The sequence below is a fragment of the Trachurus japonicus genome, chromosome 11 (genome assembly GCF_045865225.1).
Source record: "Trachurus japonicus isolate A0001 chromosome 11, Traja_1.0".
In the NCBI taxonomy this organism is placed as follows: domain Eukaryota; kingdom Metazoa; phylum Chordata; class Actinopteri; order Carangiformes; family Carangidae; genus Trachurus; species Trachurus japonicus.
This window is the reverse complement of record NC_140917.1, coordinates 26,266,829-26,370,457: the sequence shown is the minus strand read 5'-3', so window position 1 is coordinate 26,370,457 and position 103,629 is coordinate 26,266,829. Positions and strand designations below refer to the sequence as shown.

The 103,629-nt window shown below is 42.2% G+C and overlaps 7 protein-coding genes across 11 annotated transcripts; 5 read left to right on the top strand and 2 right to left on the bottom strand.

Annotated features, from left to right (window-relative positions):
• Positions 1-792: 792 nt before the first annotated feature.
• Positions 793-4,859, top strand: LOC146978971 (progranulin-like). Its single transcript, XM_085792042.1, has 7 exons — positions 793-841; positions 1,149-1,206; positions 1,491-1,640; positions 2,330-2,632; positions 3,275-3,445; positions 3,977-4,120; positions 4,359-4,859. The coding sequence occupies exons 3-7, from the start codon at positions 1,491-1,493 to the stop codon at positions 4,485-4,487; spliced, it is 897 nt and encodes a 298-aa protein (XP_085648168.1). The 5' UTR covers positions 793-841; positions 1,149-1,206; the 3' UTR covers positions 4,488-4,859.
• A 25,776-nt stretch (positions 4,860-30,635) lies between these two features.
• Positions 30,636-31,715, top strand: LOC146978970 (4-galactosyl-N-acetylglucosaminide 3-alpha-L-fucosyltransferase 9-like). The gene has a single exon (XM_085790506.1). The coding sequence runs from the start codon at positions 30,636-30,638 to the stop codon at positions 31,713-31,715; it is 1,080 nt and encodes a 359-aa protein (XP_085646632.1).
• A 1,073-nt stretch (positions 31,716-32,788) lies between these two features.
• LOC146978969 (4-galactosyl-N-acetylglucosaminide 3-alpha-L-fucosyltransferase 9-like) lies at positions 32,789-33,868 on the top strand. Its single transcript, XM_085790413.1, has one exon. The coding sequence runs from the start codon at positions 32,789-32,791 to the stop codon at positions 33,866-33,868; it is 1,080 nt and encodes a 359-aa protein (XP_085646539.1).
• A 4,536-nt stretch (positions 33,869-38,404) lies between these two features.
• On the top strand, positions 38,405-60,443 carry ankrd28a (ankyrin repeat domain 28a). Of its 2 annotated transcripts, none has more exons than XM_085792031.1 (29): positions 38,405-38,714; positions 46,966-47,049; positions 47,774-47,852; positions 48,676-48,746; positions 50,105-50,305; positions 50,385-50,472; positions 51,073-51,215; positions 51,419-51,526; positions 51,615-51,719; positions 52,242-52,320; positions 52,474-52,588; positions 52,792-52,874; positions 52,957-53,020; positions 53,566-53,634; positions 53,747-53,887; positions 53,986-54,097; positions 54,229-54,255; positions 54,592-54,666; positions 54,783-54,984; positions 55,097-55,184; positions 55,287-55,404; positions 56,379-56,601; positions 56,708-56,795; positions 57,550-57,633; positions 57,714-57,862; positions 57,956-58,038; positions 58,727-58,809; positions 58,905-58,996; positions 59,085-60,443. In XM_085792031.1, the coding sequence occupies exons 1-29, from the start codon at positions 38,688-38,690 to the stop codon at positions 59,375-59,377; spliced, it is 3,174 nt and encodes a 1,057-aa protein (XP_085648157.1). In that variant the 5' UTR covers positions 38,405-38,687; the 3' UTR covers positions 59,378-60,443. The 2 variants fall into 2 exon arrangements, with proteins under 2 accessions (XP_085648157.1, XP_085648156.1); XM_085792030.1 differs by lacking the exon at positions 38,405-38,714 and adding an exon at positions 44,555-45,235.
• Positions 60,444-61,378: 935 nt separating this feature from the next.
• btd (biotinidase) lies at positions 61,379-65,192 on the bottom strand. The gene is made up of 6 exons (XM_085792037.1): positions 64,708-65,192; positions 63,705-63,854; positions 63,415-63,566; positions 63,158-63,335; positions 61,813-62,412; positions 61,379-61,734 (listed from the first exon to the last, which is right to left on the bottom strand). Exons 1-6 carry the CDS (start codon positions 64,933-64,935, stop codon positions 61,462-61,464), a joined length of 1,581 nt encoding a protein of 526 aa, XP_085648163.1. The 5' UTR covers positions 64,936-65,192; the 3' UTR covers positions 61,379-61,461.
• A 73-nt stretch (positions 65,193-65,265) lies between these two features.
• Positions 65,266-66,835, top strand: LOC146978966 (distal membrane-arm assembly complex protein 1-like). Its single transcript, XM_085792041.1, has 2 exons — positions 65,266-65,708; positions 66,547-66,835. The coding sequence occupies exons 1-2, from the start codon at positions 65,498-65,500 to the stop codon at positions 66,609-66,611; spliced, it is 276 nt and encodes a 91-aa protein (XP_085648167.1). The 5' UTR covers positions 65,266-65,497; the 3' UTR covers positions 66,612-66,835.
• An 847-nt stretch (positions 66,836-67,682) lies between these two features.
• Positions 67,683-92,701, bottom strand: snx13 (sorting nexin 13). Of its 4 annotated transcripts, none has more exons than XM_085792035.1 (25): positions 92,532-92,701; positions 82,440-82,552; positions 82,194-82,296; positions 81,956-82,045; positions 79,794-79,915; positions 79,517-79,635; positions 79,294-79,398; positions 79,115-79,203; positions 78,861-78,944; positions 78,614-78,752; positions 76,232-76,320; positions 75,849-75,948; positions 75,059-75,252; positions 74,819-74,923; positions 74,421-74,591; positions 74,233-74,302; positions 73,482-73,660; positions 73,275-73,382; positions 73,085-73,195; positions 72,456-72,617; positions 72,262-72,333; positions 72,030-72,175; positions 71,806-71,874; positions 71,608-71,720; positions 67,683-70,402 (listed from the first exon to the last, which is right to left on the bottom strand). In XM_085792035.1, exons 1-25 carry the CDS (start codon positions 92,541-92,543, stop codon positions 70,167-70,169), a joined length of 2,901 nt encoding a protein of 966 aa, XP_085648161.1. In that variant the 5' UTR covers positions 92,544-92,701; the 3' UTR covers positions 67,683-70,166. The 4 variants fall into 4 exon arrangements, with proteins under 4 accessions (XP_085648161.1, XP_085648162.1, XP_085648159.1 ...); XM_085792036.1 differs by having other exon boundaries at positions 73,482-73,624; XM_085792033.1 differs by lacking the exon at positions 92,532-92,701 and adding an exon at positions 92,166-92,413 and having other exon boundaries at positions 73,482-73,624.
• Positions 92,702-103,629: the final 10,928 nt, after the last annotated feature.

Below are 103,629 nucleotides of genomic sequence, written 5' to 3'. Positions count from 1 at the left end.
TGAGGACATTTTATAGTTTGCTTTTACTTTTTAAAAAAATCAAATCCATCTGTGTACTACCTGAAAATGAAAACTGAGGTTGTAGTACTGTAACAAACACAGTAGTTGTGGTAAACCTCGCTTCTACCTTGTTTTCAGTTTCAGTGTGTACAGTGTGGTATTTAAACTTCAGCACGTCAACCTTAAGTAATGTTAGAAGACCAAATACTCGGGTGAAAGCTGTGTTTTCATAGCTGTATCACTAGTAGAGCTTTGTTTAAATGATATCAGCCAACATGCCAATGTGGTGTCTACCCAGTGGTAGTGGGGGGGGGGGGTTCAGGCTCCTGGGACCTTGCATCACACGTACAATAAAACAAAAAATGTTTTGTTAAAAACGTAACTTTAAAAAGTACTGAAATGCTACACAAATAGAGAATGACAGAGTCCTCAGTACAGACTGGCTGTTTTCTGACTAGCATGTAGGCTGCTGTTGAATTATTACCATTGCCAATATGTAAACAGGCAGGTCTTGTGATTGAAACAGTGTTATGATACCAAAGGTTAATGGGAGGTTGTAAAGACCTCCATGTTTAATCTTTGACATGACAGCTTGAGTGATACAATGATTATTCAAACCATCCTTTAAAAAAAAAACCCATGTATGGTCAGTGGGTGGGAACTGGTTTCAGAAACCCAGTCTGTCCTAATCTGACAGTCACAGGACACAGTGGTGTGGTATGTGTAAATTTAGCTTCTAGCTTTTATTCAGGGGGAGGGTCTAACTGCTATATAAAGAGCAGGGCGTTTGTTCAAGTGAGAGACTCATGACAGGAAGACATTATTGTTTCCGCGGCTGAAGGTAAGAGATAAAAATCAGTGAATCCACATCAAGTTCTTTTGTAGTCTAAGTGCAACCGCAGGGCTTCATCTGTGCTACTTACAACTGTTCAGTGAGTCTGTAACAGGAAACGCACAGTTCAGGCTGAAATGAAACTGAAAGTTACAACTGCAAGTGAACAAAATGGTAGCAAGTTTCTACTAAATCCTGAAATCTGACTAAAGAAGTGAAGGAAACCTGCAGTTTTCAAGGAGATTTCTTTCTGAGAGTCCACATTATACAACACATTGATCAAATCAAGTGAATTTCATGTATGTCTGTTGTGTAGTTCAGAGGAAGTGTGAGGCGATTGATGGGAAGTTGCTGAATAATTTCACTGACCGAAGGTGAGTGGAAAAAACACACACACACACACACACACACAAAACAATGATATTGAATTGAGTTATTTTGTGGGACAAAGTTCTTCAATACTGTTAATTCATATGATATATTATTGAGCAATGTGGTGGTTCTCCAGCACTGGAAGCTTTTAGAATAAACACAATGATGTGTAACAACTTAAATGTACATTAGGTCAAAATCTAGCTTTTCAATGAAACCAACCACATGATGCATCCCATTCATTTGAATCAAATAAACCTCATAATATTGTGTCTGTCCTCTGCAGATGCTGAGGATCACTCTGTGGCTGATAATGGGGGTGTTGGTGTGGGACTTTGCGTCCTGCTCCATCACATGCCCTGATGGGAATGTCTGCTCCGACTACTCCACCTGCTGTAGGACCAAACATGGATATAGCTGCTGTCCATATCCAAAAGTAAGTCCACGCCTTAAAGGGATAGTAGCATTTTTTTTTAAAGTGGGGTTGTATGATCTACAAATAGCCCCTAAGTACTTTAATTGCAGTAGAAGACTCTCTACACTCCTCCCGTTAGCAACGCCAGCCCATAGCCCTGCCCAGAGATTTACAACATACAGTGTTGTGAACAGACCCAAAGAAACAGCCTAATTTTGCGGCCTAAAAGAGGTTTTACCTGAAAAAAAATACACAGTTCCATTGTTCGCTATAATATAATTTTTTCCAGCCCTTCAAAGTGCAGGAAAAACGCAGTTTTTATTTGGACCTAACCAACTCACGTATATAAAATAAAAACTGTGTTTTTCCTGCACTTTGAGGGGCTGGAAAAAATTATATTATAGCGAACAATGGAACTGTGTATTCTTTTTCAGGTAAAACCTCTTTTAGGAGGAAATTAGGCTGTTTCTTTGGGTCTGTATGTATGTTGTAAATCTCTGGGCAGGGCTATGGGCTGGCGTTGCTAACGGGAGGAGTGCAGAGAGTCTTCTACTGCAATTAAAGTATTAGGGGCTATTTGTAGATCATACAACCCCACTTTAAAAAAAATGCTACTATCTCTTTAAGTAGCAGAGGTATTTGGGTTGTGACAATCGCTGCCAGTGATAATGAGTAATTTTCTGCCCGTCTGTGTTCATGTGTGTCTCCAGGCCGTCTGCTGCCCCGACCTGGCCCACTGCTGCCCCTCAGGGTATCGCTGTAACTTGGTCACCAAGTTGTGTGAGAAAGAAAACCAGCCGTGGTTGAACATACCCATGGTGGAGAAGGAGGCTGCAGAGAAACCAAACCCTCCTGTTCTACCTGAATCTGCCCTCACAGATCTCAAAAACAGTCAGATCCCTGATGAAGGAAAGGTTTCCATCGTCTACTGTGACAACTATTTCGCTTGTCCCGATGGCACTACCTGCTGCAGACACCCAAAAGGAGCCTGGTTTTGTTGTCCGTACTCTCCAGTGAGTTGACCTGCATATTCTTCACACAGACTGTAATTAATATGCTTTTAGAAACTACAGACATGGCACTAAGTCAGAGCTTTCAACTTAAACTTGAATTTTGAAGCAGATAAGATAAGATTACACTTTATTGTCAGATCACTCAGAAATTTGTCTTGCGTCCCATGACGTCCAAGGTTTCACACAAATAATAACAAAATACCAAAAACATACATTTACAAAAAGCATAAATGTTACCCTCAAAAGTCACATTTAAAGAAAAACACAAACTACCTCCTAACTCCATTCACAACATAAATCCAACATTACAATGTGTCTTTGGTGCAACACCCAGTGCTCAGTCTGTACATGAACCCTAGGGTCGACTTAGAGCCCAAACTCTGATTTAACAATTTGACAGACTGAGGGACAAAAGAGTTCCTCAGCCTGTTCAGTCGAGCTTGTGGAACTCTAAACCTTCTGTTTGATGGCAGAAGCTGATATTCCTCGAATAACACGTGAGAGGGGTCAGATGAGATATTACTTGCAAGAGACAACATTCTTTTAGTGTATGCTGCTTGAAAATGTAACTCCAAAGATGTCGCTTCCATTAAATATCTTGTATTAAGTTTTGCATTATTTGCTTCATTGTGTGGCATGTAGGGCCGGTGCTGTCTGGATGGCTACCACTGTTGTCCATATGGCTACGACTGCGACCTCACTTACACACACTGTGTTAGGGACAGTCTGAGATATCCCTTCAGCCCCAAACAAGCTCTGTCATCAGTCCCTGCTTCTCTCATTTCACCTGAAGACAGAACCAGCTTTGAGGAGGTAGGACATTTCACACTTTATTCACCTTTCTATATGTTCTGGGGTTATTTCTCTAAAGGTACATCCATGGAGAGGACGTTTTAAAGGCCCCAAAAATATATTACCCATCAGAAATAACAATGACAAAGTTTAAATACTTGTCATTTTGACATGAGATCTCTCTTTGCATCATCCATTTTTTCACTAAAAAAACCAAGCTAATAAAATAAGAACAGCTAATATCAATACTGAAATTACAGTCTGGCGGCCACAAACACAACACTAGTGACTGCTAATGTTGCTCCCAAGATTGCCTAGAATTTAAGATGTGATGCTGTTAGTGTTGTGTTTATAGCTTGTCACTGCTGCCACTCAGTGGCCAAAGAAATCCGTCAGTGCAGCTTTAACTGCATCATTATGAGGAGATACTGAAAATCAGACAGGTTTTTGAAGTGACTCAGATATTCATCACTTCAATAAATATAATCAGTAATGTACTTTATGAATAAATATGTTTATGAGTATAACAGTCCATTTGTATTTAATTTTCAGAAACCTATGACAGCTCTAACAGTGGCCGGTCACAGCACCAACAAGGTTGGAGTCATTCGCTGTGATTCAAAGTTTTACTGCTCAGCAGGGACAACCTGCTGTAAGGGAGCCACAGGAAAGTGGAACTGCTGCCCCTACCCACTGGTAAGGATACAAATAATATTAAAGATAGAGGTAAACAGTGGCAAGTGAGCTGAAGTCAAACAAATCATCACCATCTTTAATTGTGTGATCTTTATAGTGTGGTGTACTCCCCAAAAAACAACTCTCAAACTGAAGCACCTGACAGATTTATATTTCCATATTCATGCTTATCACTATTTAATGCAGTAATTACTTTGTCAGAATTTTGTTCCAACACCAAGATTTGTTCTGATTTCAGGGCCAGTGTTGTACGGACGGTAAGCACTGCTGCGAGTATGGATATAACTGTGATGCCCAATCTGTGACCTGCAGAAGATTCTACTCTCAGGTCCCATCAGGAGCACAGGAAGAGGCCAAAACAGACTGAAGACATGTTGAAATACACAGTGACAGTTTAGTTCTTACTTTCATACACACCACAAATTAAATCTTAAATAATTCGGTAAAGAACATTGATGGAAACTTGACATATTTTGAAATAATCTTAATCTTAATCAGGTTTAATAGATCAGTAACCTGCTCATAAAATCATTCCTCTGTTTTGGATTAATGGTACTGTATGTATGTCTCATCTGCTTTGGTTCAAGTGTGTTGTATGTTTGGCAGTGGCATCTCCAGAAATGTTTCACAGCCTGGGTGTCTAGATGGGGAAAGTCTTGGGCTGGCACACCAAAACCGAAAGCTGTACTGAATTTCAGGAATTCTGTAATGCTGTTAGTATATAGTTTATTTTAGTATATAGTAGTATAAAGGATGGTCACTTTGGTTTCTTGTGTAACATTTAATGTGAACAATGATCTGATGTGCATAGACTTAAAAATTACAATTTAGGCACATAGTACGACTGATATTTTGCATTCCACAACAATCTTGTTGTAATGTGTTATGTATATTTGTTATCCAATGAATTGTTTTTAAAATTGGTTTGTTATCCTTTTCCTTATTAAGACAAATATACAGCTTAATTTGAACGTGTACATTTATTGTAAGGATCAAAAAAGTTATTGGAGACAAGCCTAACCTAAATTTAAAACACCACACTAGTCTTCAATTATTTAAGTACAGTTTTGATTTATTATTATTGACTGTTCCTGCACCCATCCATCTATCCCTTTTCAACCTTTTATCTGAGGCTGGGCCACAGAGGCAGTCGATCCAGCAGATCCAGCAGTGAGATGCAAACTTCCTTTCCAGGGCTACATTGGTAAGCTCTGACTGGGGGACCCTGAGCCGTTCCCAGGCCATGCTGGCGATATAATCTCTCCACCTTGTCCTCGATCTCTCCCTGTGTCCTCCTCCCAGCTGGATGTGCCAGGAACAGGCCCTGGAGGCATCCTCTCCAGATGCCCAAACAACCCCAGCTTGTTCCTTTTAACGCAAAGGAGCAGCGGGTGACCAAACGTCTTCCCTTATAAAGGAGACCCCAACGACCCTTGTGAGAAAAAACGAATTTGTCCGCTTGTAACTGCAGGTCATGACCTATCGCTCATGACCATAGGTGAGGGTGGGAAGAAAGACTGACTGGTAGATGGAGAGCTTTGCCTTTTGGCTCAGCCCTCTTATCGTCACAACAGTGCGGTACAGCGATGACAATAGTAGCTCCTGCTGTGTCGATTCTCTGACCAGTCCCCTTACACGTGGACAAGTCCCCCGATAAACTTCAAGTTGAGACAATCTTTATTGTCCCAAAATTTGTGTGGCAGCATAGAGCTTGACATAAAAAGACACAACAGACACCAGAACAACAAGCTCAACAGCATTACAATGATGTCAGGCAGAACATCAAAGCCACAATATACCCAGGGGGCAAAGCAAAAAAAACCAGACACGGAGCGTTGTAAAAAGTTTGACACCAGAAATGGAACTTCAATGATTAAAACCTGGGTGGACAACCCAGTCAACTAGCTGCTGGAAAGCTACAGGGGCCAAAACCCCTTTCTGGGGTAATTTTACTGGCGAAATTATGTAAATGCAAATATTTAGGTACTACAATGGCATAAATAGTCATACAACTTTAAAATTTGGCAGAGAGTATCTTGACACATAGGGGGAGGCATGAAAAAAAGATTCTGGGGTTTGTTGCAACTCAATTTTAAGATGTCACCCTCAACATCCCAAAAAAGACAAAAAAAAAGTACTGTTCGCCTGACAAATTCTCATGAGAACTATTATTTTTCAGCACTTTATGGAGAATATCTATGCCTAACATGTATAGAAAACTTCCTTAATTCATAAGCTTCCATTTGAGTCCAAGATAGCCTTTCTACTACTGGAAAGCTACAGGCTGTCTCCAAACAATTCAACACCTATTGTGAGAAACTACATGTTAACTGGCATGATCAGAAAACATTTCTGGTCTCCCCAAAGTGAACAGATAGATAGAGAAGACCGTTGGCCACAGCAAGTGGGGCTTTGGAGATAGAAAGGCTATTGGACTCAAATGGAAGCATACATCCATTGATACATAACCATATCTTATATGGTCCACTGGCAATGAACAAACTGAACTACAGTAATCAAGTACATAAATACTTACACCTATTTAATCAGACTATAGGTTTATGCGCCTGTACTGTGGTTTTTGGCAAACAAATCTACGAAGTCATCAAGATTTATGGCACTTTCTTGACTCTACGTTTAGCACCCCCAAATTGCTAAATTGCTCACCAGTCATGGGACTGCAAGCAGTTTTGATCAAACTTAAGCACGGAAATCTTCACTCACACAATGCAGTGCTCACATAGAAGTGCAATTTTGCAAAATTTAAACATCTCATCATGGAAGACTTCCAATATGGATCCAGGAAGACAGTGAGATCATTTCCATTACGTTACACTACCTTTCTCACAAAATGTGGGACTGCAGGGAATTAAGGCTTGTATCTCTTGCAATATGACACAATTGTATTTCGAAAATCTTCTCCTCACTTCATATCAATAATTGGAATGATGTTGCATCGCTTGGCAAGGATCACAGTTTTGTCCCAAATGTCATTAAGGAGAGAGCCCTCTCTGTAATTGTCCCGTGTGTCAACAAGAAAATCAACAAGTTGTGCCCAAATTGAGTTGCTGATATTTTATCTCACCAAAAACACAGACCAACAAACTTGACCTATTTGGCTTCTTGCCAGGGCAAACCATTTTTTTAAGGAAAAAAGAAATGATACCACAGTTTTACTTTAATTTTACTGTATACTAATTCATGGTGGTGAATTGTGTTGGTAACCTGTCAGTGCTACGTTAGTTATAACTGTCTCAAGAGTCTGTGGTGGCTTCTCATGGATATACAGGAACTTCTCATAGATCCATGGGCTGCTTTTACTCCAACACAGAATAAACCATTTTTTAAAGTAAGGCAAGCGGTAATTTATTGCTTGGAAAATAACATGTATTTCATGAATATTGCATGTTTTGTGGCTTTATTTTAATGCTGGTGCAGCATTAGTATGTGTATTAGTCAGGGAAATAATTTAGTCCTGTAAGGATTGGGCTACTGGGGGTTGTTGTGGTCCCCTAGAATTGTCATCACCTTGCAACGGCCCTGACGACGTGAATGTTGGACATAAATACTGTGGATGTTGTTGCAGGAAAACAGTTCCAAAAATGCTGTGAGAAGATTGAAAATGAATGCTTATGTGCCTTTATTATTTGTGACAAATGAACATGCAGTACATTTCAGCAGAGGAGACATACATACAGTATCATTTATCAGAAGCAGAGGAATGGTTTTATCATCAGATTACTGATTAAGATTAAAATTAGGATTGAGATTAAGATTGGGATTAATATTGGTTCAAAATGTTAAATTTCCATCAATTTTCTTCACTGCATTATTTAAGATTTAATTTGTGGCTTGTACGAAAATAAACATGTCTTCAGTCGGTTTTGTCCTCTTCCTGTGCTCCTGAGGGGACCATGACTCCGTCCATGTTGGTGCGGTGACTGGCCACTAGAGCTGTTCCTGAAAATTAAATACAAATGGACTGTTATACTCTCTTATAACTTGAATCATAAACATAATTCATAAAGTATGTAATATATTTGTTGAAAATTATGTATATCTGGATCCCTTAAAAACTCCTCATAATAATACAGTTAAAGCTGCACTGACGGATTTCTTTGGCCACTTAGTGGCAGCAGTGATGAGCTCAACACTAAAACAGCATCATTATTTTATTCACGTGGTTTTGAACTCCTATCCACTCCTGAGGGAGTGGTTCTACAAAGACATTGATTAGACTTGAAAGATAACTTATATGTTATCTATTGTGAGGTTGTGCATGGAAGTATGCGTGTGCCCTTATCCAATTAAAAAAAACTACAACAAAATCAAAGTAGAGACATATCTCATGTGAAAAAGCAAGTACCATATTTAACAAGTCATAAAATTGTAATTGCTGAGAGGTAATAGATTTTTGGGGCCTTTAATATGCTCTCCATGGATGTTCATTGAGAACTTTTCTTTCATCAGGGATTTGACTGTTTGGGGGATCTGAGGGGGCAGATTCAGGTAGAACAGAAGGGTTTGGTTGCTCTGCAGCCTCCTTCTTCACCATGGGTATTATCAACCACGGCTGGTTTTCAGATGGAGCAGGATGTCAGGTCAGGGCAGCACTCAATCAGGCAGAGAATCACTGGCAGTGTTTATCACAACCAAAATATTACTGCTACTTAATGGACTTACATTTGGATATGGACAGCATTCATATCCTAGCACATTATAACAACAGAGCAGATGTTCCCATCAGGGAATATAATGTAGTTTCTGGCCACCAAACTGTAATTTCAGTATTGATATTAGCTGTTTTATTAATAATAAAATGATAATAATAATACAATTATTTATTTTATTAGCTTGGTTTTGAGCCCCACTCCACTCCTGAGGGGAATGTCTGTTTCATTAGTTTTACCAAGATGTTGATCAGACTTAGTGAAAAATGGATGGTGCATGTAAGTATGTGTGTGCCTTTATCCACAAAATCAAGACAGAGAGGAATCTCATGTCAAAATGACAAGTATTTAAACTTTGTCATAAAATTGTTATTGCTGATAGGTAATATATTTTGGGGCCTTTAAAACGTACTCTCTATGGATGTTCATTTAGAGAAATAACTCCAGGCAGGATACAGAAAGGTGAATAAAGTGTGATATGTCCTACCTCCTCAAAGCCAGTCCCGTCTTCAGGTGAAATGAGAGAAGCAGGGACTGATGCCAGAGCTGGTTTGGAGCTGAAGGGATATTTCAGGCTGTCCTTAATACAGCGTGTGTAGGAGAGGTTGCAGTCGTAGCCATGTGGACAACAGTGGAAGCCATCCGCACAGCAATGGCCCTACATGCCACACAATGAAGCAAATAATGCAAAACTTAATACAAGATATTTAATCAAAGCTAAATCTGCTTTAAAATGTATTCATTTATTAAACGCTTTTTTAAAAAGTCTGTGTGAAGAATATGCAGGTCAACTCACGTAAGTGTACCGACAACAAAACCAGACGCCTTTTGGGTGTCTGCAGCAGGTAGTGCGACCGGGACAATAGTATCTGCTGTCACAGTGGACGATGGAAGCCGTTCCTTCATCTTGGATTTGATTCAGGAGAACAGGAGAGTTTGGATTCTCTGCAGCCTCCTTCTCCACCATGAGTATGTTCAACCACGGCTGGTTTTCTTCATCACTCAACTTGGTCCCATCACGGTATGTGATGGAGCAGGACGCAAAGCCCCACACCAACACCCCCATTAACAGCCACAGAGTGATCCTCAGCATCTGCAGAGGACAGACACAATATTATAAGGTTTATTTGAAAAGCTAGATTTTGACTTAAATCTATATTGTTACTCTTAATCATTATCATTTAAGCTTCCAATGCTGTAGAACCACCTCACTGATCAATATTATATTATATTATATTATATTATATTATATTATATTATATTATATTATATTATATTATATTAATAGTACTGAAAACTTGCCACAAAAGAGCTCAATTCAGTTTCATTGTTTTTTTTACTCACCTTCGGTCAGTGAAGTTATTCAGCAGCTTCAGCCAGGGAAACAATGATGGCTTCCTGTCACGAGTCTCTCACTTACCCTGAACTGAACAAACGCTCTGCTCTTTATATAGCAGGTTAGACCCTCCCCATGAATAAAATCTGGAAGCTACATTTTCACATACCTCACCACTGTGCCCCGTGACTGCGCCAGATTAGGACAGTCAGGGTTTCTGAAACCAGTTGCCGACCACCGACCATAGATGGGTTTTTGAAGGATGGTTTGAGTAATCACAGTATGATGATGTCAAAGATTCAACATGGTGGTCACAAGCTCACATGAACCTTTCATATCATTACACTGTTTCAATCACAAAACCTGCCTCTAAAGCCACATTCAAAAACATTGATGCTGTGATTGGATTTTATGTTGACAGCAGTGTGTAGGCTTGATCATTTTACATTCATAATAGGTTTTTTTTTCTATCAGTAACATGGCTTTATGTCACTATATGCATTGATTCTAGTACTGTATCTGTTACTTCCTTTGGTTTCCCCATTCCTGCTACTCTCTTTTTTCAGCATTTCAGTACTTTTTAAAGTTAGGTTTTAAACAAAAGACAGTTTTTTGTTTTACATGTAAAGACCTGGGTTCTCCCTTGGCTGATATCATTTAAACAAAGGGAAGGCACATTTATTTGTATAGCCAATTTTTACAAACAGTTTGTCTCAAAGGGCTTTACAGCATCATAACAACATCCTCTGCCCTTAGACCCTCACATCCACTGAGGGAAAACTACCAAGAAAAGCAACAGACGAGCAACAGATGTTGTGTACAGACAAGAAAACAGTTTGCAACATGGAATATGGTGGAAAAAAGCAGCATGAATCTCTGCTAGTGATACAGCTATAAAGCACAGCTTTCCTGTGAGTATTTGGTCTTCTCACATTACTTTAATGTGACATGTTGCAGTTTGAATACTGTACATTGTACACGCAAGGTGGAAGTGAGGTTTACCACGACTACTGTGTTTGTTACAGTACTCTGTTTTCATTTTGACAAAGGACATGGGGTGGTTTTGATTTAAAAAAAAAAAAAGTAAAGTGGGCCAGATAACAGTAAAAGCAAATTCATACACACACATCTCACAATAAAGGTTGTAACAAATAACAGTTAGCGATACTTTATTAATGAATTTGCAGTGTAACAATTGAGCCAACTGAACAATTATCCCTTGTATAAATGTTAACGGTGCAGCTCACATTTCTTATCACAAGTCCAACTTCAATATGAGGCTGGCGAGACATCAGGTGATGGGGTCTACATGCATGATACGGGCAGTAGCACATCAGCCTCATCTAGCAACTAGAAATGCAAGATGTCAGGTCGGAAGCAGAGGGAGTAACTCCTAGAGGGCCAGCATACGGAAGGCAAACGCAAGTGCCAGTCTCACAGAAACCTCCAAGATGAGGAAAAAGAAAAGATGTGGAGTTCACTTCAGTCCTGGTGTTGACTGTAACTTAGAAGAACGACCCACTGCTAAAAGCGTGGTACTAAAAGTCAAACAAGACATGTAATGTAGCCTACGTAGTTGCCACCCCAGCATTACAAGTCTGTAGGTCTTTATTACGTGGCTCAGCCTTCCTTTTTCTTCTGTGGTTCTTGTTAGAATTCAAAGCTTCATAATATATCTGTGGTGAAAAAAACTAGGTCAGCAAAATGAAAAGTCGGTAGCTAAGCAAGACAAATTACCTGATCTTTGTCCACTTCTTCAATTCTTTGTTCTGTTCTTTGTTTTCTTCTTGGAAAAAACAGGCAACATCTAGACTCAACACAAAACAACTGCTTACATGCACATTTTCACTTTGAGCACCTACGACTACTCAAGAGAACTGAAACAACTCAGGCTGTAAAAAAAAAAGAAGAAGAAGAAGAAGAAAATAAAGACAAACCTTGCCTCCAGCATCTGATTCCTCATCTGAGCTGTCTGATGCTCTCCTACAGTAGCTGATGATGTTTTTCTCTTCTGTTTTTTTCTGCACACTCTTCTTCACATAGCTCTCTTTAAGTTATATATATATGAAGAGTTCATTTGCAAAAGCAGATAAGTGCCATTTTGAAAAAAATGAGCTGAGGCTTTGTAATTAGTCTTTGCATAGTGTTGTTTTCAATAAAACTAAAATAAAAAATGAAGATTCTAGAATTTTTTTAAAACGGAGTTATCTGCTTTTGCAAATGAACTCTTCATATATATATATATATAATAAAATTGCCTGTAGCTGTCTCCACCAGGAATGCGTGGTGTGACATCCATTGGCCATCCCTAATCTATGCTGTCCTATACAGTGTCCTAATCCACTCCGAACCCAGATATTTGTAGAGTAGCAAACAAGAAATTCCAGTTAACTCTGCTTTCGGAGCATCTAGGGAGAGGATTATGGTTTGGGATTTCTTGTTGTTTGAAAACTGCTTTAGGTTGAATCATTTCTGCGTGTTATAAGATGACTGCCTTCCTTTGATGAATCCAGTTTGATCTGGGTGAATAATAGATGAAAAGACCCGCTGGATTCTGTTCGTCAGTGCCTTACTTGTGATTTTAATATCTGTATTGATTTACGAGAGAGGACGGTAGCTAGATGGAGGCTTTAAGAGCAAAGTGATTAGGGCTGTATGGGAGGTATTGTATTTTGTCTATCATGCTTAAAAACAGAGGAGAGACTGTGGACTAGAAATGTTTGTAAAACTCAGCAGGGAAGCCATCAGGGCCAGGTGACTTGTTCTTGGCATTTTTTGTAATGCATTGTAGAACTCATCTGGGGTCAATGGTAATTCAAGTGAGTTAGTTTGCTCCAGTGTTAATTTAGGTAAGTTGATACTGTTCAAAAATGTGTATCTTCAATATTTGGGTTGTGAGAGGAATTATAGATCTTGATAATAGTTCTTAAATACATTGTTGATATCCTTTGGATTGTGGTGTGGCTTCGCTGCTTCGCTGCTTCGCTGCTTCGCTGCTTCGCTGCTTAGACTTCTGTCCCAGAAGGGAGATTTGTTTTCACTTGACTGTACACACACACACACTCACACACACACACACACACACACACACACACACACACACACACACACACACACACACACACACACACACACACACACACACACACACACACAAGCATCAAACAGAAAGAATATGCAACAGAAAACAGACATGACACAAGTGAATTAGACATAAAAGATATAACTACTAACATCACACACTCACGTCATCTGGTCCTGTCAGATGATAAAGACAAGCAGCATTTGCTGAGTCCTTAATGGTTTCACCAGTTCTGTCAGGTGTGCCATCGACTTATTATTACTGTGTTGTAACGTGTCCAGTCGAAGTCGAAATTTTGTTTTTCTATCTGGGTCACACCTACTCTACACACCTGCACTCAGTTACAGGACAATAGAGATACACTCACCTGCCTGACATGTTTAGCCGCGTGCCATTAGGAGATACACAGTAGCATCACTTAGCCTACTCGCTCATCTGGTCGTGTCAGCTGACATGGACAAGCAACATTTCTTGCACTACACGAGTGCATTTGTGACCTTTTTGCAGGTGAGACTTTCCAGTGTAACATAATAACAATAGGTATTATAACTTAATCTACAGAACACTTTTGAAAACTTTAAGTGATGATTTGCTGATTGCCATGATATTAAAGGGATTAGGTGTGAATGAATGAACGAATGAATGAATGTTTTATTTTCGTGTCATGAAAGTAAGGATGAAGATGGATGTCATGGTTGCTATGATATGCAAACATGGCACAAAATTTTGGGACACTGTAATTATGATGATGTGTTGAAGTTGGAAAGTGTCACAGAGGGGATGAAAATTAAAGGTAAAACTGATAAGTCGAACCTGAAATGTGAGGTCTGTATGCAAGGGAAATTTGCTCAGAGCAGGAGAGAACCGGATGAGAGAGGAGAGCAAGTGCAGCACTTGTACATGTACAAGTGCAAGTATACAAATCTGTATGCATACAGATTTGGCTGGCCCTATAGAATCAGCAGCAAAAGATGGGTTCAGGTACTCATTGGCATTCACTGATGACTATTCAGGTGCAATTTTTGTGTATTTTTTGAAAGCCAAGAGTGACACAGTCAGAGCTACAGAAAAGTTTATTGCTGATGTTGCACCTTATGGGAGAATCAAATGTATTAGATCTGATAATGGCACTGAGTTTACGTCAAAGGAGTTTCAGTCACTAATCAGTAAAAATGCCATTAGACATGAGACATCAGCCCCTTATTCTCCCCATCAAAATGAGACAGCTGAGAGAAACTGGAGAACCCTCCTCTTTCCCCACATGAGAGCACTCTGGGCCGGCAGAGCATCCGACATGAGACCTCAGCAGTCGCGAGTTGAGTTTGGAGAGCGCTTGTGCGCCCTCACAAAGATTGCACCCTGGGCAGTCGCCCACATTGCCATAGCTAAAACCGGATGATCTTATCATTGCTGCTAGTGACGAACTGTGAAAAATGTAAAAGAGATGTTGGGAGCAAAATTTAAAATTAAAGACCTTGGTGAACTCAAACATTTCTTGGGTATTGATTTTATGGAAATTTTGTGCAAAGAGGAGGTGAAATAAAAATGAGTCAAAAAAAGGTACATTACAAAGATTTTGGAGAGATTGGAAATGATCAACTGTAAACCCAGATTTAGCTACTCCATGTGAAAACAAACTGAAGTTTGACAATAGGGTCAACCTGTTGATCAAAAGAAGTAGGCCCTATTGTGAAGTTGTTGGCAGTTTGCTTTATGTCATGATATGTACGAGACCAGATCTAAGTTGAATTGTTGGCAAACTGTCACAATACCTGTCTGAACCAAAAGAACAACACTGGGTGACAGCAACACATGTGTTGAGATATTTGAAGGGAACTGTAAATCAGGAATTGTGTTACAAACAAAGTGATGTAAATCTCAAACTTGTGGCATATAGTGATGCAGATTGGGCAGAAGACCAGAGCGACAGGAAAAGTACAACTGGGTACTGTTTTAGTTTGTCTGAGATGGGGCCTGTTATTTCCTGGAAGTCAAGGAAAACACCTACAGTTGCTTTATCCACATGTGAGGCAGAGTCCATGGCCCTGGCAACGACAACTCAGGAAAGCATGTATCTAGTACAGTTGTTAAAGGGGATGGACAGTGATTGTGAATATGCACTAGTGACAACTTTTGAGGACAATCAGGGAGCTATTGCATGTCGAAAAACCCTGTATCGCGTCAGAGATGTAAACATGTGGACATCAAATACCACTTTGTTTGATCTGCCCTCAGTGGTGCGAAAATCTGCATTGAATTTATTATATTGCCCAACTGCTGACATGGTGGCGGATGTGTTAACTAAACCTGTAACGAGAGTCAGGATGGATAAGTTTGTGTGTTTTATGTTTGCTGTCAGTATTAGAACAAGTGGGGGTGTTAAACTGTTGTAAAATATAGGCCTACTGATCTTGAATGTGCCCTCCTACTGACACCAGCGCAGTAAATCATTATAACAGGCTAAATACCTGATGGGCTTGCTCTTGTCTTGTGCAGTCTCTCCCCAGTCAAACAAGACTCAGTTGTGTCATCTCTTAATATGTTGTGTACCCGGTATTCCAACTCTTTATGATGGCTGCGCCAACAAAAACTAAGTGACAATGTTTTTACAACAAAAACTGAAATGTTGTCAAACTGCCAACCTAAACACCGTCTACCTGCGTCAGCCTGCCCTCAGAGGTTGCCATGGTGACTTAACCTGCATAGTTTTTAGAGATTTTTAGAGAGGCTACCTCTCATAGGCTTAACTTTTACTTTACTTTTATCACATGAAGTTACCATGAAGTGTGTGTGTGAAATAAAAATTAATTCAGACCAAGTCTAAATTTTGATTAACCATTGACATTTGAATTAGGTAACATGTAGATGAAAGAGCAGGTTCTTAGATAAAATGTGATTCATTCCATTGATGTTCATTTCAAACCAGCATGCTGGTACACCTAGTCAAACAATGACTGACTGGGGTGGGGATGAACACCTTTTATCTTGTTGTTGTTTTAAGTGTCAACCGTATTTCCTGGAATTTTACATGGATTATGAGCTGCTTCAGACTTCCTGCTGAAGGTGTCCAGTATGTGCACCATTCATTGGCATTATCAGAATATGTTTTAGACAGTCTCTGTTTTTAGTTTTTTAATCTCACTGTTACAATTTACCCAAGGTTGTGTTACAACCTACCCTAGTAGTTGGGTAGGTAATAATTTCCATCCTATAAAACAACACAGCAGTATTAGGCCTACTTAATATACAATTTACCCAATACTAAAACACATGTCCAAAATGGTGAAGTAGCCTATATATAAAACAAATAAACAAACAAAAAAACAAAAAAGAAAAGTAGGCAGACAGACAATCAACAACAGACAATAAATAATGCAACAATAAACATGATACAAAGAGAGATACGATTAAACAAGGATTCAAGCAAGCCTTAAACGTAAGGCAAGCAATCATTAGGGCATGCAGGTCAGGTGAGCAGGCTAGAACATATGCTCACAGGAAGAGAGCAAGCCAGCAAACAGAGTAATTATGATATGGGAAGACATGAGAAAGTAGACTACTGTAGGATGATCTGCTGGCATTTAAATTATTGGTAGTGGTCACAGACTTGATTCTCTAAAATCCATAATTTCATGGTGTTTAAAAGCTTTGTGTGTTTCAATGTTACAAATATTAAGTGATATGGGGCTCTACTTTCCTGGCGCAACTCAGGGGGCGCAGCGAGGTGAACCCTGGCACAGCCGACGCAGTGGTATTTTCCTCCAGTGCAACAACGTGCGCAGACAAAAAAAAACAAAAAAAAAACTTGCTTATAAACAGAGTGAATGGGTTGTAGTGATGTCCAGTTGAAACCAACTGGTGAGACAATATCTGAGGTGGGGCATTATCAATGAATCAAAAATACAACCTTGCAGCTTCTGTGGGTTAGACAGGGTCGTATACGTCTGAAATTTGCAAGATTGCATTTGATTGTTTTAGTGACGCTTTTCAATTGTTTTTTAAATGTATGGTTTGAGTCCAGGACAATTCCAAGATACTTTGATTCTGTCACTACAACCTCTCACCTGCAACATACACATCTGGATCCCGTGTGCTTGATGCACTTTTTGTGAAGAACATGTATAGGCCTACTGTTTTTTTTTTCACATTTAGATGTGGGCAAGAGCTGTAGCCATTTAGACCATGGTTGCTAATAGTTGTTTTTTGGCACCTCTTCTTAGAAAAAACAGCCAAATTTTCAGCTGTCCCAACCCTGCCAGTATTTAATATTGTCTCTTTAAAAGCAACATCTAAATGTCTTTGCACAGCAGTCTCCAAATGTGTGTTTACTGGATATGTTCAAGTTTGTCTCCATTATAACGTGACGGGGATATGAGTGTATGTATCTGGAAACCCAATATAACTTAACGTAGCCTAATTTCTGTAGCAGCTGAAGAACCCACCGGCCGGCCTTTTGTGTGGAGTTTGCATGTTCTCCCCTTGCATGCGTGGATTCTCCGGGTACTCCGGCTTCGTCCCCCTGGCTTCGTCCCTGCGATAGACCCCGCCCAAATTCAGCTGAGATTAGTCTGGGGCCATTGACTCGTTTATTTTGGTAAGCAACCGGATCCAGGGCGAGAGAGACAGGCCTTTGCGTCAAAATAAAAGCTAATAGAATGCGGTGAAACCTTTTAATTTAAGGAATATAATTCACAAGAAAGTCCCCGAGCCATTAAGTTAACCTTTTGCTTATTTCATTACAAGTTAATGTCTATTTTATAAGTTTTATGTTGGTGAACACTTTTATTTTGGTGAATTTGGTGATTTCTGGATCCGCTAGAATACGGGAACCAGAATGCAGATAAAATTCGGAGTTAACAGACACCAGGCTCTTCTCCTCTCTGAAGAGCCTGGTGACACAAGGCTAGCTGAGACCCGTGACCCTAGTGCAGGATAAGCAGTATGGGAAATGAATGAACAAACAGGTGGTAGTCTAATGTTTATCTTGTAGCCTAATTTCATTACAAACTTAATGTTGCTTTTATCAACGAAAACTATGACGAAATATCGTTGTCAACGAACCTTTATCACGTGATGAAAACGAGACGAGACGCAACGTAAATGGTGGTCATGTGACGATAACCTAAATATAATGCAATATTGTTGACGAATAAAGACAAGATTAAAGGTGGTTTACAAAATAAAAACTCTGCTCAAATGTCTCTTCACTTTCGTTGACCAAAACGAGATAAGACTGAATAATGTTATAATGTTTAGTCGCGTTATTATTATTATTTTGCAGTATATTTCTGTTTCCTAGGCAGGCCACGTCACTTCCTTATTCCTCACTCACGGCATTATTTAGATAGAAGATGCAGCTGCGGTGGGTTAGTGTTAACGAAAATATAAGTAACAAATTTAAAGGGATAGTTCAACATTTTGGCATAACCATGTTGGAATTGTGAAATGGGTTCATTTGACTGAAAGAAAAATTTGGTTTCGTCTATAGTACTAGACTAGGTAATTATACTATTGACTGAGTTTAATAGAATTACAATAATCATTGACTAAAACTAGACTAAAATGTCATCAGTTTTCGTCGACTAAAACTAGACAAAAATAGTCATGGATTATTCTTTTTTTAAAGTATATTTTTGGGGCTTTTTGCCTTTAATTGACAGGAGAGAGAGACAGGAAATGGGAGGCAGAGAGGGAGGAATGACACGCAGGAAGTGGTCGTTCGACGCAGGATTCAAACTGGGGCCTCCTGCAGTGAGGACTATAGCCTCAACACATGGGGCGGGTACTGTACCAACTGAGCTAAACACCACCCCAGTCCTGGATTATTCTGACTAAAACAAGACTAAAATGCTCAGACTTTTAGTCGACTGAAACTTGACTAGACCAAAAAGAAAACCAAACCAAAAACCAAAAACCAAAATGACAGTTTGACACAAAGACTAAAACAACATGATGTTGTTTTACCTGCCCAACCTACGATGTGTTATGTGAGCAATGTGAACCATGAACCACATGAATTACACAGAACTGCACAATGCCACACCTGAAAACAGATTCGGCCCTAACCAGTTTGGTGCCCTAGGCAAGATATTAACTAGCGCCCTATAGTATACAGTAATAAAGATATTTATATTTATTATTTATTATTTATTATTTAAGTGCATCTGAAACAAGGAGTAAATGTGATCATTGACTGTTCCATCATGATATTAGTAAAATATATATTGTTAAAGCTGCTGATGGTGAAACTCAGGCAATAGTCAGGCAATATATGCACCTATCAATTGTAAGACAGAACAATGAAATTCATCATGCACATTTTTATGATCCCTGACGAGGCCTGACAAATAATTTCTCACGTCTTTAACTATTCTTTGGTGTTGAGGAGGGGAAACATTTTTATGTATGCCGTTTCATGTAGCTTATTACAAATGTTTGTATAACCATTATGTACTTTCAATTGATCATTTGTTGCATATTACTTTGTTTACAGGGCCTGAAGCTAACTTTTTTGGCCACCTGCCACAGTGGCTTTTTACGAGCCAAATTTTTTTGTGCCTAAAATAAAGGTGAACAACACAGAGTGTCACTGTTATGACGATACCTTCAAGTAAAGTGTTACCGACAAGGGCCCCCATTTGGATGACCAGGCAGCGCAGCGCCCCTCTGGGTGGCCGGTGCCCCTAGTATTTGCCTATACTGCCTATGCCACAGGCCGGAAAACATACCAATAGTATAGCTAACTCAAAACAAAAACTTTGTCATCGCCACAGGTGCAGATGAGTCTGTCTCCCACAGGAAAAACTTTGTCTCTAACCTGAAACTACACTATTATGGTGTTACATCATTGAAACAGGTTTTCTCGTATTTGCATCACATAGCCCATTCATGAATTCTACCCTGGCAACCTGTTTTTGGATATTTTAGCCGCCTCATGCATGACAGTCAGGTACGACTGTCCTAAAAAGACTCTATGTTGAGTGATTTCAGGTGTAGGAGTAACCCGTAGCAGATTTTTGCCTAAGGCCCCAAGGATGTCCGAACTGGCTCAACCTGAAAGGCAAGGCTTGCAAATATATCTCCAAGGAAGGAAGGCTAAATATTTGTCAGAGCAACAGCTGCAGTCTCCATGTCGCGATAAAGAAAAAATCTCCAACACTGGTGAGTAGAACTGATGATTATTCAAAAGAAGATGCACCACACTTGGAAGAGTCACACTTTTCCTTTACACAGTGTGTCCATTATTTTTTAATAAAGTGTGACACCAACTGAATAAATTAATTAGTTAAATAATGAATGCAGTGTTCCAGATTGTATTCACTTTTTAATGTTGGTGTCTGTCAAACAGCCAAGGGAGCTTCACTGTCGACTGTGATTAAATCCCAGAGTGTAGGTTTATCTAAACTAGTCATGGGATGGTTACCATTTTCAATCTTTCCTCCTGGTAACCAAGGGGGGAAAAAAGTATGTCTTGTGTTTTTCTTTTTTCCTTGATTTTCTGCCTATTTGAGCCCCCAAGAAATATTTTATAGTTTAGAATTTTTTTATTTTATTTTTTTGTATTGTATTGTATTGGAATTTAGGATTGAAAAAATAAATAGATTATGGTTGTATAGGTATAAAAGGCATAATCATTAAATCTCACATCTCTACTGGAATTGTTTGCAATCAACAGTGCTTTAGCTAACTTCTTTATAAGCACATTTCTAATTTGCATAGGCCTTTAGCCATTTAATCACTACAAATTATTAAAAGGATCACAAATGAAAACTACTCATACAGAGAAATAGCCTATATCAGTGACATGGCCTAGAATTGCCCTATATTTCCAGTAAAAATGTTAAAGTCAAAATCAACTTTATTGTCAGTGCTATCATGATTTAGCCTATGATAGACTATATAGAAATTGAAATTGTGTTTCTCTCTGTTTGCAGTGCCATTTAAATAGAATAAAAATAATATAAGCAACTACAAATATATGAGAGACATATATTTAAATAGTAGCCTGAACCCCAGTGTCATAATCCTAACATAGTTAACGCCTTAATGCATGCGATTGTGTGACTTGGGTAAAGCCTGCCTGTGTAGTCTATTGTCTGTGTCTGTGTCGCCACTGGGTTTGTCACATGTCAGTTCATTCCAAAAAGAAATGTTTTGACTCAACAAAAAAAATCAACGCAACAGTTTCCATTAGTCTTTCTTAGTTATGACAACTTAATTTGAAATTGCATTGAACCAACAAACAACATTACATTGGGGGAATTAGCTTTACCTCTTCAGTCAAAGATTATTTTAATTACCTCTTACTTAATAATTCCTAGCCTAAATGCAAGTTTTTAAGTTGATAACTCAAAAAATCGAGTTTCTCCAACTAGTTTTACCATGTTATCTTCTAGTTAAAGCAGAAGTAAGCGATATTTTTGTGTTAATATAAGTCTTAAATAGTTATATCTTCCGACAGCAATCACTTACATAGAGTGTTTGGACCGAAACACGGGTCTCTCAGTCACTCTGCTCTGCTCTGAGCCGAGGAGAAAACTTTTCTTGTATCCTACAAGTTTTATCCAATGAGGAGAGAGAACGGCATGAAGGGCTGTGTGTGCAGCCAAGGGATGCGCCTGAATGTGGTGACGTAGGGACGAGGACCAACAGATCCATGACGAGGGCGGGGGCTGCCAACTTCATCGGCTGACAAGAAGTTATGGTGCTTTCAAGGCAACTCGTAACTCGTGTTTTTTTGACCTGTGAAGTTGTACCAGTTCGATCTGGTGCGAGTTCACGGGTCGGAAAAACATGATTGGCCGTTATAGTGCACTTTCACAGGCATCAGGTCAGAGAAACGCAAGTTGCGGGTTGCCTGGGACGCTACAAAGTCGTAAGTCGTGACTTGAAGCTGTAATTTACGGTTTCAAAACGACCGGATCGCTTACTTCTGCTTTAAATACTGCGGTTTGCGCGTGTTGTCATTTAGCAGGTTACCAGTAGATCACCTATTTTGCGTGCGCTAACCAAACACGCAAAATTTTACTAGGAGCACGCAATTTAGCGCCCTTTATCTGGGATCTTAGTAGATCCGGCCCAAAGTGTGTTTTTTATGACTTTGTTATTGATTTATTTGAGGACGTCATATGTGTGAATGTTTAGACCTGCTGCAAACTACTGTTGACAATAATACATTCTTATGAATGTTTGTGTAACGCTCAGTTTGTTGAAAATGAATTTGGCACACCCAATTTTTGCTGGTGCACACCCAATGTCTTTTTTTCCACTGTGGTGAAACAAACAAAACTTGAATAAGGCTTTTCTCATCGACTCTCTTGCTGAGCACACGTTTTGAAAGAAGTGCAAATTCATTATTTTTGTAGAACTGTTAGAAGTAAAGGAAATAATACTCACCATGAAATGTCCTTTATATTGAGTTTCTTAAGCTAACAGACCGTCTTGCTATCAGAACTTGTCCAGGCATGTTATGCAGGTGGGAACTTGAAATTGTAACTTCATTGTGTAGAAAAATTAAGTTATCAAGTCAACTTAGTAAAGTAAGTAGGCTACAACTTGAATTTGGTTTTAAATTTGAGTTTAAATCACATACAAAATTAAGTTGATGTAATTAGGCCTACCAATTATTTGAACACAACTTATAAAATAAAGTTTGCAACTTAGAAGGTTGCTCTAAATTGACTAATTAGAATTTTAAACTTGCCTCCATGTATTAAATGAAGTGGTGGTAAAAGCTCCTCTGAGTTACTTTTTAGAGTGTTGGAATACGGTAACGTCCCGTAGCCTATAAATTGAGGATGAAATTATTAGCCCCCCTTTGAAAATTACACTTTTTCCCAAATTCTGTTAAACAGAGCAAAGCATTTTTAACACAGCCTTTTTGAACATCATAGCTTTATTTTTGAATGCTTGCATTAATTTACTTTGCATACAGAAACAGAATTTCACAGAAACCAAAAACTACCAGGGTCAAAATCTCCTGATGTTAATGGTCAGTTGTAGCCGACCCTTTTTGCTGGATAACAGCGTGCAGTTGTTTGTTTTAGTTTCCAGCAAGTCTGACACGTCTCCTGTGAAATCTCACAGCCCATTCTTCTTTGGGAAATCTCTCCAGCTCCTCCAGATTTGATGGCCTTCTGGCATGGACCTTGGTCTTAAGTCCGCCAAACAGATTTTCAATGGGATTCAAGTCAGAGCTTTGTGCAGGTTGGTCAATAACATTCACTTTGGTCCTCTGGAGGCAGTTCTTCACTCGGAGTGACCTATGTTTTTGTTCATTGTTATGTTGGAAGAGATAGCAACAACCCAGACCCAGTACTGGGTCGCTTCTAGTGAAGAACTACCTCTAGAGGACCAAAGTGAATGTTATTGACCAACCTGCACAAAGCTCTGACTTGAATCCCATTGAATATAAAACTCTACTATTGGGTAAAGAACCATACAGCAACGTTGAGTCATTTGGTCTTGGTGTCAACTACAAAAAAGGACCATTAGCCTATATTCTAAACAGAAATTCTTCAACTGTTTTCTAAGGTAAACATAATTACTGATATGTATAAAAAAAATAATTAAAAAAAAGAGAGAGATGCATCTGACCAAACTGTCCAGTACAGTGGACACAAATGAATGAACGGGGACTCAGGAGGCTAGTAGGTGTCAGGTGCAACTGTTAAAAAAAAAGGGTTCGGGTAGGAGTGCCCCTCAGCAGAATTTCCCCTAGGGCTCCATGGAGGTCCAAACTGGCTCTGCCTGAAAACTTCCTCAGCCACAACAACTGGTTTAACCTGAATGGATCCCTGGCCTCAACAACCTTGGTAATTACAAGTTATTGAAAGCTTTGGTTTTCGTCAATGGGTGCGGCCACTATGTCGCTGGCATTTTTGATGATTCACCATAACAATTGGCTTTATGGCCAGGTGTGTCTGACCTCACAACAACGGTCAGACACACCTGGATTAATCAGTTTGTCCAATAATGTAAGTCAGGAAATAAAGGAGCTGGCTAAAGTTCAGGAAGTAGTGGAGCTGGGCATAAAGCCTATTCAAACAGCTTTCGCTCCCACATACTTCCATCCAAACTGCTTCAGAGTTTCTGGATATGATAAGAGTCCCACCCTGAACGTGACATTAATACTGTATTCAGTCTTCCTCATAACACTCATCTGTGGAAACAGCAAATGACGTATTTTACAGTGACAGCCACTGATTTACCTACCGGACAAGTTGACAAAACTCGATAATGAAGAGCATGAGATTTTGTGCAAAGGCCTGTCTATGGCGGCGTATATCAAACATGGATCCTTTGCCATGAAACATCAATTCACTGTAACTCCATCATGCCAACAGGCCAAAATTGTATTGATGCCGCTATGAGAGACCACGCCTAAATACATTTGCATACAATGCAGAACGTCTCTGCTTATGTTTGGTTACGCCACCTAATGGATAAAAGGAATATCAACTTTCAATCTATTTATTACTCCCAGAAGGTTATTCCTCTCCCCTTTCTCACTTGGCCAACAGATACTTCATGTTATAATGATGGTTTATTGTGAACACTGTGACAAAAGGGCGTGGTCAACGCAGTGGTCCACATTCTGTTATGCATTTGTCTTTTTACCTGAAACTTGGTGACACAATTCTACTTCCTCTGACGACATTACATGGTGAAAATTGCTTCTCATGTTTACGCAGGAATGGGCTTCATGCACAGCTTCACTACTTCCTAATAAGCCAGCTCGTTTATTTCCTGTCTTACATTATTGGACCAATTGATTAATCCAGGTGTGTCTGACCTCACTCAGGAAGTAGTGGAGCTGTGCATAAAGCACATTGCCGTCATACATTGTTGAATCTCCCCCATGTTTTGTATGTTTGATGGCACTTTCATGCTGAGCACATCTGCATAATCACATGAGTTCTACTCTACTGAAAACAGGAAGTAGCTCTTTACCCTCAATTACTTCCATTTCATTACTTTTTCCTATTGTAATCTGATACACAGATGCCTGCTTCCTGCCTGGTCACTGGCTAGTCACTGGCTCCATATACAATCTTGTTTTAAGACCCAAAAGTAAGATTAGTCTTTATCATCAAAATATTTTTTACTGTAAGACATTTTAAGTCAGTGTAAGGGATAATGTGTCTTCCTGGCACATATCCACCATGGCACCATGGCACCAGGGCTAAATCTTAGATCCAATCACTAACAATTAATTACATTTTGATGCTGACACAAAAACTTTATCAACCAACCCAGAATGCCAAACCAGCCCACAAATTCTGCAAAAATGCTTAAGAAACATTAAAGATAGGGTAGGAGATCTTTTTCTGGATAATTTATTTTTACTGTATGTCCTGTATGTTTTACTGAAATCCTCTCCACCTGGCATCTAACTGCCATCTTTTTGTAGTCCAAATGAAGGGTGAACCACATAGACTGTGCTGTTGGCTGTGACTTCATTCACCCCTTCATTCGCATAGACTATAAAGTGAACGGGAACACCATTGTTATTTGTATATGTGTGCCTTTACTTGCCTTTCAGGGCATGTGTATTTCCCAGTGTATGTGTTGTTTTTTATCATACATGATCCTAAACTAATCATTACCTTATTGAAATTATCATTTTATCATAATTTTAAACATACTTTAACATGTAGAGAAAAAATAATTGTTACCCATGTCCTAGTAGAGCAATAAAGTGATAGTAACAAAAAATTAAAGCCGCAAGCGGCGATGGCGGGCCCTCGCTCGCCCATGCCACCGCGGGGCCTGAGGCACGCCGGGGCTGTGGCGCGGAGCAGAAATGGAGAAAAAACCTGGAAGGAGGCAAAAAACGCAATGTTTCGTTCATCCACCAGGGGGCAGTCACCGCATGTGGTCTGGTGCGTTCAGGGGCGGCCCCTCATCACTCCTGTGAAGTTTGGAGTGAATCGGACAAAGCATGAGGGAGTTATGAGCAGTTAAAGGTTCGTCCACCAGGGGGCAGTAATGGGATGCGTGCAGCTGTGTTCAGAGTCAGTCCCTCATCACACATGTGAAGTTTTGTGGAAATCGGACAATGTTGATGTAAAATATGGCACTTCCTGTTTCCACTAGGGGGCGAATGAGTGAGATCGCCTATGAGCATATGGAGACGTTGAGGTCGTGACCCTGGACCTGTGTACCAATTTTCATGTTGATACGAGTTCAATAAAGCCATCCAAAGGGCAAACGTATTGTCATGGCGAGGAATGGTCGCCGCGTCGCCACACGGACGCCATTACTCGTAGCTTCACAGTGTTCATGATGGAGCTTCACCAACTGGTTCTGCATGTTTTAGAAGTGGAATGAAGTTGATGGGGCAAAGTATGTACATTTTCCAAATTTTAGTACACTTCCTGTTACCACCGGGGGGCGCTATGAGTTACGTGGGAAGTTAATATATCGGGACGTTCAGGGCGGAGCCATCATCATGTCCAGCAAGTTTGAAGTTGATTGGATGAAGTATGTGGGCGTGAGAGCCACTCGTATGGACATGGCGAGAACGCCAAAGTCTGTTGAGCACAGGTAGCCACGCCCTTTGACCTACGGACTCACGGAGCACAACTTAAGCTCAGCTAGGTCTGGAGATGTGGTATACCTAATTTGAACTTGATCGGGCAAATTCTGTGGGAGGAGTTACGTTTAGGCGGGAAAAATCAAAACCAAAATGGCCGACTTCCTGTTGGGTTGAGGTCATGAGGTCAAGAGGATTTTTTGTATATCTGGGTATAATACATATGTGTACCAAATTTTGTGTGTGTACGACAAAGTAAGACGAATGGCGATGCCATTGACATGTGTTTGTAGGGGGCGCTATTCGGTCATTTTGCGCCGTCCATGTGCGGCACCACCAAAATATCGAATTTCGGAGAAGGCCGGACGTCCGTGCAAAAGTAGACGCATTTTCGCATTTGGGAAAGGGGCGAAATTGGGGCCAGAAGTTGCGTAAGAATAATAATAATTAAAGCCGCAAGCGGCGATGATCGGCCCTCGCTCGCCCATGCCACCGCGGGGCCTGAGGCACGCCGGGGCTGTGGCGCAGAGCAGAAATGGAGAAGAAACCCGGAAGGAGGCCAAAATTGCAATGTTTCGTTCATCCACCAGGGGGCAGTCACCGCATGTGGTGTGGTGCGTTCAGGGGCGGCCCCTCATCACTCATGTGAAGTTTGGAGTGAATCGGACAAAGCATGAAGGAGTTATGAGCAGTTAAAGGTTCGTCCACTAGGGGGCAGTAATGGGATGCATGCAGGTGTGTTCAGGGTCAGTCCCTCATCACACATGTGAAGTTTCGTGGAAATCGGACAATGTTGATGCAAAAAATCGCACTTCCTGTTTCCACTAGGGGGCCACATGAGCGACACCCCTATCAGATGGAAGAGGTCTCCACCCTGGACCTGTCTATCAAGTTTCATGATGATACGAGTTCAATAAAGCCATCAAAAAGCCAAACGTATTTTCATGGCGAGGAATTGATGGTAGCCACGCCCCCACAGGGACGCCATTACTCGTAGCTTCACGGTCTTCATAATGTAGCTTCACCAACTGGTTCTGCATGTTTTACAAGTGGAATGGAGTTGATTGGGTGAACTATGTATTTTTAATGAATTTTAGTTCACTTCCTGTTACCACCGGGGGGCGCTATGAGCGACGTAGGCAAATAATATGTCGGATCGTTCAGGGTCTCGCCATAGATTTTTGCACCAAGTTTGAAGCGTCTACGATCAAGTATGTGGGCGTGAGAGCCAATCGTATTACATGGCGAGCACGCCAAAGTGAATTGAGCGCTGGCAGCCACGCCCTTTGACCTACGGACTCACGGAGCACAAGATAAGCTCAGCTAGGTCTGGAGATGTGGTGTACCTAATTTCAACTTGATCGGGCGAACGCTGTGGGAGGAGTTAAGTTTAGGCGGGAAAAATCTAAACCAAAATGGCCGACTTCCTGTTGGGATTTCACCATGACATTAAGAGGCTTTTTTGCATATCTGGGTATAATACATATGTGTACCGAATTTTGTAGGTCTACGCCAAAGTAAGCAAAATTGTCTATGGGACTTTTCAAAATTTGTAGGGGGCGCTATTTCGCCATGTCGCGTCGGACATGTGCGACCACCACATATATCGAATTTCGGATCAGGCCGGACGTCCGGGCAAAAGTTCACGCATTTTCGAAGTCGGGAAAGGGGCCAAATTGGGGCATTTAGGTGACGGAATAATAAGAATAATAATAATAATAAAAAACAACGCGATTTCAATAGCCCCTCGGGCGAGTGCTACTCGCCGCTCGGGCCTAATTAAAGCCGCAAGCGGCGATGACGGGCCCTCGCTCACCCATGCGACCGCGGGGCCTGAGGCACGCCGGGGATGTGGCGCGAAGGTGAAAGGGAGAAAAAACCAGGAAGGAGGCAAAAAAAAAGTAATATTTCGTTCATCCACTAGGGGGCAGTAATGGGATGCGTGCAAGTGTGTTCAGGGTCAGTCCCTTATCACACATGTGAAGTTTGGAGTGAATCGGACAAAGCATGAGGGAGTTATGAGCAGTTAATGGTTCATCCACTAGGGGGCAGTAATGGTATGCGTGCAGGTGTGTTCAGGGTCAGTCCCTCATCACACATGTGAAGTTTGGAGTGAATCGGACAAAGCATGAGGGAGTTATGAGCAGTTAATGGTTCATCCACTAGGGGGCAGTAATGGTATGCGTGCAGGTGTGTTCAGGGTCAGTCCCTCATCACACATGTGAAGTTTCGTGGAAATCGGACAATGTTAATGTAAAATATGGCACTTCCTGTTTCCACTAGGGGGCGAATGAGTGAGATCGCCTATGAGCATATGGAGACGTTGAGGTCGTGACCCTGGACCTGTGTACCAATTTTTATGTTGATACGAGTTCAATAAAGCCATCCAAAGGGCAAACGTATTGTCATGGCGAGGAATGATAGCCACGCCCCCACAGGGACGCCATTACTCGTAGCTTCACAGCGTTCATAATGTAACTTCACCAACTGGTTCTGCATGTTTTAGAAGTGGAATGAAGTTGATGGGGCAAAGTATGTACATTTTCCAAATTTTAGTTCACTTCCTGTTACCACCGGGGGGCGCTATGAGTTACGTGGGAAGTTAATATATCGGGACGTTCAGGGCGGAGCCATCATCATGTCCAGCAAGTTTGAAGTTGATTGGATGAAGTATGTGGGCGTGAGAGCCACTCGTATGGACATGGCGAGCACGCCAAAGTGAATTGAGCGCTGGCAGCCACGCCCTTTGACCTACGGACTCACGGAGCACAAGATAAGCTCAGCTAGGTCTGGAGATGTGGTATACCTAATTTGAACTTGATCGGGCGAACGCTCTGGGAGGAGTTAATTTTAGGCGGGAAAAATCAAAACCAAAATGGCCGACTTCCTGTTGTGTTGAGGTCATGAGGTCAAGAGGATTTTTTGTATATCTGGGTATAATACATATGTGTACCGAATTTTGTGTGTGTATGACAAAGTAAGACGATGGCGATGCCATTGACACGTGTTTGTAGGGGGCGCTATTCAGCCATTTGGCCACGCCCATTTCCAACGACTTTAAAATATCAAATTTTTCGCGAGGCCTGATGTGCATGCCAAAATTCACGCGTTTTGGGGCATGTTGAGGCCCCCAAAAATGCGATTTTAGGGAGAATATAATAATAATAATAAACATAGCAATTACAATAGGGCTTTCGCTGGGCGACTTGCAGTCGCCGCTCGGGCCCTAATAATAAACAGCGCGATTTCAATAGGGCTTTCGCTGGGCGACTTGCAGTCGCCGCTCGGGCCCTAATAAGTTACTGAATGACAGCATCAACAGCCGACTCTTCAGTCTGGCATTAGTTTGTCCTTTGTTTTTGAAAGTTGTGTCATGTACATGTTATGATCATGATCACTATACTGCCAGGACCACACTGACCATCATACCAAATGACAGAGAGGGTAAAATAAACTTGTGTACACTTGACTAATGCATATCCAGCAGTGTAAGTATCTAAAAGTGGTTTCTCATGTTGAACTGCGGAGGCTTCATCCATATTTTTGCATTCACATGCTTTCAACTGACAGAAGCCTGCTTGAATACGAGAGACAGCGACGATCCAGCCCTTACACTCCGTGGAAAGGTGAGAACGGCTTTTCTTCATCCAGTGATAGCAATGTTTTAAGTCCAGATTTATAATAATGACTGTATTGATGAACTTTGGGCATTGCAAAGTGCTTGTTTTTTCCAATTTGTTCTTTTAGAAGACTTTATACCTGCTAAATAATTATCATAATTGATCAGTGTTGTCTTGGCTACATTGATGACTTCATGCTACAAGACAAGACATGCTGCAAGAGCCTCAAGCTAACTGAGCTTGACGTGTTCTTCCGCCTCTCCACAGATGATGACCACATGGAAAACTGTGTGCTTAGTGACAATTGCTGCTTTTGCTGTCATCGGCTCTTTTCTGTATATTCAACCACTATCCCACCCTGATTGTCCATCTCCGTCCACATTAGAAGAAAGACATGAAGAAACCTCTGAAACCACAGATCCCACTGAAAAGCCCATAGTCCTGCTGTGGTCCTGGCCTCTTGGTGTGCAGTTTAATTTCAGCGCCTGTTTCTCCTACTACAAGATTGACAGCTGCGTTCTGACAGAAGACAGATCCTTGTACAGTAAAGCAAAGGGAGTCATTTTCTTCCACAAAAACATAGCCTGGGATTTAAGCAACATGCCTCAGGAGCCACGTCCATATTTTCAGAAGTGGATTTGGTACCATGTGGAGTCTCCAACGAACACTGCAAAGATTCCCGGTTTGGAGAACCTGTTCAACTTAACACTGAGCTACAGACGAGATGCTGGCATCACTGTGAGGAATGAGATGTTAATCAGGAAAACAGAGGTGAATGACGACTTTGCTCTGCCCAAGAAAGACAAACTGGTATGTTGGATCGTGAGTAACACCAACCGTGGTACTGGAACAGGTACAAGAGAGACCATTTATGACGAACTATCGAAGCACATCAAAGTCGAGGTCTATGGTGGTTTTTCACAAAGATGGTTACAATATGAGGACTATTACTCCACCCTTGCTAGTTGCAAGTTTTACCTCTCTTTTGAGAATTCACTCCACAGAGACTACATGGTTGAGAAGGTCAACGGGCCTTTTGTGGCAGGGACAGTCCCTGTAGTTTTGGGTCCGTCAAGAGAAAACTACGAGCAGTTCTTTCCCTCTGATTCCTTCATTCACGTCGATGACTTCCCTGATCGTAAAGGTCTGGCAGAGTTTCTGAAGCACCTGGACACGGATCATGAAGCGTACATGCGCTACTTCGAGTGGAGAAAGCACTACAAAGTCATTCCTCATCTCCTGAAAATCGAAAGGGAATTCATTCAGCCCATCTGTGTCGCCTGCGATCATATGTCAAGAGACAGGGAGTACAGTGTAGTTCACGACCTCTATGAGTGGTACTTTTCATGAATAGCAAAAGTGAGATCATCATGTGATAGATTGATTACTGACAGTTTTGGCTTTTGGTTACAATTGATTGTTTTTTTGCTTTGTTTTCTGATATTTTATGGAATATTACTCTATAAAATAATTTACATGTTCACCACTGATGAAAATCAAGGTTAGTTATGTAGTTTTGAATGTTTTGGAGTACAACTTTTCCACAGCAAAACAAATTTCAGACTCTCCTTTCTTGCTTTTCTAGCATGTTGTCTATGTAGTCTTTGTAACCAGTATTTCCTTTGATTCATTTGTCACGTCAAAAGCGGATTACTTCTCTACAAATATTTTTCTTCCGCTCTGAACTTTTAGAAGATGGATGATTATTCAAATGTACTGGGTTGAGGAAACATGATCTGTTTGACCGGGTTAATCTCAGTGACTGTGATTGTAGGATTCTGGCTGATAGTGCCAACAACTTTTATGGATTTTTTTTTTGGAAAGATGATTTTGTTGTTTCATATTTGTTTCACTTTGTAGATATAACAGTTTGCTTTGTTTATAACTTCATATAATGAAAATAATAAAGTTACTTAAATTTCAAATAAGGTCATACTAGGATTTTTTGTTGCCTTTGTTGTTATATGGACTACAGCTACTACAATACCTCATTTCAAGACTGATTTTGCATATTTCGATCTGAATTTTCCAAATGCATCACAGACACTTATGAAAATCTGTTGTTTTAAAGTCCAATCTCAAAGTCACAATTGCTTGACCACACAGTCTGACAGACGTGGGACATCAGTTGAATGCCACATCTGGAGGAATTCATGACGAAAGAAGTAGAGAGAAGGACGGGTTTCGCCTGACCTGTGTTCTACTTGTCTTGCCTCTCAGTCTCAACCTGAACCTGCACAACATCTACACACTCCTCCAAGCAGCAGTAGCAGCATTTCCAGCTCCAAAGGAACAGCAGGTATGTGTTCAAGGCTTCTCAATCATTCAATCATTCATTTATCTCTTTATATATACAAATTTGGGAGTTTCTGATGGAACAGCATTGTTAAGATTGTTTTATCTTCTCTCCTTGCAGTGTAAATATGGCCTCTTCCCCCACTTTTTATGTTTTAAAAACCAGACTGACAGCGGCTCTCATGCTGGCTGGAGCCATGACCCTGGTTTTAATGTTCCTCATGTCAGTATCATCTCCCAAATGCGACCCTCTGGATGTAAATTCAGGGCGGTCAAGCACCACTGCAGCAAAACCTGTTGTGCTGCTTTGGTTCTTGCCTGAGAACAATCGCTTTGATTTTCAAGACTGTAAGAGGCTTTTCAACATCAACAGCTGCAGCCTCACAGACGACAGGTCTTTATACTCCAGGGCCGAGGCGGTTCTGATATTTCACAGAGCCATCCAGGACAACCCCTCCAATCTTCCCACCTTGCCGAGACCCAAATTTCAAAGGTGGATCTGGTTTAACATGGACACACCCAACAACACACGCAGGATAGCAGGCATCGAGAGACTATTCAATTTAACCTTGAGCTACAGGAAGGATGCAGACATCCACATTCGCTGGAAGCTGACTATCAGAGAGAAACCAGCTGAGGATGTTGTTATTCCAAAGAAACAGCGATTGCTTTGTTGGATTGTGAATGAGCATGACCTCCGTGCAGGATCAGGGGAGAGATACTACTTTTACACACAGCTTGAAAAACACATAAAGGTGCATATCCTTTTCAGCTCCTCTGCAGAGCCCTTGAGTGGTGACAACTATTTTCAGATGATTAGTAGCTGCAAATTTTTCCTTTCTTTCGAGAATTCAATTAGCAGAGATTACATTACAGAAATATTCACTGACCCCCTCGCAGTGGGCACTGTGCCAATAGTTTTGGGCCTACCAAGAAACAACTACGAGGATTTTGCCCCAGGTTCTTCTTTCATACATGTAAATGACTTTCCTGATTCCAAGGCCCTGGCTGACTTTCTCCTCAAACTGGATGGGGATGATGAGACATACAGAAAGTTTTTTGATTGGAGGCGTTTCTACACTGTCAGACGCCATCTTACTGAGAAAAAGCATGATTTTGCGCATGCCATCTGCCAGGCCTGTCATTATGTAAGCTTGAGAAAGGAGTACAGAATGGTGCCTGACGTGTACAAGTGGTTCTTTCTGTGACACTTTACTACTGTGATGAAGTACTCACTATTGTTTTAAAAAAACTTTTTTCCATAGCACAGATGAAGTGGGACATGTGGGGAAAGAAAACAGCCCTGTTTTTCATTTTGTGACAACAAATGTTCAATAATCCAATGACGCTCTGACTGGTTATTTATCTTGAGAAGAAGGATTTACTGTATCCTTAAACCAAAACCTAATCCTTTAGTTAAAAACATTAAATTTGGGGATACATCGATTTGCACTGAACAGAAATAACTGAGTTTTGGGGCGTCTTATAGCTCACTGGCTACACACAGACTACGGTCCTCACTGCAGCGGCCCCAGCTTGATTTCCCTGGCAGCCATTTGCTGCCTATTATACCCCCCTGCCTCCCCATTTCCTGTGTCTCTCTAACAGTCCTGTCATTAAAGGCATAACCCCCCCCCCAAAAAAAAAAAAAAAAAAAAAAGAAGAAAAATACTTTAAAGAAATAAGAGATAACTGAGTTTCTTCAAACATCTTATCCTGTTTTCAGAAAACAGGAAACATCTGGGCATATTAGATTATGGGTTTCTTTGTTAGCACAGAACATAGGGTGAACTGAAATACTACACACTTGGTGGTGAACATAACTGCAATACTGAACATATCAGACTTTCTTGTGATTTTATATGAATGTTTTTGCAACTTGATACTTAACTTACTTGATACCACACACTGTTTCTCACAAAGTGATTTGTCGTCTATGTCTATGTGGGAGTCCATGAGTCAGCACAGCTGAGAGTGAGAGAGTGGTCCATCTTTTTCCACAAGAAGCAGCCAAAAGGCCTTTAAAAGTATGCTTACCATATCTAAAACTCATTTTTCAAGGCTCTAAGTTTTGTAAGTGATTATGTTATTTGGGTGATCAAATCTTCTACCACTGTGAACGGTTAAAAAATCAGGACAACTCCATCCATGTGAAAGTGATTGCGGGCACGAACTTGATTAAATTCACTGTGATTCATGAAAGTAGCAATGTGTGTTGTTTTTAATATTCAGTTCAAGTTAATCAAACATCAGTGAATTATATGAACAGTATTTAGTAATCATATGGACAAGTCTATATACTTTCCTGGATTGTCATGTTTTATTGTGATATAACTCATTAATTAATTGAAATATAAAAAGAAATTTACCAATAAAGTAAACATAAAACTTTCTTGTTGAGGGGAGTCAACGCACAAGGTTTGGTTGAAATCGGGCCAGTGATTTTGGACAAAATGACCAAAAACCACACAGGTGATTTTCAAAATTTCTAACCCCCGGGGGTGTCGAGAAAAATGTTTTTGACCAAAATTCAAATTTCTCTGAACTTGAATATATCATCTGGGGTCCGAGGGCCGGCAATTATCGTAAGAATGAATAAGTGCCTCAGGACTGCACAGTGTAACAGGAGCATAGAGTCAACAGCATTTCAACAGAGAGGTGGAGAATGAAAACTTCAAACTTTTAATCGTCCAAATAGATAAAAATACTCAAAGTCTGTTTAATTACACACTAATATTATTTGTCTTCTTTTATACAAAAGTCACAGTGAATGTGTAAATAATTTTAGATTATCTAGCTCAACTGGAACACAGCATTAAAACAACACACAAATGTATTGAGAAAATGGACAGGCTTTTACTGTGTGATGGGGCCCTCTGGTGGTTCACCACTGTAAACAGATAATCAGAACTCAGAGGTGAAAAAGGGACAGAAACATCAGCCTGGTCTTGTTTCTGTGATCTCTCAGTGCTACAGATGAAAAAGGTTTGAGAGGAAAACAGGAATAGGGTGAGGTGGAGGATGTGCTTTCCGTTTTAGGATTAGGGTTAGGAAAAGGGTTAGGCTGTAACTGTGTAAAAGGACAGGTTGAAGGTCAGAACAGTGAATTATTGCAACTTGTAGAAATTCAGTAACTTAACTTAAAGCTTTAATTTGCTTCAGCCGCAACCCTTTTCGACCAGCTATATAGTACTTGTTACCTTGAATTTGTTCTGTAGAAATTTTGATGCTGTGATCGAAATAAACATTCATTCTAATAATAATTGATGTACCTTCTCACCTGATAATACATTACACACTCGTGTGAGCATGTTTCAAGGTGGTGGAGCAGGTTTCTGGTGTGTGTAGCAGAGATGAATCAGGTTGGCTCACATTCTGCTTACTAATTCACTCATCTATATAGGATCCATAGAGTTTTATTTCATAATAAATACAAATGTAAGTATAAAGGCTAAGATTGGTGGATGCAGGTGTTTTGTATTTTCAGGGGGAGAGAAAGTGGAAAAGAGAGAGGGGAACAATGAGGGCCGGCAGGGCTGAAACAAGGTAGGAGAAATAAAGAGACCTTCTTGAATGTTAATATGCTCAAGAGAATAACCGATCGGTTAATAATGCAGTGATTTTTAGAAAGTTTTATCATAATCTTGTTTCACTTAGCTCCCACTATAGTGATATAATAGAATAATATACAGTATATTAAATCCACACAGGTATTTAACTATGATGGTCATTTTCACCAATTCACAGTAGAACAGTGACTGATTTAGGATGTTTTGTCACCCTTTACTATAACTGAGATGTACAAACCTGTACCGGCCGTGAGACATTTATTTCTATAGGCTTACTACATTTATACTACTGCACCAGAAGGGCTAAATATGGTAATATTGTAATTTCATCCACTCATTATTTGTTTCTGTATCAAAGCCAAGGTACAGGTTAATGAACAATATGTCTGATGCTCCTCAGTTATTCACAATTAATACCCTATGTGGATGCATAAAGTCAGTTTAAACCCCACAAGATTTTTTCAGTGAAAATCTGTAAAAACAAAAAACACTGTGCTGTGATGTTAGGCACTAAATGTGGTAGGCTATAGCTGCTATAAAATTGCATTTACTGAGACCAAATAAATGGTATGTAGCATTAACTGTAAATATACAGTATTTCCAGGAATCAACCAGCCCCTATTTTTTGAGGTGTTCTACCCCAAGTCCTCAACCATGATAAGAACCAACAGACCTATATCTGCTGCTCTGCTTTAAAGTAGAACAGAATGAGGTAGAGATGGCCCTGCGGAAAATCCTGATAAACTGAACTTCACCTTGATTGTATGACCTCTGTAAATCCTTGTGATGCAAAAAACAGAATAATTTTATCTTAATCCTCAGTGAGTCATGCATTCAGCAGATCAGAGTGGAAGGACTAAGTCTGGGGAATGATCGTGCCTGTTGGAGTCTGTCTTCAACATTATCTGTGGGGACAGTTTCATCTAGGATATCTGTGAAATCAACATGTATGCAAAGCAACATCCACTTCAACCTAGTTGGTGAACTATGGCAGCCAGCAGGGGACTCTCAGCTCACCACTGGAGGTTGTACAGTCACGGAGAATAGGAGCAACATCAAGACTGAAGAGTTGAGGAGGAATCATACAACTGGTGACAAGATAGAAGATAAAAAAAAAGTTATGTGAAAAAGATCTTTCCCCATGTGAGTTTAACTATAAAAACTCAACAAATGGTGTCCATTAGTCAGAATTCTACACATTCTCATTGTTTTAAAGCACATGAGAGAATGTCCCTCAACATGTAGCTACACACACAGGACACATGCAAAAATACAGAGTGGATAAAATCCGTATTTGTGGGAATCGTTTAGACGCTGCAAAGATTTTAATCCACCACCTACAAAGCCTGAAAGAGGAAACAATGTAGAATATGTGGAAAACAATTTTCAAATAATTGTTGTCTGAAACGTCACAAGAGATTTCACAGTCCAAAAGGTCTAAATGTTAATGTCATCAGCTTAAAACCTACAGATGGGCAAAATCCTACAGATGTCATAAATGCATCAAAAGCTGCTGTGATTACTGGAATCTGATGCAATGCTGTAAAATCCGGTGGGAGATGCCAGATGCAATGATGAGATTCAGTAACAGTATGTAGCCTATTATAAGTATGCAGTCTATTAGCTAATATTTATTAATATCAAACAATCAATCTTTTGTAGATTTCCAATAGGAGACTTTGTGTGTCTTCATAACTTGGCACTCTCCCTGTTTCGTCCCTTGTTTCTGTTTGTCTATTTTTAAATGGCCATCATTTCATTTTTATCCTGTTATATTTCAACGATATTAATTTTATCTTTTCATCTGCTTTAGGCCTACCTGCCCAGGGACTAGCTACAGGTGTAAATGAGCAAATGTTGCCATAACTGACATATTTTCTTGTGCATTGTCCCTGTTTTAAATAAATACAATTCCTACTTATAAAAACATTAAAGTCACCATAGCCTACTTCCTACATGTTATCAGTCATTATTTCGTAATAACCTTTTTCTCAATAAATCATCAGAAAGGATTTTAGATGTAGCCTATTTAACAGCAGTTACATCTTTGCAATTAATTGATGCAGTGCATCAGCCTAACTTTCAGCCAGAGGATCCTCACTGATGTTGAACTGTTGAACGGACTGTCCCTCCAGCTCGTTGGACTTGCACTGTCGGTGGGGTTAGCTGGGGTCAGGGGTCATGCCGAGTGAGTGCAGCTCGTTGACCTCTTGTGTGTATGTTTTTTTTCCTGCCCAAACTTCGGCGTTTTGTCATTTCTGTCCCATGATGTGGTGAGCTCGTCCCCGGGCCCGGCAGGAAGGAAGGAGGGGAAGCAGCAGCGCCGCTTGACTCCGCTCCGGAGAGTCAGCCCCACCTTTCACCCCCCCCTCCCCTTCTCCCTCCCCCGGGTAATTTACAGTAACTCTCCCGGGCGAGTTAGTTACTACTGTCTCCGGTTTGCTTTTACACGGGGAACATGGCTGTGTTGAAGATACAAGACCAGGTAACTCTATCTCTCTCGCTAGCCTCGCTAACACTGAACGTCAAGTTTAACCTGCTGTCGTTGTCACTCATGGTAAAAACTGATTCATCACGCTGGTTTAGGTTTGTTTTAGGAGTGTTTACATGTGTAACTCCTCAACACCCATGTCACACTTGACTGTTCATGTTAGTAGTGATAGCTTAACTTTACTAACACAGAACCGCTAACTTTATCTGGAGCCGTATGTGAACGGAAATGTAGACAGTAAACGTCTCTTATAGCTAAAGGCTAAAGTCGGCTCTTTCTGACATCTGACATGTTAGCTGACGAGCTAACGAGCTAGCGGTAACCAGTCAACAGAAAAACAGTTAACGTAACGTAACAACCGGGCTAGCGTCACGTTACCTGTTGCCCTGCGTCAACTTGGACCTGTTAAAACGGACACACGAGTCATATAAGTCGTGTCATATGTCTTTATTCGGTGTTTCTTCCTACTGCCGGTGTTTGTTTCTCTCTGCGGTGGTGATGGACTAGTGAACACAACTGGACAGATAGCTACGAGGGTACCGGAGGAGCGGTTAACCCACCTTGTCTATGCTAACCTTAGACAAGTTATGATGCCACTTTGCTGCTGTGGTAATGTCGCTAAGTTAGTGAAACTGGTTGTCTTGTGTTTGCATCACGTAATATCCAAGAATTCTACCCTGGCAGCCTGTTTTGTCAGCTGTCTATATTAGCCCCCTGGCCCCCTGCACAGAAAATAGTAGGCTATCTTGTCATAAACAACCAGAAGCCAATTCTGAATTACAGAGACGCACATAATACCGCATCTGAAAGCATACCTTTAATACCTCGACCCAAAAACTTTGTCGTAGCAACAGGTGCAGATGAGTCTTAAGAAAAAAACTTTGTCTGAAACTCCACTGAAACAGGTTGTCTTGTATTTGCATCACATAATGTCCATGATTTCTTACCCTGGCAGCCTGTTTTGTCAGCTGTCTATTTTAGGGGGCAGCTGTGGACAGTCACCTGTTGCTGGAGATAAGAAAAGGCTGTCAGACTAAAATAGCAGGTGGTGCTGGCTCCGACGTCTCCAGCTTAGTTCATGAACCAGACACTCCACAGGCTTCAGATCAGCTCTGATGAGCTCTGCAGGGAACTGAAGGCAGGCAGCAGCCACATCCAGGGCACAGTGGGGTGGTGGGGTGGTGGGCATGAAGCACAATGACCAAGTAGCTGTGGATTTCATCACTTTTGCTGTCACACAGTTATTTAGTTTAAAGAACATTTTATTTTACCATAATTAGCCACACGGACTGGCGTGAGGCTGTGTGTTGTAGCCTATGACATATTTAAATGTGGTGGGGTTGGATAACTTGTGGTTATCTCTGGCATTACATTTTATGCAACAGTGATTGAATACAATAATGAGGTTATAACTAAATGGGAAACAAACTGTAAAGATTGAGAAATGTTGGTTCAGAATTGGCCTGATTGTTTATAACAAGATACTATTTTGTAGCTAACTATCGAGTTGAGTAAAACTCCAAAGTGGGTCAGTAGCTGTGCAGGTCTGTGTCTTGTCCTGGACTGACCAGCCAGCAGGCGCGCAACAAGCGGAAGAGTGTGTGTGATTAGATCCCCCTCTCTATTCTTCATTGTTCTTTGTTGTGCTTGCTGACAGAGAATTGGACAAAGGGACAAAAATAGTCACTCTGGGAGGGCAGGACTGGACACAGGAGTGTGTGTGTGTGTGTCATTTTGGCAGGACTTCTGTTGATCCTCTAGAGGGCGCCCTATTGCTGCTTAGTGTAGTATAGTAGGCTATAAGCAGAGGTGCTGCCTGGGATGAAAACACAAAAGAAAAGAGAAGCATGTATAAGAGAGTGTTGAAGTTTTTGTGTGTTTACTTGCTCATAGCTTTTAGCTGTGTCCATGATGTAAACATAATGGATGGTATTCATCTTGTTTGTGTTTGTGCAAAAGTCAAATGCACACAGTTTACAAATATGGCTCATTTTGTACTGTCTGGTTTATTAATGACAGTGGATTTGTGTGTACTCAATGGGCCAGACCACCATTAGGATACCTTCTGCCAGGGCAACACTTGGATTAGACATTACTAACTTGATTCAAAATGTGAACGTGAGAACACATGCCATAGAATAGCTAAATAATTGTAATACGTTCTGATTTGGAATATGACTAAAATGAGTGAAAAGTGGCACATATCACAGAACATGAACGCTACAGTTTGGCATTTTACATAATGATATACTTTACTTACATCACTGTTCAGACTGATGTAAATGTAATGTTCCAGGGTATCTGCAGGGTCTTGAAAAGTATTAAAAGGTGATCAATCAATTTTGGGAAAATTAAGACCCTTAAAAAGTATTAAAAAGTCTTACATTTTGAAGGTGTTTTTTCTGAATTAGCTGTCCAAGAGTTTGAGTCCTAAAAAAACATTGTGAAGTGGCGGTGAGGTATTAAAAAATATTGAGAAGGTCTTTGTGTGTGTCCTGGGCCCACACGGCACACACCCACACACCCACACGTGCTGGCCTTTGTGTTTGTGGACTGGGATTACATTACACACAGTGCATCCTGTGGCAGGGTCAAAGCAGAGGTCATTGTGCATACTTTCACTAACACACGTGCAGTCATGTTGAGTCTCTCTCTCATGAAGTGAAGCTGGTGGGCTGAGCAGGGATTTTTTTCTTGGGCGTTTGTGATGATATTGTGCCTGCATCCTCTCGTTGTTGTGTTGAGATCGGGTTCGCCTTCTGTGTGTTTTTCCTGGGGTCCCGTTACCGTGCCAGCACCAGCTCAGCATTAACGGAGCAGGCATTTGATGTCTGCCTGCCTCATGAAAACGTGTTCAGCACATCACAGATTTGATTTTTGTTTATGCCAGACGGAGGTTTTTTTCTTTCCTTTTGTTGTGCTCATCATTGTTTGCTTTTTCTCAGTCTGGACTTTACGTAAAGGTTTTCGTAACTTGACTTTGCTTTTGAGTTGTGATTACATCTTTAAACCCACATAAATACTCCAAACGACTCATTTCTCTTTGGCAAATGGCAACAAAATGTATTCTGTAAATATCTTTGGGCTTGGCAGCAGACTATACCCCCAGTGCTAACAAGTGGAACAGACAAAACAGTGGTTGTTTGTTTATATACTTTGCTTCCCAAACATCATTCTTTATTTGTGCCTTTGATGCAGATCTGTAATCTCAACTCGACTGCTGTAGGAACAGAATGATTGTAGCTGCGTTTCTTCATATTGTTCAAGGATGGTAAGTCCATTAAACTAAACATTTAGGCTTGCAGAATGGCTCCGTCCAAATGAATCTGTCTCTCTCATTCGTCCTCCCTCGCTCTGTCCGTCCCTCCCCCTGAGTTAATGGGGTTGTGTGGCTTGGCAAGATTGCTCTTTTTAGGATCTGTGTTGAATATGAAGGAGACGAAGGCACACACACACACACACACACACACACACAGACATTCACGTACAGACTGGTCTTGTTAGCTACCCTCACATTCTCTGGCAAAGCCAGTTTGTTCCAGTTTTATAATGAGGAGATGAGGACTTTTGAAGCTATGCCACTGATACACTAAAACGAGTATTAGAACACACGCACATTGATCTGGTATTCATTCCCTTTAGTTTTATTTTCTCATATTTAGGTGGATAGGCCACTTATATTCCTGCACCCAGATGCAGAGAATTTAAATCTTTTTTTTTCTCTCTTTTTTTTTTCCCGCAAACAATTATTATAGTTGGTTGTTTTGTATCGCGCTATGTGGTCTTTGTTTTTGAGATTGTCTCAAACTTTGCCATTTAAGGTAATATAACGAGAATTTCAATGCCTCTAACTTTTCACGTCATTAACTTAATGTCCAGTAGCAAACAGCTGAGGAACAAGGAACAGAAAATGATCATGTGGTTGTACATATGCAGATATTTTCAAGTGTTGAATATCTCAGCATACAACATGGCATTGTTTTTTTTGGAGATGGCTGGGTCTTCAATAATCAAATGTGAGACTAGCGCTGAGGCAGAAAATCCTCAACTTTCACAACCTTTCTGTCAGCTTCAGCCATAGCGTCATGGCAACCCCCTTAAAATTGTGTAGAGAATCGACAGCACTCTTAGTAAGTGATTGCACTTATACGGTGCACAGCAGCAGTACAGATAAGCGGACACGTTTCGGCTAACAGCCGTCCTCAGCACTGATATGTTTGTGTGTTTCCTTTTTAAACAGAACCAGCTGGTCCAAATCAGTCATCACGGTATAAAACCCATAGAAATCATTCAAACAGTGATATATTCGATAACGCATCGTAATAATTTACATATAATAGTAGCTAGGAAAAAAGTGAACCATCATAAATATCCCAACTATATCAGAAAATAGAAGTTCTTACACACAGTAACAAGACAATAGGCTATAAGCTCGAATATAATAAATAGAATGCCATAAATAGAAAAAGTTCCAAAGTGTTTTTTTTTATAATACATCTTTAATTAGCATCCTTAACTACTGATATTTGACTGAAGTGGCCTCTATCTGAAAGGCTTTTTAACAGGAGTCAGATGGTATAACTGGTTATACTGTAACTGGTTACACCATCTGACTCCTATGAAAAGCCTTGTAAATGTCACAAGTCAAACGGTGTAACCGGTTACACCGTTTGGCATTTCATTTTAAAATCAATTTGACAAGCATTAACATGCACACGCATGTAAGCACATGGCCTTGATCTCAATATATCAAATATACTTTTTTTAAAGATAAATATTCATTTTTATGATTAATATGATTTTTTAAAATGTTTTTCTAGGGTCATACTATTTTACATGTGAACAACTTGCCAAACCTGACAAACCCTAAACATAAATAAATGAGTACATTTTTAAAGACAACATCATGCCAAACTAGTTGAAATGGTATTTTATTTAGAATTTCTTTTAAGCAAGTTGAAGTTTTTGGTGCAAGTTTTTATGGTTACACATACACCACTTAGACATTTTTACCATAACTCTCCAATATATTCTCTTAAAATGGATTAAAGGCAGAAATTTTATATTGGGTCCCCCAAAAAGAATATAGGCTAATTGTTGTACATTTATTCTTTTTCTGACTAAAACCATATAGACACAAAAGAAATTAGTGTTGAGTCACTGACCCAAATAGATCAAATTCAAATTCAACCAACTTTATTTATCCCAAATAGGGCAATTCCGTTTGCAGTCTCCAGTCAGACAGAACACAAAACAAAATAAACAAACAAACAAACAAGCAAACAAAAGAAGACAGCACATAAACCAAACAATTTCCTCTATCAGTAGCAACAAATCAGTGTGAGGATCAATATCCAGTCCCCCTGTGACCACGGTGCAGTGACTCACACAGTACGAAAAAGAAGGGGATAATAATAAATACATTTTCACAGAGGTTGACAGTCAGCTCCTCAATGTCAGTGTTCAGAGACATTACTATGTTTGTCTGGTTAGCTCTCTCTTGACCATAAGGTTGTGGGTTTGATTCCCATGTTGACAGAGATGGTAACCCCCGGCAGCGGCCTCTCTCCGAATTTCTCTGAGGGAATTTCATTGTCATGTATCTTGGCCAACTTTCCCCAACCAGTTGACACCCACGGCTGTCACTTGCCCCCTCTTTGTGCTTTGCTCCATTCATCCTCAGTCTTCTTTGTGTGTTGTAGTGCTCTAGGTACCTGCCTACAATTACACTCTCCCTCCTCTCTCTCTCTCCCTCCTCCCTCCCTCTCTCCCTCTCTGTCCCTCCCCTCCCCCTCCCCTCCCTCTCTCTTTGAAAGAGCTGGCTTCAGCAGTCTGCCTGAAACGACCGATGCATACTCACACATACATTGGGTGCTACGGCCCCCGTCAACGCTAATCACAGGGCCTGGGTGTGTGTGTGTGTGTGTGTTTGTGTCCGACGCGTGTGTATGTGTGTGTTCCTGGCTGCAGCACAGCAGTGAGGATATGTAGCTTCCTGTGTGCTGCTGCTGCTAGGCAGCCCAAGCTCATTCTGCCGCATGCCGCTTACCGCCACCATTACGCAGAGGAATTCCCTGCTGTCTGTGCTGCTGCCGCTCACAGAGAGTGCAAGTGTGGGTTAAAGAGAGGAGGAGAGGAGACATGCAGCAAAGCCACACTGACAGATAGAGGACAGAGCCGGATTTCACATTGGATTTTACATGAAGATGTGCAGTGTTGGTTTACGTGGAAATTACTCTCTTTATGGGATTTATTGCTGACCCTTGTGCTCCTGAATTGTGCACATATGTAAGAGGGAACATTGTGTATTTGTGTGTGTGAATGAGAGAGAGTGTTTGTGTTGGTTTGTGTGAGTGTTCCTGATGCGGTCAGAGAGAGCTAGCCGTGTGTGTATCGTGGTGCTGGAGGAGGTGGAGGAGGATGAGTCTTCGTCACCTCCACCTCCTCGGCCCAAATCCTCGCCAGACCGCAGATCCCATCATGCCTCACGCAAGGCTGCCGCTCAGGAGGACAAGGTGAGATGGGCTCCTATTTTTGGTTCTCAGATGTTTGCTGAATTTTGTGTCAGTGTAGATAGTTCCTGTGTTAATGACAGCATTCATTGAGGTTTTAAACAGGCCACTGCACTTCTCATACCTGTTCTGAAGTTTAAACCTATGATGAAATACATAGCTACACGTCCCATTGCTTTAAATACAATGCAGTGCCGACACATGTCCCCCGCTGCTAAATATAGCACCAATATAATCACCAATATAGCTCTGCCATACAACTGCAGGTTTGTATAGATTATCAGCAAAGCCTAGGCCTTTGTAGTCTCCAGTGTTAGCTTGATGAAGGGTAAGCCTACCGTCGAAACATGGTAATAACTCTTTTCATTTTATGAAAGCTGCTCTTTGAAGTGCACACATAGAGGGGGGGAGAAAGCCGGAGAAGATGTACAAGCTCTAATGACAGGGTTTGTGCTCTCAGTCCATGCCTGCCTTCCCCGATCTCTGACATACTGTCAGTGTTTATCAGTGCAATGGGAATGAGACAGATGCCGACATGCCTGAGAGCCCCACTTATTTTTAGTAGGGCCGAAATGAGAGAGGGACGAGGAACACCGAGCGTAACTAGCAGGTTCACATCACAGTACTCATATAGTACTGAATGGCATAACTTCATTCTCACTTTACCTTGGCAGCCCTTACTAGGATCAAGGGTGAATATGTGGAAAAAAAAAAGTTTGTCAGTGAGACGAACAGTATTAAAGTGGATTTCAGATACTTGATACCCTGCAAAACAGGTAATGGTAATTGGGGCATCCCCTAAAGCTGCATCATCATGTCAGCGTTTGTTTAGTTTCGTCTGTGCATTAATAATGATGCAGCACAAAGAAGAGTACCACAGGAAACGGTATATGCACAATATTATTCCCTATTTAAAACATTTTAATTAACATGTTGCTACAATTAACAGGTGAAGAGTAGCAGAGTAGTAGTAGAGAGAGAGAATAGTGTAAACATATACACAGGTAAAATACATGATGCAGGGTCAGGTCTGGTGGTTTAGTTTCACTTTGTTTTACTACCAACAAGGGCTCTTTGTTATCCAAGATATACAAAGACAAAAAAAGCACATAAAGAGCCATATTTTGAACCCGGTTATCCAGAATTGAATTGTGAGCTTATTATAATGTTACTTCCCTTAACCTTTAATTTGAATGGGCTTGTGCTGTTCTGTTGCGCAGCAATACCTCGTGAGGGTTTATGGTGACTGCTGTGCAGCACTGTTTATAAATCCCACTCGGTATCAGGCGGCACCATGTGCTCTAAACATCAACATATGCAGATACATATGAAACTGAGGTGAGAGATGGAGTTAAGAGGTGTGTCCAGGGTCTTTTTGTTGAGTCTCTCGTGCATTTGCAGCAACTTGTCTTTCACTTTCACACTGTTTACACTCTTATCAAGTGGCCTCACGCTGTGTGGTACCACAGCAATTTATACACCACTGTGTGTGTGTGTGTGTGTGTGTTTGTGCGTGCAGCTGCTACTGTCATAAACAAACATGTGATATACAGCCTTTTGTGACCCATGGCTCTGTCCCAGTTTAGGATTATAGTGTCTGCGGGTGAGACTCTCCCATTTGTAACTCTCACAGCTCTCACTGATAACAAGGTTGTCCGCATAGAAAATGACTGCCTTGCAAATGATGGATGTAGTGGTGTGATTAAGCATTTACTCTCTCTCTCTCTCTGCAGCCGTCTCTGTTAAAAGCTATCTTCAACGTGGACCCAGATGAAGTTCGGGCCCTCATATTCAAGAAAGAGGATGTCAACGTTCAGGTAAGTCACACACACACCAAGACATACCGGTATACACAACAATCGGGTGGAGGGCTGCAATTGATCTGGGTAGCTATTGATCAGTTGACTGACTGAGAGAGGCTTCTGGCAGCTCCTTAACTTCCTCATTTTATATACTGTCAACCAGGGCATGATACAATGGTTTAAGGTAACAACCTTCATGATATCGCTCTCCTTTTCTTCTCTCTCTCTGTTCCTCCTCTTTCTGAATATATATATCTTCAGTTCACATCCTATTGTTTTCCATTCTTTGTGTTCTGTCTGTGCCTGTGTCTTTCTCTGGGTCTTATAGTGCTGGGGTCATCACACTGAGTCTTCCTGGAGTCAGCAGCAACACAGGCCCAGGCCTATTGCACTCACATGACGTTTGTTTATAGCCCCACATTGCTGATTGCTCTCTACCGCACTGGAGGAGAGAGAGGCGGGGGTGCGGTAGCAGGGTGTAGTGGAGTGATGGAGCACAGTGAGGAATAGATCCAAACAGATGATGGACATTGTTCCCTTTGTCATTCCAGTCTCATGTTTCCTGTGGTCTGCGCTAGTGTGAGGTGTATGGGTTTTGTTTGGGGCGCATCATGTGATCTATGTTTTCACGAACTGGTGACGTGTTTTAAGGCTCACGTTCATATTTAATGAAAAGATGAAACGTCGATGACCTTGTTTTATTATTAAGTGCTTTCTTTGGTTTTTGGTCTCCTGATAGGACAATGAGAAGCGGACGCCTCTGCATGCTGCAGCCTACCTGGGAGACGCTGAGATCATTGAGCTGCTCATCCTCTCAGGTAACGCCAATCTATCAATCTCTCTTCAGCATTCCCAACTAATATCCATCCATTTCTAGTATCAGTATGTGTGTGCTTTACCTGTGCCTCCTCATTATTTCACCTAAACCTGTTTAATTTTTATTCTTCTTCTGTATAATTCATTTATTTGCATTCTTGGTCTTTGAATACTTTTATCATTTTAGGTGAGACTATCTTGAAATAATTCTAACAAGTTCATTCATTTCCCTTTGTGTGCTTTCAGTTGATCCTCTTTCTGTGCTTTTTCTAAACTCTTCAAAGACACTAGTGTCCACGGTTCGTCTCTCTCATCCTGACATGTTTATTCCCTCAGTAGTTTCCTTGTCCACGTGTGTGCTCTCTGCTCTCTAGGTCACTGGTGACATCTTGTGTGATATATCAATCATCTGATAGGGTCTGTGCCGGCTTGGCTTACGGTAAAGTCAGCTGAGCACGTCACAAGGTGGGGCCAGCTCGGTCTCAACACAAGAGTAGAGTGGAGGGGTGTATATGTACGTTTGTGTACGTGTGCGTTTGGCGTTTCTCAATAGCAACAGGTGCAGCTTCAGGACTATTTTAACCCCCTAGCTGTGCCAAAGAGGATGATGGGAGATTTATATCTTCCAGGCACTATACTGGCTCACAAGACCCCTTTTTCACAAGTCATGAAAAAAGCTTTCTTAACTTTAAGGTTGCTGTTTTCTTCCTCTTCACACTCTCATTCAGGGACCTCGGGGCTTCAGTGAATCTTTCAGTGATCAGATTTTTTTTTTCGACGTGTCGGCTACTGTTGACTCTGACATCTCTCCCTCTCTCATCCAAGGAGCCCGAGTAAATGCCAAAGATAACAAGTGGTTGACTCCTCTTCACCGCGCCGTCGCCTCTTGTAGTGAGGTAACACATTACACAAAAACACATACACAAGTTGCAATCCTGTATCTTTCTTCTTCTCTATCATTATTATTAATATGCACAGAGTATGAATTAACATGAAGGAAGTTGATGCTGTGATACACTTTAAACAATCTGCCTTGAAAGGGCAAGTGGACTGTTGGTGTTTGATAAGACCTCATAATGACTTTACCTCTTCTGGGCAACGTGCCTACACCAACACAGCCCCTTGTTGAACTATTCTTAGGGGCCTTTCATGTGGACTACGTTTATAACCTCCCACGCACAAACACACTAGCCTGCACTTTGTCTGGAATAGGGATGTCACGATTACTTGCTTTCACAATTAATTGCGGTATTAAACAATTAATTTATCGCAAAGATTCCTAAATACCGTCACTTTCCAAAAAATGTCAGAACCATCTTGACAAATGTGCGCCAAAGTAAAGGTAAATGTACAGATACTGGTCCATTTACCTAATATAACATTGAATCGGTAGGAATTTAAAAGTTTGTGTGTAGGGATGTCACAATTACTTGTTTTCACAATTAATCGCGGTATTAAACGCCACAATTAATTGATCGCAAAGATTCCTAAATACTGTCACTTTCCGAAAAAATATTATGTATGAACCGTGTCGGCAGATGTGGCGCCAAAGTAAAGGTAAATGCACAGATACTGATCCATTGATCTAACGTAGCATTGAATTGGTGGGAATTTAAATGCTAGAGTGTCATTTGTAATTAAAAAAAAAGATTAAAATTAACTTAAACATTTGGTATCAATGACAATTAATGACTTGAATATTTCAAACACATCCCCTGGCGGATTAATAATTGCTCATATTTTAATAGATATTTAAAATATTTTATAATTACCAGTAGTAATGTATATTTTAACTATATTTGATTTTACACATTCATAGTGTTGTGAAATGTACTGATGCATAATAATCGTGATAATCGTAACACCATGATTATTTCTCTGACAATAATCATACCAAAAAAGTCTATTATCGTGACATCCCTATTTGTGTGTCATTTGTAACAAAAAAAAAACAATTAAAATGGACTTAAACATTTGGTAAAGATGACAATTAATTCCCCTGGGGAATATAATTGGTCCTTTATTAATAGAGCATTGCAATTATTTAGACTATATTTGATTTTACACATACATAGTGTTGTGAAATTAATTAATGCATAATAATCGTGATAATCGTAATACCGTTATTTCTCTGACAATAATCGTACCAAGAAAATCTATAATTGTGACATCCCTAGTCTGGAAAACTCTGGCCTATTAGAAAATAGACCCTCTGCCTGCTGCGCGCTCTGACCCAGGTTTCCTCTCCATCCAGGATGCAGTGGCAGCGCTGCTGAAGCACAGTGCAGATGTTAACGCTCGGGACAAGAACTGGCAGACGCCGCTCCATGTAGCGGCCAGCAACAAGGCTGTGCGTTGTGCCGAGGCCCTGGTGCCGCTGCTAAGCAACGTCAATGTGTCTGACCGGGCGGGACGCACCGCCCTGCACCACGCCGCCTTCAGTGGACACGTGGAGGTCGGTTCCTTTTTTCCCCAAATACACACACAGAGACAAGCACACGTCAGCCTGTGTTTGATTCACTATTGTGTCTCAGATGGTGAAGTTGCTGCTGTCCAGAGGAGCCAACCTTAACGCATTTGACAAGAAGGACAGGAGAGCCATCCACTGGGCTGCATACATGGGTAAGACCTCAGTAATATGGGTACCTAGTTGTCAATCTGATAAACAGAACAGGGTGGAACGCACTGGACAGCCTCATCTGTGATGACTAAGGTTATTATAGTTTTGAAATTTTCATTAGTTTTTATTTTTATTTAGTTTTTCAGTTTGCTTTTTTAAAATTTCAGTTTAGTTTTAGTTAGTTCAACAAGTGATTAACCAGTTATACCGTAGTTTAATTTTTATTTTTGAGGAATTGTCTAGTTTTTATTTAGTCTCAGTCTTAGTTTTAGCTTTAGAGTGAGACCTCTGAAGATGAACTTCCAAATTTGTGGGATTTTTCCCTTTTAGTTGCATCCCATAAATGTTCCCATTCACTTTTATCTACCTGTGGGTCGTGAGCTGTGGCGTTTTCTTCCTGCAACTTCTCTAAGAAAACTCAAACTAAGCTGATTATCTGCAATTCAGTTGAGTTTTTAGTTGGTTTTGCATTGTTCATTGTAGTTTTTATTTAGTTCTCATTTTTGGAAAAAATGTTTAATTATTTTTTCACTGCTAGTTTCAGTTAACTATAATAACCCTGGCACTGACCTGGACTCATCTCATCCTCTCTTCTCTGCCAGGTCACCTGGAGGTGGTGAAGCTGTTGGTTGCCAGTGGGGCAGAGGTTGATTGTAAGGACAAGAAGGCCTACACCCCACTCCATGCAGCGGCATCCAGTGGCATGAGCAGCACAGTGCATTACCTGCTGAGCCTGGGGGTCCATGTCAGTACGCAGACACTAGCAATATGTGCCATTGCTAAATACCTTGCTAAATCTTTACCTGTAAATATAGAAGTGATTATAAATGCTAGAAATATGTGATCAGGAATTAATATTCTTCAGTTAATAAATAGAAAAAAAAAAAGAAAAACAGCAACTTGCTCCATGTTCCTGGGAAAAACAACACAGATTCTCTGTCTGCACAGGTGAATGAGGTGAATGCCTATGGCAACACCCCGCTCCATTTGGCCTGTTACAACGGACAGGACGTGGTGGTCAGTGAGCTCATCGAGGCGGGGGCCAACGTCAACCAGGTGTGGACACGTCCCTCTGTTCCAGATAGCGCGTCCGTCGGTGGTGGCTGTGTGTGATTAATTATGCTAATTCTGTATCGTGCTTCAGGTGAACGAGAGGGGCTTTTCTGCTCTCCACTTCGCCTCCTCCTCACGCCAGGGGGCGCTGTGCCAGGAACTGCTGTTAGCGCACGGAGCTTACATCAACATGCGGGTGTGTGGCCGTTTACAGATAAGCTTTCACACAAACACAGACATGGAGCTGAGACGCAGCGTTTGCTTTATATTGCTGCAGAAGGAGTGAGTGTATATACTGTGCACCTCCTGTATTAATGCAAATGACATCATGAAAAAAGGCCTGTGACTCTTATCATGTGCGTATGTATGTATGTACAGTATCTATGTTTGCTCTGTATCTTGTAGAAAGTTAAAAATTCACAGTGTTGTTAACACTTTGGTAGCAGTGATGGAAACTGATATTTGGTCCCTACAGCCTCAAGATGTAAGGCCATATGGATGACGGAGGGGGGGCGGGGGGGGCTCCCTGAGGCTGCAAGCTGCTCAGGGAATATGTGTGTGGTGTGAGATGGCTTCTGTTCACTCTTATTGGACTAGCTAGTTGAGTCAGCTGCCCACACTGACACTCACTGTGCAACACACTGATGCACTGTAGAGGCTTTATGGTGAAATTCATAATAATCTTTGTCTGTGCTCGTCTTTCCCTCTGTGTGTCCAGAGTAAGGACGGCAAGTCTCCCCTCCACATGGCAGCTACCCACGGGAGGTTCTCCTGCTCTCAGGCTCTCATTCAGAACGGTGAGAGCCCCTACAGTGTGCTGCTGCCCCCCCCTCATGCCAGAATTAAAATAGATTTGCTCGTCTCTGTATGTTGCACAATATGTGAAATGATTGATTTATTTAGTTGTGCTGGCTGTCTTTAACCTAATTGTTGGATTTCTGTGTGTCTAGGAGCTGAGATTGATTGTGAGGACAAGAGCAGAAACACTGCCCTTCACATCGCTGCCCGCTACGGCCATGAGCTCATCATCACAGCACTCATCAAACACGGAGCCAGCTCCGCCAAGTTAGTAACAACACACATTCAGCCATCTGTCTGTCTTCTCACCGAATCAAATCTGAGCTTGCTCACTGCAGACACACGAACAAAAGGTTTTTTTATTTCAGCCTCTTTGTTTTCTTTCTGTCGTCAAAAGTGCAGCTACACTCTCGTGCCCTCTCCCTCTCGTCCTGTAACGACTTGTCTTATACGTCTTTTATCTTTTTCAGAAGAGGCATTCATGGGATGTTCCCTCTACACCTGGCAGCTCTCAGCGGCTTCTCAGATTGCTGCAGGAAGCTGCTGTCCTCAGGTACAGTCATGCTGACACTGTTCTCGTCATTGCGATCACCCAGTTGACATCTAAATTGATGCTGATTGCATATTTTGCGCAGGGTTTGACATAGACACCCCTGATGACTTTGGAAGGACCTGTCTACACGCTGCTGCAGCTGGAGGGTGAGTAGTTGCTCCTGCTTACTGCCTTAATGTGGTTTACTTTCTAGTCCTCTCCAGGTGCCTTATTTAAAGGGATAGTTCGACGGAACGTTATGAGATGGAGTTGTTTTCGAGGCAAATGCAGAGGCTGCTTGCCGAAAAACTGCCCCAGACGGGAACACGCATCAGCGGTTTTGTGTGAATTTACCTCTAAAACAACTCTGTCTGGTAACGTTGTGGTATTATCTCATAGCGTGGTGAATGTGCAGGTCACAACTTGTCCACCAGAGCGTTTTGGAGTTGTTGGATTGTGTATTTGATGAGTTTGATGAGGGAAACTAAGAAATCCCATGAGCCTCCGTAGCGTAGCTCTGAGCAGCTCGCGGCTCTGCTCCACCGTTCTAAAAATAGCTTGCACCAATAATTAAAGGTAACAAACCTACTCCTAAAACTATAGGGATTATTGCAATGGGCCAATTTCCCAAAATGTTGAACTATCCCTTTAACAGCACTAACAAACACTTGGTACTATATGAACAAAACATTTGTGTTTTCTGTCCAACCAGGAACCTGGAGTGTCTGAACCTGCTGTTGAACATAGGAGCAGACTTTAACAGGAAAGACAACTTTGGAAGGTGAGCCACAGTTGTAGTTTGCATCTTAGATTCTAGGATAAGATATTGGTAAAAATTTGAGAGCATGACGTCCTTACTGGATTAAATAATGTCTGTTCTCTGACCATCCCAGGACTCCGTTACACTATGCATCAGCCAACTGTAACTACCAGTGTGTGTTTGCCTTGGTGGGCTCAGGGGCAAGTATTAATGAGCTGGACCAGAGAGGCTGCAGCCCCCTGCACTACGCTGCTGCTGCTGACACTGATGGAAAGTAAGTCCTCCACTCTGTTTAATTTATGCAGTTTATATTCATTCATACTATAAAGGCTTTTGTTAAAAAAAAAATCTCTTCTATTTTGTCTTCTCCAGGTGTGTCGAGTACCTTTTGCGGAACGATGCGGATCCAGCAGTGAGAGACAAACAGGGTTACAGCGCCGTTCATTATGCCTCAGCCTATGGGCGCACACTCTGCCTGGAGCTGGTGTGTACAGCTTCCACACTGAGTGGAAATATGTCCCAAAATGTGATCAGAAGTGTCTGGAGAAATACTCATTTACAAGAATACCGTAGTTGTCATAGAAACCTAAAAATCTCTCTTTCTCTCTCTTTTAGATGGCAAGTGAGACACCTCTTGATGTGGTAAGAAAAAAATTCAGTCGCCCACTGATACACAGTGAGCTCTTACAGTGATTCTTATGAAGTTGCTCCCTCTGCTGGGGAAACGAGCTGCCGTACCGCCCCCTCTGTCGTGTTACTGGTTAGAAAACAATGGTCATGGTTGTCTGCATTTAAAAAGAAAACAGTTGTAAAACCGCTTGTGTTGCACATGTTTTGTCTCCTGTGCGACTCCGTCCTTTCAGTAAATTTGTAGCGTGTGAGGCTTCATTTGTGGGGAGCTCTAATGAGGCAGTGCCTTGCCATATGTGCAGACCTGCATCTGGAATGAGTCATCTGTGAACCTTCTCTCTGTTTCAGTTACTGGAGACATCAGGAGTGGACATACTGAGCGACTCGGAGAACCAGGCCCCTGTCAGTCCTCTGCACCTGGCGGTCAGTTGAAGGATTTGTCACTGTGTCTGTTTCACACCGAGGATTTCACCGTCTCCATTTTTAATGAGGTACATTTCCGCTGCTGTTAAATAAAACATGTGTGTTGAATCACCCAGGCTTACCATGGACACTGTGGAGCGTTAGAGGCCCTCCTGTCATCCCTGCTGGATGTGGACGTTCGCAGCCCAGAGGGCCGGACCCCTCTCAGCCTGGCCTGCTCCAGGGGCCACCAGGAGTGTGTCTCCCTGCTGCTGCACCACGGCGCCTCGCCAATGACTCATGACTACACACACAAAAAGACAGCCATACATGCTGCAGGTGTGTGTACAAAAAACATGGATGCAGCACCTCAATGTGCCATGACTGAGGTTTGTAGTATAAAAAACATGTTAGTTTATCAAATAAGCCTGACTGTGTCTCTCTGCTGTAGCTACCAACGGCCACCCAGAGTGCCTGCGCCTGCTCTTGAGCAACAACGACCAACACATAAACGTGGACGCACAGGACACCAACGGACAGTGAGTGTGTATGTGTGTGCACAGACAGATGTATGTGTGTGCAGTCAAAATGACTTGAGGCTTGAGGCTCTTACTGAGATTATTTCCTTTTACTGCACACAGGACTCCTCTGATGTTGGCAGTGCTGAACGGACACACAGAGTGTGTGTACTCTCTGCTCAGCCAAGGAGCCAGTGTAGAGACCCAGGACCGCTGGGGGAGGACAGCACTGCACCGAGGGGTGAGACACATACACCGACATTACAACTTTTAAAGGGACATTGTGTAACTTCTCCTGTTATCTATTCACGAAAATCGATTATTTCATTCAAAAGTGTGTTTTTCATTAATCAGTAATCCCCCCCATCAACAAAGTGAAGTGTTCCTTTCAGCTCTGAATGAGCCGTTCATATCATTCATATCTACATGGAGCGGGTAAGCTCGGTGCTGGCTGCCATGTTGTGTATACGTTCAGTGGCAGCGTGACGGTAGGAAACCACGGAAACTCAGCGGAGACACCGGAGCTGTCGGCTCAGGTCGAGGTGGCGTCTGTGAAAAGTCACCGCGGTAACGCAGTGAGGAGGAATGGAGCGTTACACTGATGCTGCATTCACCTGCAGTCGGGCAGACGGCCGTCAGTAACAAACCAGATGTCATTTTAGTCACAGAAGTCGAGAGAAAGCCGGTAAAACGTGGGTCAGGAAAACAATACCACATCGCCATGACAACATATTGTCACAGACCATTTGTTTACTTAGAGGCTTGTTTATGCCGTTACGTCACGTGCAGCGTCTGTCGTCCGTCTGCCTAATTTCACGTGAATGCAGCATGAAAAATACAACTGAGTTGCTTGTGATATACAACCGCAACGCTAGATGGGAGTAATTAATACACAATGTCCCTTTAAGAATACTCAAAACAAGGAAAAACACGCACTCTCCAAAAAACTTTCAGGAACAAAACTGAAGAGGCGCACGGCCAAAAGTTGCATTTACAGAATAAGAAGAAAGGCCAAAAGCACTCTCATAGTTTTTTTATTGCAAACTGCGTCGGCGCTAAAACACACAGACCAGTTTCGACAACGTCTTCCTCAGTGTGCTGCTGGCCTTTCTTCTTTTTCTTTTTCCTTGAAGAATACTTTCTTACTGTATATACTTTATCGTGGTATATTTATGTATCATTTCTGATGTTTTCCACTTTTTGTTTTTCACACAGGCAGTGACGGGCCAGGAGGAATGTGTGGAAGCCCTCCTCCAGCGAGGGGCCAGTGTGTGTGTGAAGGACATCCGGGGCCGCTCCCCGCTTCACCTGGCATCGGCTTGTGGCCGTGTGGGTGCCCTGGGTGCCCTGCTGCAGGCCACCACCACCTCCTCACACACCGAAACACACCTCACAGACAACCAGGGCTACACACCGCTGCACTGGGCCTGCTACAACGGTAGTAGAAAAAAACCACAGGGAACAGTTGAGAGACCTGTGTTGTGTATGAGCCTACTGCACAACAGTGTTTACACCTGTTCATACATCTTTCTCTGTGTTTCCAGGATATGATGCGTGTGTGGAGGTGCTGTTAGACCAGGAGGTGTTCAGGAAGACTAAGGGCAACTCATTCAGTCCACTGCACTGTGCTGTGTAAGACCTTGTCTGTAACTGTGATGTTAAAGGGATAGCTCAACATTTTGGCAAATTTGCCTATTGCCATAATCCCTATAGTCGTAGCAGTAGGTTCATTACCTTTAATTATTGGTGCATGTTGTTTTGAGATCAGCGGGGCAGAGACGTGAGCTGCTCAGTGAACACAATGGAGGTGAACGGTACAAGTCCCCTGTCCCTCAAAACTCATCAAATACACAATCCAACAACTCCAAAACACTCTTGTGGACAAGTTGTGACCTGCACATTCAACACTCTATGAAATAATAATGTAACATTACAAGACTTGTTTTCAAGTTGTTTTTGAGGTAAATGCAGCCAGAACTACATTCCAGACACGGCTGCTGGGTGGAGTGATTTCAAAAGCGCACATAGTTCCGCGTATTTGCTTCGTAATGTTACATCATTATACACGATAATTTCATAGCGTGTTGAATGTGCAGGTCACAACTTGTCCATGAGAGTGTTTTGGAGTTAATTGGATTGTGTATTTGATGAGTTTTGAGGGACATGGGACCTGTACCATTCACCTCCATTGTGTTCAATGAGCAGCTCACGTCTCTGCCCCGCCGATCTCAAAACAACATGCACCAATAATCAAAGGTAATGAACCTACCACTATGACTATAGGGATTATGGCAGTAGACAAATTTGCCAAAATGTTGAACTATGCATTTAAATGTACATGGACATTGGTGTGACGGTGTGTGACAGTGTGTGTTGTGTGTTTCAGTATGAACGATAACGAGGGAGTTGCTGAAATGTTGATTGACTCCCTGGGTAGCACTATTGTCAACAGCACTGACTCTAAGGGCAGGTAGGAGACATGAGTTACATCACGTTTCTATAAACAAGGTGTTGATAAACTCTGACAGTATGATGCTTGTGTTAATACAGGACCCCCCTTCACGCTGCCGCTTACTCCGACCACGTGGAGTGCGTTTCCCTTCTTCTGAGCCATGGAGCTCAGGCGAACATAGTGGACACAAGCACGCGTAGGACGCCGCTGATGATGGCAGCTCTTAACGGACAGACCAATGCAGTGGGTCAGTGCACTTTTTGACATATACCGTAGTTGAATTGTTGGCTTTGGATTTACAAACTTCTGACACGTAACCGTCTTCATTCATGTGTTGCAGAGGTGTTGGTGAGCAGCGCCAAAGCAGACTTTACACTACAGGACAGAAACAGGAACACAGCGTTACATCTGGCTTGCAGCAAGGTAACAACCATTCACACAGATAGCATATGTACTTTAACCCATTAGCCATGGTGAGTTATAAGTAGTAACATGCCAGATATACACTGCCTGTCTAAAGAAAGTGAGGAAATATCATCTTCAAGGAAGAAATGTGGTCCAATGTGACCACAGAGTCCAGACCTTAATCTTAAATCCCATTGAGAATCTTTGAAAAATGAATGCAACTCTAGACAGCAGTAAATGTTGTGACATTGCAGAAGCTTATCGAAATGATGCCACAGCAAATGCATGCGGTAATCAAAGCTAAAGGCGGCCCAACGTGTGTGACTTTTTTTTGGATGGGCAGTGTATGTAAGGATCAATGACCAGGCAGATATGTAATTACCTAACTTTTGATTACATATTAACATGTTCTAGCAGGATGAGATTAATTACACATCTGAATGAAAGTGATTGTGTTACTGTAAATGTTAGAAAATGTCAAAACAGATTTGTGCTAAATGTTGAAATAAAATAGCAGGTGTGTGAAATCTACAACTCAGAATAAGAAATTGGGAACTTCTAATATCCAACAATTCAAAGTGGATTTTTTTCCTGCCCAATCAGTGTACAGATTTCAATCTCTAAGCAGTTAACATCTAGACATCTATTATCATACCTAACTTGATCATTTTCCTTGTTTCACTCTTTCACCGTCTGTTCCTCTCAGGGCCATGAGACGAGTGCCTTGTTGATTCTGGAGAAAGTCAGCGACAGGAACCTTATCAACTGCACCAACACTTCTCTCCAGACGTACGTGGTACCTCTACAGAGCAGACCGACCCTCTAAGTTCACACTGGACCTGTTTTAACAGTCTATCTCACCTCTCTCCACCTCCCCCCCGCAGGCCCCTGCACGTAGCAGCCAGGAAGGGTTTGACGGTGGTGGTCCAGGAGCTGCTGGGAAAAGGAGCCAGCGTGTTAGCGGTGGACGAGAACGGTCAGCGGTCACTCTCACTGTTCATTCATATAGTTTTAGAGCAACATGATGAACAACATCTTTTCTTCCTCACTCCTCTTGTTGCTAGGCTACACTCCAGCTCTGGCCTGCGCCCCCAACCGCGATGTAGCCGACTGCCTGGCCCTCATCCTCAACTCCATGATGCCCACCTCCCCCATGGTCACCATAGCAGCTCTACCGGCTCTCTCTCTCACTCAGACGGTCATCAACCACCACCCCACCTCCAACCACATCTCCAAGGGTGTGGCCTTTGATGCCCCGCCTCCTCTGAGGCCCGACCACGCCTCCTACTGCAGGCCGGAGCGCCCGCTGTCCTCTGCAGACGATGAACTCAATGACTCAGACTCAGAGACGTACTGAGAACTATTGGACAGAGCCCCACTGTTGTGGTAGGACAGCCAGCCACTCAGGAGCCTTAACAGTTCACTGACAAGGGTCAAAAAGAAGAAAGGGAGGAGGGAGGAAAAAAAAAAAGAGCCAGATTATTTTTAGGTAAGCCTCCTCAAATGTAATAATAATTGTTCTAAACCAGATGCTTGTTTCCTTAAGGTGCACACCCGTGGTGTGGAACATAATGAACTAAAATGTATGATAAGGTGGATAGTGGATACACACTACGTTTCTCTCAGACAGCATCACTGTATGGTCAGTAACATGGCCAGTGTCTTTTTAAATTCAAAGCAATACCATGATTCTTTTTAAAATGCAGCTCCTTCTCTTTGCTGATACTTCCTGGAGTGGTTTTAAGCCTTTTCACAGTTTTACTTCAACTATATATTAGAGGAGCATCTACTGAAGAAAAGCTCAGAGGACAGCTTTTTTCCGTCATTATTGTCTGAAGAAAAAAACACACACAGGGACAATCTCATGGGACCAGTGATGATCTGTTTTCCCTCCTGTAGTTTTGGGTTTTGATTTAGAGTTTTTCTTGGAGCGGACACTGATGGGTCTCTCACACACGTCGGTAATGCTGCATCATTAATTTTTGAACCACTTTTTTTTATTCCCGGAAGAGGAAGTCATTATTGAATCCTATGAATTTATTCCGAGTGGAGGCTGAATCCTTGGGAGCTGATTCTGACAGCGGGTGGATGTAAAGACCAGTTTGCTGTTTAACTGGTTGAGAGGAGTCAGCTGATTGACAGTGCGGAGGAGCAACCCCAAGGAACTTTCAACTTGCAATGCTGTAAACTACTTAATGTCTGTGTACTGTACTGGAGACAGGAGGAAAAGTGGCTGACACTGTGCATATGTGTGTAAGAGGTAATATGTGTGTGCGTGTTTGTGTGTGTGAGACAGAGAAAAAGAGAAATTAATAAATATTGCCTTTTTAGGAACAAGCAACTTTCAGGCAGAGGATGAACACTAATTGGTGCAATGTTTGTAAAGATAAAGTAACGAAAGAATAAAGATATTCGTTTTTGAATTCCTGCAGTTTGTACACGGCAGAGCACAGATGTGATGCAGCTCGGTTTTCGTTGCAGCTCTTATCACAGATCAGTTATTTTTTATAACCATGTATCTTATGTCTCCTGACAGACAAATAGAGTTTAAAAGTTACTTCTTAAAGGGATAGTTCACCCAAAAATCAAATTTCATGTCGACTAAGGGTTGGGAGAAGTTTCAGAGTCCTCTGTGCCTTTTTGGAGTTACATGGGGGGTCCACGCAGCACTGCATTGCCATATGACGGTGGCGAATGGGGCTCACTTTTCTTTGTGCAAAGACACACCAAAAGACATCAAAATAACTCCATACTGCTCATCTGTAATGTCCCTCTTGTATTGAAGCCCCAACATGAGAAATTGTCTATATTTTAAGCTTGTTTGTAGCGGAAGCTAGAGCCGTGAACTGAGACACTGGGAGCTTCCACTACAAACAAGCTTAAAATATAGACTTATTTAATTTTTTTCGGAACAATTTCTCATGTCGGGGCTTCAATACAAAAGGGACATTACAGACAAGCAGTATGGAGGTATTTGGATGTTTTTTGGTGTGTCTTTTTGGACGAAGAAAATTGAGCCCAGTTCGCTACTGTCATATTGACATGCAGTGCTGCACGGAGCCCCGCTGTATCTCCAAAAAGGCACGGAGGACTCTGAAACTTCTCCCAGCCCTTAGTCGACATGAAATTTGAATTTGGGGTGAACTATCCCTTTAATTGGCAACCAACAGTTATTTCCATTAGATATAAATGACCTCTGTCTTTAAATAGGCAGAAAATTGTGGTATATGCTCAAGCTAACATCTTCACACGAGTCATTTGTCTGACCAGTGTAAAACTATTCACTTTATAGTCTGTCAAAAAAAGTGCTTTCATTGGAAAGGCAGGGATCAGTAAACATTTGGCAATAGTTAAAGGGTTTAAAATGACAAACAATTATGAATTTATTAAAATGGTTGCCCATGACATTTCTGTAGATGAAGTGATCATGGTGGCTCTTGTTCATTCATTGTCCAGGTGGTACATTCGTCCGTACAGACAGGCAGTGACCAGGCCGCCGGTCATGTCTGAATGCTTCATGCTCACTCTACCATCTGCAGTCGTCTCCAGGTGCTCTGGCTGTTCCAGGACCAGATGGCTGGATAAAACTGACGGATACACATATCTGGTCCCAAACCTCCCTTCTAGCAGGAACTCCATTTTAGTCTCCGCCTCTTCCACTTCCTGTCCACAGGAGCTGGCCTCCGAGCCTGCGCAGCGGACCAACGCACACACCTGGACACAAACATCGTATCAATGTGACATGCGTCTCTTATACCGGTTTTAAACATTCAAAGATCTCCTCATTCATACCTGCAGGGCATAGCGTCCGTTCACGGTGTGAGTGCCAGCAAATGCTCCAAATGCATAGAGCTCTTTACCGCCGTCCTCTGGTAACTGTCGGTACTGCAGGTGGCAGCAGAAAGTGCCATCGCACACGTTAAGTTTGCCCTCTGTCTCATTTAGGGGCACAAATGTAAATGGGTCGTACATCATGGAAGAGATGAAGCTGGTGGAGGAGGGAGAGACTGCAGAGGCACCGTCAGGATGAGAAGAATCAAAGCAGCTCTCTTGGTGACAGTATCCAGAGTCTGTAGCCATAGATACGGTGGCCTCGGGCCTGACAACCCCCTCCTCCGTGGTCATGCTCTGCCTCGCCCACAGTGGGTCTAGGACCGGGACTCTGGCCACCAGCAGCTTGCCCTCCTCTGGGTCTCCTTTCTGGGCGTGGTGATAAGTGGCAGAAAATGGAGTGTAGATGCCACTTCCTGTCATGATCAGCTGGTCGTTGCGAATGTTGGCAGCCAGCAGGGTGATGTTAGCGCCCAGGCTTAAGGCCTGCTGGAACTGGATTGTGTCCAGCAGGGGGAGCTGGTTCATCCAGGCTGTAGGGAAGATTAGCTGCCGGATGCCCTTAAAGGGATAATAGAATTTTTTAAAGTGGGGTTGTATGATCTACAAATAGCCCCTAAGTACTTTAATTGCAGTAGCAGACTCTCTGCACTCCTCCCGTTAGCAACGCCAGCCCATAGCCCTGCCCAGAGATTTACAACATACAGTGTTGTGAATGGACCCAAAGAAACGGCCTATTTTCGTGGCCTAAAAGAGGTTTTACTGGAAAAAAATACACAGTTCCATTGTTCGCTATAATATAATTTTTTCCAGTCCTTCAAAGTGCAGGAAAAACACAGTTTTTATTTGGACCTAACCAACTGCTGATCGGCGGGCGCTAACCCTGGGCGGAGGGATACGTGAGTTAGGTCCAAATAAAAACTGTGTTTTTCCTGCACTTTGAAGGGCTGGAAAAAATTATATTATAGCGAACAATGGAACTGTGTATTTTTTTTCACGTAAAACCTCTTTTAGGCCGCGAAAATAGGCCGTTTCTTTGGGTCCATTCACAACAATGTATGTTGTAAATCTCTGGGCAGGGCTATGGGCTGGCGTTGCTAACGGGAGGAGTGCAGAGAGTCTTCTACTGTAATTAAAGTACTTAGGGGCTATTTGTAGATCATACAACCCCACTTTAAAAAAAATTCTACTATCCCTTTAAAGATGTAGAAAAACAAGAGTGAGGATGAAAGGAGATGAGGACCAATCACAGCAAAGCAGAGCTGAGTAAATCTATTTGTTGTTATGTGCTTTTGTTTTTTTATACCCTCTCCAGCAGGGTCACGGTGGGCTCGTCGAACAGGATGTCAAAGCAGGTGAGGAGGCCAAACTTCCCAGCAAAAGGTGTGTCAAAGGTTATGATCTCAGGTTGTGGTGGTGTGTCGAAGGCCTCCTCAAAGTAGAGGTTCTGTTTATGGTATCGCGCCACCAGCTGCCCGCTGGAGCTGTACGGCGGGAGATACTGTCAACATTCAACAAAGACAAAGATTTAACTGCTTCTGCTTTCAGGTTACAACACCGCACCTGAAAACCACATTGGTGTTGAACTGCCAGCGTCCATCAGAGGGACAGGATGAAGACGGGCTGGACCTCAAGGGACAAGGCTGCAGGTCAGCCATGTTGGCCACCAGGTAGAGGTTGTAACGACGTGCCATACAGCTCAACCTCTGGAGAACCTGTGAAACAACCACACACTAGTAAAGAGAGGAGAGTCCTCACCAAAACAATGTATTTGGATTCCCCTCTTGATAACATCAAATCTAAATCACTTCTTTATTTAAATTCGAGAACCAATCCAACGCATGATTGTACACCTCAGTGTTGTTGTATCTTCCCGGCTCTGTGCAGGGATTCCAGCTCTCCTGCTCGGGGTCAGGAACAGTTTCTAAGTAGCTGGAGATGGACGATCGGCTGAAGTTGAAACCTTGAAGACCATCCTCTGGGAACACCAGGATCTGTGCACCCTGACCATGGGAGGATGAAGGCAGAGAATTAAGAGATAGAGGAGACAGGTTTCCTCAAACCAAAATCAAACCTTCCTCCACAACTAGGCTCCTCTGTAACATTTAAACCCCTCTGTTACTGTTCACTAGAGCTGGTTTATAGAAAGAGGAGAAACCCACTGTTAAATGCTGTACTCGTGGCTATCAGGAAAGTTTGAGATGGTCTGACATTTCTCTTGATGGGTCCAAAGAGCAGCACAGCAAGAGTTAAAAATTAACAATAAAGGCTCCTTTTGCAGACTTTCCTCCTTTCCATACTTTTTGAGCATAGAATATTAATTTCATGTTGAGTTCTTCTTGAGATACCTTTGAAGACAATTTAGGGGGGGATAATTTTGGGGGATAATTATCTGGCAGAACTTTTTGTGCAAAGATGCCTTGATACTGAATAAACAGTGTGTTGTTGTTTTTTTACTTTTGAGAATTTTTTTTTTTTACCAGTTTTTCTATAATTACCACTTTTTTCTAGAAAATTTTAAACATTTTGTTTTTAAAGAAATCTTACCAGATTTTTGTTTGTTTGCTAGTTTTTTTAATCAATTATTATTTTTGGGATAATTTTTACTACTTTTTTCTAGAAATATTTAAACGTGTTTGGAGAAATTGTACCAGTTTCTTCCAGAAATGTATCTACAATATTTCCAAAAATTCACACCATTGGCCCTAATTTGAACGCATTGACTAAAAAAGTAATTATTCAGTCTCAGAACAAATATTTGTGGTGTTTGCTTAAAAATTTAGTGGGGGGCCGTGGTCTAATTTGTGTCAATTTAGGGGTCCTTGATGTAAAACAGTTTACACTGGTGTAGCCTACCTGTTGTGCAGCCCGGGCGGCCTGCTCCTCGTAGATATCCAGATTTCTCTGCACATGTTGCAGCGCAGCGGGGCGGGACAGGGGGACCTGCGGGTCCGGGTTCAGGACCAAGCGGTGCTCGTAAACAGCAGCGACGTAGGACGAGTCCGCAGCAGCTTGGCTCGGTAGAGAAAACCCGAGAAGAATGGCAAATAACAAAAACATGTTTCTTCCCTGAGACACATGCATACAGTCTATGAGTTACAACACCGCAGCACCTGTACTCAGAGCTCAGAGGTCCAAGTCAAACCGAGCTGACTCAGCTGATGGGCTCTCTGACGGTGATACGCAGCTCCCGTTGCGAAACTGTGTTTAATGTAAACACATGAAACCGCATGGCCGTAGCCTGTCAATCAGCTATGTCGTTCTCTGTGCATTTATCTGAACTGCAAATCTATCATCACGGCACTGTTGGAGGTTACTAGAGAAAAACAAACTTTTATTTTGAAAATACTCGTCCGGAAACATTAGGCGCACAAACCGGAAGCACTTTGTAAATCTGACCTTTCTCACAACACAACCAAAGACTGACACAACTAGCATGAGCAGCTGCAGCACCTGTCACACAACTGTGACAGTGACAAGTTTTTCTCTATGCGGACAATTTTGTTGGACTTTTGAGGACACGTACGAAAAAGCAGGAGGGACGTGGTGTCTAGTTTTCTGTCCGCTCGCTTTCAACAAAAGGACGTAGGTGTTTGTGTTTGTGTATTAGCTTTAGCATTAGCATTGGCTCCCACCATCCAGTCCAATGTCAGCAGCAGCAGCGCCGCCGGCAGGAGGAGCAGGCGACTCGGTGGCTAAACCCAGCCAGATGTTTAAAGGCTGCTGGAGCTGTCGCCTCATCTCCGGCGGTGGGCTGGTCCTGTCCGGGGCCTATGTGTTCATGGCAGCCCGGAAAACCATGAGACTAGGCGGACCCACATCCATGGGCACGGTGGCGCAGATCACATTTGCTGCAAGTGAGTCAACTCCTGTGGCAGCTTTACTTCTTGTAGGACAGAGGTCTTCAACAGGGGGTCCGTGACCCCTGCTGGGTCCGCGGAGCTACAGCAGAGGGGTCGCAAAATCTTTGGTTGATCAGACAATTTTTAAAAATATTTTTCCATTTAAATGCTTAAATTTAAATTTGCATGATTATCATGGCAATTGACAGACATTGTTGATATTGGCATTGGTGTTAGTTAAAGCAGAAGTAAGCGATCCGGTGGTTTTGGCTAACTTCTTGTCAGCCGATGGAGTTAACAGTCCCCGCCCTCGTCCCTACGTCACCACATTCACGCGCATCCCTTGGCTGCACACACAGAGAGGACCGCCCCTTTATGCCGTTCTCTCTCCTCATTGGATAAAGGTTGTAGGATACAAGGAAAGTTTTCTTCTCGGCTTACAGCAGAGCAGAGTGACTGACAGACCCGTGTTTCAGACCAAACACTCTGATTGCTGTCGGAAGATAGAACTATTTAAGACTTATAAACATTCCGCTTACTTCTGCTTTAACAAGGTCTGTTTATAAATGGCAGAGGAACGGCCACTCTACTCACTGTAGGCTACCTGTACACGTTTAGAAAAAACATGAATATATGAACCTGTCTGTGTATTATTTGAAAGCTTAAGTTAGTATTGAATGCACAATAACAAACTACGTTTATGGTACTGGGTCCCAGTTTACACATTTTTTATAGTAGGGGTCCCTGCTCCATCTCTACATCAGTTTAGGGGTCCTTGGCCGGAATATGGTTGTTCCATATGTCTATGGGTTATTCATTGTAAGTGACATAAAACCTGTGTTTTGTCTGTCAGGTTTGGCCGCGTGGGGAATCGTCATCATCGCTGACCCGGTGGGGAAGGCGCAGAGGAAGACGTGAGGAGTGTTCAGAGACAGTGAACAAGTGAATGTGTTGTTGAATGTGACATGGACTGATGGGGACAATGTGTGGACAGTGACACCAAGGGAAAGACGCTGTCCCCTGCTCACCTGCAGGAAAGTGTTTGTCTCATGCTCAAGCACGAGAAAGGATTTTTGTTGGCATCGTGTGGATGAACACATTAACAGGTAGTTAAGGAGTGCTTCAATTAAAATGGAAGAAATGAAAATCTCCTGGTCATCATTGGGGTGTTGGTATGGTAGGTAGGTGTATGAGCTTTCTATCATTAACAATTTGACATTAATTGACAGACAACGTCAACAGTGGCTCTGTTCAGTTTTAATTGATGACGTTGAGTCTGAAGCTGCAGTAACAGCATCCATCAGTTGCTTAACCTGCGCTTTTCCCACCCAACATGTCAGTGGAAAGGGATTTTACAGAAAATTAATCCATTTATAACCCAAAACACATCCAATGATTTCTTGTTGTGTGTTATCACTGGAAGATGAAGCGCTCAGTCGGTCATCCCAGAGTTCTTCCCTTAATAATTGAACTTGAAAGCATATGATCTCTCCAGTCACAACATTTTAACTTTATTTTAAAGGTCCAGTGTACAATATGGCAAGGTTTATTGGAAAAATCTGAATATACTACCCATGAAAAATAAGTATGAGTGCGAGCAAACGAGTGCTGCAATCTAGACTCTAAATGTTTTCCCCCCATTTTACACACTGGACCTTTAATAATTATTTTATGAAGTGTTATTCTCTTGAACGTGGGTATATATCTCAAATGGAGGTATATTAAATAATAGGTTTAACATACAGGCCATAATAAACAAGCCATTTTGTGTTGGTGCACCCACAGATTGTTTTTATAAATATTGCTCACTGCACAAATCAGTCATAAATGACACAAAACCAAACACAGCTATAGTTTACTTCTTTAGTTTGCGCTTCTGTGATTTTAAACAACTGTATTTTAGATGTTAAATGAATAAATAAAGCAGCTGCATATACCTCATTTACATAACCTATAAAAATACACCGCAGACACCATCCACACTGTGGGTCAGTTAGTCTGAGTTACCTTTTATTAGTGTTATACTGATTTGAGCACAACTGCTCATAAGGAAGAGTTTGATAAGCATGATGCAAAAAAACACCCTAAAGTCATTTTCAGTTGCGTAAAATGATCATGACATTCTGATTGATTTTTTTTTAGGTTAAAGAAAAATATGAAAATAGAGTTGACAGTACATTTAGGCACACTATTAACACATACTGTACACAGATATGCACAATTTTCATTATCATAGATTCATATATACTGGGGTTAAAAAACAACAAGCCTTCCTGTATGGAGAGGTGTGCAGAAAGTTAAAGGTGACATCTCCTCCACCATGGGGACCAAGTAGTCGCCTCCCAGTTAGAGAGGCTCAAGTCTATGTCCTCCTCCTCAGCCAATCAGAGTCCACCACGGCTGCTCAGTGTAAGCGAAATCACAGCAGACGAAGGAGTTTCCATCCAATGACTGCAGCAGAACGGGGCTCCGTCCAATGGGAGAGGCCCTCCCACAGTTGCTACGGTAAGTGCTCATTAGCAGTGATTCCATTGGTCACAGGACGCAGCTCTCCTGTGAGTCTATTGGACAGAAAGAGAAGGTGAGGGGGGACGGGAGGGGACGGGCAGGGTGGCGGTCCCTCCGGCTGTCAGTTCATAACAACGATGGTCTGTTCACACGCAACCAAAAAGAAAAAAAATCTAGCTTTAACACATAAAACGCCACTTATGAGTAAAAAAAACGAAGCAATTGTTTGAGGCCGCCTCTGAGCTAGCTATAGCCCAATGAGCTAATAATCGGGCTGTGACACAAACCTCCCTGACCCCCACCTCCCCCAACACTGCCCACCAGGTGATCCCCGATACAGATTCTGCACGAGTGGGTGAGAGATAAGTCAAAAATACCCCCCACGCACACCAAGACAAAACAAAAACTCAGACTTATAAAACAAGTCTGTAAAATAAACATTGTACTTTTACAACAACGGAATGTTAAGTTGTTGGGATAAGAAGACATTTCTGGGGAAACTTACTTTGTGTTCTCTACTATTAAAACAATATGAATTACTTTTTTTCAGTATACAATGATTCAAAAATGCACATGCATTAAAGGAAAAAACAATATTGCACAAAATTAAAGACATTTTCTCTGGATAAAAGTGATTAGGGATATATCTCCAAACCTCTAGTCGTGATTTCAATGTAACGTTCAGTCGTGTGAAGGAGAGCTACCTCTGGCCTGCGTCTCTTGGTCAGTATATACTGTATGGAGTTTTAAGGCTGGTTCACTAGCTCACACTGGCACAGTTTCTGACTGAAAATGGTTGCTTCTTTGTGCTAAACACACACACGCGCACACACGCTCATACACTGAGTAATTCACACATAATTCTACACGAGCCAAATACAGTCTAGACCAGAGAGTACATTCTTTGATAGTGCGCTTAGACAGCCAGAGCTGAGCTTCCCACAACTGTTCTCTTTCTTCACATGATTATCAATATGAAGCACAGTAATGTTCAGAGTTATCCCAACATCAAACCAGTACACACATTCGCACACACACATGTACACACACATACACACACGTATGAACAGCATGAGCTTTGGTCATCACAGGTTATGACAGTAGCATTAAAGGGGATGTGGCCTATTCTTCGAGGATCATGGGCGGCACAGATGATGTAACACTTTAAAGCAAAAAAAAAAAAAAAGTTTCAACAGGAGCATTGAGGTGGGAAAAAATACCAACAATAAAAGTGAAAACTAATCCTTTCGACCCATATTTGTTCAATCACATTTCTTTTTTAAAAACAGCGCCTCTTTTAACCCAGTGCTGTTGACATTATTTGGTTGCCATGAAAACAAAATATTCTCGCATGTGTACAAGTGTGCAGCTTTTGCAGATTGAACATCTACAGCATGAGGGTAATTCTGACTACAGCTGAGGGGCCGGTTCAGAGGTGGCACACTGAGCTGGCCCAAAGACAGAAGCGGGAAAGGTAAGGCAAGGTGTGGGTCTATGCTATCTACTCCTGCAGTTTAAAAACAATACAGTATCGGTGGTCTGCTCTCTGGACCACATGAAAGCAGCATCGACTGGCCCAGGATAAAGCTAAACACAACTTAAAAAAAAAAAAATCCAAAAAAAGGGAGGGGAAAATGTAGACAGTAAAAGAAAAAAGACTGCCATGTTCAGTCTTGGTGCAAATTACAGGACTTGTTGTTTGCCCATGTGTTGTCTCGCTGAACGAGAGGAGGTGTGTTGTTCATTCTTCAGTTCTGTTATGACAGAAATAATCGGCTGGATAACTGGAGTGTTTTCATCAAAAAGAGTGTGTGAGGGAGGTGAAAGAAATGGCAGAAATCACACACACATACCATCACGCTCACGTCAAGCGCCTCCACCCCCTCTCTCCACCCTTAGCTCTCACTCCCCGCTCTCAAGTCTGTGTGTGTGTCTAGTCGGTCCTGTCGCCTCTGTCCTTTCCTGTCACCTCTTCAGCGAGGAGGATTTGAGTTTCTGGCTGTATCTGTGGATGCGTGGCGAGCGGGAGTGCAGCTTGACGAAGAGCTCGGGGAATTTGTACTGGGGGAACATTGTCTCCAAGAAACCCTCGAGGAAAACGTAGACCAGCCGCCGGTTCATTGGTTGGTACTGGAACATGTCGAAGACGCGGAGGATGCCCTTTCTCGTGGTGTCCGCTCCGATGATGTGCTTCAGCTCATCTGGGGAGGGAGGGAAATTAAGAGATGTCATGACAAGTCAGGCTTCACCGCTGATGTAAAACTGGAAAAAATTCTGAAAAACTAAAACTTCTGAGATGTATTCAGGTCCGTTTCCTATGGGTGTGTCTTCTTCACCTTACTCCTGTCCATCTAAGTCAGGGGTGTCAAACTCATTTTAGTTCAGGGGCTACAAACAGCAGAATTTGATCTCAAGTGGGCTGGACCAGTAAAATAATAGCATGATAACCTATAAATAAAAATAACCTTTAATTTTTCCCTTTGTTTAAGTACATTATAAAGATATTTCTACAGTTAATGAACTATCCTTTTACAAAACATGTTATGAACAACCTGACATGTATTGATAAAAATATGTGTAATTTCAAATTTTCACACTTGGCAAATTCATCCTGAGGGTCGGATTGGACCCTCTGCCGGGCCAGTTTTGGCCCACGGACCGCATGTTTGACACCCCTGATCTAAGCGTTATTGGGCTCACTACAGTCCTCTCAGGCAGTGAGAGTCTCCTATTGGCCTCTAGGGGCAGCAGCAAGCCACTTAAAGGTCCAGTGTGTAATAATTGGTAAGGTTTAATAGCAAAATCTAAACATACTACCCATGAATATGTCTGTATAAGTGTATAATCGCTATAAAACAAGATTATTTTTCAAAGCTTTTCGTAGCCTTTTAATTATTCTTGTATACGTACAACAAGGGTCTTGCTTGTCACCATCTCGCGCTGCCACTTTTGTACGGCAGCCCGAACAGAAAATACAGCCAGCCAGAGAGCAAGTTTCACAAGTTTCGCATGCATAAATAAACCAACAAAGTAGGAGGAAACAGCAGAGAGAGTGAATATGATTTAGCTCTTCACCTCATCGCTCAATGCTCCTGAAATACTCCAAGTCGTGGTAAACAAGTTTTTCTGTCCTCAGAGGCCTCTGTCACTTTGCCGACGGGAGGGGTGAGTGTGAGTGAGCGAGCGAGTGAGTGCTGCAATCTAGAATCTGAATGCTAGATGTCACGATTTTCCCCCCATTTTACACACTGGACCTTTAAAAACTCACTTTGACGTGCCACAGATGGTGTTGTACATGTTTCCTAACACTTTGCTTATGGTTGTGTGAGAGCAGGCCTGGCCTAAGTTGACGAGGCTGTACCAAACAGGTGATGCTTAAACAAAGCGTGTGCATGTTTTCTTTCACCTGGCATGATGCCCAGCAGGCTGGTCTTGGCAGCTATTCGTGTCCTCATGCGGATGCTCTTGTCGCGGCGGGGTGCTGTCTCAGCCAGAATGCCGTTGGGCCAGTAGGAGTCCCTGTGTGGGGGACGGAACAATTCAGGGTTACTCCCGCTTCGTCGGACCAATCAAATTAATTTGAAAGAAAAAAGTGAGGGGTTACCTGAACTTCTTGACATAGTCTGCCACCTGCTCCGGTGAGGTCAAGTAGTCCACATGATCCACAATTTTCCTACAGAAACAATGGAGAGATAACATGTTTGGGATGATTGTGAGATAATGAACAGAATATATCTTCTACCTGGTGGAAGAAAAGAGATTAATAGTCAACTAAATCAACAATCTATGATGATGTTATATCTACACTGGAGTCTTTGTGTGTCTGACCTGTTGATGGTGTCTCCATACGTGGCTCTGATGAGCTGCTGCAGCAGGTTCTTAATGTTCCTGCGCAGCCACTGGTTTTTCTCCTTGAGGTCAAAGACTTCGTCCATCAGCAGCAGCATTACCCTCAGAGGGATGTTGTCGTCCACCTGGACACACAAGGCATTCAGTTACCATTTTATATAATAAAATAAAATATAAAACACCTAGCAGCTAAACTAACTGACTGACTCACATTGTCATCGAGCTGGGCGGAGACTCGACAGTGTTCTGGGTCAATCTCAGACTTGGGGAGGAGTGGAGGCACCTGGGGGAGCAGAGGAAGCACAGGACATCAGAGGCAGAGGAACTAATGAGTTGGAGCAGTGAGGAAAAAGTGGAGGGTTGTGTGTTCAGCTCCAAAACACTTGCAGCATTTGATGGTGTTACCTTCAATATGGACTGTTTAATATCTTGGCCCAGTCTCTCTGACATGCGGCCCATGTTGTCAGACACCTTGGTCATCCCTTCAGCCAGACTGTCTGGCAGACCTTTTACTGCATTGGACACGTTCCTCATGGAGCTCCTCAAAGGATTTACAAACGTGTCTATCTGATGGGGGAAGGAAACAGAAACAGGAAACACACTTTATTAAACTCGCTACAATCCTCCGGGCTGAGTCACTATCACTTACGTCTACGAATTTAAGGTCAAAGCTGAGATCTGTCAGTGTCACATTTTACTGAATTTAGATGTAAAACAGAAATCTTTCTTAGTAGCATGGAAGGGACAGCGTCTCTAAAAACATACACCCTACAGTCAAAACAATTTAACTTCAATTTCCTTACTGCAGATCAATATTTGTAACAATAAAATGGCACTGGATAATGTCAGAATACAGTGTACTGTAGCAAAAGAAACTCCAGTCTCACAGCTACATTTAAACTGTTAAAGCTAAACAGAGTTACAACATAGCTACATGCTGAATGTACGCTACGGACCAGAGTGGCTTAACTTAAACATTACCCAACATTTTGAAGTTATGTGGCAGTAAATCAATGACACAGAAATTCACCTACCTTTCGTGCAAATTCTCCTTTGCCCTTGCTGTAGGCCTTGTTTTCTAAGAAGTCATAGACGTAAGGAATCAGAGTTGGGCAGGCCTTCACCATCTCTGGGTTCAGCAGCAACTGAAACACACACACACACACTGGTTGATATCATTCTACAAAATAAGGAAACGCTTTATCTGACAAATACAAGTGTTACCTGTAAGTAAGCATTGAGGTCTTTTTTTCTCTTCTCCAAGAAGTCTCTGTCCATGTTGTTGAATGTCTTTTTCCCCGGCAGCTTGAGGATGGACGCCAGGTTCTCAAACTACGACACAATATTACAGGGAGAGGAAAAAATGCACACATTATTGCTTCATGTTTTGATGCTAATGGTAATCATTTCCTCTGGCCAGTGGACACACACCTGTTCAGTGATTCTCATGTGGAAGTCGTGGAAGTCCGAGTAGCGGCGGTAGGTCTTCCAGCAGTCCTCGCTGCCGTCCTGGCTGCGTCTGAACACAGTGATGGCGTACAGTGCGTAGGTCTTCCCGTGGTCGTTGCAAACCCCTGCAGCACCCCAGAAGCCGGGGAGACAAGCATCAGCTACCCGGCGTGGCAATACACCCAACATGGATATGGAGGATGAAGGAGGGAGGGAGGGAGGGAGGGAGGGAGGGATGAAAGCAGAGCAAAGGAAAGAAAGTAGGTGCAGATGAAAAGTGTGGGGGAAGAAGAGCAAGCGAAAGAAAAAATGCAGAGCAGAGAGTGTAGAAACATGATAAAAGGGAGGAAAATGTGACAGGAAGGGTAAAAAGGAGGGAGGGAGGGGGAGGAAGGAAGGAAGGAAAAGGGAAGAAAATAAAAAGATTGAAGGTGATGGAATGAAAGACATGAAGCATACTGGAACAGGATGAAAGTGACACAGCAGACACATGCAGGGAGGTGCAAAGTTGAAAGAAAAAGAAAAAACATGCAGGGAGGGGCCAGTAGGGACTCACAGATACCCGATATGCATGATGACACATACAGTTACAACATCCAAATCTCACGACAAGTAAAAGTCAGTTGAAATGTTGTGCATACACAAGCTGTCAGAGTCTAACACAAACCCAAAGACCTTTGAACACCATGTTAAAAGACAGACTCAGATCGTGTGTGTTAGTGTAAAGTTGTACCTGTGTCGGAGATGAAGGCATGTAGGTGCATAGTTTCATCATGGCAGGCGTTGGACAAGTCGTCCAAAGACTGAAATCACAAGGACAAAGTTGTCAAAAAAAAGAAGAAAAAACTTCTGGGACAAACATCAATGGGATGATGGACGACACCAGATGTGTCTCCACATCAGGCACCGGAGCCGACGTACGAGGTTTATGCTTCCGGTGGGAGAGCCGTTAAAAGACTCTCCGTCTCCGTCGTCAGATCCACGGTAGCTTGGCTCTTTCAACATGTCCAGCTCTGCCAGCATGCGGACGTACAGAGGGCTCTGCTTGAAGGAGGGGTAGAAGCGCTCATCCCGTAGCATCATGTCATACACCTGCGGTACAATGTGTGTTATGAACAGTGAGTGAGCAGGTGCAAAACACAAGAACTGAGGCAGATAATTCAAAAGGGAACACAGAAATAGAGCATGAAGAGGAGAGATTTGTGTTTCTGCTGAAAATAGAGGTGCTGCAATTTCTTAAAATAGCTTCTATAAAATGTATAATCATGGGTGACATAAAACGCACTCATATTCAGGGTAGGCATCATGACATCATGTACCTTTCTCTGGATTTCATCAAATATCTCTGGCGTGGGATCATCTTTCTGTAGCTTCTCCCCTAGTTTTGTCACCGATGCCTCGTCCACTTGCACTCTGGGAGACGCCTGTCGGACAAGAGTCAAAATCAGACAGAGGTTTAGTGGATCACCTCGTGAGGGCTGAAAACATTACTTTTATTGCGAATCTCCTTTATGGCTGCAATGACTTTTGATTTGTGTGTGTCCTATCTGGTCTCCTACCTTGTCGGAGAGGTATTGTTCGTAGACGCCCAGCGCTGCGGCCTTCAGCAGCCCCTTGGTGGTGCAGGGCTGCTTCTTGCCGTCTTTCTGCCAGCCCTGCATGGCCTCCAGCTGCTGCTGCGCCGTCACCCTGTAGCCCTCCACGGTGAGCCAGAAGAAGAGCTCGGCCTGGGCCCCCGCCGCCTGCATGAAGTCTGGATCAACAGACACACAACGGTTGGCTCTCAAAGGAGTCTGTCCACTGTCGCAGTTTTTGGTTTCACGTAAATATATTGGATTACTGTGCCACCTGAATGACGAAATCTAACTTTGGCTCTGCCAGTTTACTCTTTGTTGCCTTTAGTTTTTACATTTTGGTCATTTAAACGTATTAAAACTTAAACTTATTATTTTATTTAAAATTTTATAAAAAAAAAAAAAAAAGGAAATCCTACCAGCATAAATCTTAAAAAAACAGCACCGACTACAATGTTTAGGCTTTTGGTTAGTGCTTATTTTTCAAATCAGAAGTGACGCAACTTGGCCAGACCTAGACACACACACACACACACACACACTATCGTAATCTGATCTATAATGTGGAGTGACCCATTAAAATCTTTGACGAGGTCATGTGGGACTGAAAAGGAGCGCGCCTAACAAGACAGGTTGGACTTATAACTGGAAGTGCAATGGAATAAGTTATGGATTACACAGACGATTAGCAGAAATGTTCAGGATTAATGTCTTGGGATGACTACAGTGACGTTTGGCATCCGTGGTGTATGTGATGATGCGTTTCCAGAATTACCCATGAAGAATTGCAGGGCTATGTTGTGGATGAGGATGTGATCCAGTGGGATAACACACAGCTTGCCAAAGTTGGCTGCCAGTTTCAAGGCGTCCACCTCCTACACAACACAGACACAGACACAGACACAGGGTAAGAAACGTCTGGTACACACAGAACAGAGAAAACTGTTTTCTGAGCTCAGTTGACTCAGAAGATAAAACATCTCAAACAAACTGACTTTGAGAAAATGCAGCTGGCTTTTACACAGACGATGTTTGACCATAAAAATAATACAATGTAAAATCTATTAAATTGATGATACTATAATTCATTTGCATGATTCATGTTTTTATTGGATCCTCTAGTGTAAGCACTATTAAGGCTGTGCTGTAGTGTCTCACCTTGCCAGACTGCAGCCTCTGGATCCTGGTCTCACACACCTTCTTCACAAACAGAAGACTGTTGATCTGGTTCTTGATCACATTGATGTCTGAAGGACAAAAAAACCAAATGATATCAGGCGGAGGAGAGGAATGCAGAGGAGTTATTTAGACCAGGGGATTTCAAACTGTGGGGCACGCCAGAGAGTTTGAGGGGGGGCATGAGAAAAAGAAAAACTGTAAACATTCAAACAAAAGATGAGTTACATGTCACTATATGTCACTATATAGTCATATATAGGACTAAATGATTAATGTTTTTGCAGTAGCCTATAATTTGCAATTATACTGCGATATGATAAAACACGATCTTGTAACACACAGGCTGCGATTATGCCCGACTGATGTGTCAGGGAGAGCGGAGTTCAGCTGGCCTCAGGCTCGGCTGAATGCAGCGCTACGTCGGCTGGAACCAGTGGCGCCGCCAGGATTCAATTTCAATGTACGCACAGAAATGCCAAACACAACAAATTGGGGGGGGGGGCTGTATCATGCCACGTCGCTCATTATTAATAATAGCCTGCACAACTGAAAATATTGTAGCAACCCCGCTGTAATGTTCTTGTTCTGATGTTTAAGTTTTGTGATTTCTGACTGACTGTGAATGTGTACGGGCAGGTAGGGTATGGTTGGATGAGAAACTGAGGGGCCGGGGTGAGTGTGAGGAAGACCTGTGTGTGTGTGTGTGTGTGTGAGTGAGGAGGAGCAGAGGAAGAAGTGAGAGCTGTCAGATAAGTTTGTGTTATGTTGTTGTAGTTACGTCGGGTCGGGCGCTACAATAATAATAAAAACATGTGCTTAACAGACGTCGGACGCGAAATAGCCGCGGAGCGGAGCAGTTTCCTTTCGGTGCCATTAACAGATTGCGCCAGATACGCCAGAGCGTGCACCTCTGTGCCAGGCTCGCGCTCTGCAGCTATTTGTGTTGATTCATTTTAACAGAGCGTGTGAGAGATTAACACACACATTCACACAGGCTACACATACCCGCAGACACACAGCTGAGGCGCTTGCCGATCGGCACGGAGAAATGCACATCTGGTCTGGTCATTTCTATACTGGACCGGGCGTAATCATCACATAGCGGTAGTGTAAATAGGCGCCAGAAATCAAAAAGTGACGGATGACATGACGTAAACGACAATCACTGGCTTTTACGGTATTGGCTTCAGTGATTGGTTTAACAATCAATGAACTGAGCACGTTTAGCCTGTTACAAACAACAAGAGTCTTTATCACAACCCCTCAAAATAAACAAAATTGCTTTTTTTCCCCCCACCTATGAAAAAAATTGTACGCACAGTGCGTACAGCATTACGGCTGGCGGCGCCACTGGCTGGAACTATTCTGGTTATAAAAAGAAGAGCATCAGGTGCTGCACAGCGTCAGGTCTAACTTCATATGAACGCAGCTCAAAGCGACCCGGTGCCTCTCATGGTGACCAAGCCCAGATAAATACATTGGATCAGCAGTAGCCTACTGCGTGTCTGTCCTCCCGCATAAAAGCCAAAATAAACCGGAGCTCTTAAAAAAAAAAAAAAAAAAAAAGCTGCACGTGGCGGCGGAGCTGAAAACAGCAGAGTTTTCCTCTACTACAGCTGAACAGCTAACATGTGGTCAAGACGTACAGTGGAGACCTGTCACAGTGTCACCTGTGCATTTCATTAAAGATGTACAGAAAAGAAAATTGAATTTGAGCCCACTGTGGGTCTTAACATTAGTGTAATAACTCATCTATCAGACGATGTAGGACAAACTTTGTGCAAAATTCTATTTTTGATTAAATCCAGGATGAAAGTGTGGTATGTTTTTTTCGCATTGGATAATGTAGGCGCACGGATTATACTGTACATCAGCCTGCTCACGATTCATCAGCCACTGATATTGATATAACCTCAGACTGTCAGCTTCCCAGATGGGGAACGCAGGGAGATCATGTAGCTGCTTGTGTGATGAGTGTGTTACAGAGTTCTATATCAATGTTTAGGCGTATTTGTCAGTGCTTTATGTTGTCATGATAATTAATGCTGAGAAACCAGCTTGCAAATCAAACAAATCCTACAGGAAAGACCAATTTATGTTTAATGAATCAACGGTTTTGCTCATAGTAACTGATAATAAATAGGCTGTTTAATTATCTGTTTTGGTTTTTTTGGTGGTGGGGGGGGGGGGGGGGGGGGCACAGCTGTTTATTTTTCTTTAAGGGGGCTCACTCTCTCACACTTTGAAAACCCCTGATTTAGACAATTTGTAGTTCTGTGTTCCTCACAGGATGAAATACGTGTGTGTGTGTGTGTGTGTGTGTGTGTGTGTGTGTGTGTGTGTGTGTGTGTGTGTGCCTACCATCCCCAGCCGTGTCCAGGGAGCGGAGGTACTGCAGCTCCTCCAGCACCTTGTCCTTGACGGCCTCCAGCTCAGCAGGCTTGTCCGTCAGCTTGAGGATGTTCATGAAGGCTTCATAGTTACAGCTGGCGTCGCGTATCTACACATAGGGCACACTTACGTTTACATTTGAAAAACACGTACCACTGCAAAACCTTTGTTTCCTTCTTTTTCATTTGATTTCTGGAAAGGGAGCGTCAGGTCTCACCATCCAGATGACAAACTGGTTGATGTAGTCTGGGTCGCTCAGCTGGTTGATCAGGGGAAGCAGCACGCCACGTGCCAGCACCTCCTAAAATAAAATAAAAATCACAGTGCACATCCCATCACACTGTCTGCTCCCACGATGTGACCAACTCAGGAGCCTGCTATTGTAAATAATACTGTTTGACATACTGAGTAATACTGCTCAGTATTCAGTGTGAGTGAGAGTGTGTGTTTGTGTGTCTTATGTGTACACACCCGTAGGAAGTATCTCATATTCTTGTTGTGGAAATCTCCAGGAGGTAGTAGCAGGTACAGAAGCAGCTCACACAAGTCTCGAAGGAAACCTGACACGCACAGTAGCAACATTTGTGCGATGAGTTCTGCGTGCCTGGGTCAAATGTAAAACAAGACAGATTGCAGAGGTGTGTGTTTACCTTCTTCGTCTTTGTGTGAAGTGCACACAACATCTCGACAAATCTTCCTCTCCATCTCCACCTCGGCCTCGAAGAACGAGTCTACCAGCTCCTCGGTAATGTCTCCTGTTGGGACAGAACTCTTCATTATCTGTACTTAACTCTTCTGCACAGAAATCGTAAACAAACCCTATTGTGTAGTTTATCCAAAGATCAAAGGAGTCGTGAGTGTGCGTGTGCGTACGTTGCTTGTCCTCTCTGTCGGCGAGGCGATCCTGGGCTTTTCGAAAGACACGTAAATGGGTGGCAAAGTCGTCCACCAGGCGAGTGGTGAAGTAAGGCTGCCAGTCCACCTCTTTGGACCTTGACGCACCAACACACACACAAACATAGACAAAAAAAAGAAAAAAGAAGGACAGATCAGATGTGGCTGGTATTAAACAGACTTTTCCATGAATATCAAGGCGGGACATGTTAAGAAGTCACATGTCGTTCAGAGTAAGCGTGTGCTTGTCTCGTACCGTGTGGAGAACTGGACGAGGGCATTCTGCAGGGTCTGTCTAATCTCCAGTAAGAAGGACTCATCCTCGCTCAGAGTGTAGTACCAGTACTGGATATAATCTCTCAGAGCAAACTGGATCACCTACAGAGAAAAATGGAGGAAGAGAGAGAGGGAGAGCGTTAAAACTTAGTGGGGAGTTGGGGACAACCTCAGAGCTGGACTGAGGCCAGGTGAAAAGTAGAGAGGGAAAGTCAATGCTTCTGCAAAGTGGAAAGTGAGTGGATAAATAAATAACTCCTTCTGGAAAGAAAGTGAAATTTGTTGATCATCAATATTGAATACAAACACCAAGGGAATAGATTACTGAGCTACTAGACCCAAGGTAACCTGAGTAAGACTATCACTCAACTGTAGTCTGTTAAATACAATAGCGATTGCAGCTGAGTAGCATGATTAAATCAAGCCAACTCATGAATCAGTGTCAGTATCTGTTGCTACTGTGTGAGGCAGGATCTGGCCATGAAATGTTTTTTTCTTTTTTCTTTTATTGTATGAAAAAAGACAGAAAGAAAAACGGCTTTCTGGTGAACATGACACAGCTCTGCATGATGTCACGCTTAGCTGTGCAAGATCTCGAGATTCACATGCTCCTGAAATGATTAGTGTGCATTCCCAGGGAGGAAAGGGAGAACAGAGACTCCACAGTGGAGCGGCCAGTGTCATCTGACCATGTCAAACTGCTGAGTCTGCAACTGACTCTCACGGCCACGCCGCTTTACCGTGGACAAGCTGCTAAAAGCTTGTTTTCTGCTGTAAATGTTGCAACCACGCGATAGGGCGGGAGAGGCTGAAGACACTTAGGTTCGTTCCATGTCAGCAATATTGACAAGCAACCTGACAATTGACAGACTCTTTTTTACAGACGTGTTGAGCTGAGTAAAACACCAGTGGACTCAAGTTAATTTCAGCCATGCAACATTTTCTTTTTCTGCACATAAGCCGCATAACTGGTGCAACGCTGGTAGTGTGGCAGGAAAAACTGTAAAGAGACTTTCAGTTCCACTTTCAGGTTTCTCTTTCCCAGACAGTACATTTGCTAAGAAGCAGTGCACATTAATAAAGCATTATCTGCAAGTGTGTAAGTGATGCAACTTATGTAGGATACATTTAAACAGAAGTTCCCGTGTGAACCCATCCAACTGACTGTGAATGAAAATCTGTCTGTTTGAAATGTTGAGAAAGAAGTGGTGGTAATTATTTCAAAGAAATAATAATAATAATAAAAACTGTGAAGACTGTGTGTGAGTTATTTGAGACGAGCTGAACTGAGGTTAATTCTTTCAAGGCTGTTAAGAAACAGAGCTGCCTGTGTTAAGCGAGTGTGTTTTAGAGTTTTCTGAGGGTGAAATCTTCATTTGTTTTGCCAGAGAAAAAAAAAACTAAACGCAAACAGACATCCTGGTTCAGACTAATCTGATGACACACCACGCAAGGAACAAACTTCCTGTGAAAGAGAGGTGCATAGGTTTTAAGAGGTCATGTAGTGTTTGACGCGTAAGGCAAACCTCTGAGGCAAAAAAGAAAAAAACAAAGCCACAGAAGTATCAAACACCCATGTTGAAATGCTTAGCTTGAATTAATACAATTTTTATATCACTCTTAATCACTTAGAATTTTATTAAGGCTTAAAGTTCTGTATAATTAAGGGTGTGTCGCTTTGATTAACCCAGTATTGCACTGAGGTCTCGGCTCTATGTGTCCATTTTTAGAGTTGTCTGGATGCTCAGAGACCTATAGGGGATGTAAGAGGCTACGCCCATCTTTACTTACATTCTATGGTTTGACAGTGATTCTTCTATACGGCTCGAAGCCTTTAGTTTTGACCTGGGTCAGCTGATGGGTCAGACTGTGACCCAAGTGCAGCAGAGTCCAAAAAGTCTGGAGTGTCAGCATGTGTCACTCCGCCATAATCTTGTTAGCTTCCCTCCTCAGCTGCTGTCTCAGTTTAGTCTGAATCTCAATCACTCTACTTCTCTATGACCGCTTCACTCTGCAACTCTCATGTCTGAGTGGAGGTGGACAGTCGGTCCTACAGAACAACAGGAGGGGCTTTCTTTTCCAGTCAGTGCTGCACAGTTCATAGCATTTGTATTTTATGCAGACTTGCTCACACGAACACACCTGTTGGAGTGGTTCATCGATGAAACTGGAGCCGGTCAGTCTCCTGTCAATCTTTATGGGCTTGATCTCCAGCTTCATCTCATCCAATGTCTGAAAGAGGAACAACACAATGACGGGGTGAAATACGAGCAGCCAAATCAGCAGGAAGGTGAAGGGGCCGGAAACTTGATTAATGACTCACTAATCCATTGTTTGCGTAGGTGAGGACAAAAACATGTGTGTTCAAGTATGTTTTTACCTTTAGTATACCAATCTGTGTGGATGGCAGGTATGACTGCTCGCATTTTTCCAGGTGTTTCTCTGAGTTTATCTTTCCATAGAGCAGAGTGACCGCGAAGCCCCTGGTGAATAGAAGCGACATCAGCGGGAGTTACAATATAACTGATCAGCCAGACTCTGGTACAAAGTGCTGTGGTTAATGTGAGCGAACAGAATTATAAACAGACATAATGTTAATGTATGTTTTACAGGTTTTAACACTCACCCTCCAATGAAGCAGAAGATATAAAAAGCCAGGTAGAATATGGCAAAGGGTCCAAAGGTGACAAGGAACAGCACGACTCCAAGACCCCCCCATCCCCAGATGGACAGACTGGCCTGAAACACACACAAATACAAAACACAGGCATTGATGTCAGAAGAAATGCTTCTACAAGTCTACCAACTAAACTTACTGTACACCATGCATCATATTTGATGGCACAGATCAAAATTTGTTTACATACTATTTCAAACTGTAGTAACCATTAGCCATATGGTGGTATACTGCAAGCAGACGCAGCTGTGGCTTTGTTTTGAGTCAGACTCTTTGTGCTATAAAAGAGAATAAACTTCTAATTTTAATGCGCAAAACAATTCATCGACTGGCATCTCAAGTACGGTCTAAAAATGGCTTCATCTTTTCTGCCAACCCCACTATAAATCTTCCCACATAAAATTGCTTGGGCTCGACTGCTCACTCCATTGTGAAGGGAAAATAACAGTAAATCAGCAGCGCTAATTGTGCTGTGCAATGACATCATCCACGGTCCAGAAAAAACCCCACAGCTCTACACTTCAGATGTCGGCGCAGGAAAAGATTATTTAAAAAGACAAACTGGTGGTGTGTTGTAGTGTATTGAGAGTATCAGATGAAGACTTTGAGCGTGTGTGTGCATTACGTGTGAGTCACATCCTATGGTTTTCCTGTTATTGTCAGTGCAGGAAACCAAACTCTTGTTTCCAGCTAGCACCTCTCTGTCCCAGTTTTCCACATAAGTTAATCTAGAAGCTCTATTTTCAGTCCCCTACTGTGCCAGTGCTGCAGATGAAATCACTGCAATGATAACACACTGGAAAGCGTTACTTTCAGTCGCTCAATGCGAAAGACAGGGAAGGCAGTAAGAAGACCATGCTGGCTGGTGGACCAAAGCTACAGACAATGTAGCACTGGAACAAACAGCAGAGTTACTACTCAGGCTGACGGGTTTTGAACTGAGCACGACCTTCATCATCATGACTGCTGATGGTTTCACATCACATTGTATAAGTTTACTTCATTGTCTCCTTGGTCTTGGTCACCCATGACATCATAAGCAGGTTATCTGCTCAGACATGACTGAGTGCTTGTTAACACAGCAGTCTGAATCCATTCCAGATAACAGATGGGCTCCTACATAGTGTTGTGGTCAAGACCAAGACTTTGAGGGGGCCGAGACCAAGTCAAGACCAAGACCAAGTAAAAGGTTAGTCCATTTCGAGACAAGACTTAGACCAAGGCCTTAAAGGGATAGTTCACCCAAAATTCAAATTTCGACTAAGGGCTGGGAGAAGTTTCAGAGTCCTCCGTGGCTACGTTGAGTTACAGGGGGGGTTCCGCGCAGCATTGCATGTCCATATGACGATTGAGAACAGACACTACTTTTCTTCGTCCAAAAAGACACACCAAAAAACATCCAAATACCTCCATAGTGCTCGTCTGTAATGTCCACCTTGTATTGAAGCCCCAACATGAGAAATTGTCCCAAAAAAAATTAAATAAGTCTATATTTTAAGCTTGTTTGTAGCAGAAGCTTCTCTTCCTGGTCCGTACAAATCTTGCGCGATTTGGATGGTTTTTGGTGTGTCTTTTTGGACGAAGAAAAGTGGTGTCCGTTCTCAACCGTCATATGGACATGCAGTGCTGCACAGAGCCCCGCTGTAACTCAGAGAAGCCACGGAGGACTCTGAAACTTCTCCCAGCCCTTAGTCAACATGAGGGTGAGTAATTTGAATTTTGGGTGAACTATCCCTTTAAAAAGAGGCCGGGTATCAGTCTTGAGACCTAGTACTACAACACTCTACTTCTACTCAATAACTCAACCTCTCATGCAAATCACCTAAAATGTACAAGATACAGCAAATGAAGGCCTCAGCTGCAGGAATGAGAGCAGGCCATGTGAAGCCGACTCAAAGAACAATAGCACACTTAAGACCTCAGTCTCAGGTTGTTTTGACACACACAGTTATCAACATAATGGAGGTGATATGTGAACAACTCATAGAGCCACACACTGTGTTAAATGCCCAGGCTCTAGCTGACTGTGGAGGTGTCACAGTAAGGTCACTGACAGAGACTGTGATGATCAACAGTGATGATCTTGGGCTGCCCTATATTCATCCTGGAGTTCCTCAGATAAGCAAACCTACTGACGGAGTCAGATAGGAACAGACACATCTTCCTAGGGCCACCGACACATTGTTCTCAGCGCTACAGCCCCGCTATGGAAAATTGGATGACACACATTAAACTGGCTGCCAAGTGTGTCACATTCAGGACCGCGGTCCAGCCCCGGATTACTACGTAGCATGGTCGCCGATCACTCAATCACGATTGAGTGGTCAGGTGAGCCCAATGACAGAGTTAGAAGAAAAATAAATTAAATGTAGTGTGTAATATAATGATGTAAAAATAGTACGCCTTATATACAGTAATAATTTAACAAGTTACATGTGCTACTGCTACATTGAGAATAGCCATGTTACATGAGTTTTGTTGTTTACACCATTAGAAATGGGTAAAGCAGGTGCCACACATGACTCTGCTAACACGCAAACCCACAACTTCACTCTGCATTCTCAAAAGACCACTGAACAAAGATTGTTGGGTAAGGCCATTTAGGCCAAGCCTCAAGTAACTAATTTAATTAATCTGATGGGTGATGATAACAGATATCGGAGCTACATTTCATCAAACTTAGTCTCTAGTTTCTGTTCATCATCACTTCCAAACATCTCATGAAAATCTTGTGTCAAGGCTGATCTGCTGCTAAAGTGCACATGCATGATGCCTCATGACTGGGATTCTTTGTTTTCACTCCCATTCTTCAACATGAACAGTGTCTGCTGATACCCCAAACAGATTAGTGGCTCGGGATAGCAACTGCTCAGAATAACTAAGTCCAGTTGCTTTCGATTTAACCTCCTTTGAAATACTATGACCTGGACAAATGAGAATATGCACAGGCTCAGAATAAGGTAACGGGCTGAGTGGACGACATTACACAGGCATGTATCTTGACATCGTCATGTGGGGTGGTGGATCATTCGAAACTCAAGACGATCACTATCGCTCTGTGGTGAACTAAAGCATCACGACAGGACCTCACTCAGATTAGACACGAATCTGTCAATTAATACAGTCCATTAAAAAATGGCTTGTCACACCCGTCATCATCACTCCAGCTGAGCACCACACAAAAGGAAAATTGATTCCTGATTCTGATGGCTGTCAGCGGGGTCTGCTGACCCTGACTTTATTTATGTGCAGTAAACCACAGCCTACCAGACGGGATAGACATCTATCTATCAGAGAGGAGGCTACAACAAGATAGCAGAACTGGTTTTAAATATGTAACAGAACAACACCACCTTTGAGCACACCTTGAAATATGTGGATGTGTGTAGCACACAGTCATTTATAAACCCAGTGACAGGAGAAATCAGATTAGGGCAGGAAATATTACAAAGTCACTCCAAACCTCACTTTTACGCACCGTACTAATGAGTTATTAGTTCTCTTCCTTAAACCCATATATTTTAAACCAAGGCTTGTGTATGTAATTGAATTAGTTGCATAAGATGCTGCAGACTGAGGAGGTTTTCTATTTCATTTAAGGAGCACATATTTTGTCTTCACTGGGGAAGTTAGCTTATTTAGACTTTTTAAATTTTGATTGAATTCGTGTAATTTGATTATTTTGGATAAAATGAAGCATTGCAAATGTTTCATTTCATCACTCTATGATAATTTCACAGTTTCCCCCGCCTAAAATGTTTCCAGTGTAAAAACACTCATCTAACGACCATGGTGAATATTAGGCAAGATCAGGTCTCCCAGCAGATACATTAGCTGTTAACCATGTTTCTCCTCCTATAGTGATGATGAAAGGAACCAGGTTTACAGAAAGTTATTGCAAAACACTAACAATAACCAAATGTCTTGAGAGCATGTGTACACATTCATATCCGGGCTGCAGAATGTGTCCAAACTGGCTAGACTAGACTACCCCCGGCCCTGTTATACATGTCACAACTGGCTTGAACCCAGTCACTATAGCAGGGTAAAGGAGGAAGATAACTGCTTCTATTACAGTTGAACTAGGAGTGGTAGAGATATAAAGGCACTGTATTCACACATCGGTTTACACCCTGCCACAAACTTTGACTATCTTAGATGAATGGCTGTGTCCTGACACTTCCAAGCCAAATACAACACATTAACAGGCCGCAATGCCGTTACCATTCACATGAAAGCCATATTATACTCTAGATTCCCTTTTAAAAGGAAGAAAAAATCATAAAAACTCCACGGACAGCTTTGACCTTTAGAAACACATCTGCTCTGTTCAATTACTAATCACAGAAAGAGCAGTTTTGTTACTCTGTTTGTGGTGTTCAGACACAGTCCACTGTAGTCATTATTACTGACACGTTTGTAACAGCCAGGCTTGAGCTACGTGCACAACAGGTGACTATACTACACATGCACAAGATAACAGTGTTATTATAACTAAGTGATGGATGTCTGGATGCACCTGTAGCAATAGTAGCTACTTAACAGACCTCTTATAACTGTACATTTTTTATATTTATTATTGTTGTCAGTCATTATTATTATTTTTTATTTTTTTATTGTTAATTTTTTCATGTTATTTTGTGTTTTTTAAAAATAAGCCCCTTGTGGCTTTTTGCCTCTCCCTGCACTGTCCTATTGTTACCTACCATGTTTTATGTTGTATTCTTTTAACTTTGTTCAAAAATAAAAATTCAAAAATTCAAAATTCAAATTCAGTACATTGCTGGATGCGTCAGTCCGACTCCTTTCTGAACTTATTCAAGCCAAACTCACTGTATGCAATGTTCGAGGACTTTGTGTTTGCTCTAAATATATTTGTAAACAGAGAGGATGCGGTAGTTTAAATTCTAATACCCAGGTTCGATTCCTATATCAGTTTTGGTAAATGCTTCAATTCAACAACAGCTTTTATTTAGACGGCCTCTTTCTTCTTTTAGGGTTATTTGCATTTTCCGAATGCAATTTTCCATTTGTAAAGGAAAAGCTTAAGGAAATCCGCGCCGAGTCCCCCGTACCCAATGCAATCATTCCCTGACAAAGTATCTGAATGTAGTTCAAACGGGTAATGTAAGTCTGGTCTGACGTCAGCGGTGCCAGTGAGTGGCAGCAGGGAATGTAGAGGCTATCAGTGGAGCTGTGTGATGAGGTGATGAGGCTGCGGAGGCTTGGCTCTGTAGGAGAGATGATAACCAACACTCTTGAGTCATTACAGCTTACACAGGGTTTTAAACATGAACCATCTGTCCCAGTGATTAACACCAAGCCCAACGGTCGGGGACACACATCTAAACATCTAGGCAATTCCTTACGCAACCCGCACTGAACAGATGCATGTAAACGTGAACATAAAAAAAAAACTCTAGTCTGTTAAACAAGATTGCAAAGAGACATCCAAAGTGCGCAGGCTTGGCGAGCTCAGCGCACATGAACTTGACTTCACACCACAGTTTATGTTACTAGTGTCACCCAAGTGTTGTTTGCTAAACAGAGATAGAAATTGTGGGAACGTTTCATCCGGATATTTTACACATTGTTCAAAACATACTCTAAAGTGCACTAAATTAATTCAAATCATCAGCCAGCTCCAGTGATAAGACAAACAAAATAAAAAAAAGATTTGTTCTGTTCATAGGATCAAAGATCAAGAAGCAAAACAACACAAAACAAATCCCAGATCTTATACAATAATATCAATATTAACTTGTGTCTAGATGTTTTTCAGTAGCAAGGTGAAATGTGCATTATCTAAATGTGTTAAAGCACTTCCATAGGGAAGCAAGATTTTTGGGGAGTGTTCTTCTATCGGACGTCCTTGACTCCAGGCTCATTCAGACATGAACACACACAGCCTCTTATCAGTGTCTTGGAGATTATCATTTCCCAGATTTCCTGGCGCAACCTGAAAATAAATCCACACACACACTTACAAACACACGCACACTGCACTGTGCATAGCCAGACACGCGTGTGGGAAGAACTGCTCAAGGGTAAATATTTCTATTTCCAGGACCCACGCACAAGCCCGCAAGCGCTTAGCTGCAGCCCCGATCAGTGTGGTCACTGGGCGAGAGGTTAACTCAGCCCATTAAAGCTTTCCTGCAGGAGGAGAGCCATAGTTAATGCCTGAGAGGGAGTGAAAGTAGGTATGGCCGTCATGCAGCTGGCCAAATCCACCACAACAACATAAGAAGAACACAGAGCTACCGTTTTAACCTTGAGAAGAAATCCTCCTGATACAAGAGAAAGTGTTCAAATCTCAGTCTGGTATGTCCCTTCATTAAAAGACCTGCAAATCAGTTGCAAGTGACATCAGGGTCCAATGTTGTGTGTGTGCCTGCCTGTAAACAAAATGTGTACAACATAGTAACAAAAACAAAAAAGTAACAAAAAAATGGTACATAAGATTTTTGCCAGCGGTAAGTTGTCTGCAGGTTGGCTGAAATCCCATTTACCAGCGTGTCTAACTCATTCTGTCATCTGAGGGCGGTCAGCTGTCCACTGTCTTCACTGACGGACAGCACACACACCGACAACAACAACACACACACCACCGTCAGCAGAGCGGATACTGCGGACATCGAGCCGCTCGCTAATTCAAAACCTGTGCTGTGCAATCTCCTGCTAACAAGCCCTTAGCTATCATTAGCTCAACAACATGAACATTAAGGTGAGGTAACAAGCGCAGTAGGAGAGCAAACACACACACGGCCGCAATGATCCCCTCTTCAACAATCTCTTAATGAACACAGCTCTTCTCACCTTGGGTAAACAGCTCTTCTTTTATAATCGCTGTAAAGACTGTGGCCTCCCATATGTTAGAAAACAAGTGCAGCGTGTGTGTGTGAGCGTGTCTACACAGTCAGCAGTAACGTTTGTTTACAATAGGTGTATGGAGAGGGAGGGGGCAAAGTGTCACACAGTGAAAATGGAAAGTTTTAGAATCAGCACCTGATGACACTTTGCACTATGCATATTGGATGATCTAATCACAGGTGCACGGCGTCGGCTGTCACTAACAAACAGAAGCGTGACTGTAAACAAGCATCAGACGTTCTGGGTTGGTGACTCCAGTCACGTAAACACATTATAGAGAACATCTGAATGAACGAGAGCAGAAGTCTCTTTTTGTTTGTTTTTAAGTATATTTTGGGGGCTTTTTATTGCCTTAAATTGACAGCACAGTCGAGAAAGAGACAGGAAATGTGGAGGCAGAGGGGGGGGGGTGACATGCAGGAAAGGGCCGCCCGATGCGGGACTCGAACCGGACTGTAGTGAAGACTGTAGCCTCAACATGGGGCGGCAGCTCTACCAAGTGAGCTAAACGCCGCCCCGATCTTATAGATATTAGATGTTAGAACAGGCAGAAAATGAGTGAATACCTTTTTAGAGACTGGTGCTCATTTCCATCTAAACCAGGGAGAATTTACACTTCACTAGCAGTTTGAGATGACTCATCACCTTAAGAAACTCGATGTTTACTCCTCATTTGATTATATCACATTCATCAAAAACAAAAAACGGTGTATGGCTAAGGTGAGACACTAAAGCCAAGCGGTAGGGCCAAGGCACTATTTTGTTCCCCTATCTAGTATCTGTCCACTTTAGTATGAACCAACGTCTCCCTGGGGAGGGTGAAGTCAGCCACGTGCCTCCTCCTCTCACACATATTCAATCCCCAACCACCCACTCCCCTTCTAGTACACTGTTGCTTCAGGGGGAGTTCATGGAGGTTTACATTAGTCAGACATCTAGCACAACTCGCATGACCAGTAACACCCCAACAGCTGGGACAGAGTGCCAGGACAGGACATGCAGTTACGGGTAATTTAACTCTGGACTCTGTGACACCTGAGATGCCCCAAATTTACTTCCTTCGTTTAATTTAGAAGCTGTAGTAGTTGTAAGTCAAATGTCACAAAACACTAATTACAACTGGTGGTGACAAGACAAGTCTAACTCTGCTGCCAAATGTGAACTGTGCTCTCAGTCTCTGTATGACCTAGAATCATTATGGATAAACTTGGCTAAGAGACACAGATCTGTACAGGACTTAACTCTTGAAGGGTGTCAGCCTATTTGACAGTGCAACCACCTGTATTTACAGAGGGAAGGTTGGAGTTGAAGAGCTGTACTAGATGAGCGGCAGGCCTGATGTGACAGCATGCTGGCCTTAGTGTCCACCAAGCTTTGATTAAGACACCTTAATGAGATTTAGCCAGGGGTGAAAAGCACTGAGATAGCTTTATGTGCCCATGGATAAGCACATAACGCACTCATGTCTCCCTACACTGACCAACTCGGAATATAAAAGTGTATTCATCAAGCTATGCGGATATGCCGGTCACTCACAGGAGTAAACCACAGCCAGTATAGCAAAAAGTTCATGTCAATCTGTTTACACCTTAACATGTTTATACAATTCAATGAGCAACAAAACTACAAATCACAAGACCAACTGTTGAACCTCAGCTCACTGTGCAAATACCGTATGCTTTAAATGACACAAAATGTCAAACATTAGGAGACAGCAAGTCTAAGGTAAAACCAAGGCGAAGGAGCAAGAGAAAATAAATATTATTATTATTAGATGAAGGGTAGCAGCATTATTGTATAAGGTCTGGGTTTACAGTATGATAACAACTATGTTGTTGACAGAGGGGGCCCATATGGGATTGCTGCAAGTGCATCTCCATCTGACCTCACCTTTCATCTTATGTCAATAGCAAAGATGACAGTGTGCAGCTGATGTCAAACACAAGTCTGTCATTTACTGACTAGAGGTCAGCACAAAGCAACATTTCACAAAGAGCTGTCTCCAGCTTAAAGGGGAAACACCTGATTGTACTTCACACAGGAATCATAACTCCCTGTAAGTCATACAGGACAGGACAGGACAGTGCAGTGGCAGCTGAGGCCTCATTACCGAGGCTAAACCTGTACTTAAACTGCTGGAGCGGTGCCGAGATGTTGTTAGGTCACCTGCCGCTCAGGTGAGGTGGACACTGACTGCAGTCTGTTTTTCTTGTCAGCAGATGTCACGGCCACTAGTGTTAAAAGTCAGGCAACCCGGTGTAGTACGCTGAGAAAGTACATCACGTGAGAACTGTAGCAAAATTACAATGTCATCGCAAGTAACACTGCAAACAGCTTATCATAAATGACCATAAAGCCGAGGCCAATATCTCTCTACCACTGACCAGCTACAATGGACTCAAGACAGGCTATTAATATTTCAAGACCGCCTTGTGTTAGGCCAGTTGTTTGTGTCTGACAAGGGAAGGGAGCTACTCTGATTGCTAGTCAGGCTACTGGCTGCAAATGAAAACATATCCACCGGACAGCTGTGTATAAACGTCTGAGGGCTTTCGTGGAGTGGAAGCTAAATGACACGGAAATGCTAAGATACACAGTATCAGCTGCACGAATAGTTGTCATTAATGCTTAATATGTTTGTTACGAGCGTTGACGCCTTTAAACTTAAACTAAAAAAAATAGTGGAATAATCAACAGCCCAAACTGTGTTGTCAATGATATCAAATAGATAACTGTTTTGCCTTTAACATTAGGTTGTAAGTTAGCCCCATTAGCCGTGCAAACAGGTAACGCCCAGCTCACCTGTGTTTGTTGTGATGTAGAAATTCGTTGTTGAGGGACGTTACTCATAATCTAAACGCATACTACCGACATTGCCTGTGTCGAGCTAATTTACAGCACGGTGTTGACAGTGCGGATATCCAAAGCTCATCGTATTAACTTAGCGTTAACTGTGTAATCCCGGGGCTGACTGCCACTTATAGCAGACAGGGCATTGGGAAAACGCCGCGGCTTTGTGCCGTCCTCTCCTCTCCCCTGTCAGGCTGTGTGTTTACCTGCGGGGCTAACGCTACGGCGCTAGCCGCTACGAGCTAACTAGCCAGGTCTGTCACTGGAAAACAAACTACTGTAATGACACACACGCCGATTCCACCGGCGCCAACTTACCTCTGCAAACATTGTCTAAAAGGCTGTGCGTGCGGTGGCTCTGGCTAACCCCACCACATTGTAACATGCGAAGCGGAGGGTTATTTTTTTCAGTTAAAAACGGTCGTATTTCCAATCTCCGTACTCTCTTCGGAGCGTCGCCATGTTTGCCAGGTTACGTCTCGGGTGCCCCGTTTCTGGACGTCGCTGTCCGATTGGCTGGGAGGCGATGACGCAGAACACACCCGTGACGATTGGCATGCGCGCGGATGCAGTGATAATTTACTGCCCTTAATACGATCATCATATTTCACCAATTTCTGACGTCCCATACTCAAGTAAGCAAATTACGTGAAATTATAAACTATTTGTTTTACATAGTAGCCTAGATGTAAAACAAAAAGTCATATATGGTTATATTGGTCAACACAGTATGTCATCTACTGTGTTGACCAAATATAACCCCCATAAACCCATAAGCAGTGAATAATAGTGAAGTCTTTGGTCAACATTTATATGCAGTGGAGTATTTTTGAAGTTGTGACAATGCTTTTTTTTTTAAATAATAATCTGAATCCAACTTCAATTACTGAATATCACTTGAATACATGTTTTGATAATAATGTGTGTGAAGGACAGAGCACAAGAGACCAAAGTGCAGCTACTCTGTGGTTGACCAGTGGCTATCTGCAAACCTGGTGATAATGCATAATGCATTGCCTCAGTGGCACCTTCATTATCTTACACTACCTGGCAAAGGGAGAGAGAGAGGGAAAGGTGAGGTGGAGGGGGCTATTACTTTTTCTGTCAGTCTGTCACTCTCTCTTTCTGTCACACACCCCATACACACAGGCAAGTTATTATAGTAGACTTTATACCCACACTTACAGTTACTGTATAATCCTGATGTGAGCAGTAGGCTACACGTGGCAAGCGAAATGGTATTTTTGCATTCTTTTCTGTGAAGCCATATATATGGGAAATTGCTCATTGGTCAATCTGTTTTGCATGTGTGTTCATCTTTAAATCATTTGCTTTCTTTTGAAAAAGTCCCAAGGACTGATAGCAGTTGACTAGGTAGCTTCTAACCTGCAGTGTTGGATCTGTATCACTAGAGGTCACTGTAAGTCCATCAGAAACTCCAGTTGGGGTAGGTGGATAAATTAAGACCTATTAGAGGTATCTCCCACATAAATCACTTGTGCATGCCATACATAGCTTCACCACCCACACACAGAGCCACACAGAACTGTACAAAGAAAATATACACTGTAAAGAATAGCAGGAAAATGTACATATCTGATCAAAAGGTGATGCAGCAGCAACACAATGACAACAGTAAGATTAAAAAAAATAATGTGCTGTGCACATTTGTTGAGTTGCTATATGTTGAGCAAGGGGCTTAACATAACAAGCCATTGTCATTTAAAGGAGTCATTGGCTTATTTCCACTTCTTTTCGGTACACTCGCCTGCTCTGTTTAACCTAATGAGTGACCTTAGACATGTCTTTCGGCCTGGAGGAGGACCGGTGTGTCGTAGTTCAGAGGTCAGGAAGTGGTATGTGACAGCAACGGTAATTTAATGATGACAGAAATGCATGTAATAGGTAGGCTATATATTTTTGTTTTTGGACGTAATTCTCACATCTCCAGAAAACATTTTTTTAGACTACAAGAAAATCAGCCCTACTCTTTCCCTGATGCATTGCAGATTTGGCATTTTTAAGTTCTTACCAAACTATGGAGCATGAGATACTTAAGCTGAAGGTAAAGTTCTACTGTAACATGTGTATTTTTAAATAAGCAAACATGAATAGCTGAGTGGTTCCAAATCTGTGGGCCACAGCCCTCTGGTGGGCCAGGAAGAAATCGTTAACAAAAAACAGTGCAATTTTTGTTAAAAAAATCGAATTAATAAAAAACAAAATGAATAATGCTTTAAATTAAACAGGGTGCCGAGTGGCGCAGAAGGTTAAGCGGGTGCCCCATGTGTAGAGGCTATAAGCCTACAGTCCTCGCTGCAGGCGGCCCCAGTTCGAATCCCGCATCAGGCCAAGTACAGGCGACCCTTTCCTGCATGTCGTTCCCCCTCTCTCTGCTGCCCCATCTCCTGTCTCTCTCAACGGTACTATCTAATAAAGCCATGAAAAGCCAAAAAATATATAGCCTACTGGTACTTTAAAAAAGTAATAATAATAATCTTTAAAAACATAAAAAATGTTGCATATTGTGTTTTTTTTCTTCCAGTATTCAAATCCATCACGCTGATAAACCACTGTGGAGACTGGAGCTTATGTTTCCGTTGTTTTCAGTTTAGTCCTGAATACTCAGGAATTATCACTAAAATAAATAAAAAGTTCTCCTGGAATGATTTGAGAATGATTTGCAGTCTGAGCTGTTATGAGGTCAGATGTGAGCCGTGCCAACATTTTTGAAATGTTTAAGTGGGCCAATAATTAGAAAGGGATGGGTCATAGAGAAAAAAAGGATTGTTTTGCTAAGGAACTCATCAAAAGGTGTGTCAAAAGACAGACATGTCAGTTGTTTACGTACAGACAGACCGTGGTAAAAGGGTTTATGGTGCTGGAGTAGTTTGGGAGTTGTAGTTGACCTCAGCCACTGTTTTCTGTCAGAGAGGAAACTCTAAACTTTTTACAACCACTTTGGCTGAGCATTTGATATTCAAGAGATTTTAGGCAGACTATCACCTTTAGTCATAAAGATAATAAAATCAAACCAGCGTTGCATTTTTTGTTGTTTTTTATATACCTGGCAACAGTAGCTCAGGGAAGATGTTTGTGTGTCCTCAGTTGTATGTTTATGCGTGTGTTGCTACTTTGTGGCACCGCGGTGGCAGGGTGACGCAGGGTAGATTAGGGTTGACACTGGCTAAATGTTTGCAGATGAGGCCTCCAAATATCTAATCACCACGGTAACAAGGGTCACTCGGGTGGGCCAGTGGGCCAACTAGCCCAAGGCACTGTGGGTACCGACAGGGCAACATGTTTACTTCTAAATCAACCATTTCTGTGTGTGTGTGTGTCACACAAACACATCTCAGTTGTCCCCTCACCAAATGCCCGAGGGGAAAGTGTGTTTGGCGGCCGTTCTTCCAAACTCCACTTAACACAACCTTCTCCCCCCCTGACCTCGGCCTAATCCACACGGCCCTGGCAAGAGGAGAGTTGACACTTCCTGGTGCACAGCGACCGTATCATTCAAGTGCTGCGTGCCCATTCCTCGGGTCCAGTTCCAACAGTAATCACTGTCACACAATAAAAGTCATACAGAATATTTTGGATAGTTTTCTGCCCTAGTGGATAACATATGTGTCAACAAATGTCATAGCAAAAAGACAGAATAACAAGTCACAGGGCCTAAGCTAACACATAGAGGTTCCAAGAATGGTGCATTGTAACATTGTGTAATAAAAGAGAGAGAAATGAATAATATAAAAAGCCAAGCAGTGAGAACAGAGACAGGAGAGGATTGAACTTTTAAGTTAATCAAAAAACTGCACGTTAGGTGGGTTAGATTCGCTGAATGTCAAATTCTTCTGCTCTGAAAGAGGCCTGGCTTTTGTCACTCTGATATGAAAGTTTTCAAAGCAACGAAAGATAAGTGAACTGCATTTGTGTAGCACTTTTCAACTGTGCTGTAATGACCAGGAGAAACCACAGTCATGAGTTGAAACTAACAGGGTCATGTCTGCAGGGGACTTAAAAATACTGCTGAGATACATTAACCTATATTTGACCCATGACTATTTAGTTCCTCAGACTCTTTTCAGTGACTTTTTTTTTTTACGTGTTCTCCCAGCCTATTAGTTTTTTTATACTGTACATGTCTGCTCTTCCTGACTGAAACTTAAATATTCAATTTGAAAGCTCAGCAGTTTGCTGGAAGTGGTTGATTTTGACTGTTTATCAAATAATATTTACTGGTCACAAATGAAGTCTACAGACTTCAGGCAGGTTGTATGTAATTCACTTTCCATCCTCTGTTAAAGTTCATGTTAAGACTAAAAAGGGTTAAAGAGTAAAAGTAGAGAGAACAGGATGTGGTTAATAGTGTGCTTTAATATGAGATTTGGGGATTTGTCCTGCTTCAGTAAATGGGTAAGAAGAAAAAGCAAATTAACTTTGGTAGACTTCTTGTCTTAACCCCCCACCGATTGATACATCATGTATTATTATGCATACTTTGAAAAAATGAGGTATGTTCATTTACACAAGGGTGAGGTCACTTAAAAGTAGTTTTACACTGTTAATCACTCAGATTGTAGGTTAAACTGGGTGGTTTTATTGTTTGTTCTTTCTTCTCTTCGTAAAACCAGCACAAAATTGTTCTTTTTATTCTCCCCCTCAGCCTGTTCACAGTTGGGTTTACACAGTAAAATAATACAGCCGCACAAAGATAAGGAAGATCTATGTTTCACTTTTCAAAAGAGTTCAAATAAACCTGCTTTTCATCCATTTAGGAAATTCCACAAAAGCGTGGTGGGGATACTGTGGGCAGGAATACCACAAGTCTTCAGGGAACACCGCAGGAGAATATTTCCCAGAATTCTGGGGCCTGTGCAACCGCAGCAGCAGCTCGCTCCGAGTCTGAATGCAGCTCACTTTGAGATAACGCAGGTAGCAGAGCTTTTTGTCTCCCTCACTGCTCCTCTCTGGAGGACCTGAAATGAAAACAATAAATGCAGAGAGAGAGACAGGGAGGGAGTCCGGAGGAGGAGGAGGAGGAGGAAAATATAGCATGGGTGAAAAAAGGTGCATTTTTCAAACAGTGAATAATTTGTCTACCCTGACATTCAGGACCACTTCCTGTGGCTCAGGTTTCAGTGTGTGTGAGTGTAAATGTGCTATTGGAGGGGGAGGGTCCACTTCCTTCTCCAACTTCTGATTTTCAGGGGCCTTAGATTTTGAGCAAACTTGGAAAGAAGATGCAATGAAAGGACACAAATGTTGAGATTGTGATGTTGAGAGCGTGAATATTTGGGAGATATAAATCTACTTTTGTATACAGCCATTTAAACACTAGATGGTGTTTACAGCAAAATATATCTATTTGTATTCACTTCAGGGAATTGAAACTTGTATTACTGAAATGCACCAGCTTTCACACGTTCATGCTTGTTCATTCAGACCAAGGCTTTTGTACATTTGTGCATACTGGTGCTGTTCATGTGTGTGGCCTGGGGAAGTGGTGAATGGTCAGTTCAAAGCTGAACAACCTCGCTCAGACATTATGTTCCCCCTCTCATTTAAATTCATGCTACGACCACTATTTAATAGCAGGGTTGCTACACCCCTGGTGCCTTTGCTAATAGGCCATGTTTGTTTTAAAGCTGCCGTGGAGCGCCACCATTTACCACAGGTCATGTTATCGTGTGAGGCGCCGTACCTGTCTGTTGGCTCCATGATTTGTTTCAGCTTAGTTTTGCTGAAAATGCTTTGCCTATTGATTTTCTTTTACTTCTCTCTGTCTCTGTTTCTCTGTCTGTCTGTCTCTCTCTCTCTCCCTCTGTGTGTGTGTGTGTGTGTGTGTGTCCAGCTTGGGGCTTGGCACTGTCTGTTGTGAGGTTTCTGTGGCTGCAGGTAGCGGACCTGTTCACTTAAACACTGCACCTCTAATGTAGTCCAGATGATCCACCTATTTATAACTCTCTCACATGTGCATGTGCTCACACTCACACACACTCACACACACGCACACATACCCACACACACACACACACACACACACACACACACACACACACACACACACACACACACACAGTCTACTCTGCCCTGCTGTAATCCTGGTGCCTGGCTTTTTACTGTGCTATTACAGTATTTCCTAAGATATACAAGCTTGCTCCTCTCTCTCTCTCTCTCTCTCTCTCTCTCTCTCAATTCAATTTGCTTTATTGGCATGAACAGAGATTTGTTTTTGCCAAAGCATTTTACACAATACTTACATTGCAATTCATATTCAGAACAGCACAAAATACAAAATAAAATAATCAACTCTCTCTCTCTCTCTCTCTCTCTCTCTCTCTCTCTCTCTCTCTCTCTCTCTCTCTCCATTCAATTCAATCCAATTCAAATTTGCTTTATTGGCATAAATGTTGCTAGAACTTTGTTGCCAAAGCTTCAAGAATCAATGAAACAAAACAAATACAACTCACAGAATCAAATATATACAAGTAAAATAATGCATGTGTGTGTGCTTATACACAGATTGGGTGTCATTGGGTAAGTTACATAATGAAAAATATATACACGTAGTTCATATTATGTAAATGATGATGATACTAATAATACATAGAATAAAGAAATGAAAAACAACAACAACAACAACAACAACAACATTATATCATATCAATAATGGTTGTGATCAGTCTAGTCTCATGGCATGGTGTTACATATTGTGCAGCTAACTTTACAAATTGTGGATCTTCTCCCAGACAGACTTTTAACAGTTCATCATGTTTTTCCCTGATACGATGGATCTGCTGCAGTGATCTGCTGTAGGAAAACCTCTCTCTTAGTTTGGTACAGGGGGCAGGAGAGGAGGTTCTATTTCTCCTGAAGGACAGTGTTTACAGCTTCCTTTCTTTCTTATGCCACTCTCACTCTCTCCCTCTCTCACCGTCTCTGTCCTTAATGCATCCTTCCTTGCATTTATATGTGCTTTTGGTCTCCACAAGACCTCTCACCTCTTTTTTCTAAGTAGATGGTGTTATTTTACACTTTTCCTCCTGTGCCATGACTCCAGTGTGTGTGTGTGTGTGTGTGTGTGTGTGTGTGTGAGTGTTTACGTTTGTGAGTTTGAAAGTTGGCACTAGGACTTAACAGGCAGCCAGGGGAAGAGAATTATGGGGCATTTAGGCCTGTTTTACAGGACCTGGAAAAAAAACATGCAATGGTTCGTATGACACCAAATGGCAGGCTTATAAAATCACACAACCAACACCTTCTGAGAGAGAGAAGAAAGAGAGACGCAGGCTGAAAAACAGTCAGGAAAGGAAATATAATGTTCTAATATTTAACTCTTTGCAAAGTAAAACACACACACACACAGCATAACTGGGTAGAAAAATGCAGGCCAGCAATATTCACTGCATCAGCAAAACTTTGTTTTCTCATACTCCCAGCATCTTTCTCTTTGTTTCACAACGGTTTTCTTCCTTTCTTAAAGTACACTCACACTCTCCAGTGTTGTACGCACGCTGGCGAGCGCCACCGAGCAATTAGTGAGGCACGACGAGCATTTTTTTTTGTGTGTGCACGCCGAGGTAAACAAAAAGAGGGCGAAACGGAGGGAGTTTGAGTCAGAGGAGGAAATGAAAGAGGGGAAGATATTAAACAGAGCGAGGGAGATTATACGACAGATAAAAGGAGGGAATATGATGAAGAGGAGGAGAGGGAGAAAACGATTTTGGGATGGGATAGAGGGAGAGGGAGCGAGGCGGAGAGACAGAAACAGACCACCTCAAAGTAATGAGGGAAGGACTGAGGAGGGAGAAATAAAGAAAGGAGGGAAAGAAACAGAGACCACCCCACAGTGAAGACCAGAGGGAAGGCTGCAGATTTCAACGTCTATTTCTCTCCCAGCACAGCTCCCCTTAGACCAACTCTGAGGCTGGAGTCGCTCTTCCTGCCAAGTCATCCCTCACTTTGTGTGTGTGCTTGTGCATACTGGCCAATGACAGAGGCCCTATGAATGCCAGTAAACTATGGCTGCGCTCTGGTTATTGCTTTCAACTAAGAAAAGCTCAAAAACTTTATATAATACAGGATGATGCAACACTGTGCGTGTGTGTGCGCGCGCTCATGTGTGTGCGTCAGTTACTATGACCAGAGTTGAGACAGTCCTCTCTCCTGTTAACACAACAAGGAAACATACACTTCCCCATTGAAAGCCACACTCCCATCATTGTGAATGCTCCTGTGTTGAGTGAAACAATGCCTTCTCTCTGTGGAAATAACACTGTGTTCTGTGTGACCCAGGGCTTTTCCACACTGATAGTCCATAGATGTGTGCTCGATAAGAGACCAGTGTGGTTTTATAAGGTAAACATGAAGAAAACCCCTTTAACGCTCATCAATAGACCCCCTAAAGTTCCTCATTTTCAGCGAGAATTAGACATTCAAACAGCTTAAATTTAATAAAGGAACTTTGTATAGGGTGCAGTAAATTAAGTTAGGAAAAAGAGCCTATGTGTTTGAATGAACTGTGCCGGTCTTTGATAAGGGGCCTATGTTTATATTCGTAAAGCAGGGCCACTGTGATATTGTCTGGTATGTGGAGAGTTATAAGAGGCTTGCGCTTAACTCAATCTGCAAGATAAACAGCCCTGGGCAGAAGCGCCGAGAGGATTGGTATAAGTTTGTTGTTCCCTCCTTTCCTGCCTCCTCATCTCCAGCTCTCGTCTTCCTTCTCTCACTTCTCTCTCAGTTTGTTCAGTTTCAAACTCTGGCATGTTCTTCCTGCGTATCATTGTTGTCCTCCATAATCCTTACAGTGATGTCTACACTTCTCTGTCCATGATATCTGAGAGGTGTTAGTGAATGGAGCGCTCACTCTCTGTGGAGGGGAACGTGGTGGTTCTCGGTCCAGCTGGGGGTCGCTGCAGTCAGTGGGACAGGGTCAGTTTGGGAGGTCAGAGGTCAAGAATGATGGGTGCAGTTGGCACCGACCTCAGGGAATGTGTAGCTATGTGTGTGTGTGTGTGTGTGTGTGTGTGTGTGTGTCATCATTATGTTACCAGCCTGCAGTTTTCTTTCACTGTGTCCCTGCTTAGTTTTTAGAGACATGACTTTATAAAGCATTACTCATGTTTTTTTAGGTTTAGATTTATTTATTTATTTAGCACACATTTATAGTCAATGGTGCAAGGAAGGAACAAAGCTGATTGGCTTGTACATAAGTTCCAGCCCTGTCACTAATTACAACAAAACAAATGTCTATGGCTAACAAATAAATACATAGAGGAAAAGAAGGACATAAAGTGCATACATAATCAACGCGTATGAGCAAAATGAGCAAAAATGAGGAGATAATAGAGACAATTGAAATAAGATACAAACAATTCATATTGAAATCATAAAAAAAGACAGAGTAAGGATGTGTGATATGCAGAGTGCGGGAAATTAAAGAAAAGTTAAGATGTATTTTTAGCTGCTTTTTAAAGAGTAAATAGGAAGATAATGGATCTTAGCGACGGTAGTCCATTCCAAAAAATAGGACCTCTATAAGACATATTAAACTGATGGTGTGATGTGCGGGTAAAGGGTAGGCCTAAATATAGAATGAGATTATTACTGTAATAAGTATTACTTCAGAAAAGGGAGATCAAACAGGTGTTTCTTTATGGTACAGATTGAAATGCATGTATCATTGTGCAACATTATTGTGCATTATTTATTTATAATTTTTAAAACTGCACTTAAGCCTTTTTATGCTGCTTTTTGATTTGATGTGCTGCTACAAACTACATTTTGTTGTGTTTTTATATGCAATGACAACAACAAATCTATCTATTTAGATGTGTCATTTTACGTAATTCAATGATTTTCGTAAAGTTGAGTCAGGGAGCTGGTCAAAATCGATGCAGCAGAGGCCAAGACATCCTGATGTCTTGTCTCAGATATGCTGGATGCTACAGTTTCCATAAGCTCAACTCTGGTCTTTCACTAGACCCTGTTGTCTCTCAAAAGTTCGATTCTTTCATCTTGAGGAAAGTGACTCATGCCTAAACTGGGATAACCAGGTTTCCTGTAATGCCACATGAGATGTTATACCATGAGAACTCACTGGCTTCCAAATGTTACTCTGTCATGGGTGCACGGCTTCACATCAACCTGATTGGCCCTCAAAAGCCAAATTACTTCTCTCAGTTACACCTGTAAAGTTTTTAAAGACATTTAAGTGATCATTTAGATAGGTGAAAACATAAACACTCATGTTCTCTGATAAATCCAAGTGAATTGCCCCAGGCCAATAAGAAACCAATCAAATAAATCAATCATCATTTGGTCTGTAAAGTTTATTCCACCAGTGATGGGGTTGGATTTCAGTTCAGTTCAGGGACTGTTCTCAGGTGTGGTGGTCTTGATTTAATATGCAAGGTTTCCAAAGCAGCCAACCACAAATAACAATGCACACACAGAAACACAGGTAAACACAATCATGATGAATACACACATAGTCGCTAACTGCTTCAGGTTGAGATGAAACACAGATAATTGGCACTAATGAAAACCAGACCTGTAAATCTAGTCTCTTTTGCTCCCTCTCCCCTCTCTTTGTGTGTGTGTGTGTGTGTGTGTGTGTGTGTGTGTGTGTGTCAGTCTGACTTCCTCTCCCCCCACCTTGTCTTCTTGTGGTGTTGACGGTTAATATAAACCAGGGCCTGTTACCCTGTAATGAGGACCTTCAGACAGAGATGGAAGTGAAGGAGACACAAAGCTGAAAGAAACATAAATTAAATAAATAAATAAAGATACAGGTAGACATTCGCTCGAGTGTTTACATAAACAACCAGCCAAACTACAACCCAGGCCTATAGTGTGGGGAATGAGATTTTGAATTGAGATACTTTCTTCTACTTAGTTTTAAACATCCTGGCATTATTAACCCTCCTGTTGTCCTCCTGGGTCAAGGAAGGAAGGACAAAAGGAAGGAAGGAAGGAAGGAAGGAAGGAAGGAAGGAAGGAAGGAAGGAAGGAAGGAAGGAAGGAAGGAAGGAAGGAAGGAAGGAAGGAAGGAAGGCAGGAAGGATGAAGGGAAATAAAGAAGGAAGGAAGGACAAAGGGAAAGATGGGAGGAAAGAAGGAAGGGAAAAGGGAAGGAAAGATAGGAAACAGATTGGGTCAATTGGGTCAAAAAGGAATGAAGAAGTACTGTAAGGACGAGGGGAAGGAAGGGAGGGAAAAAGGATTGTGGAAAGAGGGAAGGGAAAAAGTAAGGAAAGAAAGATGAAGGGAGGGAACAGATTCGTTCAAGGAAGGAAGAAGAAGGGAGGAAAGAAGGAGGGAGGGAACAGATCAATTGGATCAAAAGAGGAAGGAAGAAGAAATAAGGACAAAGGGAAGGAAGGAAGGAATGAAGGGGAAAAGGATTGTG

Bases quoted from the DNA above. Each gene is read 5' to 3' on its own strand.
- ankrd28a (XM_085792030.1), top strand. From the start codon at position 45,083: ATGCGGTCAGAGAGAGCTAGCCGTGTGTGTATCGTGGTGCTGGAGGAG. The intron at 52,321-52,473 runs GTGAGAGCCCCT...CTGTGTGTCTAG, and splicing joins TCAGGCTCTCATTCAGAACG to GAGCTGAGATTGATTGTGAG. The intron at 52,875-52,956 runs GTACAGTCATGC...TATTTTGCGCAG, and splicing joins CAGGAAGCTGCTGTCCTCAG to GGTTTGACATAGACACCCCT.
- LOC146978969 (XM_085790413.1), top strand. From the start codon at position 32,789: ATGGCCTCTTCCCCCACTTTTTATGTTTTAAAAACCAGACTGACAGCG.
- LOC146978966 (XM_085792041.1), top strand. From the start codon at position 65,498: ATGTCAGCAGCAGCAGCGCCGCCGGCAGGAGGAGCAGGCGACTCGGTG. The intron at 65,709-66,546 runs GTGAGTCAACTC...TTTGTCTGTCAG, and splicing joins GCAGATCACATTTGCTGCAA to GTTTGGCCGCGTGGGGAATC.
- btd (XM_085792037.1), bottom strand. From the start codon at position 64,935: ATGCATGTGTCTCAGGGAAGAAACATGTTTTTGTTATTTGCCATTCTT. The intron at 63,855-64,707 runs GTAGGCTACACC...TCCCATGGTCAG, and splicing joins CCGCCCGGGCTGCACAACAG to GGTGCACAGATCCTGGTGTT. The intron at 62,413-63,157 runs GTATAAAAAAAC...TATCCCTTTAAG, and splicing joins CCGTGACCCTGCTGGAGAGG to GGCATCCGGCAGCTAATCTT.
- LOC146978970 (XM_085790506.1), top strand. From the start codon at position 30,636: ATGACCACATGGAAAACTGTGTGCTTAGTGACAATTGCTGCTTTTGCT.
- LOC146978971 (XM_085792042.1), top strand. From the start codon at position 1,491: ATGCTGAGGATCACTCTGTGGCTGATAATGGGGGTGTTGGTGTGGGAC. The intron at 1,641-2,329 runs GTAAGTCCACGC...GTGTGTCTCCAG, and splicing joins GCTGCTGTCCATATCCAAAA to GCCGTCTGCTGCCCCGACCT. The intron at 4,121-4,358 runs GTAAGGATACAA...TTCTGATTTCAG, and splicing joins ACTGCTGCCCCTACCCACTG to GGCCAGTGTTGTACGGACGG.
- snx13 (XM_085792032.1), bottom strand. From the start codon at position 92,213: ATGAGTAACGTCCCTCAACAACGAATTTCTACATCACAACAAACACAG. The intron at 75,253-75,848 runs GTAATTCTGGAA...CTGTTGATCCAG, and splicing joins AGCCCTGCAATTCTTCATGG to ACTTCATGCAGGCGGCGGGG. The intron at 73,661-74,232 runs GTACAACTTTAC...CACGCCGGGTAG, and splicing joins TGCCTTCATCTCCGACACAG to CTGATGCTTGTCTCCCCGGC.